The 104,299-nt window shown below is 42.8% G+C and overlaps 1 protein-coding gene and 1 long non-coding RNA gene across 6 annotated transcripts; one reads left to right on the top strand and one right to left on the bottom strand.

Moving 5' to 3' along the window:
• Nucleotides 1-7,824: 7,824 nt before the first annotated feature.
• Nucleotides 7,825-57,275, top strand: LOC125381056 (GRB10-interacting GYF protein 2-like). 5 transcript variants are annotated; one of them, XM_048397227.1, is made up of 33 exons: nt 7,825-7,946; nt 8,819-8,914; nt 11,519-11,716; nt 12,317-12,598; nt 22,250-22,300; nt 23,386-23,608; nt 24,424-24,532; nt 25,420-25,546; nt 26,402-26,577; nt 27,157-27,312; nt 28,969-29,060; nt 29,536-29,652; nt 29,922-30,260; nt 31,074-31,188; nt 32,228-32,329; nt 34,064-34,128; nt 34,461-34,618; nt 35,299-35,502; nt 36,512-36,612; nt 37,056-37,156; nt 38,455-38,634; nt 39,190-39,432; nt 40,297-40,395; nt 41,402-41,491; nt 42,268-42,378; nt 42,621-42,715; nt 43,684-43,807; nt 45,394-45,572; nt 46,160-46,307; nt 47,513-47,609; nt 49,512-49,558; nt 50,385-50,507; nt 52,373-57,275. In XM_048397227.1, the coding sequence occupies exons 4-33, from the start codon at nt 12,582-12,584 to the stop codon at nt 52,571-52,573; spliced, it is 3,990 nt and encodes a 1,329-aa protein (XP_048253184.1). In that variant the 5' UTR covers nt 7,825-7,946; nt 8,819-8,914; nt 11,519-11,716; nt 12,317-12,581; the 3' UTR covers nt 52,574-57,275. The 5 variants fall into 5 exon arrangements, with proteins under 5 accessions (XP_048253184.1, XP_048253182.1, XP_048253181.1 ...); XM_048397225.1 differs by lacking the exons at nt 7,825-7,946; nt 8,819-8,914; nt 11,519-11,716; nt 12,317-12,598 and adding an exon at nt 17,404-17,498; XM_048397224.1 differs by lacking the exons at nt 7,825-7,946; nt 8,819-8,914; nt 11,519-11,716; nt 12,317-12,598 and adding an exon at nt 17,570-17,674 and having other exon boundaries at nt 25,435-25,546.
• Nucleotides 57,276-65,689: 8,414 nt separating this feature from the next.
• On the bottom strand, nt 65,690-75,886 carry LOC124128351. The gene is made up of 3 exons (XR_006860142.2): nt 75,766-75,886; nt 70,339-70,648; nt 65,690-65,908 (listed from the first exon to the last, which is right to left on the bottom strand). It is a non-coding gene; the product is annotated as an uncharacterized LOC124128351 (long non-coding RNA).
• Between the last annotated feature and the right edge of the window lie 28,413 nt (nt 75,887-104,299).

Genomic DNA, 104,299 nt, shown 5'->3' with positions numbered 1-104,299 from the left:
ACCCTCACCACCATGTATCTGTACCCGCCCAACCCTCACCACCATGTATATGTACCCGCCCAACCCTCACCACCATGTATCTGTACCCGCCCAACCCTCACCACCATGTATCTGTACCCGCCCAACCCTCACCACCATGTATCTGTACCCGCCCAACCCTCACCACCATGTATCTGTACCCGCCCAACCCTCACCACCATGTATCTGTACCCGCCCAACCCTCACCACCATGTATCTGTACCCGCCCAACCCTCACCACCATGTATCTGTACCCGCCCAACCCTCACCACCATGTATATGTACCCGCCCAACCCTCACCACCATGTATCTGTACCCGCCCAACCCTCACCACCATGTATCTGTACCCGCCCAACCCTCACCACCATGTATCTGTACCCGCCCAACCCTCACCACCATGTATCTGTACCCGCCCAACCCTCATCACCATGTATCTGTACCCGCCCAACCCTCACCGCCATGTATCTGTACCCGCCCAACCCTCACCGCCATGTATCTGTACCCGCCCAACCCTCACCACCATGTATCTGTACCCGCCCAACCCTCACCGCCATGTATCTGTACCCGCCCAACCCTCACCACCATGTATCTGTACCCGCCCAACCCTCACCACCATGTATCTGTACCCGCCCAACCCTCACCACCATGTATCTGTACCCGCCCAACCCTCACCACCATGTATCTGTACCCGCCCAACCCTCACCACCATGTATCTGTACCCGCCCAACCCTCACCACCATGTATCTGTACCCGCCCAACCCTCACCACCATGTATCTGTACCCGCCCAACCCTCACCACCATGTATCTGTACCCGCCCAACCCTCACCACCATGTATCTGTACCCGCCCAACCCTCACCACCATGTATCTGTACCCGCCCAACCCTCACCACCATGTATCTGTACCCGCCCAACCCTCATCACCATGTATCTGTACCCGCCCAACACTCACCACCATGTATCTGTACCCGCCCAACCCTCACCACCATGTATCTGTACCCGCCCAACCCTCACCACCATGTATCTGTACCCGCCCAACCCTCACCACCATGTATCTGTACCCGCCCAACCCTCATCACCATGTATCTGTACCCGCCCAACCCTCATCACCATGTATCTGTACCCGCCCAACACTCACCACCATGTATCTGTACCCGCCCAACACTCACCACCATGTATCTGTACCCGCCCAACACCCACCATGTATATGTACCCGCCCAACCCTCACCACCATGTATCTGTACCCGCCCAACCCTCACCACCATGTATCTGTACCCGCCCAACCCTCATCACCATGTATATGTACCCGCCCAACCCTCACCACCATGTATCTGTACCCGCCCAACACTCACCACCATGTATCTGTACCCGCCCAACACCCACCATGTATATGTACCCGCCCAACACTCACCACCATGCATCTGTACCCGCCCAACCCTCACCACCATGCATCTGTACCCCCCCACCCCTCACCACCATGTATCTATACGCACCCAACCCTCACCACCATGTATCTGTACCCGCCCAACCCTCACCACCATGTATCTGTACCCGCCCAACCCTCACCACCATGTATCTGTACCCGCCCACCCCTCACCACCATGTATCTGTACCCGCCCACCCCTCACCGCCATGTATCTGTACCTGCCCACCCCTCACCACCATGTATCTGTACCCTCCCACCCCTCACCACCATGTATCTGTACCCGCCCACCCCTCACCACCATGTATCTGTACCCTCCCACCCCTCACCACCATGTATCTGTACCCGCCCAACCCTCACCGCCATGTATCTGTACCCGCCCACCCCTCACCACCATGTATCTGTACCCACCCAAGTCTGATCATCAGAACCATCAATCAACTGTGTTCAAGGCTATTACATAACCCCCTACGTATCATCAACTCATCAAAGACCCCAATCAGCCATGATCCTTTTGTTTATATTAATGGCTTAACCAGTCAATATATTTACCCTTTTGTGTACATAACAGGCTTCTCCATTCATCCCAGTGTAACTACGTCTTAATCTACTCCACTCCACTCCACTCCACCCCATTCTACTCTACTGTATAAACACTTTCTCCTACCTGTGTCTATACTTGTCTACCATCCTCCATACATCAATAGCATGATAACGGCGATATACCCCCCCCCCCCCCCCCCCACACACACACACACACACACACAGACAGACAGACAGACAGACACTTGCTGACTTGGTTGCCGTTATATAGCTTGAATATTGCTGAATGCGGCGTTAAACAAGAAACAAACAAACAAACAAACAAACAAATAAACAAACAAACAAATAAACAAACAAACAAACATGCTAGAGTATTTTATCCATTTTCTCTGGCTTGTTTTATTATATAGACAACATGAGTGTATATTGCAAAATTTCCGCTGTCCAGTGTATCCCCCATGTGATGCACGTGCAATACAGTCGCACCAACTAATGGCGGACGAGAAGCCTTCGGTGAAGCGGCCCTAGCCAGGTTATAAAACTTGGACAGACTGTAGACAGGTGCATAAGCCTGTATGGATATAACACCGATGCCGGTTGAAAAAGTTTGACAAGCAAAATACGAATTTGATTAGAGTGGTGTATAAAGTGCCTCAGTAGCGTGGGCGTCCAAGGACATTTTCCGTACTGAAATCACCAAATACTATTTCCTTCCTTCATTCTATTCCTGCATCGTGGGAAATTGCAGATAAAGACAGATAGGGTGGTCAGGCTCACTGACTTGGTTGATGCACGTCATCGTATCCTTATTGAGTAGATCGATGCGCATGATATCAATCACTGGATTGTGTGGTCCAGACTCGATTATTGACAGACTGCCGTCATACAGCTGGAATATGGCTGAGCCTAACACTAAGTTAATAATTTTTATCAAATATGGTGACGGTTTTCATGTCTTATTTTGTCATAATAAATTTCCTTTGACTATTCCATTGATGTCAAGCTGTACTCTCACATGAACGTTACTTGTTTGCTGAAAAATGTTACTGCATTCAGTGTGTGCCGATACTTTGACTCATTAGCACTAACTTGAATCTAGTATCATGTTTTGTACATTTTAGTGTCATCCTATGGACTTTTATTAGCTGAGCTTACTAGGCCGAACAGCACCTTGCTAGACACTGGCTTTGGACAAGTGGCTAAAGTTGCACACTGCTAATTTTCCTTAGCTTGGAATGTATCTGCATTGTAAGGTATAGTTCCATGGTCCTTATTGTACTCATGTAAAATGTTTGGGTCATGTAACTTAAACAACTTGGAAATAGGGCCAGATGGTATGCACCGGTCACAACAAAGTGGATTCCTGGCAGTGCTCCAATTTCTAAAACAAGTTGAGACATTGGTTGAACTTTACTGGGATATCGTGACAATCCTGGAACTTTGGTTGGACACTGCTGGATATTGCTGGACTATTACTGGACTATTACTGGATATTGCTGAAACATTGTTGGGACACTGCTGGATATTACTGAAACATTGTTGGGACACTGCTGGATATTGCTGAAACATTGTTGGGACACTGCTGGATATTACTGGACTATTACTGGATATTGCTGAAACATTGTTGGGACACTGCTGGATATTGCTGGACTATTGCTAGAACATTGTTGGAACATTGCTGAAATGTTTGTCTTTGTCATAAGCACAATATTGAAAGTTGAATTAGATTAAAATCCCCCGATTGAAATACTACAGGAGCAAACCTTCAGGACCCCAGGACCCCTTGAGAGCCTCACCGCCATTTTTTGCATTACACTGTGTGAGGTGAACAGGTTCAGGGTTAAGAGCCTCGCCACTACTTTTGGCAATACACTGCGTGAGGTGAACAGGTTCAGGGTTAAGAGCCTCGCCACTACTATTGGCAATACACTGTGTGAACAGGTTCAGGGTTAGGAGCCTCGCCACTACTTTTGGCAATACACTGTGTGAGGTGAACAGGTTCAGGGTTAGGAGCCTCGCCACTACTTTTGGCAATACACTGTGTGAGGTGAACAGGGAAAGGGTTAAGAGCCTGGCCATATCTCAATTGGGTGACATAAATCATTGCTATAAAATAGAAAAATACTGAGGTCATTCTAGATGTTCCCGTATACATAAGACACTGTCAACACATCAATGTTAAAGTCAATACGAATGGACGAAATAAGAATTGACAGATATGTTTTTCCCATACTGATACTTTTGTATTTTATAAGAATGAGTTGGTTATGCACAGTAGGTGTTGAAGAAAAGCAAAAAGTTTGTCCAGGTGTAAATTTCAAATTTTCGTTTCAGTTTCAATTCTTGCCTGATATCCGGTTCCGATGTGCCTCATGTCCCCTTCCAGTGTGTCCGCTTTTGGCGTAACTGATGTCCACTTCCGGTGTGCCGATGTCCACTTCCGGTTTGTCCGAGGCCCACTTCCGGTTTGCCCGATGTCCACTTCCAGTTTGCCCCAATGCCCACTTCCGGTTTGTCCGCTTCCGGTGTGCCCGATATGTACTTCAGGTTTGTCCACTTTCGGTGTACCCGATGTCCACTTCCAGTTTGTCTACTTCCGGTGTGCCCGCTTCCGGTTTGCCCTATTCCCGCTTCCGGTTTGTCCGCTTCCGGTTTGCCCGATTTCTACTTAAGATTTGTCCACTTTCGGTGTGCCCGATGTCCACTTCCAGTTTGTCCACTTCCGGTGTGCCCGATTTCTACTTAAGATTTGTCCACTTTCGGTGTGCCCGATGTCCACTTCCAGTTTGTCTACTTCCGGTGTGCCCGCTTCCGGTTTGCCCGAAGCCCACTTCCGCTTTGCCCGATGTTCACTTCCGGTTTGTCCGCTTCCGGTTTGTCCCATATCCCCTTCCGGTTTGTTCACTTCCGGTGTGCCCCATGTCCACTTCCAGTTTGTCCACTCCAGGTGTGCCCGCTTCCGGTTTGTCCGATGCCCACTTCCGGTGTGTCCACTTCCGGTGTACCAGATGTCCACTTCCGGTTTGCCCGCTTCCGGTGTGTCCGATGTCCACTTCCAGTTTGTCAACTCCAGATGTGCCCAAAGTCCATTTCCGGTGCCCGATGCCCACTTCCGGTTTGTCCACTTCCGGTGTACCACATGTCCACTTCCGGTTTGCCCGCTTCCGGTGTGCCCGATGTCCACTTCCAGTTTGTCAACTCCAGATGTGCCCGCCTCTGGTTTGCCCGATGTCCACTTCCTGTTTGCCCGATGTCCACTTCCGGTTAGCCCGATGTCCACTTCCGGTATATCCACTTCCGGTATGCCCCCTTCCGGTTTGCCCGATGCACACTTCCGGTGCGTCGGAGGGGAGGGGAGGGGAGGGGAGGGGAGGGGAGGGGAGAAAAAAGTACCTGCATTATGCTTGTGTCGTGACCATTAAAGTCGCACATCCACTTTCAGAAAAAAGTCATAGGCTCATCATAACATCATCATTGATATTTGTGTTTGCATGGAAACACCTGGTACTTTAACAGAAACAACATGTCCCTTCCCATTTCGGAACCAGATATCTATACATTAAGCCTATTAATACATATTCTGCCGAATGATCAGAAAAGGAATGAAACTGGACAGGCTACGATACCATGTACATAATGTCCAACGTTGTGCAACATTATCCGGAGCAAATCGGCCATTCAGTGTCCCAACCCCATACTAAATGTGTTTTAGTCCTCTCTTCCATCAATACAAGCGACAAACGAAGAGAGACCACACAACAGTGCGTTTCAATTGAACATTTTCAGATGAATGTGTCTGTCATCAGTTCTGTACAATATTAACACAATTCATAGTGCTGCTTCGGTTGACACTCAACAAACCATCGCTTCTTCTTACCTATAGCCCGAGTAAAACGTTTGTCATGTTGGCCCCTTGTAATTACTCATGTTGGAGATTTTACGTGCGCTTCCCGACTGCAGCATATTTCTTAATTCATATTTCAAAAAGTGCGCTGGGAAATAGTAAGATCTATATCAATGTAACATATAATGGTCCACAAATATTATTCATATCCAACGAATAGTGTTGATCTTTCTGTTTCAGAATGTACCAATAGCATATGTCTTTGTGGTTTAAGCATTTTTGGCGTATTTACAAAACTTGAAATATCATGCAACGTGCAACACACGTATGGTATTCAATTTTGGGCCCCAGGAAAAAAACCTGCACTTGTGGTTAACGGGGTATGCCGCGAGCTTAGAACCTACAAATAAAACATCCCAGGGCCAGAAAAACCATCCATCCTGTACGCCCATAACCCATGGCCAGTATGTGTTATTTCACAGCGCTAATGGGGCCACCAGTCATCTTGTTAATCTCGCGCTATATCCGAACGTTTATAAATAGAAAGGGTGTTTTCCAGACAATTCACACCCGTCTGTAAATCCACTTCCTGGTACTTGTGGGTCCTTTCGAAAGTGCTTGTGTCTCCAGGTTTGGTCGGCAGTCTCTTGGCGCCGTTCGCTTTGGCCCAGGGGCACCCTGAGTGGGTGCAAACGCCCTTTCTGGAAGGAACTCTTTTTTAAAAGAACTACTTACAAGCTACATGAACCCCACGCTCAACTCTCACCCTTCGACCCGAGCCAATCCGATCGCTTCCTTTTCATCGACCGACTAATCGCTTTTCTCCCTTTCCCTTCTTTTGCCTCGATTACCCAGTCTCCGCTTTTTACCCGCTACCGACCCATTTTAACCGCTTCTGCCCCGCTTTCTTCCATGTTTACGGCTTCGATTTCAAACACAATGTATTTTTCACAAAATTTCACTACAATTTTTAACCACGGCTTTCCCTTCTTTTGCCTCGATTATCCACGCCCCGCTTTCACCCCGCTTCTTCCCCGCTTTTAACGCGCTTTTGATCGGCTTTCACCAACAATTCCCTTTTCACCGGCCCAGTAATCGCTTTTCTCCCTTTCCCTTCTTTTGCCTCGATTATCCACGCCCCGCTTTCACCCCGCTTCTTCCCCGCTTTTAACGCGCTTTTGATTGGCTTTCACCAACAATTCCAGGCTTCGCCCTTTTCGCTTTTCTCCCTTTCGCTTCTTTTGCCCAGATTACCCAGGACCCACTTTTAACCCGCTTCTGCCCCGCTTTCTTCCATGTTTACGGCTTCGCTTTCAAACACAATGTTTTTTTCACAAAATTTCACTACAATTTTTAACCACGGCTTTGCTTTCAAACACAATATTGTAAATTAACTTCTCTTGTCTTTCATTTCATCACATTTTTTACAGAAAAATTCACTACAAATTCAAAACAAAAAATACAATTTTTAAGTGTTCATTTTACTTCCTTCACTGTGTGGCATAATTTGTTTCTTGTCTCTCTTGCTTGCTTGCAATTTCCTGTTGTTGCCCTTCAATGCAGTTTTAACTCTCTTTCCAATTGTCACCATTTATACATCTTACACCTCGTCTGCAGGTTTTATACTCTTCATTACTTTACCTTCACATCTTCTGTTGTCTGTAAAACAAATTATTGCATAATTATACTTTATTTTTCTAATATAGGGAATAGCTTTTATTCATCGTACATGTAGTTTTTCACGCAAATCCACCACGTGACTACACCGGCTACACGGAGAGCATCTCGGCATTGCACCGACCGCCAAGAAACGCAGTTTAGCCAGACGGTACCAAGCCACTCAAAGGCCACCGGCTACACCGAGAGCATCTGGGCATTGCACCGACCGCCAAAAAACGCAGTTTAGACAGCCGGCACCAAGCCACCCGGAAGGAAGCGGCAAAGCACCAATCACAATCGAGATCACGAATGCCAAGGCCGTCATTTCCGCAATCGCAGACCATGGCGGCGAACGTATCTGATTGTGGCTGGCTGGCATCAACACACCCAAGGTGCTCGCTCGCTGGGTCTCGTCGCATCTCCATCGACGGAGATGACGATTATGCACATGCATCTGAAGGTAAGTTCATTCATATATTTCACTCTACGTCTTTAATTTCCCGCACAGAGCGGCCATTCTGTCAATCAGGGACGAAGCGTGTTCCAAACCTTGTCCTCCCTTGGCTATTTGCAAGTTTTTCTTTCATCACAGAAAATGTCACCTGTTTTTGCCGCTCTCTGGTGCACATTGCAAGTGTTTTCGTGGCAAAGAGGCAGGCAGCGCGCTTTCTGTATTCTTGTATGGATGATAAATGCGTACCTTCACCCACTAACCACTCCCTATAACAGAGTATACAGCTACCGTATTTCATCCGACAGAAGAACTGCAATTTATTATCATTAATCAACTTCATCACGTCCCTCAGTGTAAACAAACCTAAGTATTCAACTACCGTATTTCCTTAAAAAAAACACATCCCTTTATGATGAGTATGCATTCATTATGCGCCTTCGATTGATCAAGTTCTTTGTCTTTATTCCATTGCTGTGGTACAGGCCTGCCGAACCGATGTCCCCCTCCTGGCTCTCCCTCTCCCTCCCCCCCCCCCCCCCCTTCCCTCCCTCTCCCTCTCCCCCCTCCCAATCCTGCCAAGTTCATTGTATCATTGATTATTACCTTTAACATCTGCTTTTTCTTCACTATGCACCATTACATAATATAAAAGTCAATAATATTGTTGACATTAGTTTCTTTGTGTTACCACTTGATTGTAACCATGGTAACAGTTCTGTAATTATCCCAGTATCATGAACCAGGAAAAGTGACATCTTTATTCAACTCTTTATATCTAAATTTCAAAGAAATTCAGGGTTTTGTTGGTTTCCAAAGTATCAGAGCATTGAGAGTGGTCTGTGAATCACTTGTGCTCATTGTGTTGGACATTGTTGCAGACCCTCTCCAAGATGGCTCCGTGGCCACCGACACAATCTCCTGACACAACTTACCACAGCCCCTGATATTTTCTACTTAATGGAAGATTGTGAAAGGTAGGTGATTTTACCTTGGTCTCATTGTTCTCAATAATATTTGTCACGTGGTGTGCTGTATTTGTGGTATCAAGCTCACCGCTCCTATAATAGCAAGGATGTATCTAGAATTGGCAGGCAAATTCGGTTAAAATTGGGATATAGTTCAAAATTAGAATTTTGTAACGTAAAATTTTCGTTCTTTCTGAGGAATTGGGAAATTTTAGCTTCAAATTGGGAATTTGTACAATCATTTGCTGCAGACTTGTGACTGAATATGGGCCTCCGAGCAAGTCTAGATACTCCCAAAATAGATTTATGCGACAGGTCCTCTTTTGTGTATATTACAGCAATGGTGAAGGAGTAACTCATCAATGCACTTTACTGGGACCAGCTGATTTAGCATTAATTGGCTCGATTGTGGCTCTCACTTCACAGGTCTGTGTTCCACCCAAACATAGGCTAACCACAACTTTCTATTTAGCCCTTTCTGATCACGCACCCCTTTACGATCATTAGGGTTACTACCCCTTTACGATCAAGCACCCCATTACGATCATTAGGGTTAGGTACCCCTTTACGATCATTAAGGTTAGGTACCCCTTTACGATCATTAGGGTTAGGTACCCCTTTACGATCAAGCACCCCATTACGATCATTAGGGTTAGGTACCCCTTTACGATCAAGCACCCCTTTACGATCATTAGGGTTAGGTACCCCTTTACGATCAAGCACCCCTTTACGATCATTAGGGTTAGGTACCCATTTTCGATCAAGCACCCCTTTACGATCATTAGGGTTAGTTTATGTAGAAGGGCATGGGTTAGCTATCTCTTTTACTTGATCCATAGTAATTTCTGGAAAATCCATACCATTTTATCAAGTTTCCAGCACCGCCATGTCTCTAACAACAAATGTAACTTGTGCTTGGTGTCAATCCCCCCCCCCCCACTTTTGTCAAGCTCCCGGGTGCTTACTACAGCAAACATTTAGTCCTATGTAGCAGGTTTTTGGTACAATTGTCTTGTAACCATGGCAATATTTCAGACACGGGATTACTTAGAATTTCTCATTTTCATGAGAAATCTAGATTTGCCATAGTTTTGTAGACACACACAAACACACACATATGCATGCAGGTGTTACACACAATTTCACCTCACCTCACCTCACCTCACCTCACCTCACCTCACCTCAGTAGGAGAATTCGGACAAAAATAAGTACAAGTTAAACTAATTGGGTCAAAACATCTGGAAGTGTTTCAGCACTACATGTCCGTATACCATGTCCATATACCATGTCCATATACCATGTTCATACCATGTCCATACCATGTCCCAGGCTTGATGATTTACTGCCATGGTGATGCTGGAATATTGCTGCAACTTTCAATCACTCACTCACACACATGCTTATACGACTGGGAGAGTGTAAGGTCGGTGGTTCAATCCCCTGGTGGCCGTCTCAAACTGAAAGACAGTAAGATGGTACTTGTTGTTAAGATGAGGGTTGGGTTAGGGAAACCTCATCAATGGTTTTTGTAGCTTTGTTATCTTGGTTACATACCAAGGTCCAGTTCACCAAGAACTTGTTTGTGGATGCTTTCTGTCTTGTTGCGAGCCTTTGTGGTATGGGTGGCACACTTGTTTTTGTTTATTTCAATTTTGCTGTGCAGAGTTGTGTCCCTTAAGCATGTCTGCCCAGGGAGAGGAAAGTTGATGGTTTGAAATAACCTTGTCTCTCGTTAAGACCTAAATGATATAAAACAATGACCCCCATTCTGTTCCACCTCACATCCCCTTGAGAGCTGCATCTGCCAACACTCATCCCATTGTCAGCTCTATACATCTTAGACACCATCAGCCTGTACGCTGTAATGTAACTGGAATACTGTTCAAAGTGGCATTAAAACTCACTCACTCACTCACTCACTCATGCTATCCCATCCCATCCCATCCCATCCCATCCCATTCCATTCTTGAATCTAGTCTGGAATTAGGAAACTTGAAGAGACAATATGTTGATCTAAAAATGAATCCAAGAAACCAGTGATCCTAGGTTTGAATCCTGGTTTGACCCTATTATGTTTCTAGGTCATTCAGCACCATACCCATGCTCATGGGTTTTGCCTAAGTGGTAAATGTCTAAGACCTACATCTCATCGTTGAACCCAAGTGCACTCCTTCATGCAAATGCATAAATAGCCTGTTTATGATGTAATTTCAGTAAGATTTGACAGAAAAATGATGATGTCGGCATTTACCTTCATGTCTTATGTTTTCTGAAAAAAAACCCAACACATTATTGCATAATTTTGCTTTATTTTTTTCACATCAACCAATGGCTCAAATATATCTTCTTCCTCATAGTTCTTCTCTTTTCTACTCATTTCCACTTTTCGCACAAACCCACAACTTGTGAACATCCACCCTGCTCATGGTCTCCATTTCACCGACCACTACACTGGCACAAGTCTCTTAGAATATGGTTATCAGTTCCAATCGTAGTTCCTTAAATATATAAATAATAAGAACACATTGTCCCTGTAAAAGACTGGCCCCCTTGTAGACCAGTCCATTATAATCATGATAGAATTACTGTACACCCATGTACTTATAATTCAGTAGAGACTTGGAGCAAGTCTAACCAATCACCCGCCTTTCCTTAACCGGAAGCAGCAAGCTCCAATCACAGGCGAGATCACAAGGGGCCTTGTTTACCTCTATCAGCTGGCCATGGCGGGCACGGCACGTTACTTGTGGCTGGCATCACTACTCCAACATTCTGTCTCGTGGCATCTCCATCGCTGGTCAGGGACAGTTGTAAGTTCATGTATATATTTCACTTGACAGTTTATATTCCTCGCATGGAGCTGCCATTCTGTCAAATAGGGACGAGGCATGCTCAAAACTATGGCATGTGCCTTTGCCATTCACAGGACATTCCAAGACATTGTCACCTGTCTTTGCTGCTCTCTGCTGCACATCCCAAGTGTTTGTGTGGCGAGGAAGCAGGCAGCGCGCTTCCTGTATTCTTGTATGTACATGTAATATAAGTGCGTACCTTCACACACTGTCCATGCCCGAACAGTGTAAACAAACCGAAGTATTCAACTACCGTATTTCCAACAAAAACACCTCTCTTTATGATGAGTATTTATTCATTATGATCCATTCATTGACCAAGTTCTTTGTCTTTATTCCATTGCTGCTGTAAAGACCTGCTGATGTCACATAACCACGTCTCCCTCCCACGAAAAATCACACAGATCTACCTTACTTAAAAAATTTCATGAAATTCATTTTGTATTTTATTTCCATGATATCAGGGCATAAACATTTACATTTGCATAGTAATTATGGTTTATCTTTCTTCCTTTGGCTGTCAATTAGTTGTGTTCATTTTGTTGGACATTGTTGCAGACCCGGACCAACATGTCTGTGCCGTCACCGACACAACCTCTCCACACAACCTCCTGACACAACCTCCTGACACAACCTCTCCACACAGCCTCCTGACACAACCTCCTGACACAGCCTCCTGACACAACCTCCTGACACAACCTCCTGACACAACCTCCTGACACATCCTCCTGACACAACCTCCTGACACAGCCTCCTGACACAGCCTCCTGACTCAGCCTCCTGACACAACCTCCTGACACAGCCTCCTGATATTCACTTCTAGATGGAAGATTGTTTAAGGTAGGTGATTTTATACCAATGGTAGCCACTGTATTCGCCATAAAACCACCCCAGTCCAATATTACATTTACATGATAAGGTCCTATTTTCTTGTGTATATTGTCCATCAATGTATAATTATTATCAAACAAGCTTTGGTGTCACCAATGTCTAAACTAAGTTCCTTCTCTACCGCTATATGCCTGACAACAGGTTTAAGTTGTTGTGGCTAGACCTAGGACACTTATTACGGCTAATACGGTGCTAACATTTTGTCTCTGACATAAAAGTGTGTTTAGATTTTTTGTTTGCATTGTCTTGTAATATATCATACAAAGGAATGCATAGAATCTCATCATTTGTCAGGAGAAATCTACATTTGGCAGGGCATTATAGACTTGCTCGGGATGTTTTCCATATTTATGTTTCAATGCAGTGTCATACGAGAAACTAACCATGTTTTTCATGTGAAAGTAGGGTTGGGTCTTTGCATCTGTTTCAGTATTACATGTCCGTATACCATGTATACCCATGTGTATATTGCTGTATCAACCCATTGTTGTTGGGGTTAACATAGCCTTGCTCCAAGTCTGTACTGAATGATAAGTCCATGTATGTATAGTCATTGTTTACTTTGGATAGGCAAGTCTAGATAAGCAGACAGTACTCTTAGGAACAACTTGTTGTTACTATTTTTATAATCTAGGAATGATCTTTAAACTAATAATCATTTCCTTCGAGACGTGTCAAATCAGTGTTGTCAGTATGTATACACGGGTGATAATACCGTACATCCTGTGATTAACTGACTGGCACATAAAGAGTCCTGTTTATTTCTTGACCCTTGGGGTATTTTTACTTGCTAAACTATAATTATATGAAATGTTATATAAATGTTACACAATGATAACTTATAAAAGCCCTTGCTGTGCATCTAATTATTATATTATATGCGTTAAACTACAAACAATGATTGCATGGGTCGTTATTCATATCAGTCACTGGATTATCTGGTCCAAACTGGATTATTTACCTATTCTAACCTGGATCTTCACAGGTGCATGTCATCGTATCCCAATTGCTTGGATCTATGTTCATGATGCTAATCACTGGATTGTCTGGTCCAGACTCGATTATTTACAGACTCCCATCATACAGCTGGAATATTGCTGAGTGTGCCGTTAAACAACAAACAATGATTGCATAAGTCATTATTCATATCAATCACTGGATTGTCTGGTCCAGAGGCAACTATTTCAAGGCATGCTGTCATATAGTGGAATACTGCTGAGTGCGGCGTTAAACAACAAACAATGATGGCATGGGTCATTATTCATATCAATCACTGGATTGTCTGGTCCCATCATACAGCTGGAATATTGCTGTGTGCGGTGTTAAACAACAAACAATGATGGCATGGGTCGTTATTCATATCAATCACTGGATTGTCTGGTTCAAACTGGATTATTTACAGACTCCCATCATACAGCTGGAATATTGCTGAGTGCGTCATTAAAAAACAAACACTGATTGCATAAGTCATTATTTGTATCAGTCACTGGATTGTCTGTGAGTATTTCAATGGCATGTTAACGTATCGATGGGATAAAGAAAGGGGTTATGCTGGAGATTTTATTAGCATCCACATGATGAACTGTTCCTGAAACACACGATATTTTATGTATTTGACTTGTACCATATGTTTGCGTGTTTTGTCAAGTCAACAATTGACTTGCCTTTTCGTGTGTTTGTGATGGGTGCCAGTGGATAAACCTGGATTCATCACTATTTGATAGTGACTCATATACAAATGCTTAAGATATGGTCGGAATCGTACAATTGACTTGCCTTTTCGTGTGTTTGTGATGGGTGCCAGTGGATAAACCTGGATTCATCACTATTTGATAGTGACTCATATACAAATGCTTAAGATATGGTTGGAATTGTACAATGGACTTGCCTTTTCGTGTGTTTGTGATGGGTGCCAGTGGATAAACCTGGATTCATCACTATTTGATAGTGACTCATATACAAATGCTTAAGATATGGTCGGAATTGTACAATGGACTTGCCTTTTCGTGTGTTTGTGATGGGTGCCAGTGGATAAACCTGGATTCATCACTATTTGATAGTGACTCATATACAAATGCTTAAGATATGGTCGGAATCGTACAATGGACTTGCCTTTTCGTGTGTTTGTGATGGGTGCCAGTGGATAAACCTGGATTCATCACTATTTGATAGTGACTCATATACACATGCTTAAGATATGGTCGGAATCGTACAATTGACTTGCCTTTTCATGTGTTTGTGATGGGTGCCAGTGGATAAACCTGGATTCATCACTATTTGATAGTGACTCATATACACATGCTTAAGATATGGTCGGAATCGTACAATGGACTCGGCTACTAGTAGAGATTTCTTGTCATTGCCGGTATATGTGATTATTTGTGTTATCTATGTAATTGATCCCAACAATAAGACTTGGTTGATCAAGATGCTTTCCAGCAATGCTTGTTGAACAGGTCTATGACTTGCATCACTTCAGGCTTTCCTCACTCATTAAACTGATGTACTTCCCATGTACCAAGCCTGCATGGATCGCTGCTCATAATATCAATCATTATCTGGGGTTACTGGGTTAGAACTTTTCGCAAGAGGCGAGCACACGGGATGGGTGGTCATACTTGGTGGTTTAGTTGATTGTGTTTCATTATACACCGCCCATGTGTATTGTTGCTTACTAGGGCTGGGACAGGTAACTCGGGTACTCGGGTCGGGTGGGTACTGAGTAGGACCCGAGTACCCACAAGACTACCCGGACCTGTTGTTATAGGGCAGGGATGGGTAACTCGGGTACCCGGGTCGGGTGGGTACCGAGTAGGACCCGGGTACCCGCAGGACTACCCGGACCTGTAGTTAGCCCTGTGATATATTGTTTATTGACAAAATTTCACTTTATAACTACATGGTTACACAACAATTTTAAGTCTCTAATGTTCGCATTTCTTCATGACTATGAGCACGTCCCTTCTGACTTATACATGTTTGAACAAAGCTAAAACTTCAGTCAACTTCAGTGTATGCTTGACCACATCATTTTATATGTGTATCTAAATATATTCTGCCAGGGCTACTGTCAAACTATTCCAAATCGGACATTTTGTACCTATCTCTTGACACCAACAGCGGGTACCCGGGTAGGGTCGGGTAATAGGGATGTGGGTACCCGGGTAGTAAACTTGGACTCGTCCCAGCCCTATTGCTTACAATATCAATCATTGGATTGTCTGGTCCTGACTTGATTATCTTCAGGTTGTGGTCATGTAGCTGAGTGCAGAGTAAACAAACAAACAAACAAATCAGAAATAAGGACACGGGCTGAGGTCAGTGGGTGCACGATGCAGTACAATAGGTGGCCAAGCATGGTCGGGTGGTCAGGCTCGCTGACTTGGTGGATGCAGGTCATCAAATCCCAGTTCATATCCCAGTTGCGTGGATAAATGCTCATGATGTCAATCAGTGGATTTCCTTCTGATACAGTGTTTTTAGTAATACCACATACTACTCAAGTTTTGGTGGGGATATTACGGGGTAAGCCTTGCAGTCGTCTAACATTTAGTCCCAGAGATCTTTTTCAAAAATATATATCTACAAAATACAAAATATAATCCAAATGGAGCCCAGAACAATGCTGAATGTCAGGAGGTGAGGCAATCTAGACTTGCCAAAGCACTCCAGACTTGAGTTGGATTCATTTTTTAATTTGTTCTCTAGGGTCTAACCTAGCAGGGTGTTCCACAAAGCAATCTTAACCCCGTGACTGTAGTAATTTTATGTTACAGTAGGGGAGTTGTGATAGTTTACGTGACAGGTTCCCCGTTTCCTTGATGGTCTAACATGATGGGCTCCCAGTTTCCTTGATGGTCTAACATGACAGGCTCCCAGTTTCCTTGATGGTCTAACATGACAGGCTTCAAGTTTCCTTGATGGTCTAACATGACAGGCTCCTAGTTTCCTTGATGGTCTAACATGACAGGCTCCCAGTTTCCTTGATGGTCTAACATTACAGGTTCCCAGTTTCCTTGATGGTCTAACATGATAGGCTCCCAGTTTCCTTGATGGTCTAACGTGACAGGTTCCCAGTTTCCTTGATGGTCTAACATGATAGGCTCCCAGTTTCCTTGATGGTCTAACATTACAGGCTCCCAGTTTCCTTGATGGTCTAACGTGACAGGTTCCCAGTTTCCTTGATGGTCTAACATGATAGGCTCCCAGTTTCCTTGATGGTCTAACATGATAGGCTCCAAGTTTCCTTGATGGTCTAACATTACAGGTTCCCAGTTTCCTTGATGGTCTAACATGATAGGCTCCAAGTTTCCTTGATGGTCTAACATGATAGGCTCCCAGTTTCCTTGATGGTCTAACATGATAGGCTCCCAGTTTCCTTGATGGTCTAACATGATAGGCTCCCAGTTTCCTTGATGGTCTAACATGACAGGCTTCTTGTTTCCCTGATGGTCTAACATGACAGGCTCCTAGTTTCCTTGATGGTCTAACATGACAGGCTTCTTGTTTCCCTGATGGTCTAACATGACAAGCTCCCAGTTTCCTTGATGGTCTAACATGACAGGCTCCCAGTTTCCTTGATGGTCTAACATGACAGGCTCCTAGTTTCCTTGATGGTCTAACATGACAAGCTCCCAGTTTCCTTGATGGTCTAACATGACAGGCTGCCAGTTTCCTTGATGGTCTAACATGACAGGCTCCCAGTTTCCTTGATGGTTTACGTGTGGTGTAGTGTGACAGACTATGAATACTGAATATTTACTTGACAAATGACACAATTATTTACAAAACTTACGTTTCCAATAATCTGGTTGTGTGCTTTCGTGTGCAAGCTGGTAAAATTGGCAAGGTAACTTTGCTGGCACAATCTTGGGGTCTTATAATCATTGTTTCTATGTCTGACAATATCAATTTATTAATTAAACACCGTATAACCGCATTCCATCAATGTTTTATGCCCGTTTGTCGCTTGACATCTGGTACCGTTACAAACCACGACGATTTGCATAGGCCTACTTACCATCTGTAAGTGTAAATATTTTACTTATTGCACATCCTTATCGATTGACAGTTATTGCTCATTGTAAATGTCAAATTATGTTGGTCTTTCCACCTTATGCACCGATGCTCTATGACACATGAATAGGGTATTGATGTAGTAATATGAATATTTTTGCGCATCATGTGTCTTCACAATTTCACTCCCTAAGAATTTGCCATGCACGCGAAACAATAATCTCGCAAGGTTGCATACTGACATGTTATTAGTGCATTTAACTCACATCCAGTTTCAAAGTACCTATGTAAAGTATTGTTATATGTGTGATGTAGTGTGACAGACTATGAATACTGAATATTTACTTGTGAATAAGTTAATTGTTTTGCAATTCAATGACACAATTACTTACAAAACTTACCTTTCCAATAATCTGTCTTCTAAAGAGACTGCTGTAGGATAATGGATGGCATAGTTGTCAGACACGACATCACCACACGATATCACCTCAGCCTTCAGGAGATGGTTCCATGTAATTTTGAATGTTTTGTTTGTGTTAATGGCTGTTGTCAGCTGTGTTTGGGTCAAATGACCGCATTAAGAGAACCTGCCTCATAATATCTGATCAGGTATCTGTTAAGTAAAGAAATGATTCACTTAATCATGTCGATGGGTTTTATTGCATGTATGTCACCGATTAACCACAGTACAGTGTACAGCTAAATACACTGAGTACTTCAAACCCACAGTCATGTCAATTAAGATAAATAGATTCACATTTAATGTGGACATACACAGTGGAGTAGTCTGAACCTGTACTATATAAGGACACTGGAGTCCGTTGTAAGTTACAAGCCTTTGTGTTACTGTAAGAAAATGTAAAAGATTTTCTTATCTACGGCATATGTCATGTATGTGTTGTATGTATATTTAAACCAACAAACTAGTCCTAAGAAAGGAAAAGTAAGATTCATTCCCAATGAGCTAATAATATCACATTAAGTTGAAATAATCCCACTATAGCTTGAACACTTGAAGTCAAATATTGATTAATATTATGTTGTCAATCTATCATACTAAATTTTATCAAGTTATGCAAATATCATGAATTAATGGGAGCATTTGAGATAGTCCTGCACTTACAGTTACAAGTTGTTTGTTTTGTGGGTTAGCATATTTGTTGAACACTGATGTCAAAGTTCTTTCATCGAGTATCAGATACCAATCCAAGCAATGCAACTTATTTTGATGTGACTTTTTATTTATAGAGCTCAGTAATGTTCAAGATGGGATGACATGACTGACCACATGGTCATCTGTTAGCCTAGATGTTTGTAGAAGAATTATGTTGACTTTGCAACATTGCTGTATGTTATAAGCATGGTTATAAGCAAATACAACTTGAGACATATTACCAGCTTGAAAAGTGATAACATTGAGTATCAGATACCAATCCAAACAATGCAACTTATTTTGATGTGACTTGTTAGCTATTGGGTTCAATAATGTTCAAGATGAGATGAAATGACTGACCACATGGTCGTCTGTTAGCCTAGATGTTTGTAGAAGAATTGCGTTGACTTTGCAACGTTGCTGTATGTTATAAGCGATGCAACTTGAGACATATTACCAGCTTGAAAAGTGATAACGTGTAAGGATGCCCCCCATCCCCACCTCCATGGTCTGAAATTCTACTAGCCCTTAGGAGAGCTTTACTATGAGACCATCTGACTCGGCCTTTTGGGCAATATTGGCAATGTTGCAGTTTTCTCATGGGATTTATTTTCCAGGACATTGACTGATTTTCTCCTGAAGATTCTTTCAAACGTATTTGGTCATAATATAATAGAAGGTCCTATCATGATAAAAATATCCTATCAGGAATTTATCTAGACCTGCAGAGAGGCCGACATTTTGACGCCAAGACTCCAGTATTCCTTAGTATTTATTACTAATATGACTTCCTCATAACAGGATCAATGAGGAAAAGATGTCAATGTTTTAGTCATTAATTATTAAAATGCCTCTGAATTTAAGAAAATAAGAACTGAAAAAAAAATCCCACCTTTTGAAGAGAGTAAATATGTTGATAATATTACAGGGAAGGAAACACTGTGATCCATCTTCCTGAAGCCTGGCAAATGTGACCACACTTTTATGTTTGTTTCAGTATCAGTTTACAATTGTTGATAAAGAGGGAAGGACTACTTCAATGTACCCGTGAAGATCCGGGGTAGAATAGGTCTAGAGCAACCCATGCTTGCCGTGAAAGGCGACTATGCTTGTCGTAAGAGGCGACCAACGGGATCAGGTGGTCAGGCTCCTTGACTTGGTTGATGCATGTCATCGTATCCTAATTGCGTGGATCGATGCTCATGATGTCAATCACTGGATTGTCTGGTCGAGACACGATTGTTTACAAACCACCGTCTTATAGCTGGAATATTGCTGAGAGCGGCGTTAAACAACAAACAAACAAAACTACTATAATGATGAACTTATTTCCATACAGACACAAGGATGGTGTTGCTTCTCAAAGATATTGATTTGTTATGAAGAATATAATAATCTAATTCAACTATTTCTCCAAATTTTATTTAGATTTAAAGATAAGCTTCTTCATGTACTTCTTTGTAAGTCACTTTAATGATACGGTATTTGATTAACGAAGGAAATAATTTCATTTGCATTGATAACCCCATGAGAATAAGATCTATCATGTTAAACACTTGTTTAGGTTTCTCATGTTCTATATCATGAATAATTGAGTGTTTATCAATGACAGGTAATAATGCCCTTTATCATGTGTATCTTGCTGTGAATATATGAATGATATATGTGTAAAGGCATCTTATATTCTCTCATGTTTATTCTGTTTCTGAAAAAAATCTACCATTGGGACAAAATCCTATATTTGACACAAACGATTCACTATGAACAATTACGTGAAGTAGCCGTGTCATACTAGTGGCTACATCATGTGAATACCCATCAACACCCATGAAGATCCGGGTGGAAAAGAGGTCTTCAGCAACCCATGCTTGCCATAAGAGGCGACACTGCTTGTTGTATGACTTAAGGCGACTAACATGGTTGGTGGTCAGGCTCGCTGACCTGGTTGATGCATGTCATTTTATCCCAATTGTGAAGATTGATGCTCATGATGTCAATCACCAGATTGTCTCGTCCAGACTTGATTAGTTACAGAAAGCCGCCATATGGCTGTAACATTTCTGAGTGCGGCATTAAACAACAGACAAAAGACAAACAATTATCACTCAACCTCTTTGATTGCTTTTATTATCCGAAGTGGGATGGGTGATAAAGGAATGTTTGGCCGTCCGCTTCTCAATGGGGACACATTTTCTTAAAAACTTAGGACTCCTGGTTTTTTTTATGATAGTTAAGATTTACTTCCATGTTAATCACTTCTATAAGTACTGTATGAACAAACAATACTCCAATGTGCCCCATGGCGGGGGATAGTGATAACGCCCTTTTCTTGTTACTTTTAATACAAACCCAGTTTTGGTGTACTGAACTCAGCTTTTGTCTCTTAAAATATCATGTTCTGACTTGTTGGCTAGGCAGTAAACCAGTATTACTTCCTTATATTTTCTGGGGTGTTAAGTAGCTCAGTGATTAAAATGTTTTCTCGTCAGACTGGATTTTGATTCGTTGTGTAAAATTCAACTCATTCATTACTCATTTTCTAGTTCATTTTGATATTGGTTCATTGTGAAAATGTGTTGTAAAACTGCAATGCTTTGTTTTCCATGAAACTTAACATTTAGCATGGACTCATTCCCCATGTAAAGACTGAAACTAGAGGCAATAATGAAATACTATTAGTACTAAAAATTGTTGTAGAGGCAGCGATACCTCACTCTATACAGATTTATCTAGGATTCCAAACTTGAGGGCCTTTGGCAGGCAACTTGGGAAAACAGTGTGATATTGTTAAAAGATTGGACTGAGGAATGGAGAATTTTTACTGTCGGCCACTGAGCTGATGTAGATAAACCCCTCCTTTACTGATGTAGGTTTATGCAGGGTTGCATAATATCATGTCCTTGACATAAAAATCGAAAATTGACCCACATAATGTACCCTGCATATCCCATGGGATGCTCAAAAAGTATGGCTGTTTGAATAATTAAGTACAATTCGGCTGTAGTTGTGGTTGCATACATACGGAATGTACTTTACACATCCAATTTACTTCACTCAATCAAGGAAATCCCCATCCATAATAATGCTTATTTATCTTATTTGTTGTTGGTACAGTTGTCACTTTAGACACCCAAATCAATAGAAAAATGCTGGTATATCCCCTGTATATCATGTTACAAGTATTATCTGTCATTTTGAGATGCCAGGGGTCTCCATTTATTTCAAATTCAGTGCACAGATATATTGTTTGTGTTGGGTTGAAGGTTACATTGATTTATTTAGATCTGTTCAGAGGCCGATATTTGGCCCCATGTCAGCAGCAAATGAAAGTTAAAATTGAATCAAAATATTCCCAATTCCTCAGATTTTATGTAAATAATATTTCTGTATCTGATTATTTGATTATGTCTACTTTTCTTTATTTTTTTCAGCTATTCAACAAATATTAAAATGGCAGATACTCTCAAATTTGGCCCTGAATGGTAAGTACATGCACAAAGGGGTTTATCTCTGTAAGGCCACATTTTTTTAATTGCTTTACGGAATTTTTATGGGAAAATACCTGTCGGTAAGAAGGAGAAACCTATCGATATGTTTGATAGTCCAATCATATTTAGCACAAGAAAGTGGGCTTGATGTGGCAAAGGTGGAAACAAGACTTTGATTTAAAAGGCTAGTGGACGCTCTTGCCAGGGAAGATGTATCGTGTCATGAACAACAAACCTTATTTTCACTCCCAATGTTTCATTGATGTTGACTTCTTTGGATCCTTGCTTGGAAAATATTTTTATGGTGGAACATTCATCTTATTGGCAGGATATCGAAAAGATTCTGAATTTTTCTTTTTTCCATTTCAACAAAAAGTTAGGGATAGCGAATCCGTAGAGCAACTGAAAAAATAAACTGTGGCCTTGAAAACAGAAATTTCAAGTTACTGGAACCATGATATGTACAATGACGATTGTATTAAACCGTGTTCAAGCTACCATGCATTGTTGAACACGTTAAATAAGAACAGTGTCTAAAACAAAATTTGTTATGTTTAATATATGAATGACAAAGAGGAAGAGTATTCATTGAAGATAAGTAATATATGCATGGCATATTAATGAGGGGCGAGGTGTTTGATGGTGTTTGTTGACTTTGAATGAGCACCTAGCTACAACACTGTCAGATTATGAAACAGCTGCAGAATATTGCTGAACCAGAATCAAAATCAGACTCAATTCCTCACTGTAGATGTGTATCGTGCTATATAGCTGAGGCTGTATATTACAATGTGTGAAATTAAGCGTAAAAGTCCAGGTGATATGACGAAAATGCTGTTTCACCACCCCACCCCTTTTTTCTTTCATATTTTCTTAAAAGTTACTTCTCTGATATTTATTGATAATTGATTGATACATAGTTAGTGATTAGCGATCTCCATGATCTATATCGATAGCCAGTGTATAACCAGCCAGTGTATAGTGTTGACACACTAACTTCCACCGTGTCACTACTCTTGAGAGCCATTCATAATGATGGATGTAGAATACTGTTAAAATGCCTTGCTCGTGTTCCCCAGGCTCCGACAGCTGTCTGGCGGGAACAGTGTTGCATCTCCCCCGCCCACACCTGGGTTAGGGGGCAAATTCAAGCTAGCAGAATACAGATATGGGCGGGAGGAGATGCTAGCCCTCTTTCACAGTAATTACAAAGCCCCTGAAGACCTTGTCAACTTCCCGCCAGTCTACGTTGAAGAGGCGCAGAAACCACTAGCTCTAATTTCTCTAACTGAGGAAGAACAGGTAAGGGATTAAAATGCTTTTGAGGACTTGTTTAGTATTATTCATTTTAAGTGCCATGGGTGGATTCCAGGTGAGAATGTCCCCAGCAACCTATGTTGGTCGTAAAGACGCCACTTGATGGATTGGGTAGTCTGGGTGAGTTTAATAGTGTGTCATTGTACCAGGACGTCGTGGATCATTGCTCACAATATCAATCACTGGATTGTGTACTGAGATATGAGCTAAAGGAAGGTCCAGGGTTTGATCCCTGGCCGCGTCGTACCAAAAGACTTTAAAAGATGGTACTTGTTGTTATCCTGTCTGGCGCTCGGCATTAAGGGGCTAAAACAAGGACTGTGTCGGCTCGGAGTCAGTATACTGTGTCTGAGTGGGGTATTCATGTTATACTGCGGCATGGTATCTTAGTGGGCTTAGCACTATAAATCGGCATCAGTTCGGACTAGTTCAAGCAGCCACACACACAAACACACATAGATGTGCATGCTCGTTGCTATAGAAGTGCATAAATCTTAGACACAACGTTAAACCCCATTTAACCTTACCTCACCTAAGTTTCTCATTGACATTTTGCAGGTAGGATCAAAGAGGAATATACATTTTTTAAGGATACAATGCTAGTCGATGTCAGAATCTGGCAACATTTCCTTTTGTCCCGCATCCTCAGCTAATAATTGTCCACATGCTAAAACAAAGATCAACTGAAAATTGGTATGAGGCTGTTTCAGGAGAGTTTTTTGAACTGACTGCTCAGCTATTATGAGAACCCTTGGTCACCCTGGACATGAATTATCACAAGTTTCTGTTTCCTTTTACAGAGGTTGATGTCTCAGTCTGTGAACAGTACAACAGTGCTCCGGTCCATGGGTCGAGGGGGGCAGCCAGTCCGAGGGGGCAGAGGGGGTGGAGACCGGGGGAGAGGCAGAGGTAGGCACCCAACAATCACCTGGTGACCACAGGGGTTGAAACAATGCACTAACGTCGCAATATATGTATCATTGTGTTGTGAACAACGTGATCCTTGCCAGAGTACCCTTGGCTAAGATGACATACTCGTGACCGAACAAGGCAAACAAAGGTCAAATCTTTTCACAGGATCTGTTTTAGATAGGTTTTATGACAACACAAATACATGATCAGATTGAATAATGAATATTGCTGAAATGTTAGTCAGAAGTAGTTTGTGAACCATCTGATGTGCAGATATTATTGAAACCATTTATCGAAGACTAGATATATCGATCTAGAATGAGAGACATCATGATCCCGAGCTTGATATGGCAGTGCCTTGGTGTATCGTTTCAGCCCTCTGTGAGAACTGTTTGGCTTCAGTTAGTGAGAATACCTGTTTATGAATTCTGTGTTATTTAAGACTGGAAGGGGCACGAGTGGCCCAGTCGTCTAAGGCTCTGCGATTCACTGTGCAGAGTTGCGTCCCTTGGGCATGTCAGAAACCTATGATTGTGGGTTGGAATCCTGGTTCGCCCCGATTATGTTTCTAGGTTTGTCGGCATCATACCCGTGCTTGTGGGTTTTACTGAAGTGGTAAACGTCCGAGACCTGCATCACTTCGGGATTTCCTCCCACTTTAAGCTGACACACCGTGACATAACTGGAATAATATTAAAAGCGGTGTTAAACCCAACTCACTCACTCACTCAAGGCTGGAATTAAGACCTTACTTTGAGATTTTCCATGATGTGTTTAAAGTACTTCAGAAATTCATCTCCATGTACAGTCTTCAAATATCCATCACCAGATACTGTAGATATAAGTGTGAAGTAATTCATGATGGTTGTGTCATTCTTACGAAGATGGCACTTTTTCAGGGCGGGGACGAGGCGATGGTTTCCCTCCAAGAACTCAGCCCTTTGACCAAGCAGAGAACGGCGGTGGTTTTGGGAGATCGCGGGGTCAGAACAAAGATGGATGGGAAGAAGTGTAAGCCTGATGCTCACAGCTGTCTGTGTTTTTGATGCAGATGATGACATTTTAAGCACAGCTCTTATGGTTGCCAAGTTGGAAGTGTCAAAATGTTCTATATGTAGAAATGGTTAAGGCTATTTTTGATTTGACTTTTGGATAGTTTTTACTGAACTTGGGATATTATCTCTTGGCCAGACTCAGTTGGAATATATTTTGGGATAATTTCGTCAAGGTCACTAGTAATCCAAATATCAAACATGTTGTGAACATTAAGATTATTTCAGAGTACCTAGCAACAAGATCATAATCAGTAATAACTGCTGAATCATTGACACCTTCACCAACATATTCTTCAGGAATTGAAATTACCTTGAGTCAGCTTGTCCGAACATAGTAAGATTCAGGAAAGAATTGTGACATTTCCGTATTGTCTACAACTTTTACCATTAGGAAGATTGACTTTACTGCCATTTGCCATCAGACTACTGGTGACGCCATTGAAAACGAAATACACAAAAAATCTACTCGCAGGTTTAGGTACCTTTATCCACCAAGTGATAACGGTTTCAGCACCTACCGAAGTGTCGCATTGAAATAATAAAGAAGTTGAATTCCATAAGTCAACCGAGTCGTCACAAAAACTGCCAGTTTTACTCATCCCTACTACCTTAGTCATACAATAAAGGTGACTACCTTCTCTGACTGTTGCTTCTCAGGTTTCATGATGAGGAAACTTTTGTTCAAGTTTCCTTTCCGTGTGACCTGTTTGGTAAGGTTGTCGTAGAAAACGGATGACACAGTGTCACGCTATCACGGAAATTAACATCAGCAGCTGTAAAATATCTATTTCATGTGCATTGCGTTTTCCAGTGGTAAAAAGTATGACCGAAGCTTCTCCACCCGTACTATTGAGGACGTCCAAGCAGGGGGGCGACACCCTCAGTTCTCTCGATCGCTGAGCAGTGATAATTGGCGAGAGAAAGAAGAGACACATGAAGATGATGCAGGAGACTGGCGAAGGGCAGGGCCACAGAAAGAAAGATGGAGTAAGTTGGCCAACAGATGAATATGCTCTTATATTAGTACGGACCACCTCCATGCAATTATTTTGAAAAAAACCCATTTCACCTCAAATGATTTGATTGTTTTTTTCATAATAGAATATATTCTACTCGAAGTTAAATTTCACCTGAATATTTCCTATGATTATAGGTAATCTGTCGTGACAAAAGTGGGTGTACTTTAACTTCTTTAGAGTAGTATCGATAAAATACACTGGATGATCAAGAATGCTTTTTCCTAACGAAACTCGAACACTGAAGGTCGGGTAAAATAGGTCTTCAGCAACCCATCATTGCCACAAAAGTCGACTATGCTTTTTGTAAGAGGTGACTAACAGCATCGGGTGGTCAGGCTCGCTGACTTGGTTGATGCATGTCATCGTATCCCAATTGTGTGGATCCATGCTCATAATGTCAATCACTGGATTGTTTGGTGTAGACTTGATTATTTATAGACTGCCATCATATAGCTGGAATATTGCTGAGTGTGGCATTAAACAACAAAAAAGACTTAAGAAAAATCAGTCCTGACAGTTCTTTTGAGTTGGCATTTTATATTTTTAGGCACACGGACCAACTGGAGAGAACCTATTGGTCGAGGTGGATTTGATGGTGAGCGGAGACAAAATGGTCCCAATAAAGACCGAACACTTTCGGATGCCGATGTTAAGCACCAGCTGTACAGACGCAGTAGGAGTAGTGAATCATGGGACACGGATGGTACAGTCAACACTCAACCAACCAAACATGGTCATGCCCAAACTTATAAATGTTCAGATTACACGTTCTTCTCAATTCTACTTTGGTAATGCAAGGACAACTTCGTTGAATTGGATTTTCCTTATATACTACTCAAAAGAAGTTAAACAACACGCGATTCTTTCATATTGCTATGGTTAATCTGTGATGGACTGGCAGTTTCAGATAGTAATATAAAAGAATCAGGTGTTCTTTTACTTCTTTTGAGCTGAATATGATGAAATAAATAAATGTAATGTTTACTTTGAAATATCGGTGTAATCTGTGAGGCATTTATACTTTTAGGCAATATACCAGGAAAGTGTCTGTTTCACTTTCTGTGTTTGTATGAGTTACCCTGTTGCACATCATCGTGTTCAGAAGGTTCTGCAACTGGCCTGTGACTCAAAGTGACCTGAGCACACCAATCATCAGAAAACCCACACTTGAACTTAGATGTATGACTGTTGTAGCTTGTGGTAGTATTGGTTTATGGACCGGAGCCGTGGACACCACTACTTTTATGTCAGTTGATAGTTGGTCCAGATTTTGATTTTGGTTTTGGATGGGCTGACAGTTGATTAGGGTTTATCATTACCATGACAACCATATGCACTGAGGACAGTTTATAGCACCAGTGGAGATGTATGTCGTTAAAAATGTTTTCTGTTTTAGTCCTGTACAAATTTTGTTGTCAAAGTGATCTTGACTGTTAGTTTCTCCCTCCCTCCTTCCCTCCCTCTTTGTTTGGCAGATCCGTAAAGCAAGCACAAAGAATGTTAGACCTTATGAAAGTGTGGTTGTTTGATGTCTTGTACAGTGTTGTACCCTGCTGCAGAAACAGGGGGACAGTCAACATGAACTTGTCCTGACTCCCATCAGTTTTCCCATTGAGTTTTCAAGAGTTGCTTCGATGTGGTGTTGCCCACATAATCTCTTGTCATGCATCATGAGCTTGTCGTTAATTGTGTTGGGTAAGGCCTGCAAGTTGCAGAACATTCTGAACACACTCATAAGTATTCATTTGTCAGTATCAGAACATGGAAGTGTGAGATAGACATTGTACACTTGTGTGTGTCTTGGTAATACTTCTACATATTCTGAAAATCGGAATATTTAGACTCCTACCAATCAGCATGATGAAGGACTCTTTAACAGTATAGGTCCCTCATGACTCAGTCGTGCTGAAATAAATGATTAGAGTGAGGATTAGTTTAAAATAAGGATTAGGACACTGGTCTGAAAACGGTCTGCTTGGAGGGTTGAAAGCCAGTTGTTCAAATACCTAAGCCATATCTTACTCAAACCCTGTCTGAATATACTGAGCAAGAAAAGTTGTGGATCATGAATATGTTTTGGGATATAGTGCTTTTTGTAGTGAAATCTGAGCACACAATTTCATGAACATGTCCCCAAAAATATTCATGATCCTTTACTTTTTTTGTTCAGTATACATTGAAGATCTGCATTACCCTCCTCAGAAAGCCAACATACTGTTACATAACTCGTGGTGTTCATCTCACCCACTCACTCACTCACTCACCCACCCACACACCCACCCACCCATCAAACATCCCCCACATGTATATTACCATGGCACTTTCACAGAGTTGTGTTTATGCGGACTTGTTCATGTAGATTTGCCTGAATGGAGTGTTCCTGGTGATGATGATATGGAAGAGCTGGGAACGTTCGATGCCAGTGGGGCATTTGTTACTTCTCATCCGAAGGTAGGATGTCAATTCAATTTCATTTTCCTCAGATTATTAAGCTTACTGCAGTCACGCTGTTTTATGAGTTTCTTTGAACAGGTTAAATATTTATATGTATAAATTTTGCAATATTTAAAGGGTCTCTTGACCACCATTAAATTTGACCGCTGACCTTGTTGACCCATGAAGATTCGGGTTAGAACAGGTCTTCAGCAACCCATGCTTGCCGTAAAAAGCGACTATGCTTGTCCTAAGAGGCGACTTAATGGTTGGGTGGTCAGACTCGCTGACTTGGTTGATGTATGTCATATCCCAATTGCAAGATCGATGCTCATGATGTCAATCACTGGATTGTCTGGTCCAGACTCTATTATTTAAAGACCAATGTTATATAGCTGGACTATTGCTGAGTGTGGAATTAAAAAACAAACCAACAAAACTGACCTTGTTGATATTTGTGCATGTCAGGTTGTCATGATACAGTTGTTTGCAGGGCTTTAGAAATGGAGAGAGTCCGCACTCTGATGTACAGAACACCAATCAGTCACCGTCACAGCCTAACACAGACTTGCCTCCTCAGGGCAAGGAACCACCTCGAGAACAGAGAAGGGTACGCCTGTTGTTTGACTTCTTTGATTATCCAGCTTATTATTACCGTATATACTCTTCAAATCGGCATTAAAACACAACTCACCGTTCCTCATAATAAAGAAGTTGGCATCCATAAATTCTCTTCCTTATGTGTTTGACTTCTTAATGCTATTCAAAGACAAGAATATCTTTCGTGATCTAGAAGGAATATATTGGCACTTCAAATCACATGATCCTGGATGTATGATTTATTAGCATCATTGTCACCAGACATTTCTGAACTTTCAGGATAAGAAGAATCAGCGCTCAACAAGTGCTCCCGAGGTCAAACAAGAAAGTGCTAGTAACCATGGCAACAGCCAGTCTCAGTCTCCACAGCCTGCTGTCAAATCCAATCAGGAACCTAAGAGAATAGATCCCTCAAAATCTGTGCAGTTTGGGGATGTGTCACAAAGTCTTAATGACTCAAACAGTGCTCCAGTTGAACAGACATTAAACACTATGAGTGTGAACCAAGTGAGTGTACCTGTCAAGAAAGTTAAGGGTGGCCTGCCAACAGCGGACAGTGATCCCTTGGATAGATTAAAGGAGGCCGCTGAGAACATGGTAGCCGAAATGACAGCTGAGGTACAAAATATGTGGGGAGACGTGTGTGTGAATCTTCCTAGCGTGTTGCCCTTGTGTCGGCCTTTGTCGTGCCAGGTGGGAGAGAAGGGGTGATCTATTGGCTTGTTGTTTCGGTTTTTGATGCGAAGTGAGCGTTGGTGTCAATGTGATGAAGGTTTGATGCCAAGTGGGCGTTGGTGCCAATGTGATGTGGGTGTGATGCCATGTGGGCGTTGGTGCCAGTGTAATGTGGGTGTGATGCCATGTGGGTGTGATGCCATGTGGGCGTTGATGCCAATGTGATGTGTGTATGATGCCATGTGGCCGTTGGTGCCAATGCGATGTAGGTTTGATGGCATGTGGCCGTTGGTGCCAATGTGATGTGTGTATGATGCCATGTGGCCGTTGGTGCCAATGTGATGTAGGTTTGATGCCATGTGGGCGTTGGTGCCAAAGTAATCTGGGTTTGATGTGGATTTGATGTGGTTAAATGTGTGGTTTCTTGAGGTTCCGGTGTAGAACTCGGAAGCCATAAGACATAACTTTACTAAACTTGGTACACACATTCACCGTATGGTGTATATGTGCCTTTAGCTATTTATGATTCCCCCAAAATTGTCTTTTCTTTTATATGAATTTTATAAATTGGACTTGGTCCCTAAACTGAATGAAAGCAGCGGGTTTCATGTCTGGAGCAGAACTTGAAAATTATTAGAGAAATCTTTATGAAACTTGGTAAACACATTCACCATAAACTTTGTTGAGTGGAAGAAGGTTGATGATAATCATGGAAGGTAGAATTTCCATGAGATAAAAATGCTGTTTTCTGATCAGGATGAAGAGAACAGGTTACAGAGAGGTCCCATGGACCCTCGGACTCAAGGTGTCCCTCTAAGTCATGAAGAGTCCCTCAAGTGGTTTTACAGGGATCCCCAAGGAGATGTCCAAGGTACACATATACCCACAAGGACATCACAAGGGACATGACACGAAACGTATCTCTTAGGAGGCATTGTTAGAATATTTAGATTCTCCTGCCAAGGCCTAAAATATAGTTATCTGAAGTCCAAGGAGTGGTCCTTAGCAAATGTTGAGTGGTACAGGTTAAATCCATGACTTTGAGCACTGGAGTAATGCCAGTCTGTTACTTTAGCCAATACCGTATTCGACGCTCTCAAAATTAGAAATAGGGGGCTCTTATTAGAATATTATTTTGGTGACAAAAAAAGAGTTGAAAGATAAATTTTGTGGTTTTATCCGACAGCCTGAAATGTTTATGTACAACAGATATATTTTTCAAGAATTTAATTGCCCATAATTAAAAGTGCATATAACACACAAGCGCGTATTATTAGGATTGTTCACTAGCCAATATATTATCTAATATCGCTGGGGCGCTTATTAGAGCGGGGCGCTTATTATGTCGAATACAGTAGTTCAAAGCTCCAGTAATAGTTCTAGTAAAATGTCTTTTGGTCCTGTAAGCTTTGCTTAAGTCCATGTAATAACACTGAGATCTACTAAAAATGATGTCAAGTGAAAGTTTAGGGCTTGAATACTTAAAAGCTTTTGACACAGACTTTAATAACTCTTATTGTGTTATATATAATTAGGGTCTCCTTTATCAGGAAAGATCCTAGTACCCTTGCTTGTCATATAAGGTGCCTAAAGCAGTGTCAAGTTACCGCAATGTCTCCAAAGTAACCAGTCGGGCTCCGCTTGACAAAGTGATCTTAGCGCCATGTTGACTAAAATATGGGAGTCTCCATTGCTGGTTTGTCTCTTTGAGATAGATGCCTTCCTGCTGCAATAGTGTTTCCTTGAAGTTTCTGAGCTCTACCTAAACTTACCAGGCTCACAAACACTGGAGATTAAGTACATTACTAGTTTGTAAGATGAAGAGATAACATGTATTGTGTGCAGACCCTGAAATCAGATTTTACTCATCAACTCACTCACTCACCCACTCACTCACTCCACTTTTTCAGGTCCTTTTAACCCAGAGGAGATGGCCCAGTGGTTCAGTGCTGGTTACTTTACAATGAGTCTTCTGGTTAAAAGGGGATGTGATGAACGATTCCAGCAGCTAGGTATGTACAAGTTCCATCACCATGTTGTTCATGCTCATAACGATGTTTAGGTGTGCCGGACCGCCTCCATGGTCTAGTGGTAGAGCGGCCGCCTGGAGAGCTGGAAGTCCTGGATTCGATCCCCGGTTGTGTCATACCCAAAGACATTAAAAGATGGTACCAATTGTTACCCTGTCTGGCGCTCGGCATTAAAGCAAAGGGCTGGTCGGCTCGGAGTCAGTACACTGTGTCTGAGAGGGGTATTCATGTTAAACTGCGGCATGGTATCTCAGTGTGCTAGCATTCTAAAATCAGCATCAGTCTGAACCAGTACAAGCAGCAACACACACACACACACACACACACACACACACACACACACACACACATGTATGCAGGTCGCTTTTTAAGTGCAATAATCTTGGATGCGGCGTTAAACCCCATTTCACCTCGCCTTAACTGTGCCACTTGGAATGAAAGTGTGCCCTTGAGGCTCCCCAAACCTATTACCCCTGCCATGAAGTGGAAGGGGGATATAGGAATGGGTGCTATCCATCTGTCCTTCCGCCCATCCATCCTTCCGTCTGTCTGTCACGTTTCGTTTCCGGAGCAGAACTAAAAAAACATGACATATATCTTAACCAATCTTGTCACATAGATAGGTCTAGTGGAGAACCTTTTGATAGTTTGGGATTTTTTAAAAATGTATTTTTCGAGTTTCCATGGCAACAACTTTGACTTATACTGAAAATGGCGGTAGCGCTGCTTTCTGGAGCAGGTCTTGAAAACCATACAATATGATTCACCAAACTTGGCACGTAAATAGGTCTGGTGGTGAACTGGTGCCTTTTGATAGTTTTATTTTTTGTTAAAAACATTCTTTTCAAGGCTTCCATAGCAATGACTTTGACTTTGACTTCGACTAAAAATGGCAGTAGTGCTCGTTTTCTGTGGTCTAATGCCTTGCACACAACTGGACATGCCATATTGGTGGGGGATATGAGTATTTCATGCTTGTTTTAACCATGCCATTACAAGTTTTGCCTTCTAAAATCCGAGTAAGTTGGAACCTTGTTTTAGGTCATTGTCATCGGCATATCAAGCTCTAAGACTGAAAAATGCATTCTAAAGTAACATTCATCCAACTTATTCAACTTCCTTTATGAACGGAGAGATTTACAGTAAACTGTTCTTGTTAGAAGCACGTCCATGGGCTAGTGGATACAGCCCAAGGATGTTAAAAGATGGTGCTTGTTGTTACCATGCCTGATGCTTGGCATTAAGGGCATAAAAGAACGACTGGTTGGCTCGAAGTCTAGTGGGGGATTCATGTTAAAACTCCGGCATCGTATCTCAATGGGCTTGCACTAGTAAACTGGTATTAGTCCGGAGTGGTACAAGCCGCCACACACAGACACTGACACATGCATGCACGTCACTGTATAAGTCATTTTCCTGAGACAAGAGACATTGCTGACTTTAAAAGTCCAGTTTCCACCCTTGCCGAACTAGGGTGGAATTCCTAAGCTCGATCGTAGCGCCACCAGTGGCTATTACAAGTTATGTCCCTTCTAAGTCTCTCCTATGGACCAATCAGATTGGTCCTCATAATTGCATTTGCTTCAAACGAAATGGCAGCACCCAGTCAAGACAGTCAAATCAATTATCAAGACAGTTTATGAACTGGATTTCGATTTTGTTGCGCAATTTTGATTGGGGACCCATTTCACCTCACTGTTATTTGTACGATTTCAGGAGAGCTGATCAAGAGATGGGGCCGAGTTCCATTCCTAGCTGGCCCAACACCACCTCCATTACTGGTAAGATGGACTTTCACATTCCTTGTGTTGTGATCGTACATGTCAAAGTCAATATTTACTAAAAACAGTGAATAAACTATGAACATGGACTTTCACATTCCTTGTGCTGTGATCGTACATGTCAAAGTCATTATTTACCGAAAACAGTGAATAAACTATGAACAAAACAAATGGTGTATTTTAGTAATTTTTAGTGTCTTTGAACAATGTAGAAGGAAGAAATTATATTTCCTTGAATAGAAAAATATTCAACCCCTTTCAAGCTACAATATGTTAAAAAATAAATCAATTTCCTCCTCCACATTCATTGTTACTCCATGTTTCATTGCCAGAACATCCCAGTAACAGCTGCCAATACTGAAGCCCCCGTAAAACAGACCCCACCCACACAGCAGCCAACGCCCACTCCTCCACCCCCTCAGGACCTGCTTGGAATCATACCTCAACAGTTTCTCCTTCAACAGCTCATGCAACAACAGATGCTCATGAGGTAAGGGGAGACCGAAATCTCACAGAGTACCAGGAATATTTGAATAACAGTTTTTGTTCTAGGGCAGAACCCCATCCTGGCTGATGAACTGTGTGGATCAAATAGGCAGTGTGTATTCCTGCACTCACGGCATGCTTCTTTGTTCAGCCCATTAACCACTGTCCCAGGCTTCATTATCTTAGCATGCTTGCCGTAAAAGGTGACTACTGTTGTAAGGGACGACTGACCGTATCGGATGGTCAGGCTCGCTGACTTGGTTGATGCATGTCATCGTATCCCAGTTGCGTGGATCGATGCTCATGATGTCAATCACTGGATTGTCTGGTCCAGATTTGTTTGTTTACAAACCACCGTCATATAGCTGGAATATTGCTGATTGCGGCTTCAAACAACAAACAAACAAAACTGATGTGATATCATAGCTCATGCTCAGAAGCCTTAAGCCTATAAGCTATTGCCACTCTGAAATTTGAGTATTTCTTACCAGAATAGGAATGTTATACGTAACATTCCATCAACAATTGTGAAATTCTTTTAGGATTCAAACAGCTAAACCCAGGACTTGCAGTATAAAGTATTTATGTCCATTCTCAATATGTTTTGGTAGTATAAGGACGCAATAGTTTGCGTCTAAGGACCCTGAGGTGTTTCAAGTGCAAGATGAGTGTTGATTATTGCAGACAGATGCAGGTCCAGATGATGACACAGATGCAAGAACAGGATTCATTCAAGAACATGTCTCCACCACAGCAGCAACAGATGGTGATGCAGATGTTGATGCAGACACAACCTATGTTTATGCAGCAACTTCAGCAGCTACAACAACTACAGCAGCAACAACAACAACAGCAACAACAACAACAACAGAACAGGCTGTCCCCACAGTGAGTTGAATTAGTATTTGTGCTTTAAGACAGAAGTCCGGAGTCATACAGAAGTGCTATGTCGGCAGTAGGGGTATACCTAGGTCTTTGAGTCTGTGGTACTTTGAAATTAACCAATCAGCCATTGGAATTTGAACCCTTTTGTACCAGAGAGAAATGTCTGTTACATACAAAATGCAATCTACATTTTTCATTTGTTTTATTGATTCAAGCAGCCCTACCTTTTTAGTCCCGGCCATTTGTTGTATACATGCTGTATATATGCTTATAACAAACTAAACTAATTAGTGGTCCCTTTGAGTTTGTTATAATTGTAGTTTACTGTATTCTCAATTTATATTTAATATTGTGTGGTTAGGCACTGGTGGCATACAAAGTTGTTGCTGATTTGACTGACCACTCACCCTGGGGTGAATCCTGGTGAAATAGGTCCCCTGCAACTTCTGCTGGTTGTAAGAGGCCACCCATGAGATCCGGTGCTCGGTGATATTGTGTGGTTAGGCACTGGTGGCATACAAAGTTGTTGCTGATTTGACTGACCACTCACCCTGGGGTGAATCCTGGTGAAATAGGTCCCCTGCAACTTCTGCTGGTTGTAAGAGGCCACCCATGAGATCCGGCGCTCGGTGATATTGTGTGGTTAGGCACTGGTGGCATACAAAGTTGTTGCTGATTTGACTGACCATCCACCCTGGGGTGAATCCTGGTGAAATAGGTCCCCTGCAACTTCTGCTGGTGGTAAGAGGCCACCCATGAGATCTGATGCTCGGTGATATGGTTGATTGGATGTTATTGTACCCCGAGGGTATGGATCACTCCTCACAATATCAATCACTTGATTGTCTGGCCCAGACTAGATTACTTTAGGTACTTTAGGGAGACCGTTAGAAAGCTGGAATATAGAGTGTGTCATTAAACAACAAGCAAACAAAAAGACTGCCCATCCCAATAACGGGGTAGTGCTATGAGTCTGTGCAGAGATGATGTGGAAGCTACCACTGTGTTCCAGGCCGCAGACAGCAGAGGGCACCCCTACTACCTCCCACCCAGCATATCACATGCCCCAGCCTGGCCCTGCTGCAGAAGGGGAGGGGCACCCTCCAGGACAAGGTAAGTCCTCTAAAACCAGGTGTTGACCCGCCATTTAAGATCAAGGGCAAAAGTCACAAGGACTCCAAGGTTTCCATTTTAATTGGGTTATTACATTTTTCATTGGGTAACCTATATTTTTTCACTCATCTATTCATCACTCTATTGGGTTTTTCCCAAAATGAGTAAACATTTTTGATTTATTAATGTAAATAACGGTTCTAAATATAGGTTTGACTCGGAAAGTAAATTAGCTCGTAATTGTGTTTCGGAAATTAGCTCCATTGTACGCATGCTGAAAACGGTTCTTTGGGTATTTACACATGCTGTTTTTATAATTTGAGTTTTTCCTTTAATGCATGCGTTTCTGTACGCAAGTTAATTGAAAGTAATTGTTTTTTGAATATTTTGTTTGGTATTTTACGCCAATACGCTGCTTATCTGTAGCTCTGTGTATGTTGCAGTTGCTTGGTCTCAGCCCAGCAGTGTGTGGGACCTGGAGACGCCGCCCAGTGACATGTCACCCAACACTGTGAACCAGCAGCAACTGGAAAAACTGCAAGCTGTGAGTATTCACCATATGTGTGAAGGGTCATGCTGTGTATATCTTATAACTTGTAACTTTCAAAAGTAGTCAGTTCTTGCTCAAAATTGCCATCAAAACCGGACCTGTTGCAGTGGTGCTATGGTTACTGCTTATGAAAATGTTCATCCTTTGATGCATGACTTAGAATGTTGTTACAGTAGCCTCTGTTTAAACTACCATCCACTGTCAGTTCAGACAATTTGGTTTTCTTTGGGTTTGAGGTTGAAGTAATGGTATTTAACACTTTTTTGCCTGACAGACTTTTCTCATGTTTCGACTGACTGTAGAATGTGCGGCCGCTCATGTCAGCCTAGACAGTTAGACATATTTGCATGAGCCAGGTTTAATGATTTCGAGTGGGCATGGGTAGTCCAGGGTGCCGTTGTACAAAGCTATCTTAGCGCTAAGGTGATCGTAACTCCCATACCTAACACAGCCTTACGAAGTGCTAAGATTGTTTTGTACAACGGCACCCAGTTGTCTAAGGCTCTGCATGTCACTGTGCAGAGTTATGTCCCTTAGTGTGCTGGTATCCATGATTCACCCTGACTATGACCTTGGTTTCTCCGTACCATACCCTTGTTCTTGGGTTTCATGGGGTGGTCGGGTAGCCTAGTGGTTAAAGCGTTCGCTCGTCACGCCGAAGACCCAGGTTCGATTTCTGACATGGGTACAATGTGTGAAGCCCCTTTGTGGTGTCCCCCGCCATGATATTGCAGGGATATTGCTAAAAGCGGCGTAAAACCATACTCACTCACTTGGGTTTCATGGGTTAATGTGGTAGACATTGAAGACCTGTATTCCTCCCATATTACACTGACATGCTGTGATGGAACAGAAATACTGTTCAAAGTGTGTTAACCCATCTCACTGACACTGTTGTGGCGAATATTTGTCCACAAGGGCTCACTGACAGTTCTCCCTTATCATCCAGTGTCGTAACACAAGGGCTCACTGACAGTTCTCCCTTATCATCCAGTGTCGTAACACAAGGGCTCACTGACAGTTCTCCCTTATCATCCAGTGTCGTAACACAAGGGCTCACTGACAGTTCTCCCTTATCATCCAGTGTCGTAACACAAGGGCTCACTGACAGTTCTCCCTTATCATCCAGTGTCGTAACACAAGGGCTCACTGACAGTTCTCCCTTATCATCCAGTGTCGTAACACAAGGGCTTACTGACAGTTCTCCCTTATCATCCAGTGTCGTAACACAAGGGCTCGCTGCCAGTTCTCCCTTATCATCCAGTGTCGTAACCTTATTCTGTCTAAACCAGCAACAGAAAGCAGAAGAAATTCGCCGGAAGCAGGAGGAGGAAGAAGAAAGACGTCGTCAGATAGAGATGCAGAGAACTCAGGAAGAGCTGAAGAGACAGCAGGAGGAGATAGCCATAGAGAGGGAGAAGATGATACGAGAGAAGAAGGAGCTGGAGAGACAGAGACAGGTCGAGCTGAAGGTAGGCCAGCCTTGCTTGCGCAAAGAAAGGAGAAGATATATGGATGAACAACTTCTTTATTACAATTAGGAGCAACATTTCAGTGTAGGTTCTAACACCGTTATCAAGCATCGTTATCTAATTGTAATAAAGTTGTTCATCCATATATTTTATCCTTATTTAGTCCTCCAACTTCTAAATGCCTCTCGAAGAAGTTTCTTGCATGCACAGCATGTATCTGACATGACATAAAAGCTGAACTGCCCAGGAGAATATTTGGAACACCATTCATTAGATGCTAAGAAGTATATGGGTTCCTTGTGTTAAAATAGCTATCATCATCCATAATTACTGAAGTGTCCAAGAAAAGGTCTTGCTAGAGATCTGATAACTTGATGCAGATTGTGAAGACACGTCCATATTGTCCTTGACGTTGAGGAAACATTTGGCATGAGATGAGATGTATTTGCTTTGTGTGAATGATGTCCTCAGCATTGAAATGATCTGTTGTGCGAAATTCTGAATTAAAATGTCTTAATAAAAATGGTTTGAAAAGAGTCCTTACTTTCCATATAGCGTATGGAAGAAATCCGTCGTCGGGAGGAAGAAGAAATGAGACGACAAATGGAGGAAGAACGTAAACGAGAAGAAGAGAGAATGCGAGAAGAGCAGCGTCGCCGAGAAGAAGAGCTTGTTGTCCAGAGAGAAGAAGAAGCTCGTAGGAAGCAGGAAGAAGAAAGGAAGAGAATGATAGAGGAAGAGAGGAGGCGACAAGAGGAGACACACAGACAACAGCTGGAGGAAGAACACAAGAAACAGGTGGGTGCCTTTGTCAAACTGCAGGGTAAAACAACATGCACTGATCTGTCGTCTTACAGTATTGTCATGACAACCTACTCCACCTTCTATTGGGTACTTTAGCACTGATCTGTCGTCTTACAGTATTGTCATGACAACCTACCCCACCTTTTATTGGGTACTTTATCTTTCCCTGATACACAAAACTCTTTCTCATGATATGTCAAGTGTATATTTAGATGGCACATATCTGATTATCTCTATCAAACATTGAGTGGTATATGTCAGCACAATAGACCAGGTTTTTAACTGTTTGAGATGTGAAGCCCATTTCTGGTGTCCCCCGCCGTGATCTTGCTGAATTATTTCTACAAGCGGCTTAAAACCATACTCACTCACTTTAACTGTTTTTAGAAGAATATGTTAGTTCCCAATTTTGATTTACTTTCCAATGGACCATCGCATGGGTTGCCATTGATGAATAAGTCATCTGCACTTAGGGTTTATTTGTTGAATAATAATTGGAGATGACACTGGAAGACTGGTCGTGATCTTTGATGTAGGTGCAGATGGAGTTTTTAGAGTAAGACATTTTCTTAAAAACTTTGAATGTTCTTGAAAGTACAAAAAATAGTTTCCCTGTGAGCATTCCTGGTTGGGATAGGTCAAATGGATCGGGTGGTCAGACTTGGTGACTTGATTGATTGCCTGCCATGATGCCGTTGGTGTTGATAGTTGCTCCAATATCGATCACATGATTGACTCTTCCAGACCGCCATCATATAGCTGGAATATTGTGTGGTGTTAAACAACAAACAAAACAAACAACTTATAAGTGTTGAAAGTTAGTAAAAGTGTGTTATATGACGCTACTCTTGTGTGCAGGAGATGTTGCGGCAGCAGGAAGTACAGAGACAACAGGAGGAGATGCAGCAGGAGCAGCAGCGGGAGGAGGAGCGACAGAGAGAGATGCTCAGACAACAGGTACACCTCGGTGTTAGATCTCTCCTGGGGGGTCTGGGTTAACACTGGTTGCCTGCTCTCTACACTGGTTGCCTGCTCTCTAGTGCTTGTTGTAGAGGCGATAATTGAATCAGGTGGGGCCTCAGTGGCTTGGTCGATAGTGACGGCGTCATTTACCCGATGCTCAGACAACAGGTACACCTCGGTGTTAGATCTCTCCTGGGGGTCTGGGTTAACACTGGTTGCCTGCTCTCTAGTGCTTGTTGTAGAGGCGACAATTGGATCAGGTGGGGCCTCAGTGGCTTGGTCGATAGTGACGGAGTCATTTACCCGATGCTCAGACAACAGGTACACCTCGGTGTTAGATCTCTCCTGGGGGGTCTGGGTTAACACTGGTTGCCTGCTCTCTAGTGCTTGTTGTAGAGGCGACAATTGGATCAGGTGGGGCCTCAGTGGCTTGGTTGATCGGTTAGCCTAGTTGTTAAAGCGTACAATGTGTGAAGCCCCTGCCGTGGTGATGCTGGAATATTGCTAAAAGTGGTGGAAAATACCACACCCACCCGCTCGCTCAATCAATCAATCAATCAATCAATCAATAATCAATCAATCAATCAATCAATCAATCAATCAATCACTCACTCACTCACTATCTCACTCACTATCTCACTCACTCACTCACTCACTCACTCACTCACTCACTCACTCACTCACTCACTATGCGATGCCCTGGGCTGAAGCTCATACTATAAGTCTGTGGTCTGTCCTGCCTTCACTCATTATTTACAGGCTGCAGCATTAAACAGCACTCACTCACTCACTCACTTGTCAATACTTCAGACAATAGTTTCAATAGTTGCTATTATTTATAAATAAAATATAAATTTTGCATTGGAAAACTTTAAGTCAAATTTCAAACCTGTAAGTTGATAAGCAAGGATTATGACAGCTTCAGATTGGATGTTTAGAAAATCAGGAGTATTGACAAAGTCTTTTAGCATGATTTATATTTGGTTACTTTTTGTTGTAGGAGATGCAGCGTCAGGAACAACAGAAACTTCAACAAGAGGCACTAAGACGTCTCCAGCAACAACAACAAGAACAGTTGGCTCGAATGCAGGTACACGAACTGATGCCATATAAGATACTTTGGAGTCACCTGACTGATCGGAGCTCATATTAGTTCACAGGAAGTTTGGATGCAAGTTTTACTTGCTATCCCTGTGTGGACCCGTGAAGATGCGGGGTAGAATAGGTCTTCATGCTCGTCATAACAGGCGACTATGCTTGTTGTAAGAGGCGACTATGCTTGTTGTAAGAGGCGACTATGCTTGTTGTAACAGGCGACTATGCTTGTCGTAAGAGGCGACTATGCTTGTTGTAAGAGGCGACTATGCTTGTTGTAAGAGACGACTCACGGGATTGGGTAGTCAGACTCACTGTCTTGGTTGATGCATGTCACCAAATCCCAGTTGCGTGGATCGATGCTCATGATATCAATCACTAGAATGTCTGGTCCAGACTTGATTATTTACAGACCGCCTTCATCTAGCTGGAATATTGCTGAGTGCGGCGTTAAACAACAAACAAACAGACAAATATCCCTGTGTGGATTCTGTGGAGCCTGCCTGGGTTAAGATCCCCTGTGCCACATGCTTGTTGTTAAAAATAACAAGGTTGTCAGGCTTTTTGATTTGATGGATTGTATGTTACCACACCCTGATGGTATAGATCGTTGCTCATGCTTTCAGTCACTGGTTTGCCTGGTCCAGACTGATAATATACAAGTTGCCATGTTATAGTAGGAGTGCTACTGACTGCAGTGTAATATGATGGACAAACACTGGAGATTGCTTGAAATGTTGACTTGATTTTGATTTGCCTGTTTTGTGTCAGCTTCCTGCCACTGCGCAGTGGGCGAGTCAGCTGCAGCAGAGGGAGGCGAACGAAGGGAAGTCCCTGGCAGAGATACAGCAGGAGGAGGAGAGACAGATGCAGGAGAGAGAAGTGAGTTGACCAGTGGTGGTGATAGAATGGGAGTGTTATTTGTGGGGAATTGATAGGATGTCGGTATTTAAGGATGACAGTGTAAGTCAGTGACATTGAGGGGAAGTGAGAGATAGTGATGGATTGAAATGTTTCAAGTAATTGTTTCAAACAAAGACCTCATGATATAATTTGATTGTCAAGGTGGCATATCTGTAAGGAAATTATGAATTTTATTTTATGACATTTATTTTATGTTTCAGCGCCAACTTGAGATTCAGAGGCAGCAAATGTTTGCCATCCAACAACAGCAGCAGCAGCAACAACAGCAACAGCAGAAGTCATGGGGAGCACAAATGTAAGTCGCCCCCTTCTCAACACCCAGTAGGTATAGAAATTGTGCAAAACCACACTGTTAAAAATCACAGCCAGCATATTCAGACAATAACAACATGGTATCTCAACAGCAGCGTTTTGATGCCCATCCAATCAAGCTCAGGTTTTCCTAACTCAGACTTGATTATTTACAGGCTGTTGCGATATCGCTGGAATATTGCTAACAACAGCTGAAGACAAAATTCACTCACTCATCACTCCAATCAGTTGTGGTGAAAGAAATGTTCCCTGGTACATTCACTGTCATTGTTGCCCATTTAAGTTGGAACCTTGCAGGTGGTCACAATGGCCGTAGCTGGTGTCAGGTTATTAGATGGATTGCACACTTCACACTGTTCCAGATTGAAAACAAGTTAGCAAGCTGTGATCATCATAACAATAAAAATAAGTTGATTTATAATGCTCCTTTGTCTGGCCGTTAATAAAAGACCTCAGGCTTCTGCAAATGATTATGCCCTGGAAAATAGAGCTACCCTTATATTATTCCCCTGGTCAGTGAATTCGTGTGCATGTGATTTTCATTCTCATCTCTCTGGGGAGTATACTACCCAAGCACTAGGCTCAAGGCTAATAGTAACATTACATCTCATCACCCTTGGGTTGTCAGCACCATCCCCATTCTCATCTCCCTGGGGAGTATACTACCCAAGCTGTCTGAGGCATTGGGCTACTAGTCACATTACATCTCATCACCATCTCATCACCCCTGGGTTGTCAGCACCATCCCCATTCTCATCTCCCTGGGGAGTATACTACCCAAGCTGTCTGAGGCATCGGGCTAATAGTCACATTCCCATATGATCACCCCTGGGTTGTCAGCACCATCCCCATTCTCGTTGGTTCCGCAGAGTGTTCCTGCTACGTCTGTCTCTTGTTTCATGGCCTGAGTATAGGAGAGATCCTCCACTGTATGATGTGACACTGTTACAGGACGGTGAACCAGGCTGCAACGAACACACTGAAGTCACTGCTGGACATACAGGAGGAACAGAAAGCCAAACAGTTAGACCAAAACAAGAAGAAAGCCAAACAAGTTCAGCCCACTCCGCCCAAGGTATGCACCATCATAATCCACATGGTCCTGTACCTCCTAGAGAGACAGGTCTGAATAGGTCACTACCTCCCAGAGAGACAGGTCTGAATAGGTCACTACCTCCTAGAGAGACAGGTCTGAATAGGTCACTACCTCCTAGAGAGACAGGTCTGAATAGGTCACTACCTCCTAGAGAGACAGGTCTGAATAGGTCACCAGTAGTCACCATCACAATCCACATGGTACTGTACCTCCTAGAGAGACGGGTCTGAGTAGGTCACCAGTACTCACCATCACAATCCACATGGTACTGTACCTCCTAGAGAGACAGGTCTGAGTAGGTCACCAGTACTATGTTTGTCCTAAGAGACGACCAGACAATCCAGTGATTGACATCATTAACATAGATCTACGCAATTGGGGTACAATGACATGCACCCGTGAAGATCCAGGTTTGAATAGGTCACCAATACTCTGTTTGTCCTAAGAGACGACTTAGATGACAATCGGATGTGTGACATGGCTGTGTGTCCTAAGAGACTACTTAGATGACAATCGGATGTGTGACATGGCTGTGTGTCCTAAGAGACTTCTTAGATGACAATCGGATGTGTGACATGGCTGTGTGTCCTGTCATATCTTGTTGTTTGTTTGTTGTTTAAAGTCTCACTCAACAATATTCCAGCCATATGACGGTGGTCTGTAAATAATTGAGTCTGGACCAGACAATCCAGTGATTAGCATCATGACCATAGATCCAAGCAATTGGGATATGATGACATGCACCTGTGAAGATACGGGGTAGAATAGGTCTTCAGCAACCCATGCTATAATCGAGTCTGGACCAGACAATGCAGTGATTGACATCATGAACATAGATCCAAGCAATTGGGATACGATTACGTGCACCTGAATAGGTCTTCAGCGACCCTTGCTTGCCATAGGGGCGACAAACGGGATCGGGTGATAAGGCTCGCTGACTTGGTTGATCGTATGGTAATTGCGTAGATTGATGCTCATGATATAAAAAAATGGATTGTCTGGTCCAGACTCGATTATTAACAGACCACCATTATATAACTGGAATATTGCTGAGTGCAGCGTTAAACAACAAACAAACAAACGATGACATGCATCAACTAACCTGACCAGCTGATCCCGTTAGTCGCCTCTTACGACAAGCATCGTCGCCTTTTACGGTAAGCATGGGTTGCTGAAGGTTCACTCATCAATATTAAATTACCCAAAGGGCCCCGAGGCAGGGATAGACATTAGCTCTAGCCCACTAGCCAAGGTCAGTTTCATTAATGCTAAAGGTATCCTTAGGGCTGGTAGAATTTCGAACATTTTGGGGATGTTCCTCCATATTGTCACTATTTGGGCTAGTAGACTTTCCAAGTATAATTCTATCCCTGCAAGGGAGTTTAAATATTTTGCAAACCCAAAGATAACTATCAGAACCCAAAGTGAATGATAACATGTCGAAAAGAAAATGTCCAAAAGAATGCTGGAGCCGTGAATAATACTCTCAGGACTGAAGAAAAGTTACAGAAATTAAACGAGTTTGTTTGTCAGATGATACTGTAACCTGCTTCCTCTCTCCCCAGAATACAGCTGCCACCATGGCTACACCTAGCATGTGGAGCAACGTGGCCAGCAATGGTGCTCAGTCCACGGGGTGGGGGGGGAACGCTGTGTGGAAGACGGACAAGTCAGGGGGGGGCCTGGGGTTCTGGGATGAGGCTGTGATATCTTCAGGAAGGGCAGCAACCAAAGAGAAAGAAAGGTTGGTGAGAAATAGCAGCTCCTGATCGTGCTTACAGAATGATAGAAGCACAAGACAAATGTATGTTTACTTAATGACCTAGAGGCAGTGGGGTAGCCTAGTGGTTAAAGCGTTCGCTCGCCACGCTGAAGGCCCCGGTTCGATTCCCCACATGGGTACAATGTGTGAAGCCCATTTCTGGTGTCCCCCGATGTAATATTGCTGGAATATTGCATAAAGCGGCGTAAGACCATACTCCTTCCTGACTTAATGACCTGAGCCCCAAGTCAAATGTTTGTAGTGCTACGACTATCGACTATCGTACGTCTATAGGATTTACCAAAGACTCACAACAGTGGATTGGGGACCTGTATGTTGATCTAGAGGTGTAGATCACTTCATGTGATGTGAGCGAGTGTATTCAATAATTTTGAAGTGAATCTGACCAACAAAACAATCCTCTATTTCTACATTTTTGTTTCATTCTTTGAACATAACAAAACCATAAACCCTGCACAGTCTTGACGATAGGTCTCTTCAGCTGTTTAGTGTGTGGAGGTATGTGTATTCATTTTCCATGTGTCTCACTCAAGTCCACACTTTTTCAGTGGTGAGTTTCCTGCGTTAGGGGGCAAGAAACGAAACCAACAAAACAATAATGCAACGACTAATGCATCTGCAGCTGCAGCGGCAGCAGCAGCAGCTGCCGCGGCTACTGCAAACCGCAACAGACAGACAAAACCAAAGAAAGAGGAGGTAAGCAAAATATTCCCACACTACACCAGTCGTGATGTCACTTCTCTGGCTAAAAGGTTTAGGCCAGACAGTGTTCAAAGTACTCCGCCTCACATGTAAGAGACTGCATGACCTAACACCACCATTGATCATCAAGTTCCTGGCTGAAGGTTTAGGCCAGACAGTGTTCAAAGTACTCCGCCTCAAGTATAAGAGACCGCATGGCCTAACACCACCATTGATCATCAAGTTCCGGGCTGAGGACAAGCCCCTGGGTCTCGGGGCTCAGAAAATCAACACCCTTATCAATTAAACACTACAAACTCACAAAATATGAAAAATCTTTCAGTGTTGCCTCCCCAGAATTGTGAAACCGACTACCTCTGAGCATTAAACTTTGGACATGTTCAAATCTCAGCTAATCTGAGTATTATATGTGCTAACACTAGCACTTTGAGCATTCACAACGTGTATGAAGGCTAGCACTTTATATTTACATCTTCACTGTAATCTTCTCCTGTCTATAATGATCCACAAAGTCTAGTTTCCCTTCAAGAGATATGGGGGCAGTTGGGTAGCCTAGTGGTTAAAGCGTTCGTTTGTCACGCCGAAGACCTGGGTTCGATTCCTGACATGGGTACAATGTGTGAAGCCCATTTCTGGTGTCTCCAGCCCTGATATTGCTGGAATATTGCTAAAAGTGGCGTAAAAACATACCCACTCACTCACTCACTCAAGAGATCTGTTGTGCTGATTGTCTGCTGGAATCCATATTAGGACCCATTGTGTTCATGGTGTTCTAAGTGACTTTAAGCATAGCTCAATCACCCTACAGGCCTCTCTAGTGGGGTAGCCTTGTGGTTAAAGTGTTCCCTCATCATGCTGAAGACCCTGGTTCGATTCCCGACATGGGTACAATGTGTGAAGCCCATTTCTGGTGTCCCCCGCCATGATATTGCTGGAATACTGCTAAAAGTGGCGTAAAACCATACCCACTCACTCAAGGCGTCTGTATTAGAAAGCAGTTTGACCCTCTCCACGAAGTAAGTGTACATTAGTTTCTGATGTACTTAGCGGAAGTGCAAGAAATTTCAAATGTTTTTGTACATCTATACATTTGATATCACAGAAGTTTGAATATTTTGTGCATTTTCTTCTTATCCTGATATGGTTTTCTTATGGTTATTGTTATAGTTGTTTGATATGAGAAATAATTTGTGTTGCAGGATGCTGTGCACAAGATGTTTCAGTTAGCAAGGCCTGTTGACGATTTCACTCAGTGGTGTGAGAAGGCACTCGCAGGACTCGCATCATCAGTGGATGGTAGGTCATGTGAAATCTTGCCTATGTTAATCTGGGGAATGAGTGACATGAGAGTTACGTCCCTTTGTCATGCCAGGATCCGCTAATTGCAGGCTCATATTCCAGGTCCACCTTGAATCTGATCCCTGCTCATGGCTTTTACCGAAGCGGGACACATCTACTTTCTGTGTCTTTTGCTCTTTTCCTCACGCTTTCAGTTGACATGACATTATTTAAGTGAACTGCTGGTGAAACTGAAAGCAATAAAAAATACACCTCACTCTTAAAGATGGGGTGGTGGGGTAGCCCACTGGTTAAAGCGATCGCTCTTCACACTGAATAACCGGGTTCTATCTCCCCACATGGGGACTATATGTGAAGCCCAATTCTGGTATATCCCCCTGTGATATTGCTGGAATATTGCTAAAAGGGGCTTTAAACCACTCACTCACTCACTCACTCACAGTGGTATAAAGCAAGGCAATTCACTGTAGAGTTCTGTACCTTAGTCTGCCCAGGATAATGTTATAAAGGGTTCATATACCAGGTTAGCCTCAGTCATCATCTATGCTGGTATCTTTCATTGAGATTATAAATGTCTACTGCCTGTATCTTGTCATTAAAAGTCATTTTTCTCTGTTACATTTTTATCGTAGAATATGTGTTAATTTAACTGTGGCTAACTTTGACACTAATTGCCAACGCCTGAAGGGATGGTGTAAATCCGGCTGGGGTCCATGCAGGTAGCAAAGGTACTGTAAGTCCCCATGGACCCTAGCAAGGGGATCCACCTTCAGCTGGTGTATCGTTACATGTAGTGAAATCTGAAGGGATGGTGTAAATCCGGCTGGGGTCCACGCAGGTAGCAAAGGTACTGTAAGTCCCCATGGACCCTAGCAAGGGGATCCACCTTCAGCTGGTGTATCGTTACATAGAGTGATATCTGAAGGATGGTGTAAATCCGGCTGGGGTCCATGCAGGTAGCAAAGGTACTGTAAGTCCCCATGGACCCTAGCATGGTGATCCACCTTCAGCTGGTGTATCGTTACATGTAGTGAAATCTGAAGGGATGGTGTAAATCCAGCTGGGGTCCACGCAGGTAGCAAAGGTACTGTAAGTCCCCATGGACCCTAGCAAGGGGATCCACCTTCAGCTGGTGTATCGTTACATAGAGTGATATCTGAAGGATGGTGTAAATCCGGCTGGGGTCCATGCAGGTAGCAAAGGTACTGTAAGTCCCCATGGACCCTAGCATGGGGATCCACCTTCAGCTGGTGTATTGTTACATAGAGTGATATCTGAAGGATGGTGTAAATCCGGCTGGGGTCCATGCAGGTAGCAAAGGTACTGTAAGTCCCCATGGACCCTAGCATGGTGATCTACCTTCAGTTGTTGGAGATCAATAGCCTGAAGGGATGGTGTAAATCCGGCTGGGGTCCATGCAGGTAGCAAAGGTACTGTAAGTCCCCATGGACCCTAGCATGGTGATCCACCTTCAGCTGGTGTATTGTTACATACAGTGATATCTGTATTTGGTTGTATGCTAGTTTTAAATATTAATCTGTGATAGTCCAGTTATTTTACTGTACATCGATTTAATCTAAATATATGTATTCTTAACGTATAACTTCTCTTTACAATATGGCTGAAATATTGCCGAGGGGGCGTTAAATATTAACTCACTCACTCACTCATTGTTCTTTCCCTTCCTCTTTCAATTATGGCTGGAATCATGTTCACTCTCTTAGTTTCAATTTCGGGTTTTGAATTGTGAGAAGTATGAACAAAACCAGACTGGGATCCCCTCCGAAGTTCTTGTAACGAGCAACTTGTAGGATCTGTTGCTTACAATGAAGGATGTGTTTTGGAATATCACTTTGTTCATGTTGTTACAGATGTTTATTCAACAATTCTATTTTTCAGTTCCAACATTCATTGCCTTCCTGCAAGAGGTTGATTCTCCATATGAGGTAGGAATTGTGGTCCGTTATCATAAATAAATATTAAAGAAGTTGACATCCATAAGTTCTCTTCCTTATGTGTATCACTTCTAAATGCCTTTCAAAGACTTGATACAACATCAAGATGGAGACGATGCAGTATCATTCACCTGATGAAGGAGTAAGCATGTACTCCTAAATGTTGTGTTCCTCATGATAAAAAGTTGACATCCATACATTCTCTTCCCTATTATCATAAACATTGATACAAGTCCTACTTTGTATCCGTTACCATGGTTACTGGTACATGGTGGGATCAGCTGATTGGATCCACCAGGTCCTACAAATCTCTGTATTGTGATGCGATGACTCGATTATTTGAGGCCGCCATGATAGAGCTGGTATATTGAGTGTGTTAAACAACATAAGGACATTCATTAGTTTAAGTATGCCATGTGACTGAAATAGTATTCCTGGGGATGTTGAACCCAACTCACTCACAATGTCCATGCTTGCAGTAAAAGGCAGCCATGCTTGTCGTAAGAAGCGACAATTAGGATTGGGTGGTCAGGCCCGCTGACTTGGTTGATGCATGTCATTGTATCCCAATTGTGTGGATTGATGCTCATGATGTCAAACACTGGACTGTGGTTCAGACTTGATTATTTACAGACCCGTCTATAGCTGAAATATTGCTGATTGCAGCATTAAACACTCACAATGTGTGTCTATTATTGTTTCATTAATGAAGGTCTGATTTGGTATGAGACTCAATTTGGCAGACAACTCCTGTTATAACAGATCTAAGTCTCTTAATGACTCACTTGTATATACTGTTAGATATTTTGTGCCACAGGTCCATGATTATGTGAGGTCGTACCTTGGTGAGTCTGGTGCTGCAAAGGAGTTTGGTCGGCAGTTCCTGGAGAAACGGAGCCAGTATAAGCAGAAGGCCAGACTAGAGAGACAACAGGAGGAGGTGGGTACCTGACTTGTAGCACTGACACCAGGAGGGGTGGGGAGGGGGAGTACCTGACTTGTAGCACTGACACCAGGAGGGGGTGGGTACCCTGATAACAGGGATGTATCTGACACCAGGAGGGGGTGGGTACCCTGATAACAGGGATGTATCTTACAACAGGAGGGGGTGGGTACCCTGATAACAGGGATGTATCTTACAACAGGAGGGGGTGGGTACCCTGATAACAGGGATGTATCTTACAACAGGAGGGGGTGGGTACCCTGATAACAGGGATGTATCTTACACTAGGAGGGGGTGGGTACCCTGATAACAGGGATGTATCTTACAACAGGAGGGGGTGGGTACCCTGATAACAGGGATGTATCTTACAACAGGAGGGGGTGGGTACCCTGATAACAGGGATGTATCTGACACTAGGAGGGGGTGGGTACCTGGCTTGTAGCTCTGACACCAGGAAGGGGGGTACCTGGCTTGTAGCACTGACACCAGGAAGGGGGGGGGACCTGGCTTGTAGCACTGACACCAGGAAGGGGGGGGGACCTGGCTTGTAGCACTGACACCAGGAAGGGGTGGGGAGGGGGGTACCTGGCTTGTAGCACTGACACCAGGAAGGGGGGTACCTGGCTTGTAGCACTGACACCAGGAAGGGGTGGTACCGGGCTTGTAGCACTGACACCAGGAAGGGGGGGGGGACCTGGCTTGTAGCACTGACACCAGGAAGGGGTGGGGAGGGGGGTTACCTGGCTTGTAGCACTGACACCAGGAAGGGGGGGGGCCTGGCTTGTAGCACTGACACCAGGAAGGGGTGGGGAGGGGGGTACCTGGTTTGTAGCACTGACACCAGGAAGGGGGGTACCTGGTTTGTAGCACTGACACCAGGGAGGAGGGGTACCTGGCTTGTAGCTCTGACACCAGGAGGGGGGGTACCTGGCTTGTAGCTCTGACACCAGGAGGGGGGGTACCTGGCTTGTAGCTCTGACACAAGGAAGGGGAGGGGGGGTACCTGACTTGTAGCACTGACACAAGGAAGGGGAGGGGGGTACCTGGCTTGTAGCACTGACACAAGGAAGGGGAGGGGGGTACCTGGCTTGTAGCACTGACACCAGGAGGGGTTGGACCTGGCTTGTAGCACTGACACCAGGAGGGGGGAGGGGGGTACCTGGCTTGTAGCTCTGACACCAGGGATGACAATATGAAACCAGGAGGGTGGGTACCCTGACACCAGGGATGTATCTGACACCAGGGATGTATCTGACACCAGGAGGGGTGGGTACCCTGACACTAGGAGGGGGTGGGTACCCTGACACTAGGAGGGGGTGGGTACCCTGACACCAGGAGGGGCTGGGTAGCCTGACACCAGGGATGTATCTGACACCAGGAGGGGTGGGTACCCTGACACTAGGAGGGGGTGGGTACCCTGACACCAGGAGGGGGTGGGTAGCCTGACACCAGGGATGTATCTGACACCAGGAGGGGGTGGGTACCCTGACACTAGGAGGGGGTGGGTACCTGGCTTGTAGCACTGACACCAGGGATGTATCTGACACCAGGAGGGGGTGGGTACCCTGACACCAGGGGTGTATCTGACACCAGGAGGGGGTGGGTACCCTGACACTGGGAGGGGGTGGGTACCCTGACAACAGGGATGACAATATGACCAGTAAGGATGAAGAGCTTTTATGCTTAGGTTTACATGATTGCCTTCAATGTCTGCTAAAAGGCCTTTGAATTTATAAAGAGAAGAGCATTTTATTACAGGACAGTATTATACCTGTTATTTACAGGACAGTATTATACCTGTTATTTACAGGACAGTATTATACCTGTTATTTACAGGACAGTATTATACCTGTTATTCACAGGACAGTATTTGGGGCCCAGCACCTGCAGTCAACCCGAAGGAGGTCCGGTCCAGCAACAACAATGATGCTGAGTCGGCAGCCCGCAACAAGAACAAGAAGAAGAAGGGCAAGATGCAGAAGATTGACAAGAGCATCCTTGGCTTCACGGTCCATGCTGACCCCACACGGGTCAACGCTGGCGAGATCGAGAATGTGGACTGAACATTGGTGCTATGAAATGTGGTCTTTCCTTTACTTTCTGTTGCCGAGATTGTTGCAATGTTGGACCTGCTGTTTGCAAAGCTGGACACAGCCCAGTCAAGATTTGAGATGATATCCTCATTGCTTGTTACTTGCAAAATTGTCCTCCAGATTTCAGTCTTGGCACAGATATTGAACGAGAATGGTGACTAACTGGTGTGCTAGTATATAGTGGATTGATTCAGATGACGCCAACTCCAATGCTGGTGCCTCAACAACTGATTGGCTGATGTGACTGTTCAGCAACAGACTTCTGTACCCCATTGAAAGTAGATCGGGTGGACACCACTGACTATCTGCCTGTTGGTGATGGAATATGCTTGGTGAAGGATGGACCCGGTCAGGATTCCTCCAACGCTGTGATCGGGTCGTCCCAGCCAACACATAGTCCAAACCTGAAGCAAATATCTGTGATACTAAATACTATTTTCCATCGTCAGAGGGTGCTGCACAACAGGGAAAGTAACAAAGAGGAAAGAAATCTGAAGAAAGTCGATAGTTGAAAACGACGTTGGTGCGTCATGGACCGCTTCTGCTGCTTGGTGAGATGCAACATGACAGCGATGATGCAACTCGAGGCCTCTCTTTGCCATGTGTCCTGGAGGCGGCCAGTGTCCCATGTCAATACATTCTTTCTTCAATCTAATATTGAGAAGGTGCTTGTGCCTTTGTTATTTTAATTGCGTGTTGGTTTCTTTAGTGAAAATATTGTTCCAGAGAAAACAAGTACTTAAGCACGATGAATTTTAACTGAATTTGTCAGGGATCACAATGTTAAGTCTTTATGAAGCCCAGGATAACCTGAATAGTTTCTGCATTTCTTAACATACTTTTATTGTTATCGCATAATTATCCAAACCGGATACATGGCTTTTATACAGGTTCTCTGCTTCACATAAGTTGACCGAAGAGAGATTTGTTGTTTTTTAATTATTATGTAGTTACCAGTAAAACACAATTTAAACTTTAGGCTTTGCTATTCAGAGAGAGTATTCTCTGTTCCATCAAGCTGCTATCATAGCAATAACCTGACTTAATTCAATCCAACATATTGCACCGAATTTAACGATCTAGATATTTATGTAACGATGTTATACTTGAATGAATTTGGGTGTTACGTGAATGAAATCCCATCGGTAATAGCTTAACGCAGTCGCTGAAATATGAAGACAAGAATTCTGCTGTGTCTCCAGACACGACACATTTGACTCAGACAAAATATACAGCAAAACAAACAGACTCGGAATGTGTTGTTTGGTTTGTGATGTCAAGAATATCGAGAGTTCAGACTTTCATGGATGATAATGTCGGTAATGGATTTATTGAAGGCAGTGTGTGTCCATTTACATAGAACTGCCTACAGGGTATCTATTTAAATGGATTCTTACTGTCTTTTGGCCAATATCTCATCTCACAAACATCTTAATAGAATCAGCATTCAACAGATAAAGTAGTCCACTCAGGATGTTGCCAAATGTACATCATTGTAGCAGCTCATATATTAATTCACTTTGAGCGGAAATTACATTTTCAAAATGTTTATTAGAAGACTCCGTCATATCTTAAATATTATGTTATTGATTAATTCTTAATGGTGTCATTCTACCAGCTTGTTAGTACCTTGAGCCAGTTCCTGGGCTGCTGTGTGTGTCAACACACCTTCCATGAAGATTCCACCTCACCCAGTAGCTAGGAGCAGAATCTCTGCTGTCACAACACTCCTATCTCCAACAAAGATGTTTCCAATTAAACTATGCATAATGTACAGCATCTCTTGCCTGAATGATGTCAGGATTGTATTGTTGGAGTTCAATGACATACACAGTATACATGTCATGTTATCAGCCATTGATACAGCAAGGGTTAAAAAATGTGCTTCCGGTCTTATGTAACATTGCAATATTTATTTTTAAAATATACACCTTGAAAAAAGTTAATCACCAGCCAGTCTTTCTTGTCCTATATTCCGAACTTAAGTGCATCTGTTGCCATGGAATAGCTACAAAGTGCATAACATAATCAGTTTTACTTTTGCTAATATGAGGATTTAACTTTGGAAATTTATTACAGGGTCTGATATACAGACATGGCTGTTTCATGTTGAAATATATATAGTACTCAAAAGAAGTTAAGGAACACCTGATTGTTTTATATGACTATGGTTAATGTGTCATGGCTATGACATGAGCTATAATCATTTGAAAACATTGGATTTTCTTTAACTCTTTTTTAGTAGGAGTATAGTAAGCAGTGCTTAACTTTTTTTCAGGTGTATATGTAACTAGTCGAGTTACTTTTCTATTTTGGAATGTCTGAACAGTGGCCGTCACATTACGATGGATACTTTTGATATAGTTGGCTCTAGGAAGATAAAGAACACCTAACCAGTATTCCTGAATACTAGCATCTATGATCTGTAATACATGATACTGTAAGCATGTTGAACAAGGATTAATATCAGAAAAAATACTGAATCGATGTGACACTATTTTGGCTTATCTCTGATTGTTCTCATGGGTCAATTGCAGAGCGTAAATATTTTTTAACCCTTGCTGTGTTGATGCCTTCTGTCACACATTGTGATTTATATTTGCTAAAAGCTAGGTCTGTTTCACTGAAGTCTAAATTAAATTGGTTTTAGCTGTACTGCTTAGAAGTGCATAATATGGGTAAGATAACAGCTTTTGACTATGATACGACAGGCGTAACTGAATCTATGTCCTTTGAACAATCAGGATTCCGGTAACAAGTTCTGCATATTTAGAGTCATGTTTTCAGTGTGCAGTTTTGTTTCGTCACGATATGGCTGAAATATTGCCGATGTGACGTTAAACTTTAACTCACTCACTCACTCACTCAGTCTGCAGTTGAGATGCAGATGGAGAGAAGCTTTAAGCAAAACGATAGACATGCACTCTTACCTATGTAGGAACTGTCCCCACTCAGGAGGACCCCCCAGCTTGTTGCTGGGAGCAACTTGTATCAGGCTGCCACAAGGTCCCCCAGCTTGTTGCTAGGAGCAACTTGTATCAGGCTGCCACAAGGTCCCCCAGCTTGTTGCTAGGAGCAACTTGTATCGGGCTGCCACAAGGTCCCCCAGCTTGTTGCTAAGAGCAACTTGTATCAGGCTGCCACAATGTCCAAGTATGGATACTTCCTAGTTTGATTGCCTGTTTATGTCAGTCTCATGGCTTGACAAGCGACTTCCTGCTGTGATGGAACTGTTATTTTGTTGATTCATTGTAATCCTAATTCATTGAAAATACTACTTGTACTCTACTGCAGAAATGTCTATTGTATGAAACAGACTTGAGCACGTTTCGGTTCACCAATACCATGTCAAGTATAAATGTCAGATTACATAAGTGTGAACATGTTGATACATACTTTCAGGTTGAATGCTCCAAGATGTTCATTTACATCCTTTATCATTACTTTGTGAGTCAATTTTTCTGAATTTCAAAATTGCTAATCACCTATTTCTTTCCTATGTACATCTGTTTCTTTTCATTAATGTCTTAAGATGGTGTTGCTCATTAAATGTAGGTCTGAAAAGCCTGCAGTAATTTTGAATTACAGCTGTAATCTATATCATTTTCATTCTCTCAAAGTTAGGTAACTTTTGTTATCTGTGTAAAAAAGGTTTTGATGCCCAACATGAACAATCCAACGTTAGTAGCAGCATTATGCAAAATCGGCTCCAGTTACTTCCCCTGTTTTGCCAGTTATCTCCCTTGCGCCATGCTGAGCTTTGTCTGTTTTGATCAGTCAGACACGTGTCCTAGACAGTGAGTATGGGTTGTCTCCTATTTATGATGTTTGTGTTGAACCAGTCTTTCTGATGGAGTACCAATGCCTTGGATTATAGAATACTTCCTGCCTTTGGAATTGATCATAAAATAGAGAATTACTTCATGTTATCAAAATAGTAAGCTTTGTTTATACATTCAGATGTCTTGTCTTCAAGTTCGTAATCTGTTATATATTTGGATTAAGTTGCCTATTTAAGATCTTAACGCATTACTTAAAAGATAACTATTGTTTGATTTCTGGTTTAAATTTTGAACTATTTTTCTAAAGAAGAGGAAGCACCATGATTAGGAGCTTTTGTTTTCAGTATCTTGCCAGTGCTCGCTCGTGTGTTGATTCAAAGTACGACATGTCTTACATTAAGTTGACAACTGAGGTGTGACCGAGATACAGTTCCAAACAGCATTAGACCATCTCTCTCAGTTCCAGTCAAGGATTTTGCTGGGGAAGAGCTGCATCGAGGTGTTGGTACTTCATGAAAGAATTGAGAAAGTGGGACAAACAAATGAAAGAAGTTACATTAACTAACTACAGCAAGTAAACAAGTACTTTGACCCAACCCAGAGATCAGATGTGGTTTGGTCAGCCATGCCTGTGTTTGACAATGTTATAAAACTGACCACAATTCTATATTTGTATGGATGTCATCTATTTTAGATTATTTTGTCCGAATGTGACAGTTTGCAGTTTGCTGTTGATATTCTGAACTTTGCATGTGCGTGTGTGAGTTAGTGAGGATGTGGAAGAACGAGAGGCTCATGGATGCATGTTAATAGAGAGGGTGGTGTATTGTCTGAATTATTGAATGTGTTGCCATGATGATTGAGCAATAAAGTGCCAATTTTTCAAATGACTTTGTTTTTGTTACTCTGTGTGTATAAACAAACTCACAGCCAGCAAGTATGATTTAGACTATTATTTGCAGTAAAACATTCTTCAGAAGTTCAAAACTGTTCCAAAGAGATTTCATGATTAAAAGGGGGCACAGGTAACCCAGTTGTCTAAGGCGCCGCGATTTGATGTGCAGAGTTGCGTCCCTTTGGCACGGCAGAAACCTATGGTTGTGGGTTTGAATCCCGGTTCGCCCCAATTATGTTTCTAGCTTTATAACACCTTGGGTTTAACCAAAGTGGTGAATGCCTGAGACCTGCATCACTTCGGGCTTTCCTCCCACATTAAGCTGATATAACTGGAATGCTGTTAAAAGCCTGTTAAATCCAGCTCATTCACTCACACCACCATACAAAACTACAACACAACACACTGGGGTACTTCATTAGTTATTCATCAACGCACATCCACGTTATCATCGACGTCATCAGCATCAGCAACATCATGACCATCCTCAACAGCGTCATTACCATGAATATACATGCTCACAACTGGAGTGAGATTATTACTATAGATACAATTGCGTAATGCTCATGATGTCATTCTCTGGATTGTCTGGTCCAGATTATTTACAGACGGCCCTCATATAGCTCTAATATTGCTGTGAGCGGCGTTAAACAACAAACAAACATGGCTCGACAGCACAGCGTGCAAACAAAACATACCATCCCTATCATATGAGTAGAAGCAGATACTGATAACGTTAGGGTGGTGGGTAGACTCGCCTCTAGTCTGAAATGGACATATTTTACAATAAAAATAGTTGTTAAATTGTAGTTATAAATTAGAATCAAAAGGAGCCATGGCTTTCTTCATTTTCAGATACTGATACTGCAGTACTCTAGACTTGCCCAATATTATAGACGTGCATGGGCTTTGTTGGATATATTTGTTTCAGGGTCTGTATTACAGACGAGGTGGGGTTCAATTCCCACATGGATATAATGTGTGAAGCCCATTTCTGGTGTCCCCCACCGTGATGCTGCTGGAATATTGATAAAAGCCGGGTAAAGACTCACTCACTCACTCACTCACTCACTCACTCACTCACTCACTCACTCACTCACTCACTCACTCACTCACTCACTCACTCACTCACTCACTCACTCACTCACTCACTCACTCACTCACTCACTCACTCACTCACTCACTCACTCACTCACTCACTCACTCACTCACTCACTCACTCACTCACTCACTCACTCACTCACTCACTCACTCACTCACTCACTCACTCACTCACTCACTCACTCACTCACTCACTCACTCACTCACTCACTCACTCACTCACTCACTCACTCACTCACTCACTCACTCACTCACTCACTCACTCACTCACTCACTCACTCACTCACTCACTCACTCACTCACTCACTCACTCACTCACTCACTCACTCACTCACTCACTCACTCACTCACTCACTCACTCACTCACTCACTCACTCACTCACTCACTCACTCACTCACTCACTCACTCACTCACTCACTCACTCAGCTGATCAACCATAAGACAATGCCCATCAGCATCGCATCCACCGCAACTGAGGATGAAGTAAACAGGATGACACATCAAACAGGTGCTTCCCTGAATACCGTTCCCTTGTTTATTTCCATCAGTATATTATAGTTTTCTATAAACTGACGTTTAGTTAATAACCTACGAACTATGAAGAAATACAGATGATCTGTCGCGAGTTAATATAGTAACACGCCGAAGACCCGGGTTCGATTCCCGACATGGGTACAATGTGTGAAGCCCATTTCTGGTGTCCCCCGCCGTGATATTGCTGGAATATTGCTAAAAACGGCGTAACCATACTCACTCACTCACTCACTCACTCACTCACTCACTCACTCACTCAATAATATTGTAACCTTCAACATTTTTTAGGGAGGTAGATAATCGTTATTCTTCTTCAAATAAGTTGTAAGCAGTATTCCAGCTCTATGGCGGCGGTCTGTAAAAAATCGAGTCTGGACCAGACAATCCAGTGACTGGCATGGATCTAGGCAAATAGGATACGATAACATGCATCAATTAGGTCAGCGAGTCTGACCACCCGATCCCGTTAGTCGCCTCTTACGACAAGCATGGGTTGCTGAAAATAATTCTCTAGTCTGACCACCGACCCCGTAAGTCGCCTCTTATGAAGACCAATTCTTTCCCGCATCTTCACGGATCTTAGATGTTATGTGATATTGTGCACAGGTACTGGTATGTAAATGTGTAGTGTTGGCCATAAGGCCTCTGATACCACATAATCTCTATCTCCATAGTCCTTACCGCCGCCGTGGTCTAGTGGAATAGATAGCGCGTCTGACCTCAGAGCAGAAGGTCGGGGTTCGATCCCCGGCCGGTCACCTCATACCAAACACGTCTATCTCCATAGTCCTTACCGCCGCCGTGGTCTAGTTGAATGGATGGAGCGTCTGACCTCAGAGCGGAAGGTCGGGGTTCGATCCCCGGACGTCATACCAAATACATGTCTATCTCCATAGTCCTTACCACCGCCGTGGTCTAGTGGATAGATAGAGCGTCTGACCAGGGGAAGATTTGAAATGATTATTAATCAATTAGGGTTACAGACATATATTGTCTCTTATGATGATGTCTCTCTATGAAAGATTATGGCTTTGCTCACTAAATACTCTGTGTTGATGAGACTTTTTATGGAGGCTGAGTTATGTCTTTTCAAGCAGATGGTGGCTGATTTTTTTTTATTTACACAAAATAGAAATCAAATGGTGACAGTGTGCTGCGGATGTTTTGAAAACATCTCACTGCGGGATATTGGACAAGAGGGACTCTACATGTTGCTAGTCGGCGTGCACCTTGTTTGGTAATATAGGAAAGTAATAAAAGTCGTAGCCCTAATATGTAAAATGTATTTATATAAACTAACCGGAACATAGGAAGGTAATTAAACAAAACCTTAAACTAAAAAGTAATCCCTGAAAACTAAAGGAGTATGGCATTTTTCATTAAAAAAACAAAACAACTGTATTTTTTTAAGGATAAGAACTATGAAGGATGCATATTTTTGAAAGAGAAAAATGAAGCTTCCTCTCTGGAAAGATTTGGAGTTGGTAAACTGATACTGAGGATTAATTACATCACTGAAATTAAAAAATCAAATGTTTGGTGTGAAAGCTGAGCTGCAAGTATATTCTTGTATGTTCAAATGGGAATGTGTGAAAAATGAAGAGATTTAATAAATAGACCAGGTAAATATAAAACAATTATTTACAGCCACACTGATAGGCTGTGATACAACATGATGTGGGAAATTCTTTTTTCAATTCGCTTTCCTATTTTATATTGATATGGGCAACAAAGTACATTGTCGTTTGCCTTAAATTGTTGTCTTTTATTTCAAGAACAATCAATGAACAGAGTGTGAAATGAAATTCAAAAACACTACACGTACTGATCTGCCAGTGCCGAGTAATTTCAGTGAAGGGCAATTAATTCTTCCACAGTCTATTTATTCCCAAATATTAACAAATAATTCACTTTGTTGATTTATTGTTAGGTTGAGTCGTTTACACACATCAATGCACTCACTGGTAAATAAGGCGATATTTGACATTCAGTAGATAGGTAAGATCTGAAAAGATGGCCATTGGAAATAACATTGATAAAGAATTTGTCAAGCCAAAAATATAGATCTATTTGTTGTAGCCTGAAGGGGGAAACGAAGTGGGGATTCTCTTGGTCGTCTATTTAGTAGCTTGCACGCACGCACGCACATTTATGTGGGTAGGGAATACCTATTATTGGCTGTTTTTATTTGCCGTGATTCGATATTTCACGTTAGGAATGAACTGCGATGTTATTCTCCAAAGTCCCGTTTTCTGAATTTTCCAATAATTAAAGGATGTCTGTGAAGAGCCTTTTTTCAGTGAATTGTTATTATTCCTCATCATTTTCATATCGAAACTGGGAAAACGATGTATTAAATTTGGAGCAGCCAAAAACTATCAAGAAACGCCCGAGATAGTCTGACAAGTTGCTACCAAGTTTACATGTCACAATATGATGTGCAGTCCCAGTTTATACATGCAAAAACATAAACCTGACGATGACAAGGTTTGAGTCACTATCAGATTAATAAGGAAGAATGGATGGTTTCTTATCTCTATGAAATATGAACTAATTTACATGATCCGTGATTGTGAAACGGGTGGAAAGAGTATCTGTGATCTGTGAAAAGATGGTGTGAATTACCTGTAAACAGCTATTAGACATAAGCATTCCCTCCCCTCCCCTCTCTTTGTGTTGGATTAGTCTCTCTTGGGGTGCACGCAATGACACTAGACGACCTGTACACAATACAACAGACGGAAGGCCGACAGAAAACATGTTGTTTTGTAATCACAGATCTTGTGAAGAATTGCTGACACACCATGTTCGTTGTGTCCTGCCCTGTGAAATAACAAACTAACGGTAGTTTACCTGCCCTGTGAAATAACAAACTAACTGTAGTTTACCTGCCCCGTAGACCTAGTGCATTATTTGTCTGTACACTCAATGAATTTTGCCAAAGATACTATACCTTGTAAAGTCCTTTCAAGAGAATTTAATATTGTTATTTACTTGTAGAAAATATTATAGTTTTTCATTTTCTGTTACCCACCCATTCAGGAAATGTCTTGAGTGAGTGAGTGAGTGAGTGAGTTTCATGCATTTTTTCATTAAGATCCAGGTCAGAATAGGTCTTCAGAAACCCATGCTTGCCGTAAAAGGCGACTAAGGGTGTCTAATGGGGTCCGGTGGTCAGACTTGCTGACCTGGTTGATGCATGTCATCATAGAGCGTGGATTGGTGTTCATGATGTCAATCACTACATTGTCTGGTCCAGACTCGATTATTTATGGACCACCGACATATAGCTGGAATATTGGCATTAAAACAAACAAACAAACAAACATATTTGTTCACTTTCTTTATTAAAAGCTTTAATTGTCAAGGAATGAGACTCCAATGGACGCCCACAGCATTTTACTTTGGCCTCCTGGCCATTTGTACATTGATTCAGGAGAAAATAGGAAAACTAAATTGGTTTGATCCGACTTTTGTAACTCAGGTTAACAATCGGATCAGATTCCAAAATGGTGCACTGCCATATGCTTACTAGGTCTTTTTTATTCATTGGCAGAACTATTCAGTGAGAACTACCTTAGTGTGAATAGACCCATGAAAAGAAGGAGTGAGTGAGTTAAAAATTAATGTTGCATCAGCATTATTTCAGGCAGATAGCGACCATGAAAAGAAAGAACTAATGAAGGAACAAACACTCACTTACTCTCACTCAATGATTCATTCAGTCAAACACTCTGGTGACTCAATCGATCCTCCTTGTGAACAGAGATTCACATCTATACATGCATTGATTCACTTTCTCACTCCCCATGTTCAATCCCCATCTAACCACACCTCCCCATGTTATACGCCCGACTCCCATGTTATATCCTCCATTCCCCATGTTATATCCTCCACTCCCCATGTCATATCCCCACCAACCACACCTCCCCATGTTATACCCCCCACTCCCCATGTCATATCCCCATCTAACCACACCTCCCCATGTTATACCCCCCACTCCCATGTTATATCCTCCATTTCCCATGTTATATACTCCACTCCCCATGTCATATCCCCACCAACCACACCTCCCCATGTTATACCCCCCACTCCCATGTTATATCCTCCACTCCCCCATGTTATATCCTCCACTCCCCATGTCATATCCCCACCAACCACACCTCCCCATGTTATACCCCCCACTCCCATGTTATATCCCCACCAACCACACCTCCCCATGTTATACCCCCCACTCACCATGTTATATCCTCCATTCCCCCATGTTATATACTCCACTCCCCATGTTATGTCCCCCACTCCCCATGTTATATACCCCACTCCCCATGTCATATCCCCCACTCCCCATGTTATATGCCCCACTCCCCATGTTATATCCTCCACTCTCCATGTTATATCCCCTGCTAACCACACCTCCCCAGGTTATATACATCACTAACATCCACTCACCATGTTATATACCCTAGCAACCACACCTCACCATGTTATATATAAAGGCTTGCCAAGGTGACTGTGTCACAATTTGTAAGCATGCATATGTGCTGTTTGTTCTGCTTCTGAGGTTGACATCCCCCCAAAAACAGCTATCCCTAAAGTTTCGGGAAGTGGTCAAGCATCAATTCCAGGACACCTTTCCCTGTTAGCAGTGTTTCCCTTAGACACAAATAAGGGTGCCAAACTCTTATCTAGGTCCTCTAACCCTAAGACCCTAACAGGGGAGCCCAACCCTTGCCCTGGCTCCCTAACCCTAAGACCCTAACAGGGGAGCCCCACCCTTGCCCTGGTTCCCTAACCCTAAGGCCCTAACAGGGGAGCCCAACCATTGCCCTGGTTCCCTAACCCTAAGACCCTAACAGGGGAGCCCAACCCTTGCCCTGGCTCCCTAACCCTAAGACCCTAACAGGGGAGCCCAACCCTTGCCCTGGCTCCCTAACCCTAAGACCCTAACAGGGGAGCCCCACCCTTGCCCTGGTTCCCTAACCCTAAGGCCCTAACAGGGGAGCCCAACCATTGCCCTGGTTCCCTAACCCTAAGACCCTAACAGGGGAGCCCAACCCTTGCCCTGGCTCCCTAACCCTAAGACCCTAACAGGGGAGCCCAACCCTTGCCCTGGCTCCCTAACCCTAAGACCCTAACAGGGGAGCCCCACCCTTGCCCTGGTCCCCTAACCCTAAGACCCTAACAGGGGAGCCCCACCCTTGCCCTGGTTCCCTAACCCTAAGGCCCTAACAGGGGAGCCCCACCCTTGCCCTGGTCCCCTAACCCTAAGACCCTAACAGGGGAGCCCCACCCTTGCCCTGGTTCCCTGACCCTAAGACCCTAACAGGGGAGCCCAACCCTTGCCCTGGTTCCCTGACCCTAAGACCCTAACAGGGGAGCCCAACCCTTGCCCTGGTTCCCTGACCCTAAGACCCTAACAGGGGAGCCCAACCCTTGCCCTGGTTCCCTAACCCTAAGACCCCAACAGGGGAGCCCCAACTTTGACCTGGCTCACTGACCCTAAGACCCTAACAGGGGAGCCCCACCCTTGCCCTGGCACCCTAACCCTAAGACCCTAATAGGGGAGCCCCACCCTTGCCCTGGTTCCCTAACCCTAAGACCCAAATAGGGGAGCCCCAGCCTTGCCCTGGCTCCCTAACCCTAAGACCCTTACAGGGGTGCCCCACCCTTGCCCTGGCTCCCTGACCCTAAGACCCAAATAGGGGAGCCCCAGCCTTGCCCTAATCATAAGACCCTAACAGGGGAGCCCCACCCTTGCCCTGGCTCCCTAACCCTAAGACCCTAACAGGGGAGCCCAAACCTTGCCCTGGTCCCCTAACCCTAAGACTCTAAAAGGGGAGCCCCACCCTTGCCCTGGCACCCTAGCCCTAAGACCCTAACAGGGGAGCCCCACCCTTGCCCTGGCTCCCTAACCCTAAGACCCTAACAGGGGAGCCCAACCCTTGCCCTGGCACCCTAACCCTAAGACCCTAACAGGGGTGTCCCACCCTTGCCCTGGCTCCCTGACCCTAAGACCCAAATAGGGGAGCCCCAGCCTTGCCCTAATCATAAGACCCTAACAGGGGAGCCCCACCCTTGCCCTGGCTCCCTAACCCTAAGACCCTAAAAGGGGAGCCCCACCCTTGCCCTGGTCCCCTAACCCTAAGACCCTAATAGGGGAGCCCAACCCTTGCCCTGGCTCCCTGACCCTAAGACCCAAATAGGGGAGCCCCAGCCTTGCCCTAATCATAAGACCCTTACAGGGGAGCCCCACCCTTGCCCTGGCTCCCTAACCCTAAGACCCTAAAAGGGGAGCCCCACCCTTGCCCTGGTCCCCTAACCCTAAGACCCTAATAGGGGAGCCCAACCCTTGCCCTGGCTCCCTGACCCTAAGACCCAAATAGGGGAGCCCCAGCCTTGCCCTAATCATAAGACCCTTACAGGGGAGCCCAACCCTTGCCCTGGTCCCCTAACCCTAAGACCCTAACAGGGGGGCCCAACCCTTGCCCTGGCTCCCTGACCCTAAGACCCTAACAGGGGAGCCCAACCCTTGCCCTGGGCTCCTAACCCTAAGACCCTAACAGGGAAGCCCCACCCTTGCCCTGGCTCCCTGACCCTAAGACCCTAACAGGGGAGCCCAACCCTTGCCCTGGCTCCCTGACCCTAAGACCCTAACAGGGGAGCCCAACCCTTGCCCTGGGCTCCTAACCCTAAGACCCTAACAGGGGAGCCCAACCCTTGCCCTGGCTCCCTGATCCTAAGACCCTAACAGGGGAGCCCCACCCTTGCCCTGGTTCCCTAACCCTAAGACCCAAATAGGGGAGCCCCAGCCTTGCCCTAATCCTAAGACCCTAACAGGGGAGCCCAACCCTTGCCCTGGTCCCCTAACCCTAAGACCCTAACAGGGAAGCCCCACCCTTGACCTGGCTCCCTAACCCTAAGACTCTAACATGCGAGCCCAACCATTGCCCTGGCTTGGCGTGGCGTGGTCGCGGAAACCAGGCAGACCGGAACTGAAACAAGAATTTGAAATTTAGACCTGGACAAACTTGTAACTTTTCTGCAACACTTATTGTGCATAATCAAGACATACTCATGATACACAAAATTATCAGTATTGAAAAAAATATTTGTTTGTTTACAATCAATTCTTGTTTGTTTATTAGAACTGACTTTATGACTCAGGTGTTCACACCTGTGTATTGCTGGTGAGGCTCTCTACCCTGTCACTGTTTACCTCAAACAGTGTATTATGAAAGTGGGTTGTGGGTGGGGTTTTGGGTGTGTGTGTGTGTGTCAGGGTAACCTTCATTAACCACACAACAAGAGAAGGCATGTGAGATCAGTGAACAGGTGAACAAGTGAAGGCATGTGAGATCAGTTAACAGGTGAACAAGAGAAGGCATGTGAGATCAGTGAACAGGTGAACAAGAGAAGGCATGTGAGATCAGTGAACAGGTGAACAAGTGAAGGCATGTGAGATCAGTGAACAGGTGAACAAGAGAAGGCATGTGAGATCAGTGAACAGGTGAACAAGAGAAGGCATGTGAGATCAGTGAACAGGTGAACAAGTGAAGGCATGTGAGATCAGTGAACAAGAGAAGGCATGTGAGATCAGTGAACAGGTGAACAAGAGAAGGCATGTGAGATCAGTGAACAGGTGAACAAGTGAAGGCATGTGAGATCAGTGAACAGGTGAAGGCATGTGAGATCAGTGAACAGGTGAACAAGAGAAGGCATGTGAGATCAGTGAACAGGTGAAGGCATGTGAGATCAGTGAACAGGTGAAGGCATGGGAGATCAGTGAACAGGTGAACCAGAGAAGGCATGTGAGATCAGTGAACAGGTGAACAAGTGAAGGCATGTGAGATCAGTGAAGAGGTGAACAAGAGAAGGCATGTGAGATCAGTGAACAGGTGAAGGCATGTGAGATCAGTGAACAGGTGAAGGCATGTGAGAACAGTGAACAGGTGAACCAGAGAAGGCATGTGAGATCAGTGAACAGGTGAACAAGTGAAGGCATGTGAGATCAGTGAACAGGTGAAGGCATGTGAGATAAGTGAAAAGGTGAACAAGTGAAGGTATGTGAGATCAGTGAACAGGTGAACAAGAGAAGGCATGTGAGATCAGTGAACAGGTGAACAAGAGAAGGCATGTGAGATCAGTGAACAGGTGAACAAGAGAAGGCATGTGAGATCAGTGAACAGGTGAACCAGAGAAGGCATGTGAGATCAGTGAACAGGTGAACACATGAAGGCATGTGAGATCAGTGAACAGGTGAACCAGAGAAGGCATGTGAGATCAGTGAACAGGTGAACACATGAAGGCATGTGAGATCAGCGAACACATGAAGGCATGTTAGAACAGTGAACAAGAGAAGGCATGTGAGATCAATGAACAGGTGAACAAGTGAAGGCATGTGAGATCAGTGAACAGGTGAACAAGTGAAGGCATGTGAGATCAGTAAACAGTTGAACCAGAGAAGGCATGTGAGATCAATGAACAGGTGAACAAGTGAAGGCATGTGAGATCAGTGAACAGGTGAACAAGAGAAGGCATGTGAGATCAATAAACAGGTGAACAAGTGAAGGCATGTGAGATCAGTAAACAGTTGAACCAGAGAAGGCATGTGAGATCAATTAACAGGTGAACAAGAGAAGGCATGTGAGATCAGTGAACAGGTGAACAAGTGAAGGCATGTGAGATCAGTAAACAGTTGAACCAGAGAAGGCATGTGAGATCAATGAACAGGTGAACAAGTGAAGGCATGTGAGATCAGTGAACAGGTGAACAAGAGAAGGCATGTGAGATCAATAAACAGGTGAACAAGTGAAGGCATGTGAGATCAGTAAACAGGTGAACAAGTGAAGGCATGTGAGATCAGTGAACAGGTGAACAAGAGAAGGCATGTGAGATCAATAAACAGGTGAACAAGTGAAGGCATGTGAGATCAGTAAACAGTTGAACCAGAGAAGGCATGTGAGATCAATTAACAGGTGAACAAGAGAAGGCATGTGAGATCAGTGAACAGGTGAACAAAAGAATGCATGTGAGATCAGTGAACAGGTGAACAAGTGAAGGCATGTGAGATCAGTGAACAGGTGAACAAGTGAAGGCATGTGAGATCAATGAACAGGTGAACAAGTCAAGGCATCTGAGATCAGTAAACAGTTGAACCAGAGAAGGCATGTGAGATCAATGAACAGGTGAACAAGTGAAGGCATGTGAGATCAGTGAACAGGTGAACAAGTGAAGGCATGTGAGATCAGTAAACAGTTGAACCAGAGAAGGCATGTGAGATCAATGAACAGGTGAACAAGAGAAGGCATGTGAGATCAATGAACAGATGAACAAGAGAAGGCATGTGAGATCAGTGAACAGGTGAACAAGTGAAGGCATGTGAGATCAGTGAACAGGTGAACAAGTGAAGGCATGTGAGATCAGTGAACAGGTGAACAAGAGAAGGCATTTGAGATCAGTGAACAGGTGAACAAGTGAAGGCATGTGAGATCAGTGAACAGGTGAACAAGTGAAGGCATGTGAGATCAATGAACAGGTGAACAAGTGAAGGCATGTGAGATCAGTGAACAGGTGAACAAGAGAAGGCATGTGAGATCAATGAACAGGTGAACAAGTGAAGGCATGTGAGATCAGTGAACAGGTGAAAGCATGTGAGATCAGTGAACAGGTGAACATGTGAAGGCATGTGAGATCAGTGAACAGGTGAACAAAAGAATGCATGTGAGATCAGTGAACAGGTGAACCAGAGAAGGCATGTGAGATCAGTGAACAGGTGAAGGCATGTGAGATCAGTGAACAGGTGAACACGTGAAAGCAAAGAACATGTGTAGGTACTAATTGCAAGGACATGGTTGCTGTCACCCCTCTTCTCAACAGGGGCTGTCTGGTGCATGTCTCTACTCAACAGGGGCTGCCGGGTGCATGTCTCTACTCAACAGGGGCTGTCAGGTGCATGTCTCTACTCAACAGGGGCTGCCAGGTGCATGTCTCTACTCAACAGGGGCTGTCAGGTGCACTCCTCTTCTCAACAGGGGCTGTCAGGTGCTTGTCTCTACTCAACAGGGGCTGTCAGGTGCATGTCTCTACTCAACAGGGGCTGCCGGGTGCATGTCTCTACTCAACAGGGGCTGTCAGGTGCTTGTCTCTACTCAACAGGGTCTGTCAGGTGCATGTCTCTACTCAACAGGGGCTGTCAGGTGCTTGTCTCTACTCAACAGGGGCTGTCAGGTGCACTCCTCTTCTCAACAGGGGCTGTCAGGTGCTTGTCTCTACTCAACAGGGGCTGTCAGATGCATGTCTCTACTCAACAGGGGCTGTCAGGTGCATGTCTCTACTCAACAGGGGCTGTCAGGTGCATGTGTCTACTCAACAGGGGCTGTCAGGTGCTTGTCTCTACTCAACAGGGGCTGTCAGGTGCATGTGTCTACTCAACAGGGGCTGTCAGGTGCTTGTCTCTACTCAACAGGGGCTGTCAGATGCATGTCTCTACTCAACAGGGGCTGTCAGGTGCTTGTCTCTACTCAACAGGGGCTGTCAGGTGCATGTATCTACTCAACAGGGGCTGTTAGGTGCATGTCTCTTCTCAACAGGGGCTGTCAGGTGCACTCCTCTACTCAACAGGGGCTGTCAGGTGCTTGTCTCTACTCAACAGGGGTTGTCAGGTGCATGTCTCTACTCAACAGGGGCTGTCAGGTGCATGTCTCTACTCAACAGGGGCTGTCAGGTGCTTGTCTCTACTCAACAGGGGCTGTCAGGTGCATGTATCTACTCAACAGGGGCTGTCAGGTGCACTCCTCTACTCAACAGGGGCTGTCAGGTGCATGTCTCTACTCAACAGGGGCTGTCAGGTGCTTGTCTCTACTCAACAGGGGTTGTCAGGTGCATGTCTCTACTCAACAGGGGCTGTCAGGTGCATGTCTCTACTCAACAGCGGCTGTCAGGTGCTTGTCTCTACTCAACAGGGGCTGTCAGGTGCATGTATCTACTCAACAGGGGCTGTCAGGTGCACTCCTCTACTCAACAGGGGCTGTCAGGTGCATGTCTCTACTCAACAGGGGCTGTCAGGTGCTTGTCTCTACTCAACAGGGGCTGTCAGGTGCATGTATCTACTCAACAGGGGCTGTCAGGTGCACTCCTCTACTCAACAGGGGCTGTCAGGTGCTTGTCTCTACTCAACAGGGGTTGTCAGGTGCATGTCTCTACTCAACAGGGGCTGTCAGGTGCATGTCTCTACTCAACAGGGGCTGTCAGGTGCTTGTCTCTACTCAACAGGGGCTGTCAGGTGCATGTATCTACTCAACAGGGGCTGTCAGGTGCACTCCTCTACTCAACAGGGGCTGTCAGGTGCATGTCTCTACTCAACAGGGGCTGTCAGGTGCTTGTCTCTACTCAACATAATAATAAAACTTTGTCTTGTCCCTACCATCTATGTGTCTGGGTGTGTTTGTGTGTCTCTCCTGGCTTAGCCTCCAGACACTACATTAGCGACTGTGTCCTCTGTGCCCAGTTCTCTGTTGTGGGTGGTGGTGATGGTGTCTCTCCTGGCTTAGCCTCCAGACACTACATTAGCGACTGTGTCCTCTGTGCCCAGTTCTCTGTTGTGGGTGGTGGTGATGGTGTCTCTCCTGGCCTAGCCTCCAGACACTACATTAGTGACTGTGTCCTCTGTGCCCAGTTCTCTGTTGTGGGTGGTGGTGATGGTGTGACCAACAGCTGGTGGCAGTGGTCCTCAGCTGCAACAAAGTTACTCATTTCAAATTGGATAACAATGATAAACATGATCCTGAATGAAATTCTCCGGATGAACCTGAGCATGCTGAGTGGAAGATGTCAAACAAATGAAACAAATCTTCTGAGACCTAAAACAGGGTTCGAAATTAAGCATGAGACTCAAAGAGTACTTGTCATAGCCCTAATGTGAAAAGTTCAAAATTAAAGGGGCTTCCTTGAATCAAATACTATAGCAACAAACCTGAAGGACCCCAGGACCACCTTATTTTCAAACATATAAAGGAACAGTTCATAATATTAAGGATATCATCTAATTTCAAACCCTGCAAAACATTTTTGCCATTTCTTATGAGAAAGGTACTTTATATATTTGACTGGCATGAAAAACTTTGTATGATTTAAGGTATCATCTCTCCATGCTGGGCCCCATCTCCGAAAAAGTGTTGTTTTTAATTTTCAAAAAGACATTTGACTGGCATGAACAATCAGTGAAGACATGGGTTACAATTGAACTTCAGCAATCCAAGCTTGTTGTAAGAAGCGACTAATGGGATTGGGTGGCCAGGCTCGCTGACTTGGTTGATGCATGTTGTTGCATCCTACTTGCATAGATCAATTGATTGTCATGTTTTCAATCACCGGATTGTCTGGTCCAGCCTGATTATTTACATATATGCTGTCATATAGCTGGAATACTGCTGAATGTGCAGTTACACAACAAACAACAACAACAACTGGCACGTACGGCTTTGAGCACCATACCACTGCAACAACAACAACTGGCATGTACAGCTTTGAGCACCATACCACTGTAACAACAACAACAACTGGCATGTACAGCTTTGAGCACCATACCACTGCAACAGCAACAACAACAACTGGCATGTACAGCTTTGAGCACCATACCACTGTAACAACAACAACAACTGGCATGTACAGCTTTGAGCACCATACCACTGCAACAGCAACAACAACAACTGGCATGTACAGCTTTGAGCACCATACCACTGCAGCAGCAACAACAACAACTGGCATGTACAGCTTTGAGCACCATACCACTGCAACAACAACAACAACTGGCATGTACAGCTTTGAGCACCATACCACTGCAACAACAACAACAACTGGCATGTACAGCTTTGAGCACCATACCACTGCAACAACAACAACAACAACTGGCATGTACAGCTTTGAGCACCATACCACTGCAGCAACAACAACAACAACTGGCATGTACAGCTTTGAGCACCATACCACTGCAACAACAACAACAACAACTGGCATGTACAGCTTTGAGCACCATACCACTGCAACAACAACAACAACAACTGGCATGTACAGCTTTGAGCACCATACCACTGCAACAACAACAACAACAACTGGCATGTACAGCTTTGAGCACCATACCACTGCAACAACAACAACAACTGGCATGTACAGCTTTGAGCACCATACCACTGCAACAACAACAACAACTGGCATGTACAGCTTTGAGCACCATACCACTGCAACAACAACAACAACAACTGGCATGTACAGCTTTGAGCACCATACCACTGCAACAACAACAACAACTGGCATGTACAGCTTTGAGCACCATACCACTGCAGCAACAACAACAACAACAACTGGCATGTACAGCTTTGAGCACCATACCACTGCAACAACAACAACAACTGGCATGTACAGCTTTGAGCACCATACCACTGCAGCAACAACAACAACAACTGGCATGTACAGCTTTGAGCACCATACCACTGCAACAACAACAACAACAACTGGCATGTACAGCTTTGAGCACCATACCACTGCAGCAACAACAACAACAACTGGCATGTACAGCTTTGAGCACCATACCACTGTAACAACAACAACAACAACTGGCATGTACAGCTTTGAGCACCATACCACTGCAGCAACAACAACAACAACAACTGGCATGTACAGCTTTGAGCACCATACCACTGTAACAATAACAACAACTGGCATGTACAGCTTTGAGCACCATACCACTGCAGCAGCAACAACAACAACTGGCATGTACAGCTTTGAGCACCATACCACTGCAGCAGCAACAACAACAACTGGCATGTACAGCTTTGAGCACCATACCACTGTAACAACAACAACAACAACTGGCATGTACAGCTTTGAGCACCATACCACTGAAACAACAACAACAACTGGCATGTACAGCTTTGAGCACCATACCACTGCAACAACAACAACAACAACTGGCATGTACAGCTTTGAGCACCATACCACTGCAGCAACAACAACAACAACTGGCATGTACAGCTTTGAGCACCATACCACTGCAGCAGCAACAACAACAACTGGCATGTACAGCTTTGAGCACCATACCACTGCAGCTTCCTCAACAACTGGCATGTACAGCTTTGAGCACCATACCACTGCAGCAACAACAACAACAACTGGCATGTACAGCTTTGAGCACCATACCACTGCAACAACAACAACAACAACTGGCATGTACAGCTTTGAGCACCATACCACTGCAGCAACAACAACAACAACTGGCATGTACAGCTTTGAGCACCATACCACTGCAACAACAACAACAACAACTGGCATGTACAGCTTTGAGCACCATACCACTGCAACAACAACAACAACTGGCATGTACAGCTTTGAGCACCATACCACTGCAGCAGCAACAACAACAACTGGCATGTACAGCTTTGAGCACCATACCACTGTAACAACAACAACTGGCATGTACAGCTTTGAGAACCATACCACTGCAGCAACAACAACAGCAACAACTGGTATGTACAGCTTTGAGCACCATACCACTGCAACAACAACAACTGGCATGTACAGCTTTGAGCACCATACCACTGCAGCAACAACAACAACAACTGGCATGTACAGCTTTGAGCACCATACCACTGCAACAACAACAACAACAACTGGCATGTACAGCTTTGAGCACCATACCACTGCAGCAACAACAACAACAACTGGCATGTACAGCTTTGAGCACCATACCACTGCAACAACAACAACAACAACTGGCATGTACAGCTTTGAGCACCATACCACTGCAACAACAACAACAACTGGCATGTACAGCTTTGAGCACCATACCACTGCAGCAGCAACAACAACAACTGGCATGTACAGCTTTGAGCACCATACCACTGTAACAACAACAACTGGCATGTACAGCTTTGAGCACCATACCACTGCAGCAACAACAACAACAACTGGCATGTACAGCTTTGAGCACCATACCACTGCAGCAACAACAACAACAACTGGCATGTACAGCTTTGAGCACCATACAACTGCAGCAACAACAACAACAACTGGCATGTACAGCTTTGAGCACCATACCACTGCAACAACAACAACTGGCATGTACAGCTTTGAGCACCATACCACTGCAACAACAACAACAACTGGCATGTACAGCTTTGAGCACCATACCACTGCAGCAACAACAAAAACAACTGGCATGTACAGCTTTGAGCACCATACCACTGCAGCAACAACAACAACAACTGGCATGTACAGCTTTGAGCACCATACCACTGCAGCAACAACAACAACAACTGGCATGTACAGCTTTGAGCACCATACCACTGCAACAACAACAACAACAACTGGCATGTACAGCTTTGAGCACCATACCACTGCAACAACAACAACTGGCATGTACAGCTTTGAGCACCATACCACTGCAACAACAACAACAACTGGCATGTACAGCTTTGAGCACCATACCACTGTAACAACAACAACAACAACTGGCATGTACAGCTTTGAGCACCATACCACTGCAGCAACAACAACAACAACTGGCATGTACAGCTTTGAGCACCATACCACTGCAGCAACAACAACAACAACTGGCATGTACAGCTTTGAGCACCATACCACTGCAACAACAACAACTGGCATGTACAGCTTTGAGCACCATACCACTGTAACAACAACAACAACAACAACTGGCATGTACAGCTTTGAGCACCATACCACTGCAGCAGCAACAACAACAACTGGCATGTACAGCTTTGAGCACCATACCACTGCAGCAACAACAACAACAACTGGCATGTACAGCTTTGAGCACCATACCACTGCAACAACAACAACTGGCATGTACAGCTTTGAGCACCATATCACTGCAACAACAAAAACAACAACTGGCATGTACAGCTTTGAGCACCATACCACTGCAGCTTCCTCAGCCTTTCTTGCAAGGTTTGAAAAAGTTAACTTAATTTAGAATAAAATCAATTCATAAAAATAAGTTATATTTTGATTCCCATTGTTTATTACACATCATAGCAAAGTCTTTCAGCCTGTGGTCTCTGAGGAATAAAGTCGGAAAGTTTTTTAAAGATATTTTACCATTTTTTTTATCAAGTGACTAGACTATTTTTTTCATTCTTCAAGCATGAACTGCTCGGAGTCAAAATGTGTTTCTCAACAGAAAATCAAGGTTACTGCTAGCTGTGCCCTGTAGATTACACATAATTGTACTGGTTGGTTGGTTGGTTTGTTGTTTACGCTGCACTCAGCAACATTCCTGCTAATCGAGTCTGGACCAGACAATCCAGTGATTGATATCATGAACATTGATCCACGCAATTGAGGCAAAGTAACGGTCAAAGCATGCGAGATTCAATTAAATACCATAGTCAGTGGCCACTTCAAATATATTAAATTATCTGAAAAAATAACACACAAATAATGGCTAACGATTGTGTGGTTGCCATTTAAACCAGACGATACTTTGGAAAGAGAGCTTTTTAACAAACTTTAGGCTGACAATATGAGAGAGATATCATGCGAGTTAGTTTTTAAGAGAAAAGGTAAAAACAATCCAAATTCACACTGGACACACTTACGGCGCATCTGTGTATACAAGAATGCTGTTCATTTACAATTAGCGGTCATAATATTAATGAACATTGCTCCATTATTTCCTTGGAGGAGAGAGACTTGACACCAAGGAGCATGTCTTGCCTCGGCCGCACCCAGCAGTGCCTGTTGGTGCAGTCGAATACAAGTCTTGCTATATCCGTGGCTACAACTTTATCTATACATGCAAAATATTTAAAAAAGTATTGATAAGGAAAGATACTACCTTATGTATCCACGGGATGATAAGACATCCCTTGACATATCATATTTTGCTTATAAAACAGCAAACATTGTGGTTATCATTCATAAAAATCGCTTCCTGGCCGCCATTTTGTTCAAGAAAGTTCAAGGTCGTGTTGGATGGTGCTAGACTTACGCTTCGTCTCTGAAAATATAATATTTTAAAAGAAACTCCATTTAATTTAAAAAAGGAGCCCCATTGAGAATGTGAGGAAAATCTAGATTTGCTTCATTTCGGGCTGTTGCAGAAAGGGCCGGGCGGAAGGGAATAAAATAGGGTTCAGGGACTGTGAGACATTCGAGGAACGCCCTCTTACCCACACATACAAATAATGTTAGTTTTGTCAATATCTCTATTTTCATCGTTTTCATTTACAGTTGTATACCATAGATCGAGTTTATACCATAGATCGAGTTGGGGATGCAGTTGAATTATTCCACCAATATGCATTTTCTTTTTAAAATAATGTCAAAAGATATTTTTCGAGTTTATTTTAACTACTATCTGTGACTGTCAGGCTTACACAAATAATGGATTTGGAGTCCGTCTATTTATAATTATGCCAGTTGCGCAACACACAGAAGGAGACCAGTCTGGTTGAAATCTCCCATATAGTAAATCTAATTATTACTAATTGTAATTGAACTCAATTGGATTATGCTTAGTTGTAATTTCAAGAAACTAAGTTGAAATTTCAAGATACTATCTTGAGATTTCAACTTCTATATCTTGAAATTTCAACTAGTATCTTGAAATTTCAAGATAGTATCGAAAAGAATATAAAAAACAAATGGCCCTAAAATACTTCCGTAAATTACACTTCCCAGGTGATTTTTGTTTGCTAAACGAAATTGGCAGAGCAACAGGCATGGGGTTATTTCGTCTGTCTTATTCTTAAAAAACCCAACGCCGGACACTTTCTGGATGTTCACCAATTAATCAGTTGTAATGAATGTTTCTTCGCTTCTCTCTCAAGGACCACATAGGGAAAGAAAACCCCGACGTCTTCGCGTTGGCAGTGGTAGGGCCATATGGCTCGGATATTGCTGGTTAATGGTTATGGCCGTGGACGTATGGGACGTAGACCAAGAATTGGTGTTGCACAGGACGTTGCAGTGAGTGTCCTGTGTTGAAGACTTGAAGGTAGCGACCCTGGGCTGCTGTTGTGATGCGAGCTTCCGCGTGTTTCAATGAGATTTGTTAATTATTCATTGATCTGGCGTTCTTTTGGAAATAACTACATAACAAAAGTAAAAGCTTGTTAGTGATTTTAATGCTAGATAACCATTAGAGCTACATTACAGTATGTAATAAATGTTACATTTGGGATAACACTTTCTTAGTTAAGTACATATTCTAGTTGTCAGACTTTCATTTTTGTGGAAGCCTCGGTGGCTGAGTGGGTTAGGTTGCTGACTTTGTGTGCTGGCGATTAGGTCCCTCACTCTGGCAGTGTTGATTCGAATCCCGGATCCCGGATGGAACTCAGCCCCCAAAAGTACTAGAATCTGTACTTTACTAAGAAAGTGTTAACCCCAAACATAACATGTTACATTTGACCACTCTTTAAATGGCATTGTGTGTTCATACATTACAGTCCGGTTAAAAAAATGACACAAATATTATCAGTGGAGCATTCGAGGTACATACGAGTTCTGTTTCCACTATGACAAACTGATGGTGAAAGGCCGTGGAACAACCAGACACAATTCTCCTGTACATGACCTAAGATGTTTTATCTTATTTATAAATCGAAATTATTTCAACACTTTCCTTGAATCTTAGGAAACGGACGTAAAATATTTCTGGCTGGCGTATTATTATGTACTTGAAAATGAGATTCTTAAATCATTGTGATTTATTTAGTGTTTCACTCCGAGTCTATAGCTACGAAAGTTCGACCCATTTGAATGTAAAATCAACAGTATTTTGTGTGTGAAATCGGAGGGAGAGGGTAAACATTAGTACATTTGTCTGTTACACATTCATGAACATGCGAGAAAGCCGTGATCCTGCCCAATAGTAGTATCACTTGAAAGGGTCTTTCTCCCACGGAAATAAGTGTATCATATACATACTTACCTAAATAATAGCATTATGACTTCTTAGGATATATTCCAAGCATGAATATTTTGTGTCTTTTATTACGCGTCCTTCGTAATTCACCAAACGAGACAATTCTACGCCATTTAAAGCCAAGCCGTGATCCTGCCCAATAGTAGTATCGCTTGAAAGGGTCTTTCTCCCACGGAAATAAGTGTATCATATACATACTTACCTAAATAATAGTATTATGGCTTCTTAGTATATATTCCAAGCATGAATATTTTGTGTCTTTTATTACGCGTCCTTCGTAATTCAACAAACGAGACAATTCTACGCCATTTAAAGCCAAGCCGTGATCCTGCCCAATAGTAGTATCACTTGAAAGGGTCTTTCTCCCACGGAAATAAGTGTATCATATACATACTTACCTAAATAATAGTATTATGGCTTCTTAGTATATATTCCAAGCATGAATATTTTGTGTCTTTTATTACGCGTCCTTCGTAATTCACCAAACGAGACAATTCTACGCCATTTAAAGCCAAGCCGTGATCCTGCCCAATAGTAGTATCGCTTGAAAGGGTCTTTCTCCCACGGAAATAAGTGTATCATATACATACTTACCTAAATAATAGTATTATGGCTTCTTAGGATATATTCCAAGCATGAATATTTTGTGTCTTTTATTACGCGTCCTTCGTAATTCACCAAACGAGACAATTCTACGCCATTTAAAGCCAAGCCGTGATCCTGCCCAATAGTAGTATCACTTGAAAGGGTCTTTCTCCCACGGAAATAAGTGTATCATATACATACTTACCTAAATAATAGCATTATGGCTTCTTAGTATATATTCCAAGCATGAATATTTTGTGTCTTTTATTACGCGTCCTTCGTAATTCACCAAACGAGACATTTCTACGCCATTTAAAGCCAAGCCGTGATCCTGCCCAATAGTAGTATCACTTGAAAGGGTCTTTCTCCAATGGAAATAAGTGTATCATATACATACTTACCTTAATAATTGCATTATGGCTTCTAAGGATATATTCCAAGCATGAATATTTTGTGTCTTTTATTACGCGTCCTTCGTAATTCAACAAACGAGACAATTCTACGCCATTTAAAGCCAAGCTGTGATCCTGCCCAATAGTAGTATCGCTTGAAAGGGTCTTTCTCCCACGGAAATAAGTGTATCATATACATACTTACCTAACTAATAGTATTATGGCTTCTAAGGATATATTCCAAGCATGAATATTTTGTGTCTTTTATTACGCGTCCTTCGTAATTCACCAAACGAGACAATTCTACGCCATTTCAAGGCAAGCCGTATACATAGCATCTACGCAATAGTAGAATCGTTTGAAAGGGTCTTTCTCCCACGGAAATAAGTGTATCATATACATACTTACCTTAATAATTGCATTATGGCTTCTAAGGATATGTTCCAAGCATGAATATTTTGTGTCTTTTATTACGCGTCCTTCGTAATTCAACAAACGAGACAATTCTACGCCATTTAAAGCCAAGCCGTGATCCTGCCCAATAGTAGTATCCCTTAAAAGGGTCCTTCTCCCATGGAAATAAGTGTATCATATACATACTTACCTTAATAATTGCATTATGGCTTCTAAGGATATATTCCAAGCATAAATATTTTGTGTCTTTTATTACGCGTCCTTCGTAATTCACCAAACGAGACAATTCTACGCCATTTAAAGCCAAGCCGTGATCCTGCCCAATAGAAGTATCCCTTAAAAGGGTCTCTTACCTAAATAATAGTATTATGGCTTCTAAGGATATATTCCAAGCATGAATATTTTGTGTCTATTATTCCGCGTCCTTCGTAATTCACCAAACGAGACAATTCTACGCCATTTCAAGGCAAGCCGTATACATAGCACCTATGCAATAGTAGCATATATTGAACTTTTTATGGAGCAGAAATTCTGCAAAGTGTGGGAGATCGATTCTTCACATGGATTTTAATGAATCAAATGTATTCCTTTATCAAAAAATTTCAGAGTGTATTTATACATAGGTTTGAAATAGGGTACGCGGGTAATCGTACGATTCAGGTAGATCCATTACTCGAGTGAGCTAGTGCTCGAGTACTCGGGAGGGTTATCTCCCTTGGCGCACATGAGTTTTCGCTATGAATGACAACGTCACGTATGGACGTATGTTCAAGTGTCTGAGGACAAATTGAAAGGTGTTTGTTCACTCTGTGGCATACAGTTGTCTTTTAAAGGTGGCACCATTACAACGATGAGAAACAATTGACTATCCTCAGGAAGAATGTAACTATAGGCCTATTATAAACTATACAGGTTTGGCAAAACTAAACACATATGATTTATAATTCAACTAAATACCTTTTATAACGACCTTATTTTACCAAACGTTATCACCTTCTATGGCCAAAATGTGTTGCAAATACGTGGAATATGAATTTTAATTTTATAAAGTAAATCCATTCTAATAAATAATGTTCAATCTAATATTGCAAAAATCATCATAAGCACGCCATCAATAAGCCGGAGTATTATCTAATGTGCAAACTAAAGCACGTACAGTCACAATGTACCAAACCGACTGTAAGCCCTAAGGTGCCCTATTTCCTCTATTTTGCGCCCACGCGCCTAGGAGTTTCATGAGTCTATTAGTTTCATGCATGCAGTTGACACAGCCTGTATTAGAGGCGGGCGTGTTTCAGAGGCCCGCATCATTTCTGTTCATTGCTGACACAGTGGCAATTCACTACCAGTTGTCCCCCTGATTTTTTTTAATAGAAAACAGTTCTATTTGGATCATGAAAATACAAGTTGGGGACAAGTGATACTTGTACAAATATTTGTGCCCCCCCGAAGTTAAAAAATGTTAACTACGGCCTTGATACCTCACCGAATCCCAAATTCTACAGTCATACAACGCCTACATTTGTAGGAAACGGTCATTAAAAATCACCCACATATCACAGTATTTGAGACCTGGGCCCACTTGCATAGAACAATGTTAATTACAATCGATCCTTGGCGCTACAGTCAAGTTTACAATCACCCTACAACTGTCCTATTCCACTTGCATAGAACAATCTTAATTACAATCAATCCTTGGCGCTACAGTCAAGTTTACAATCACCCTACAACTGTCCTATTCCACTTGCATAGAACAATGTTGTTTACAATCGATCCTTGGCGCTACAGTCAAGTTTACAATCACCCTACAACTGTCCTATTCCACTTGCATAGAACAATCTTAATTACAATCGATCCTTGGCGCTACAGTCAAGTTTACAATCACCCTACAACTGTCCTATTCCACTTGCATAGAACAATGTTGTTTACAATCTATCCTTGGCGCTACAGTCAAGTTTACAATCACCCTACAACTGTCCTATTCCACTTGCATAGAACAATGTTAATTACAATCAATCCTTGGCGCTACAGTCAAGTTTACAATCACCCTACAACTGTCCTATTCCACTTGCATAGAACAATGTTAATTACAATCAATCCTTGGCGCTTCAGTCAAGTTTACAATCACCCTACAACTGTCCTATTCCACTTGCATAGAACAATGTTAATTACAATCGATCCTTGGCGCTACAGTCAAGTTTACAATCACCCTACAACTGTCCTATTCCACTTGCATAGAACAATGTTAATTACAATCAATCCTTGGCGCTACAGTCAAGTTTACAATCACCCTACAACTGTCCTATTCCACTTGCACAAACTGATCTTAGCAGCTTGAATTTAAAATAGCAATGTTAGCTAAGATCAAAATCTTCAACAGTGGAGGTACAAATATCCTTTCAATACAGTTGTGTTGTCTGCAAACGCGCATGACTTGTTGCACATACCAATAGTGGAGCTGGTTACCACACACAGAACACCTATACTTTCTTCCCTTGTCAGTTGTTGAAGGAAAGGTGTCCCTAAATCCCCAGTAGAGTGGCCCCATCAAACCAATAAACATAATGTAGGCTTATACTTGATGTCCGTGCATTATGAAGAAACAAAGAGTTCTAGAAAGTCTCATGAGATTTACTCTCGCCAGTAGGTTTACCAGCTGACATTTGGACCAGCTGCACTTCACGTGGACATATCACTGTGACACGCCACTGAACGACACAGAGGAACTTTGTCACGTGATCACTTTTCAAAATGTCGGCATAAACATTTCAGCAAAGTAGATATTTACTTCATACATAATTACTACATTTTGAGCTGAATTTTTTACACGGTTTTGTCTCACATAGCAGGCAATTGCGTTTTTGGAAGTTCATACATCTATTTAATTATATTCATCCTCTTGGTCAGTCTGATTCAAATTCCTTCATTCACTGTATATAGGAGGCCACTGACTTCTTAGACATGCATATATGTCTCCAGTTACCAGTCACATTACAGAAAGTAAAACGTTTATATAAGTTTCCCCAAAGTGTTCGGGTGTGTGTGGGGGTGGTGGGGGGTATATTAACATTTATTAATTAAATGAATCATCTTAGTGCTTCAGTCATTCCGCTAATTAAATTCACAGAGATCACAGTTTCTATCCGAAATTAGAAGTTACATTGTTTCAAAATTTTCAATGAATTAAGTAGACCATTTACCACAGTTATAAACTCCCCAAATCAAAACAAAACTTAAAAACGTCTCATTATAAGTGAAATAACAACTGATCCGACTTTAGTCCTAATAGCGAGGCCCCCATTATAACATATGTGATGTATAGGAACCGCCAGGCATCACTTTGAAACATTGTTGCCTGATCAACTTCATGGCTGTGTTTGGGGCTCTTCCTGTGTGTTTATAAGTTTGCGTACCGAGTTTGCCCCAACAATGCCATGTGCTATAGTGTGAGATTTATACACCAGGTGCATAATGATTCCTGGGAGTTGATTAACCTGACAGAATCGTTCTCCATGCCTACCGTGTCTAACACACAGACCCATATTGAAATCTTTATTTCAGTTTTAAAAGTGCCCATGCTTATACTCCCATCAATCTGAGCGTGACTACGTGTGGCAGAGTAATAGTTTGTACATACAAGTTAGGTTTTAATTCTATTTTAGCTATAGTTTTATACACATTCTATTTCATATTTGAATTAAGTACATAGTTTATTTACTTTGTCTTACTTTTGCCACATAATTGTATTTCAATTATAGGGTCATAAGCATATATAATATATATATCATTGTGCAGGTTACTTCCTACATGAGTAACATAGGTTTCTTGCTAATTGAATGTCCATTAGATTTAAGGCCATTATGTATATTATAATAATGTCAATGTTCTATGTCTTGTATGCAGTATGTCTTATTATTTATACATTGTTGCAGGCCGTATTTATTCACCTTTCTCTTCTGAGAGAATAAACAGCCATCAGCTCACACCCTGTAGCCGTTTGTTGTGTGTTAACCACCCGACAACTAGGTGCTACTACATACGCTCCGATCCCGACCCGTGAAGATCCAGGATAGAATTGGTCTTCAGCAACCCAAGTCTGGGGTAAAAGGCGACTATACTTGTGGCAAGAGGCTCCAAAAACCGGTTGGCAAACAGTGTGTTGAGACGTCATGCCTAGTCGCCGATTATTCTTGAGAAATGTATAGATATGAATGATTTGAAATGTTGAAAATGTGTTAAGTCAAGGTACGTCCTTGTCACTGCTTGAAACATAACAAGATCAAACCAAGATCAGATGAACGTGCATGTGTGTTGTTGACACTGCTAGACAAGGGGCAGAAGCCCAAGTCTTTTTCATGAATAAATATCTGTTCTGTTCTGTTCTGTTCTGATCAAACAAAATTCATACACTTGGTCCAAACTTAGTGATATACTCTGTGAGTATTTTCCCAGGCAGGTCTCTGATATTTATATTTATTTGAATACTGAATTCAACCCATACTAAATATTACATAGTGGGTCCCTGGTGTAACAGTTAGATATAACTATTTATTGCAATGCAGGAGTTTTGTCTTATAAATCAAGAACCCAGTGAATCAATCTTTTATAATTCTTATTAAAATACCCGAAATAAAAATAAGGAAACAAGACATATCCAAGAAACAAGAAATGCTTCGCTTTAGGCCTAATCAAGTTACTGACAATATTTACATTTTTCACACGATCAGGAATTGGCTGTGAGACAAAACTGTCTATTTCGGCGACAGCGTTTATGGTTTGCGAACAGCATTTTCCCTTTCCCATGTATACAATGTTGTAGGCGTACAGTCTCCAAATGAAAATACAATATGGAGATCGGAGTTTGTTTATTTGTTGTCTAACGCCTTTGTTTATTTGTTGTCAAACGCCGCATTCAGCAATATTCCAGCTATATGACGGCGGTCTGTAAATAATCGAGTCTGGACCACACAATCCAGTGATTGATATCATGAGCATCCACCCACGCAATTGGATTCGATGACATGCATCAACTAAGTCTGCAAAGTCGCCTTTTACGGCAGGCATGGGTTGCTGAAGACCTATTCTACCCCGGATCTTCACGGGTCTAATAACCCGTGACAACAAGTGTGTTTGTCTTTGGAGAGTGCGTGTGACCATATGAATAGTTATAGGTGGATGTTCAATGTTATAACTGCTGGCAGCCCGTCTGGGTTCCGGGGTATAACAGATCCTCAGTAACCCATGCTTGTCGTCAGTGGATCGGGTGGTCAGGCTCAATGACTTGGTTGAATGCATACCCTTGAATCTCAGTTGCGTAAATAGATGATCGTGGTGTCAATCACTGGAATGTCTGATCCAGATTCGATTTGTCATATAGCTGGAATATTACTAAGTGCGGTGTTAACCAACAAGCAAACCACCTTGAAATAACTATAACAAGACAGTATATGTCTACTGCAGAGAGGCACACACACCAACGAATGTATTCATTTTTTATTTTTATTTATAGATAAACGTTTTTAGTATTTGTGAGTCTCATTTCACTAAAAATAGATTGTGCTATCCTTGTGTCTTAATCTAGTTATCATGCAGGTCGTGTGTCGTGTGTTCAGGACATTTCACCTCACCCCACCTCACCTCACCTCTCACCTCACCTCTCACCTCACTAATATTCCAGCTATATGACGGCGGTCTGTAAATAATCAAGTCTGAACCAGACAATCCAGTGATTGACATCATAAGCCTTGATCCACGGAATTGGGATACGATGACATGCATCTACCAAGTCAGCGGTGTGGGTCGTAAAACTAGTAATATCAATCACTGGATCGCCTGGTACAGATGCGATTATTTGCAGATGGTGCGTATTGGCTGTAAGTTTGCAGATTTTGTTGAACTAGCTGAGGTGTGCTGGACCTAATTCAATAAAATCTACTAATCCTGTAATTTGTAGGTTTGACCATATTTTAAATATTTCATTGATCCTTACTGAAAGTTCAATAGAATTTTTAAAAATCTAAACAAGATTTTGTCATTTCAAGGCGCGTTCCTGGGGTGTGGCAGATGTGGATTAGAAAGTTTGAAAGCCTTCACAAATTTGAGTGCCAGAGTATTAATATATATATGGCGATTATGTGGACATGCAAGAGTATTCTTTCCACTTCTCTGGCTGGCTGTAATATCTTCAGACGACTTGTGTGTATATATTGCAATTGTGTCAGTTTCAACGACGTGAGTTTCGCACAGCACGTGCGCTACAGTCGCTCCGACTCACAGCGGACGAGAAGTCTATGTTAAAGCCGCCTTGACCAGGTTATAAAACTTTGACAGACTGTAGACAGGTGCGTGAGACTGTGAAAGACAGATTGGAAAGTTTGACAAGCAATACACAAATTTGATTGCCAGGGGCTGTAGAGTGCCACAGAAGCTAGGGTGTCCTGTGAAATTTCAGAATTTGAATGTACCGAGATACTATTTCCTTCACTCTACACCTACATCATGGGAAATGGCAGCTTAAGAATATACCAACTTTGTACAAGCATGTTTTTTAATAATAGCGTGGTTAATGAAAGTGTAAAAATCATAACACATAATGTAGCTCAAACTGTAAAGGGTCTTGGAATGTTATGTGTAATCATGTTCACGAAAGCTGTTACAACAAGAGTCATCAGAAGATGACAAATCCCCCAGGCCCCCACAAATTCGAAAGAACAAATCATGTGACTGTTATTTTAAGACCAACTTGATGAGTGAGTGTAGTTTTAAGCCGCTTTTAGCACTATTCCAGGAATATCACCGCGGGGGACTCCAGAAATGGGCTTCACACATTATACCCATGTCGGGAATCGAACCCGGGTCTTCTGCGTGACCAGCGAAAGCTTCAAGCATTAGGCTATCCCACCCCCCCAACTTGATGAGAGAATTTCTATTTAATCTGTCTGTCCTTATACAAGAGTAGGTATTGAGCTATTAAAACAATACAATGGAATTGGGATTCGGAACTTTATATTACTATGCCGGGTACACACCAGTATGAACAGTGTCAAAATCAAACTTGTTGCCATAGAAACACACAAAAATATTAACTCTAATCACGCTAAAGTAGCAAAATGCACCATTGACAACCTGGTCTCTAGCTGTGTGTGCAAAGTGTCATGAAAGATTACCTAGGAACACCACCATGAACTGAGTCAAATTCAAACTTGCTGCCATAGAAACGGGAAATAAATAATTGTTTTGACATTCCTAAATAGCAAAAGGCATCATTTCAGTCATTGGTCAATACATGTACCAAGTTTGGATAAAAAAAAAAGTTATATAGTTTTTTTTAGTTCTTCCCGGGAAACGATACCTTCCTCCGTTTCAGCTAAGACTAAATTATTTCCATGGAAACAGGTGTAAATAAAAAAATTAAAAATCCCCAAATTGCAGTACAGATTTATAAGATTTACAGACCATTTTGTATACTACTGTATACTAGCTGTGGAACAGTATGTTTCAGAAGTTCATCAATATTGTTCACAAAGGGAGTGTTACAATGTATTTCTTGCCTCCACAGCCAATCTAAGATTATTATATCTAAACCTACGTATAACATGTTTATTAAATACTGGAATTTCAGAAGGTACATTTCCACTTTAAGCATCAAGCATTAATTTGGACCCGTGAAGATCTTGGATAGAATGGATCTTCAACCCATCCTTGCCCTAAAAGGCGACTAATGGGATCGGGTGGTCAGGCTCGGTGACTTGTTTGATGCTTGTCATCCTATCCCAATTGCGTGGATCGATGCTCATGATGTCAATCACTGGATTGTCTGGTCCAGACTCGATTATTTACAGACCGCCGTCATATAGCTGGAATATTGCTGAGTGCGGCGTTAAACAACAAACAAACACACAAACAAAGAAGCAAGCATTGACTTGAATTGTCCATATGATTTACATTTGGAGGATACGTCAGTAGCATTATGCCAGTCTTGGCGAAGACAGTTATATAATCTCTGTTACAATAGGTAGATAAACACTTTTACATCACCAATATCCTGATCCAACCACACCACACCAAATCCATGGTGTCACTGACATACAGATGTCTAAATTCGTTACACCACTGTCCGAGTGATGTTGTCATGGTGATTGTACGACTGCTTCTCCCTCTTTTAAGGATTTTCCAAAAACACCTTGGATCCTTTCTTGAATTTATTAACACAGTTCTTTGTTGCCCCCCTAAACAGCTTCTTTAAAACACTGTGCAGCCTCCCGTAAGTATCAAAGCTAGTACCGGTAGCTCTATGAGCCCTCAGGGCTGCAGATTTCTTCTGTTTTAGACACAGTCCCACCCATCTTCCCGAGGCAAGACCATCCATCCTCTAGCCACTCATCTGTTTTTATTGAGTTTCCAATTGGATGCACAAACAACTGGAAAAATGGTTATAGTCAGCCCTTTCAAGAATTTAAAAATCACAAAATTTTGGAATAAATCAGTAGAGGCAAGCATATAGTCAACCACACTGGATCTGTTATGTGTGACACATGTTGCCCAGAAAATAATGGAACAGTCTTCCAGTTAGAGCAGGGCGGTGGAATAGCCTAGTTGTCAAAGTTGACTCCACCGAAAGTATCACAAACGCAATATACACCATTTAACGACCATCATGTTATATATTTACTTAGTTTCTGGTAGGGGAGAGTCATTTATTAATAAAGGGGGGGATGGCCACTCCTGAACCAACGCACGCACGCACGCACGCACGCACGCACGCACGCACACACACACACACACACACACACACACAACAGCACACCACACCGGCTATCCTGCTTATATTTGTCACAGAGGCGCCTAAAAGTGGTCAGGCTCGCTGACCTGCTTGAAGCATGTCATTGTACCTCAATATTGCGTGAATCGATGCTCATCATATCAATCACTGTATTGTCTGGTCCAGAATCGAGTATTTACATACAGACCGCCCTCATATAGTTGAATATTGTTGAGTGCATTTTGAGACAACACAAACAAACCATGAACCTACTCACCATAAAAGTAAAGTTGTGTTTGTATTGAAGTAACACAGAGTGATTTATATATCCACAGTAGTGTTGTTTTTCGTATGTGTACTGTCATGTTGACCCTGGTGAATCAGGAAGTATTGGGAGATGTCTCACCTAATATGATAACAGCTGGGTAATAAAAATAATGTTCATTACTCCAGATTACATTATCTGTTGGCCTTTCATTCAAATATGTCTCCAAAGAGTGCACTCTGTGTTTGCATATGGCATCATTAACATATATGAGGCTATATTCTTAAGTTTTATCGTCTCTAAACTTCGTCATGAGAACCTCAACCAAACACCTGCCTGTGCGCGTCTGACTGCCTTACTGACTGCCTTACTGACTGACTGTCTGACTGCCTTACTGACTGCCTGTCTGACTACAGGACCATGTAACTAATAATAATAATAACAAACTCGCGGGAGGGCCTCGTCTACGAGTTTTGTTGTGACTTTGTTTATTAAATATGTTAATGAAATAAAAGCATTAGGATTATTTGTTGTTGACTTGTCTGCATGGCTACCGCGAACACGTGTGTAAACATTCGTTCCCCAGCAGTTGCAAATTAGCTGGTAAAACTTAACAATTTCTCCTTACATTCACACCTTTGTAATAAAGATAACAGATAATCTAGGCCGTGAATGAAGACTACAAATTTCGAGCAGTGAACACACAGAGTCCGCCCTGGCATTTCATTGAATGGTGGTGAATAGGGTTACGAATTTCCCTGTACATTTACTGCTGAGGTGATGAAAATTACACATATTCATTCCACTTATTTTCAATTATTAGTTAAATTTGGTGAACAAATACACTCAGGGAAAATCCTTAGAACTGGCAGATTAGTGGATGTGCATCTGAAGTTCTATTCACACACCGCTCATTGCTTGTGTTTGTATTAAAAGACAAGGCAATAACAATATACTTGGTACTCCATGTCAATCTTCTAAATTGGAAGGGAGAACTGAAAACAGTGCCGACTACCCTCATCCTATGTTTGTACTTTGTCACTGTCGTCTCGCTGCTGGGTCCAGCTTCAGACTAGTATGGCGGTGGTCACGTGACGTTATAGATAATTTATCAACGTAATATAGGTCAATTTCTTTTTGTAGCTCCTTTAAAAAAGCAATCCGTCGCCTTATTAATACATATCAATTAGGGGTAAAATTATGACATTTTTTCAATTCAATATATGACCTCATACACTGACGCATTGGGCAGCAAACGTCATCTTTAAGTTGACCCAGATTTTGGCCGAATGCAACAGAAATTTGACCACATAAAGCGTCATTCAGCTGCCTCAGGACCAAGGTCACAGAGTTCAAGTACAGAGACTGTGACGTCAGCATCGCCAGTTCTGACGTCACAGGTTTCAAGTCGGCTTTAGGTTGTCCAACAGTCGAGAAGACTTTCGTGTAAGCTTGGTACCGTCTCTTAACGTCTCAAATATTGCGCTGGGAGAGAGGAAAACATGTTCAAGCAGACTGGTTTTGATTAAACTATGCTGTGCGCTCTTATATAGACGTATCCAAGTTCAGTGCCTTGGGGCGGAAAGACGAGATCATTATATAATTTTGGTTCGCATTATAGACCAGCTACATTTGGAATGATATGTACCATATATAGAAAGCTGTGTTCGTTGTTCATTCTTTTTTATAAAATTAATGCATACAGATACACAAACATCTACATATTATTTTTATTTTTACTCACTCTATTGAATCTGGTTTTTCACACACACGTCCCTATTATCATAAAGAATGCATTACCTGCAGCTCCTGTGCTTAGCTTTGATATAATATGATAGGTATGATCCATCAGTAAACCTTTCCAAAAGTTTCCTTTTTCGCTCTGTAAAGAAGAGTATCCTTAAAACCCTGATCAATTAGTGACTGTTTTAATTACAGAACCGAATTTAGAATCAGTATAAATGCATCAACTGGAACTACATATGTTTATATTTAGTATGTCTTTTGCCCTATCTATCGTGAATATTCTGAATCGGTGCCTGGGCCTCTTTGCCCCCCCCCCCCCCTCCCCCCCAATTATACATGCATAGATCAATTAATCTGTTACCGTGGCTTTAATGTTTTTAAGCGACATTATTCCAGCAGGTGGAAAGCAAAAGCATTTGTTTGCGACACGAAGCTCATGCTGAGGATCAGCCTTGTAGCTTGGTTTCTGTGAACGCCCGTTTTCAAATATTTCTCTGCCGCTTCAGTCAGTTCTATCATAATATTGACTTGGCAAGCGGTAAACGGCTATTTTTCAGATGTTTTCCAGGGGTTTGTCAGCCCCTTGAGTCAGTCAGTGAACAATGTTTGTTTGTCTGTTTGTTTGTTTAACGCTGCACTCAGCAATATTCCATCTATATGACGGCGGTCTGTAATAATCGAGTCTGGACCAGACAATCCCGTGACTGATATCCTGAGCATCGATTGGGATACGATGACATGCATCAACCAAGTCAGCGAGCCTGACCAGATGTGATGTGATGTGATGTGATGTGATGTGATGTGATGTGATGTGATGTGATGTGATGTGATGTGATGTGATGTGATGTGATGTGATGTGATGTGATGTGATGTGATGTGATGTGATGTGATGTGATGCGAGTGTCTTGGCATGTACTGTGAGTGCCATGTGATGTTTGTTTGTTTCTTTCTTTCTTTGGTGTTTAAAGCCGCACTCACCAATATTCCATCTGTATTGCTGCGGTCTGTAAGTAATCGAGTCTGGACCAGACAATCCAGTGATTGACAACATGAGCATCATTCCACGCAAGTGAGATATGATGACATGCATAAACCAAGTCAGCAGCCTGACCAGCCGATCCCGTTAGTTGCCTCCTTCAACAAGCATGAGTTATTGAAGACCTATTCTAACACGCATCTTCACAGGTGCAACATTATAGGAACACTACCAATATGCTGGAATATTAGCTATCTTGAAATAGCCATGCCGATTCAAATGTGAATAGAAACGCCGTTTACACCAAACTGGCCAAATCTTAAAGGGCGTTCTTGGGACGTCAGCAAATATGAATTCAGAAGGATAAGGACGTTTTTTATGGCTTCCTGAAGCAGTATTGTCGGAATTTCTAAAACTGGTTTGGAAACACATACTCTGATTAAAGGGATAAGTTAAATATGTTTATACTTCCGTAACGGCATTCACGAGGGCTTTCTTATGATATACAGAAATGTGTATTCGGGTAAAGTAGTATAAGGAAATCGGAAGCGAAAATACTGGGGGTGGTGGTGTAGTTGCCCCCCTAGATTTTTTTTTATAGAAAACAGTTTTATTTGAATCAAGTTGTGGACAAGTGATACTTGTACACATATTTGCCATATTTGTGACGGATCTCGGGGGTTGCATTGACAAGACATGGTGTCACAGTCTGTAAATCCATCAAATAAAGACAGAACAGGATATCTTTGTCAACAATAACAGTTTATGGTGTCAGAAGTGGGATATCTTTGGAAATATTCATAATAGTTGTGTATTTTTTTGGTGTGTATTTTTTCTCTGAAATATTACAGTTATAATATTTATATATTATTTGTTCAGACAGTCAAACCTCTGCAGCGCGTATTTCCCTACAGTTGCCTAATTTTAATGACAAGGGAGATTCTGCTGCTTTCACAGTTTATGATGATGGCTCCTCAGTCAAACTGGGGTGATTACCAATCAGCTCCAAAAGCTGTGCCATGGAGGGCGTTGCACAGCCATGTTATGCACGTCTGCCTTAACACGAGCGCATGAATTATGCGTGGCTCAATTCAACTTTCAAAAAACGGGATGGTGCCGCACGTCCTGATGTGTGACTCTCGATGCTCTTAGCCAGGGTCCCGTTCCACAAAGCCATCTAAGGGCCTTAGATTGTAACTCACTAAGTACACGATTTAAATTTTGTTATGATTGGCCGCCCGTTCCACAAAGCAATCTTAACTAAGAGAGTTGTAAGTGAAGATCAAAATGCTAAGTTGCTCCAGACCACCAACTTAGGATCGCTAAAATCGATGTTAAATTGTATAGCAACAAACATGGCGACTTTTATGATGATGTGCAAGGAAATGGATCGTGTCTTACACAAAGAAATGGTGTTTAGAGACCGCACCTGGCTGCTGGATAGTAGTATACGTTATCTGACGATGAACTGCGAGATGTCGTATGTCACACCACACCCTCTTGAAACTGCTAGAAACAGTCTCTCCCTCTATTACACCAGCAACCCAGCGTTCGCGATCCCTGTCCCCAGACACGAAGTTACTCCTTACTTTGAGATAACCATTTGAGTTAACCCACATGGTGCCTGGCCGTCAGCTGGCTTTGTACACGGCTCAGTGCCGCACTGGGATGACGTCGCGGTTTCAAAAACGTATACATTGTATACAAGTCTTACAAGGTTCACAGGGTAACCAAACTGTATAACATTCAACTGGAGTTGATTTGTCTCTCCAACACCATCTAAACTCAACAAATCCAAAAGGCATACTAGTATATATGCGTGGCCTAGCCACCGATGAAAGTGCCGGTATTCTAACTGTCATATTGAAACACTTGAATATGGCAAGTAAAGCCTAGCGAGCTCCCTTGTTCGAAATCTAGATCTCCAATAATTCATATCATTGTAAAATACATATTCTAACGATGATAGACATATGACATTTGTGTCAAAGTATACATTCATTGAGAATTGTCTTGACTTTCATTTACGGATCAACAATCCCGTTGAAATTGTCTGTGTTTTTTATGTCAAAACAAATGTGACGAAAGTGATCGTGATTGGCTCATTCGCAGACTGTTTCAAAGATTATGTTACAATATGAACGATAGTTTCGATTATATATCTTGACAAAATCCTTGGTATATGTTTCAGTGTCACTGCTCTTTCATTAGTGGAAACTGACATCGGACATTTTCAAAGGACAAAATATAAAAGATGGCTGGCTATATAAACAGCTAAAACAATCCTCAAATTGACATCTCTCAATATCGGACAACATTATCATTTCCTTATAATTAACAAGAATATACTTAGTACTATCACCCAAGATTAAGTATATGTGGGTTTAATCAAAAACGTTGAAAAGTTTTCATTGTCAGCAAATCTATTCAACAAACCTTTTTTCGATCCCTCGATCAGGCGCTGTGTCATACAAGCATCAATTCCTTGTGCAATCACGCAGACCCTTATTTATACATCGGGTGTTATGATGTGTAGTTAATGTTTTAAATCTACTTTATAAAAAAGCTTTAAACGTGATATAATTGGACAGTTTTAATACTTGAATTTGAAAGCTCAAGAAGTGTGGAATAGGCTATAGTTAATACAAGGAAACGATAGGTTAATAACCTTCGCAAGTGAAAGAAGGGAATATTGTATTAACAGTAAAATCATAAGTAATATCTAGATTAAGTGAAAGAGAACATTACCAAAATATTAATTACTTGGATTAAATTATTGTTAATTATGTTCTTTAATTAATATTTTTGCTTGTTTTTGTTTATTTACACCTTGATATATGCATGTACATTTACAGATATTTCATCCCATTCTACAGTAGGAAAAGTTTGAAATAGATAGTGATCGTAGACCAATGAAACTAATGGATATTTTTTGGTCATAAAAGAGATGACAGAATATGAAATTGAATTACGAAAATATAACCAGCAACATCGTTAATATAACCGGCAACATCGTTAATATAACCAGCAACATCGTTAATATAACTGGTTTCAGTAATTATATGTTTCCTTTTTTTCGTTTGGCCTTACTACAGCATGGAAGGAACATGTAGGATTGAACTTGTGAAAAAACAACAATCTAAATAAACACAAGAATACATCGTGCTCCTTGATGTTTCTTTTACAAATTCATTTGTTGTTAAAGATACAAAATAAACAAGAAAACGTCATTATAACTTTCCCCATAATGGCTCACATAAGAATTGTGTATAGTAGTGACCAATAAGGAAGTTAATGTTAACTAATGTTAACCCAGTCCTATAAAGCCTTAAGGAGAGAGGGGAACTATTGAGTCGCTTCATGTCATCAGTACAAACTCAGTCTTAACAAGTATCTCGTACATGGGCATGCAAGCTTTTATTCATGTAACTTCAGTAGTTTCTGAGAAGACTTGTCCCTATTTCACATAGTATGCACTCAGTGGTATACGAGGGCTGTAAGTCTGTAGAAAATTTATTTGTTGACACCATATTTCGACCTCATTTGAGATGGTGACCAGTAACATCAGTGTGTACAATTTCATTTCTCTAACTCAAATAGTTTTAGAGAAAATTTGTCCCCAGAAGGAATGGACGAACGAACCCTGTTCATATATCCCCCGCCCAACTTGTGGCGTGGAATAATTATATATCACTGAAAACATGTAAATCACATGGCATCGATCGAAGTATCTGATAATTTAGATAATGCAGGATAAAAAAATATATAATGAATAACTGTTTCAAACATCGAAAACGAACTCACATTTTCAATTTACAACATTTTGTAAGTCAGAAATCGATTATCTATAAATTTTGTGTTATTTGTGTTATTAAGTCAACCATTGGAGATTCTAATGTGTATGAATAAATATTAAAAAGGCTGTTTAACCTTGGATCCATTTTGATAGCTTTCTGTCTGTAAAACACTCTTTTCACTTACTCAACTATATGCTCATTATTGTTTTTGGAATATCAGGCCTGATGTGAAAAGCACATGTCAACATACCAATAATAGTAAACTGCGCCAAATTCTGACGGGTTAGTTAAGTAAAAAAGATCTCATTTTCTCAATGGTTGCTGTGGAAATCTTCCAAATGACGATGTACTAGATCTACTTTTAGTTCAGATCAATTCTGTCAAAGAGAATATTAATATCTAGAAACTGAAACCACGTGCATACATCATATGACCACAACATTTGATCAGCTGTTTGACGTGACGTCATCCACAACACTACACACGTGAAGTCAAACCACTCGCACCTGTCCAGACAATTCACCTGTGGGAAATCACCGACCGTCTGTTTGCCAACACAAATAAAATTGCACATTGTAACATCATTGAACGAAAAATGAAAGCGTTTAATCATAAAGCGTTTCACTCAGACACTACATATAACATATCAAATAAAAGTTCAAGACTTGTGATAGATTATTATAATCGAGAGTAGGCTCGACATTTATAATTTGAAAATCTAAAATTAATTAAATATCATATCTGTTGCAGAATGTTGGAAATACAAAACCTATCGTGTTATGATAATACTTTCCATTTTCTGAGGAGATGTAGTATGTGTATTTGATAATATATAGACATACATAATTAGTTATCTATTATCTTGTGCAATCACAGCATGTACCATGTACATTAGACTCACGGAAAATATTATTTCAGCAAACCAATCATAGCGCCATCATCACAGTTTCAATGAAAGGAAAACCAATTCCAAATCGAACTATACAGCACATGGTATCCATAAGTGGTTAACCCAAATGTAAATATGTCATTAGTAATACTGACGACACATTTGCGACAAGACTGTGTAATCCTCTTGGGTCAATGCTGAGCCAGTGAATGGGGATTATTTGTATATTTGTGGGGCGCTTCCTTCAGTATCTTTACTGTATGGGAGTTTGACATGCTGTGCCCGGTAAACTGCAGTCTTGCCATATTATCTACCAGCTCCTGCACTTTGTGTTTCACAAGAGGAAAATCCCTACATGGTGCAACTTGTGTCATACAGAAAGTAAAAATACAACCTATCTAGTCGCATGTACTTTTGTACGTTATTCTTTGAGAAATAGTGTGTAGTTTCTAATGATAACCTACATATGGTGCGACTTCCAACAGCATTGAGTAAAACAATCATCCATTTCCCTGTCACACAGAATATGCAAAGATCCTCAACTAACGTCTCGATATCTTTGCATTATGTGAAATGACATTTTTATGTCCGTTCCATATCCTGAAAGAAGAGAAGCAATTATTAATTTATATTTAGAATAGTAAATCCCCAAACGAGACAATTCTATGCCATTTCAAGGCAAGTCGTGCACAGCGCATAGGCAACAGCGCTATGACGCGAAAGGCTATTTCTCCCGTGAGAATAAGTGTATCAAATACATATTTACCCCTATGATAGTATGATGGATTATTAGGATATATTTCCAAATACGAATGTTGTGTGTCTATTATTACGCGTCCTTCGTAAATCACCAAACGAGACAATTCTATGCCATTTCAAGGCAAGTCGTACACAGCGCATACTCAACAGCACTATAACACGAGCTATTTCTCCCGTGAGATTAAGGGTATTGAATACATATTTAGCTCAATAATAGTATGATGGTATATTAGAAGATATTTCCAAATACGAATGTTGTGTGTCTATTATTACGCGTCCTTCGTAAATCACCACACGAGACAATTCTACGCTTTTTCAAGGCAAGTCTTACACAGCGCATACGCCCAACCCTCACCGCCATGTATCTGTACCCGCCCAACCCTCACCACCATGTATCTGTACCCGCCCAACCCTCATCACCATGTATCTGTACCCGCCCAACCCTCACCGCCATGTATCTGTACCCGCCCAACCCTCACCGCCATGTATCTGTACCCGCCCAACCCTCACCACCATGTATCTGTACCCGCCCAACCCTCACCACCATGTATATGTACCCGCCCAACCCTCACCACCATGTATCTGTACCCGCCCAACCCTCACCACCATGTATCTGTACCCGCCCAACCCTCACCACCATGTATCTGTACCCGCCCAACCCTCACCACCATGTATCTGTACCCGCCCAACCCTCACCACCATGTATCTGTACCCGCCCAACCCTCACCACCATGTATCTGTACCCGCCCAACCCTCACCACCATGTATCTGTACCCGCCCAACCCTCACCACCATGTATATGTACCCGCCCAACCCTCACCACCATGTATCTGTACCCGCCCAACCCTCACCACCATGTATCTGTACCCGCCCAACCCTCACCACCATGTATCTGTACCCGCCCAACCCTCACCACCATGTATCTGTACCCGCCCAACCCTCATCACCATGTATCTGTACCCGCCCAACCCTCACCGCCATGTATCTGTACCCGCCCAACCCTCACCGCCATGTATCTGTACCCGCCCAACCCTCACCACCATGTATCTGTACCCGCCCAACCCTCACCGCCATGTATCTGTACCCGCCCAACCCTCACCACCATGTATCTGTACCCGCCCAACCCTCACCACCATGTATCTGTACCCGCCCAACCCTCACCACCATGTATCTGTACCCGCCCAACCCTCACCACCATGTATCTGTACCCGCCCAACCCTCACCACCATGTATCTGTACCCGCCCAACCCTCACCACCATGTATCTGTACCCGCCCAACCCTCACCACCATGTATCTGTACCCGCCCAACCCTCACCACCATGTATCTGTACCCGCCCAACCCTCACCACCATGTATCTGTACCCGCCCAACCCTCACCACCATGTATCTGTACCCGCCCAACCCTCACCACCATGTATCTGTACCCGCCCAACCCTCATCACCATGTATCTGTACCCGCCCAACACTCACCACCATGTATCTGTACCCGCCCAACCCTCACCACCATGTATCTGTACCCGCCCAACCCTCACCACCATGTATCTGTACCCGCCCAACCCTCACCACCATGTATCTGTACCCGCCCAACCCTCATCACCATGTATCTGTACCCGCCCAACCCTCATCACCATGTATCTGTACCCGCCCAACACTCACCACCATGTATCTGTACCCGCCCAACACTCACCACCATGTATCTGTACCCGCCCAACACCCACCATGTATATGTACCCGCCCAACCCTCACCACCATGTATCTGTACCCGCCCAACCCTCACCACCATGTATCTGTACCCGCCCAACCCTCATCACCATGTATATGTACCCGCCCAACCCTCACCACCATGTATCTGTACCCGCCCAACACTCACCACCATGTATCTGTACCCGCCCAACACCCACCATGTATATGTACCCGCCCAACACTCACCACCATGCATCTGTACCCGCCCAACCCTCACCACCATGCATCTGTACCCCCCCACCCCTCACCACCATGTATCTATACGCACCCAACCCTCACCACCATGTATCTGTACCCGCCCAACCCTCACCACCATGTATCTGTACCCGCCCAACCCTCACCACCATGTATCTGTACCCGCCCACCCCTCACCACCATGTATCTGTACCCGCCCACCCCTCACCGCCATGTATCTGTACCTGCCCACCCCTCACCACCATGTATCTGTACCCTCCCACCCCTCACCACCATGTATCTGTACCCGCCCACCCCTCACCACCATGTATCTGTACCCTCCCACCCCTCACCACCATGTATCTGTACCCGCCCAACCCTCACCGCCATGTATCTGTACCCGCCCACCCCTCACCACCATGTATCTGTACCCACCCAAGTCTGATCATCAGAACCATCAATCAACTGTGTTCAAGGCTATTACATAACCCCCTACGTATCATCAACTCATCAAAGACCCCAATCAGCCATGATCCTTTTGTTTATATTAATGGCTTAACCAGTCAATATATTTACCCTTTTGTGTACATAACAGGCTTCTCCATTCATCCCAGTGTAACTACGTCTTAATCTACTCCACTCCACTCCACTCCACCCCATTCTACTCTACTGTATAAACACTTTCTCCTACCTGTGTCTATACTTGTCTACCATCCTCCATACATCAATAGCATGATAACGGCGATATACCCCCCCCCCCCCCCCCCCACACACACACACACACACACACAGACAGACAGACAGACAGACACTTGCTGACTTGGTTGCCGTTATATAGCTTGAATATTGCTGAATGCGGCGTTAAACAAGAAACAAACAAACAAACAAACAAACAAATAAACAAACAAACAAATAAACAAACAAACAAACATGCTAGAGTATTTTATCCATTTTCTCTGGCTTGTTTTATTATATAGACAACATGAGTGTATATTGCAAAATTTCCGCTGTCCAGTGTATCCCCCATGTGATGCACGTGCAATACAGTCGCACCAACTAATGGCGGACGAGAAGCCTTCGGTGAAGCGGCCCTAGCCAGGTTATAAAACTTGGACAGACTGTAGACAGGTGCATAAGCCTGTATGGATATAACACCGATGCCGGTTGAAAAAGTTTGACAAGCAAAATACGAATTTGATTAGAGTGGTGTATAAAGTGCCTCAGTAGCGTGGGCGTCCAAGGACATTTTCCGTACTGAAATCACCAAATACTATTTCCTTCCTTCATTCTATTCCTGCATCGTGGGAAATTGCAGATAAAGACAGATAGGGTGGTCAGGCTCACTGACTTGGTTGATGCACGTCATCGTATCCTTATTGAGTAGATCGATGCGCATGATATCAATCACTGGATTGTGTGGTCCAGACTCGATTATTGACAGACTGCCGTCATACAGCTGGAATATGGCTGAGCCTAACACTAAGTTAATAATTTTTATCAAATATGGTGACGGTTTTCATGTCTTATTTTGTCATAATAAATTTCCTTTGACTATTCCATTGATGTCAAGCTGTACTCTCACATGAACGTTACTTGTTTGCTGAAAAATGTTACTGCATTCAGTGTGTGCCGATACTTTGACTCATTAGCACTAACTTGAATCTAGTATCATGTTTTGTACATTTTAGTGTCATCCTATGGACTTTTATTAGCTGAGCTTACTAGGCCGAACAGCACCTTGCTAGACACTGGCTTTGGACAAGTGGCTAAAGTTGCACACTGCTAATTTTCCTTAGCTTGGAATGTATCTGCATTGTAAGGTATAGTTCCATGGTCCTTATTGTACTCATGTAAAATGTTTGGGTCATGTAACTTAAACAACTTGGAAATAGGGCCAGATGGTATGCACCGGTCACAACAAAGTGGATTCCTGGCAGTGCTCCAATTTCTAAAACAAGTTGAGACATTGGTTGAACTTTACTGGGATATCGTGACAATCCTGGAACTTTGGTTGGACACTGCTGGATATTGCTGGACTATTACTGGACTATTACTGGATATTGCTGAAACATTGTTGGGACACTGCTGGATATTACTGAAACATTGTTGGGACACTGCTGGATATTGCTGAAACATTGTTGGGACACTGCTGGATATTACTGGACTATTACTGGATATTGCTGAAACATTGTTGGGACACTGCTGGATATTGCTGGACTATTGCTAGAACATTGTTGGAACATTGCTGAAATGTTTGTCTTTGTCATAAGCACAATATTGAAAGTTGAATTAGATTAAAATCCCCCGATTGAAATACTACAGGAGCAAACCTTCAGGACCCCAGGACCCCTTGAGAGCCTCACCGCCATTTTTTGCATTACACTGTGTGAGGTGAACAGGTTCAGGGTTAAGAGCCTCGCCACTACTTTTGGCAATACACTGCGTGAGGTGAACAGGTTCAGGGTTAAGAGCCTCGCCACTACTATTGGCAATACACTGTGTGAACAGGTTCAGGGTTAGGAGCCTCGCCACTACTTTTGGCAATACACTGTGTGAGGTGAACAGGTTCAGGGTTAGGAGCCTCGCCACTACTTTTGGCAATACACTGTGTGAGGTGAACAGGGAAAGGGTTAAGAGCCTGGCCATATCTCAATTGGGTGACATAAATCATTGCTATAAAATAGAAAAATACTGAGGTCATTCTAGATGTTCCCGTATACATAAGACACTGTCAACACATCAATGTTAAAGTCAATACGAATGGACGAAATAAGAATTGACAGATATGTTTTTCCCATACTGATACTTTTGTATTTTATAAGAATGAGTTGGTTATGCACAGTAGGTGTTGAAGAAAAGCAAAAAGTTTGTCCAGGTGTAAATTTCAAATTTTCGTTTCAGTTTCAATTCTTGCCTGATATCCGGTTCCGATGTGCCTCATGTCCCCTTCCAGTGTGTCCGCTTTTGGCGTAACTGATGTCCACTTCCGGTGTGCCGATGTCCACTTCCGGTTTGTCCGAGGCCCACTTCCGGTTTGCCCGATGTCCACTTCCAGTTTGCCCCAATGCCCACTTCCGGTTTGTCCGCTTCCGGTGTGCCCGATATGTACTTCAGGTTTGTCCACTTTCGGTGTACCCGATGTCCACTTCCAGTTTGTCTACTTCCGGTGTGCCCGCTTCCGGTTTGCCCTATTCCCGCTTCCGGTTTGTCCGCTTCCGGTTTGCCCGATTTCTACTTAAGATTTGTCCACTTTCGGTGTGCCCGATGTCCACTTCCAGTTTGTCCACTTCCGGTGTGCCCGATTTCTACTTAAGATTTGTCCACTTTCGGTGTGCCCGATGTCCACTTCCAGTTTGTCTACTTCCGGTGTGCCCGCTTCCGGTTTGCCCGAAGCCCACTTCCGCTTTGCCCGATGTTCACTTCCGGTTTGTCCGCTTCCGGTTTGTCCCATATCCCCTTCCGGTTTGTTCACTTCCGGTGTGCCCCATGTCCACTTCCAGTTTGTCCACTCCAGGTGTGCCCGCTTCCGGTTTGTCCGATGCCCACTTCCGGTGTGTCCACTTCCGGTGTACCAGATGTCCACTTCCGGTTTGCCCGCTTCCGGTGTGTCCGATGTCCACTTCCAGTTTGTCAACTCCAGATGTGCCCAAAGTCCATTTCCGGTGCCCGATGCCCACTTCCGGTTTGTCCACTTCCGGTGTACCACATGTCCACTTCCGGTTTGCCCGCTTCCGGTGTGCCCGATGTCCACTTCCAGTTTGTCAACTCCAGATGTGCCCGCCTCTGGTTTGCCCGATGTCCACTTCCTGTTTGCCCGATGTCCACTTCCGGTTAGCCCGATGTCCACTTCCGGTATATCCACTTCCGGTATGCCCCCTTCCGGTTTGCCCGATGCACACTTCCGGTGCGTCGGAGGGGAGGGGAGGGGAGGGGAGGGGAGGGGAGGGGAGAAAAAAGTACCTGCATTATGCTTGTGTCGTGACCATTAAAGTCGCACATCCACTTTCAGAAAAAAGTCATAGGCTCATCATAACATCATCATTGATATTTGTGTTTGCATGGAAACACCTGGTACTTTAACAGAAACAACATGTCCCTTCCCATTTCGGAACCAGATATCTATACATTAAGCCTATTAATACATATTCTGCCGAATGATCAGAAAAGGAATGAAACTGGACAGGCTACGATACCATGTACATAATGTCCAACGTTGTGCAACATTATCCGGAGCAAATCGGCCATTCAGTGTCCCAACCCCATACTAAATGTGTTTTAGTCCTCTCTTCCATCAATACAAGCGACAAACGAAGAGAGACCACACAACAGTGCGTTTCAATTGAACATTTTCAGATGAATGTGTCTGTCATCAGTTCTGTACAATATTAACACAATTCATAGTGCTGCTTCGGTTGACACTCAACAAACCATCGCTTCTTCTTACCTATAGCCCGAGTAAAACGTTTGTCATGTTGGCCCCTTGTAATTACTCATGTTGGAGATTTTACGTGCGCTTCCCGACTGCAGCATATTTCTTAATTCATATTTCAAAAAGTGCGCTGGGAAATAGTAAGATCTATATCAATGTAACATATAATGGTCCACAAATATTATTCATATCCAACGAATAGTGTTGATCTTTCTGTTTCAGAATGTACCAATAGCATATGTCTTTGTGGTTTAAGCATTTTTGGCGTATTTACAAAACTTGAAATATCATGCAACGTGCAACACACGTATGGTATTCAATTTTGGGCCCCAGGAAAAAAACCTGCACTTGTGGTTAACGGGGTATGCCGCGAGCTTAGAACCTACAAATAAAACATCCCAGGGCCAGAAAAACCATCCATCCTGTACGCCCATAACCCATGGCCAGTATGTGTTATTTCACAGCGCTAATGGGGCCACCAGTCATCTTGTTAATCTCGCGCTATATCCGAACGTTTATAAATAGAAAGGGTGTTTTCCAGACAATTCACACCCGTCTGTAAATCCACTTCCTGGTACTTGTGGGTCCTTTCGAAAGTGCTTGTGTCTCCAGGTTTGGTCGGCAGTCTCTTGGCGCCGTTCGCTTTGGCCCAGGGGCACCCTGAGTGGGTGCAAACGCCCTTTCTGGAAGGAACTCTTTTTTAAAAGAACTACTTACAAGCTACATGAACCCCACGCTCAACTCTCACCCTTCGACCCGAGCCAATCCGATCGCTTCCTTTTCATCGACCGACTAATCGCTTTTCTCCCTTTCCCTTCTTTTGCCTCGATTACCCAGTCTCCGCTTTTTACCCGCTACCGACCCATTTTAACCGCTTCTGCCCCGCTTTCTTCCATGTTTACGGCTTCGATTTCAAACACAATGTATTTTTCACAAAATTTCACTACAATTTTTAACCACGGCTTTCCCTTCTTTTGCCTCGATTATCCACGCCCCGCTTTCACCCCGCTTCTTCCCCGCTTTTAACGCGCTTTTGATCGGCTTTCACCAACAATTCCCTTTTCACCGGCCCAGTAATCGCTTTTCTCCCTTTCCCTTCTTTTGCCTCGATTATCCACGCCCCGCTTTCACCCCGCTTCTTCCCCGCTTTTAACGCGCTTTTGATTGGCTTTCACCAACAATTCCAGGCTTCGCCCTTTTCGCTTTTCTCCCTTTCGCTTCTTTTGCCCAGATTACCCAGGACCCACTTTTAACCCGCTTCTGCCCCGCTTTCTTCCATGTTTACGGCTTCGCTTTCAAACACAATGTTTTTTTCACAAAATTTCACTACAATTTTTAACCACGGCTTTGCTTTCAAACACAATATTGTAAATTAACTTCTCTTGTCTTTCATTTCATCACATTTTTTACAGAAAAATTCACTACAAATTCAAAACAAAAAATACAATTTTTAAGTGTTCATTTTACTTCCTTCACTGTGTGGCATAATTTGTTTCTTGTCTCTCTTGC

The sequence above is a fragment of the Haliotis rufescens genome, unplaced genomic scaffold (genome assembly GCF_023055435.1).
Source record: "Haliotis rufescens isolate VD_foot unplaced genomic scaffold, xgHalRufe1.0.p SCAF_166, whole genome shotgun sequence".
NCBI lineage: Eukaryota > Metazoa > Mollusca > Gastropoda > Lepetellida > Haliotidae > Haliotis > Haliotis rufescens.
This window is presented reverse-complemented; position numbering and strand designations above follow the sequence as displayed.

Coding starts and splice junctions, on each gene's coding strand:
- LOC125381056 (XM_048397225.1), top strand. CDS start 17,419: ATGACACAATTATTTACAAAACTTACGTTTCCAATAATCTGGTTGTGT. Junction 25,547..26,401: donor AAAGATGGATGGGAAGAAGT/GTAAGCCTGATG, acceptor TGCGTTTTCCAG/TGGTAAAAAGTATGACCGAA. Junction 42,379..42,620: donor GACAGATGCAGGAGAGAGAA/GTGAGTTGACCA, acceptor TTTATGTTTCAG/CGCCAACTTGAGATTCAGAG.